Genomic DNA, 116,395 nt, shown 5'->3' with positions numbered 1-116,395 from the left:
TACTTCTGTTTCTCATAGGAGAAGGGAGGCTCAATTTGAGGATAAACTTGTTCTTGTACATCTCTGCTCTCATTTTCTTCTAATGCCCTTTTTTACATACTCTCTCTGCTTCTCCCAGTGTTCTCTCCTTCTTATTCCCTTAGGGTTTGACTGTGCAAGATGCTGAGTATTTATGCTTAAATCCTTTGCCAGATTGAGGCCAGTAAGCAGAACCATTGAAGGCAGTGGGACAACTCTGTTGCTTGAAGTGAAGCATTTGCTCAAGGGCTGTGCTTGATCAGGACTAGTGTACTCAGCACCTTGTGTGACTGAGTCCTTAGTCTTCTCCTTGCCGTACATGGTTCTGTGCCTCTTTCATGCTGGTTTGAACAGTCTCTCATATGCCTCGTCCACCAAGTGCCCTCCCTCTTTGGAAATCCCACTACTTCCACAAATCCTTCCCACCTTGTTCTCCTCATTAATACCCTCTGCTCATCTTTCTTGATCTGACCAGTTGTCCTGTGACTAGTCTCTCGGATTGTAAACTTCAGGGGTGAGGGAACATGTCAATTTTATGTTACATTTGCATCACTATGTGCATGTCTCGTAACAATTGCAGACCGAATCCTACAAATAGATCACTGTAAGCAGACACTTATGCCCACAGGGAGGCCCAATGAGGTCAAGAGGGCTCTGTGTGGCCACAAGATCTACCAGTGCAGAACTGACTGCAGGATCAGAGGAAACCCCTGCAAAATGCTTTGAGATCCTTCAAAGAAAGAGACCAATTCTAAGTGCTGTTCCAATAGATCAGATTTAAAAATTAATTGAGTGTACCTCAGGCATTTGAAATGAACATATAGTGGGCCAGGTTTGGAAGTGGATAGTATGCTGCTGGGAAACCCAGATTTCCAGAGCTTTGTATGGGCTATTCCCTACCCCCACATTCAAAAGGCTCCTTGTTCAAATTCCAGTCAGAACTTTAAAATAAAAAACCCTCAGATATGACAGGGACTGACAGACAAATTGCATTGATCACAGAGTAAAGAGGAAAGCAGAGACAAGTCATAGTTTCAAATAAAGAAAAGTACCACGTTAGTACCAATTATTTCCAGGCCTATACAAAATCTGTCATCCGATTTAGCTACTTGTGTTAAACACTGCATATCAATGCTTCAGTGGGCAAGGTGTTCTGTACACTGTTAGATTAGATGTCTGCTCTTCAAAATGGTTAACTTCAGACTTCTGTGCTCGTAAACTGTTAACTCCAACTAACCTCTCACTCACTCCTCACTTTTTAAAGAGTTTTTGGAATTTACTTCTAGACCTCACTTATCCAGCTTCTTAGTAAATAATACAGTGTCTCCCTTAATTTATTTGCAAATGACTTGACAGATCACACAGGGTGCATTGCTAGCACTCATTTTACTGAATCATCACATTTAAAAATTTCTTGCACAATGATGTCAGGAGAAAGCTCCAGATTAGCATTCCAATGGCAGTGTGCATGCTTTATTTTTTTTTTATAGTCAAAGACATTTGTATGAAGGCAGTTTGCAAATCAGAGAAATAAAAATAAATAAATAAACAAATATATATTTTATATATATAAAATATTTACAATGAAGACATTGTGATTTCCTCAGTCCTGCTAAGGGGCTGCAAAACGTAATCTTGCAGCTACACTTCCTGTGCCTGTGTGAGTATGAACTTCTGCCAAAAAGATTATGAAGAAATATGGTGCATGATTTTTTTTTTTCTGCAATGCCTTCTCGGCATGTGACTATATTTTAATCTGATTTCCTCCCTGGTTTGTCTTTCTATTATGCTGGTTTCCTTATGATTTTTATTGTATTCTCTCTGTGTAGTTGATCAGATCCTGTGATCACTTTTTTTTTCTTTTCCCCTTAGCTCACGTGCACGCATGGCGAGGAGCAGACTGACATCATTTGACATCCCTCTGCTTCCTCATTTCAATATTAACTGTTTACCAGAAGAGAAACAGGTTTGGAGCTAGGCTGGGTTTTTTTGTTTTTTTTTTTTTGTTAGTAAGGTTTTTTTTTTTCTCTTCACAGTAGCAGATGGAGCTTCCTCAAACTGTCCAGTGCTGTTTCTCATTTTAAGAGACAGGACTGTGGAAGCGTTTCACTTTCTGCTCTAGCTGGGGTATAGTAACAGCAGCAAAGCTGAGTGCCGCTGCTACTCCGCTCTCAGAGCAAACCTGTTTAAAGGATTTTCCCCCCCTCCATAAATCAATAGGCATGACACAGCTGCAGTTCAAAGATGCATTTTGGGTAAGTGTGCAGTTCCTCTATATTTCCTGTGTTATAGCTTCATTTATATATCTAAAGAGATTTTCTATTAATTTATTAACGGCTCACTCTTCAAACTGAGTTTAGAAGCAGAGTAAGTTGCCCCCCCACCCCAACCCCCGGGCCCAAACATACCGTTTACTGTGATAACCATTTAACCTTTGAAAAAGTTAACCATTGTAAAGCGTTATGGTCGACTTGGACTATGACAGGTGAGGTTCTGATGCTTTATTTCTAAACTAAGTACTCAAACCCTTTTGAAAGGAACAAGGCTTAGTTTGTCATGCAGCCCCAAGAGCACTTGCTTGTAGTGAGTTGCTGGAGTTAGGGAGTCGCTACTCTGAGCAGGTGAACTGTTGCTAATGATATTATGATTTCTCTAATACTTGCTTTCAGAATTTTTGAAGCCTCAACCAAACTAACAGCCCCACACAGAACCTTACCATGCACCCACCTGCTGTTTGTATATCTAACTTAAACATGCAGGGCCTTCATGTTGCATTAGGGGGCTCGGTATCCCAAATCATGAGTCAAGGTCCCCCCCCTTTTTTTTAAATGGAGATGGACTTAAAATCATGAAAATTTCAGTAATAATAATTTGTGGGGGTGGGGTGTATTTTTCCTTTTGGTTTCTGAGCCTTTAGTTGTCATGTTTTCAATCTCTTTGCAAACACAAGGGTTAGAAACAATTCGTTTTTTTTTAAATGAAAGCTGAGATTTGTAAGTAATCCCGTGACTGTGGGAGCTGGGGCTTTAAGAAACAACTAACGCTGTATGGCTCTACAGGCTGAAAATGACAGTTCTTCCCCACCCCCTTTCCCTCCTTGCCTCTCCCCCAGCCCTGGAAAGCACGTGCGAAGGATTGGGAATTTACATGTGGGAAGGGAGTGAAGATGAGTGCACTACCCCCATCATTCCCTCACCAAGCCTGAGGAGAATCCACATAAAATTTAATTCAACCCTGATGCTGTAGTAACTTTCATACCACACCCACAGCACAATGAATCCCCTGTGGGTGAAGTGGAGGTGCAGGACCATGGGTAGGGTTGAGTGGGGAGATAACGAGAAGTGGTGTAGAGGTAAAAAAATAGAAATGGCTAACCTAAACTAAACTCTATATTCCCCAAATGCGAAGTAGGTAAACTCCATTTCCCTGCCATTACACTCCTGAAAGGGAGTCCAACTCCTTAGCAGCTTGTCTCTGCGGGAGTTGCAAAGCCTGGTTACTGAAGAAGGGGCACACAGCAGGCCCTGGCTGGAGCTATTGTTGAAGCACAGGCCTTCTGCACTGATGACCCTGATCTCCAGTGACTATTGGAGAATCCACAGTTCTGCAGGCCAGCCACTGGGCTCTTTCCTGGGGTAAGTGCCAGTGGTTTCCCGTGGTGAGCTTTCCTCCCTTTGATCATCTCCAGAGGGTTTCCCACAGGAGGAGTTTTGAGGAGTTAAAATAGAACCCCAAAATACAAAAATTAAAGTTCCTATCGTAATACTAACGCAGCTGTGGGTACACCTAGGAGAGATTTTCCAGGCCTGTTTTTCTGTTAAGGTTGCTAAACAAACACTAATATTCAGGGGCGGGAAGTGTAGCTAGTCAGCGCTACTGTAGAAACTTCAGCTTCTGCATTTTGAGACTTCTTTTTAAACTGTGCAATTTAAATTTTGTATTTTTTTTGCATGTACTTTCTAGGGGCCAGATCCTCAGTTGGAGTAAATCAGCATAGTTCTGTGGAAGTCCATGGAGCTATGATAATTTATGACAGTTGATAATCTGGCCCTAGCAAGGTTTTGGTTGTGTTTTTTCACAGTAAAAGCCCATTGCCTATATTTTGGAATGTTCGTATTCGAATAATTCCTACTAGGCTTTGAAGTTTACATCTCCTTAAAGTGAACATACCTCTGTTTTTGCTATTGCTTGGCTACAAAGTTTTTTTTTGCAGGGCTTAGTTAATAAGGTAGAAATGCATCCGGTGGCTGTATCTTCACAATGAAAAAAACTAAAACAAAAACTTAGAATGTACAGGATATCGCACAGTATGTCAACAGCTCACTACTAGGTACTATAAATCACAAGATCAGCAGTTAATTTCCCATCCATGGGTTTCTGCTATGTCCAATAGCAAGACAGGTTTTGGAAGAGATTTGCTGTCTCTTTCAATGAGAGATTCATCTCCCACATTCAACTGGCCCCAATAGCTGTGACTTTGTCTACATGACAAAACAAGGTTTTCACGTCATGGTAGCTATCTTGAGATAGCGCCTTAAAAACAGAGTGGAGACAAGGCAAAGGTAGTTCTTATCTCAGTGTTCCTTGTCAAGGTCAACCCCAGGTGAGGGGTATACTGTTCACCTCAACTAGCAATTATGAGGTAAAAACTACTGGAGTGCTTCATCTCCACTAGGATTTAAGTTGAGGGCGTTGAGGCAAAGATATCTTTTAGCTTGTCATATAGCCAGTCAAAGTCAACACTGTATCCCTTTGCTGGGATTGACCTTGACAGGGAGATAACAATTAACTGTACCTTGTCTCCACTAGGGTTTTATATTGAGGGAGCTATCTTGTGTTAGCAACCATTATATTACAGGTTTCAGAGTAGCAGCCGTGTTAGTCTGTATTCACAAAAAGAAAAGGTACTTGTGGCACCTTAGAGACTAACAAATTTATTTGAGCATAAGCTTTCGTGAGCTACAGCTCACTTCATCAGATGCTGTAGCTCATGAAAGCTTATGCTCAAATAAATGTATTAGTCTCTAAGGTGCCACAAGTACTCTTCTTTTTGCATTATATACCAGAATACACACACTTGCAGTGAATACGTGATCTGAGAGCAGCAGATCTGTGTCTATAGGGCTGTGCAGAGAAAACACGCAGTTCACCCTGCCACCTAAGTGTTTCCTAAGTACTTTTAAAACTGAGCCCTCTTTCCAGAAAATGAATCATTACAACTAGTTTAATTTTTCATTTCCTCCCCACAATCAAACATGGAAAATTTAGCACAGAAATTACTTTGCTAAATTTCATGCTTCAGCCATTTTTGCTGTAAACTGGACTTGGGGAAAACAAGTCATTAGAATTTTTTTTAAAATGCAGAGTATTTTTAAAATTGTCTACAAACTCAACAGCTGAAGTGAATTTGGTCAAACTCTCAGTAAAATTTCCTTTTTTGGCTGAAGTGTCCCATGCTCCAATCTATAGAGTAACACCATTTGGGATGTTTTGAGGGTGAGAAAATAGGCACTTACTTACAAAACCATTTTGCTAACTCAAGTGTAGCATTTGCTAGCAGGTGAATGCTTTATAATTACTATGTAATACCAACGTAGCAGCGCCATTCTCTCTCCATCTCACCAGCACATACAGAGTAGAAGATAACTTTGTTAGCTGTCATACCTGCACAGTACCAGCTGAGTTTCATTTCTGTAGGGTTACGTTAGTGGGCAGAGATGCACACAATTAAGTTTACAAATTCAGGATTTCCTTCCATTGTTTTTTCACTGCTAGGAATCCTGAGGGTTACCTTTTCGTTCTCACCCATTTGATGCTGTTCCATTAAAATCAATTGGGGCTCTGCTACTGACTGCAATGGAGCAGGAGCAGGCCCTATTTCTTTTCTTTTGACGTGCTCATCCCCACCATCAAAGCCTTGCTATGCAGCTAACTCTGGCCAGGAACTGGATACGGCTTTTACTGGCACCATTCAATGCTGTTCCTTAATCATCTTGGAAGACAGAGTATAATTTTCAAAACCATTTAAGTGACTTAGGAGCCTTGGTCTAATTTTCAAGTGACTTAGGCACATAGGGCATAATCCAAAGTTCACTAATGTCAATAGAAAGACTTCCTATTGACTTCAGCGGGGTTTGAATCAGGCCCTGGGGAATCTAAATCTCATTGAGAGTCACTAGAATTGAGGCTCGTAAATGTGGGACCTAGTCCTAAATCATTTAGGCGCTATTGCAAATTTGACCATAACATGAGGTTCTTGCTTCCCAACCCTGGACTGAGCACAGCACTCTCAATTTCTGGTTGTTCAGAGTGAAAAGTATTAGCAAGTGTTACTGGCAAACAAGCTGATTTCTCTCTCTCATAACTTTAAATACATTCTGTGCAAGATATACTGCAAAATCTACTGCTTAAGTGAACCTCAAACATTACTTTGGCTTTGCGATGGCTCTCAATATTTATGCACACAGGTATGCTATTTGTACACAGATAGCTAAAGTAAAAGTTTTCATTTCTAATGAGCCTGTGGCCCATGATATGCAGGCGCAGAAACAAACCTAAGACTCCAACATTTCCACAGGTATAATGAAAACTGTTTGAGAGACTTAGCATACACAATACTTAGTACACACTATTCTGATTGATATTTTATTTTACAAGGAGGCTCTTTTTACATGGTGAAACCATTAGACACTCAAGATGTTTGCCTACTTTCCTGTAATAATTAATAATAAAGAGCTGGAAAAGATTGTATTTATGTGTAGGAATGATTCAAACACCTTGATGTAGCTACATGAGCATCCACCTGGTATTGATTTAGACTCTCTCTCTACACTGAAGTAAAAGCTACCTGTGACTTGATTCCACTAGGATTTTACATTGCAGTAGCTATCTCTGTGTAAAAACACTCTTCCCTTCTCCCCCGCACCCCCCCCCCCCCAGCAAAGATAGCCACAGTTTGCAGAGCTTAATTTGTTTCCACAGCAGCAAGGGAGAGGCTAGAAACCACTGAATAGGATCTGTGGCCCTTCCTGCACAGAAAAACGAAATGAATGGTTGTGCAGATCTCCATCCCAGGATAGTCTAGCTATATTAGCTTTTATTTCATCACAATGGACTAGGTTAGTAGTACATTTTCAGTGCACTGGATTTTACATGCAACAGATAGCTTGTTGGCTCCTATAAGCTTATTCCTCCTGCCACTAGAAGAACAGGCTAGTTCAGTCTAATGTTTTGATTTCTTTTGGTGAAAACTATTAGAATAAAGCATCTAGAAGTGTAGTGCAGGCCAGTGTTTAGAGCAGGCATCTGGGAGTCAGGACTCTTGGGTCTCTTTCCTATTTTTGCTATAGATTTGCTTTGTGACCTTGGAGGCAAGTCACTTAGCCTCAGTTTACTCATCTGGAAAACAAGCATAGCACTTGTCCGTTTCACAGTGGTCTTATGAGCTTTAATATTTGTAGATACAGCATCGTAATTCAATACAGTCAGAGTTTCAGCAGACTCGAGTTGGGTCCAAAGGGAACAGAAACATTTCATTAGCACAGAAATATTATTGCAAACTGGGGAGCCCCCCTTTTTGACTGGATAGTGAGTACCCAAAGCAATTTAAGAGGAGTCTGGGCCTTTCTAAAGGGAGTGAAATAAAAAAAAATATACATGGAGCAATCAACAAATTGGGCCCAAAAAAAGGGCCATCTGCCAATTTTCAGAAGCGGCATTATGAAAGCTTTGAAAGGGAAACACTGAACTAATGAATGGCTGTGAGTGTCTGGACTCCATAAAAAGAAAAATCTTGAGAGCCAGGAAAATGTTGGGACGCATTGTCTATGCTTTTGGAATACAAAACTGAGAAATGGAACTAGTCTGATGGTATACATCTGGAGTTGTACTGTATGTTGGCCATCAGAAAAGGTGCTAAAATGCTGTGTTCTATAGTCTGCAGGATCCCTTTGATAAGCAAACTTATTGGAACAAATGATCTTGTCATATGAGATTAGTGCTCAAGTTATTTTGGGGATAGTTAATTTTGAAGAGAAATAACAGACAGTCAACACCAACTGTTAAACATAGACTGGAGCTAACGGTTTCTTTTCTGACCTACATCTCTACCGCAAAAGTGAGTTCATGCATTAAAAAGTGCAGGTATTGGTGATCATACAGTCTACAATAATACTACTCCTGCTTCCTAAACTTAATCTGGAGAACCACTATCTTGCTCAAAAGTGACCTCAATGATTCAAGAAGAAGAACCCAGAGGATGAGACTGTAAACCCAGTTTGGAAGTTTAACATAAGAATTTTTAACATTATTTGACATCTACACAGTAAGGTTTTTAAATCGTTTAAACAAATGTAGCAGGACAGAGGCTGCGACAGTAACAGAAAGAGTTGCTTCAAATTAAAATAGTATTTTCAGTGTTTTGCAACAAGAAAGAGTGTCTTACCATAAGAATATTCAAGTTCAGAGCAAGAGCCATGGATCTCTTATTCAATGCTGTTTTAACCACTACCATTTCTACCACCACCACTCAGACCTTCTAGTTGTCACAAACAACTTGTGCAGTCCATCCTGGCACTCAAAATGACAACCCTGTCTCAATTCTACACTTTACTGGGCACAAATGGGCAATTTATTTTCTTTACTTGTGTTTCCTACATTCTCTTCACATCCAAATTTCAATTATTATTAGGCTGGCATAACTTTGTACAAATGCCGCTGACCCACAGCTGGAAAATTTGTTCTCGTATATAGTAAAATCAATTAGATTCAAAGATCTAATCTCAAGTTTTCCCCCCCACTGTTGACTGCATCATTAACCTTCTCCTCCCCACCTCATGTCTCACTTTGCCAGGATTGGATCATAGTAGCACAGCCACATACCTGCTTCATTGAAGTTTGCAATGATTCAAGAGAAGTAGCGAGAAAATGTATTGCATCACTAATTTAAGGGGTATGTTCCCTTGTACTGCTTTGAAGATGCTGTGGAATGTTCTTTGACACTCACGGGGCATTTGTATGGATGGCACATCAGGTTGCCTAGGAAACAGCAGATTTTTGGTTCCTTACTCTGTCTTTTATTTCACCAATGTCATTTTTTAGTTTTACTTTCATGACATAGTGCAGCAAGGTGGATTCTGACTGTCAGATGGTACGTAATACACCTGTTTAATCTCAGGCGGCTCATCTGTTCTTTGTTGTAAAACATTTCTCAGCAACTACAGTCAAATAACGTAAAGCTGACAATACTATTCCGTAAGGACTTCAGGATTCCATCTGGGCTGAATCAAACACTGAAGATACATAACGCAGCACTGTAATCATTCTGTGTTACTTTGGAGGTCCAGGATAAGAAAAAAGAATGTTGAAAATATGCATCCAAGTTCCAGCAGTTTCTCAGATCCTTAAAAAGTTACTGCTTTACTAGAAATGGCATTCAGTTCTGCTTCCATGTGTTAAGAAACCTCACTGAACAAGTTTCAGAAATTGAAAAGTTCCATGGCTGCAGCTGAGCAGTCTTGAAGCATCTTTATCTTTGTCTTAAAGGAAAACAGGAGCAAATTGCTATAATGCCTTAGCAAACTCAGTAGCAAAGAGCTATTCAGAGCAAGGGTTAAAAGAGGGCTTAGAGACATTGGTTCTTGTTTCTCTATATAGAGGCAAGAGCAAATAAAAAAAGATTTGTAAAGTAACAGCTTTTTCAAACCTTGGGGCAGATTGGGTGGTGGTGACCAAAAGCACCTCTGTATTCACATCCTATACGCCATGGTAATACTCTTTGTATAAAACATGCCTGGTGAGGTATCATTTGAAAACTAGTAATTTGCTGGTCAGTAATATCATAGTGAAATGTATGTAGCAACATCATATGTACAGTTATGAATTCTCCCTGTATGATGTTATTAGCACATGGTCAAAAGCAGACAGCCCTTTCTAGGCAAAAGTTGTTAGTCTATTCTAAACAAATATGTGTTTCTCTCAATTTACATATAAGTAGTAAACAGTGTCCTCAAGACAGCAGCGTGAGGGGATGGCAGGAAACAGAGATCAATTTGGATTTCAGCAAAAATATATGGGGAAAGAAAACTATGGAGCCTCCTTCACCACCAGACTCCAGGTCGCCTTCTTTACTTCATGAATAAACTTTACTTTGAAGGGTAACTCTCAGAAGAATTCACTTTAAAGGTCCACTGGACTCTAAAGGAAAGGGATAGAGAACCTCAAGTTCTCTCTCTTTCACCTATGAAGACAAAGACACCAGCACCCTTGGGCCTCTGGGAGAAATCCTGACCAAGGAAAGAGTCAATCACCATCTTACTGGAAGACTGTGGGTGAGAAAGACCATCCTAAGCAAACCCTTGAACCAAAACTTGCTAGATTAAATTTTAGACTTTTAGATGTTTTCACTTTTATCTGCTTGTACCTAGGGCTGTCGATTTAATTGCAGTTAACTCACATGATTAACTCAAAAAAATTAATTGTGATTAATTGCACTGTTAAACACTAGAATACCAATTGAAATTTATTAAATATTTTGGATGTTCTACAATTTCAAATATATCAATTTCAATTACAAGTACAGTGCTCACTTTATATCATTTATTACAAATATTTGCACTGTAAAAATGATAAACAAAAATATTTTTCAATTCACCTCATACAAGTACTGTAATGCAATCTCTTTATCATGAAAGTGAAACTTACAAATGTAGGGGTTTTTTTTTTGTTACATAACTGCACTCAAAAACAAAACAAGATAAAACTTTGGAGCCTACAAGTTCACTCAGTCCTACTTCTTGTTCAGCCAATCACTAAGAGAAACAAGTTTGTTTACATTTATGGGAGATAATGTGGCCCACTTCTTAATTACAATGTCATCTGAATGTGAGAACAGGTGTTCGCCTGGCACTTTTGTAGCTGGCGTTGCAAGAGATTTATGTGCCAGATGTGCTAAAGATTCATATGCCTCTTCATGCTTTGGCCACCATTCCAGAGGACATGCTTCCATGCTGATGACACTCATTTAAAAAATAATGTGTTTATTAAATTTGTGACTGAACTCCTTGGGGTAGAATTATGTCTCCTGCTCTGTTTTACCCGCATTCTGCCATATATTTCATGTTATAGCAGTCTCGGATGGTGACCCAGCCATGTTGTTCATTTTAAGAACACTTTTTCACTGCAAATTTGACAAAATGCAAAGATACCAATATGAAATTTCTAAAGATAGCTACAGCACTCAACCCAAGATTTAAGAATCTGAAGTGCCTTCCAAAACCTGAGAGGGATGAGGTGTGGAGCATGCTTTCAGAAATCTTAAAATAGCAATGCTCTAGTATGTAAACTACAGAACCCAAACCACCAAAAAAAGAAAAATCAACCTTCTGCTGGTGGCATCTGACTCGGATGATGAATGAAAATGAACATGTGTCGGTCCCCACTGCTTTGGATTGTTATCAGGCAGAACCTGTCATCAGCAGGGACACATGTCCTCTGGAATGGTGGTTGAAACATCAAGGACATATGAATCTTTAGCACATCTGGCATGTAAATATCTTGTGATGCTGGCTACAACAGTGCCATGCAAATGCCTGTTCTCACTTTCAGGTAACATTGTAAACAAGAAGCGGGCAGTATTATCTTCTGTAAGTTCAACTTTGATGATAAAGAGATTGCACTACATTACTTGGATTGGGTGAATTGAAAAATACTATTTTTTTTGTTTTTTGCAGTGCAAATATTTGTAATCAAAAATAAATATAAAGTGAGCACTGTACACTTTGTATTCTGTGTTGTAATTGAAATCAATATATTTGAATATGTAGAAAACATCCAAAAATATTTAAATAAATAGTATTCTATTTTGTTTAACAGTGCAATTAATTGCATGACTTTTTTAATCACGTGATTAATCACGATTAATTTTAATTGCTTAACAGCCCTACTTGTAACCCTCTTTCTAACTTTATTTCTTTTACTTAGGTTAAGTGATGCTATGTTCTAAGTAAATAAATTTGTTTTGTTTTTATTATAAACCAACTCAGGAGGTGTTTCAAGGGAAGAATGTATTCACTCCCGCTACACTGATAATCTGGGATGTGTTTTTGTGTCTTTAGAGGAACAAATGACCCTTATTATTTCTCTGAGCTGTCCAGGAGAGAGCTGGACACTTAAGGGCACACTAAACAAACCCACTTTTTTCAATCTTTCCTCATAGGTTATATCTCTAGACCTTTAATCATTTTTGTTGCTCTCCTCTAGACTTTCTCCAATTTGTCGACATCTTTCCGGAAATATGGCACACACAAATGGACACAATACTACAGTTTAGGCCTTATCAGTGCGGAATAGAGTGGAAGAATTACTTCTTGTATCTTGCTTACAACACTTCTGCTAATACACATGAAAATGATGTTTGCTATTTTTGCAACAGTGTTACACTGCTGACTAATATTTAGCTTCTGATCCACTACACCCCCAGATCTCTTTCCACAGTATTCCTTCCTAGGTAAAAAGAAAAGGAGTACTTGTGGCACCTTAGAGACTAACAAATTTATTAGAGCATAAGCTTTCGTGAGCTACAGCTCACTTCATCGGATGCATTTGGTGGAAAAAACAGAGGAGAGATTTATATACACACACACCAATATAAAATATATATAATATCAATATATAAATCTCTCCTCTGTTTTTTCCACCAAATGCATCCGATGAAGTGAGCTGTAGCTCACGAAAGCTTATGCTCTAATAAATTTGTTAGTCTCTAAGGTGCCACAAGTACTCCTTTTCTTTTTGCGAATACAGACTAACACGGCTGCTACTCTGAAACCTTCCTAGGTAGTCATTTCCCATTTTGTATGCATGCAATTGATTGTTCATTCCTAAGCATAGTACTTTGCATTTGTCCTTATTGAATTTCATCCTATTTACTTTAGGGGGGAGGGATAGCTCAGTGGTTTGAGCCTGCTAAACCCAGTGTTGTGAGTTCAATCCTTGAGGGGGCCATTTAGGGATCTGGGGCAAAAATTGGGGATTGGTCATGCTTTGAGCAGGGGGTTGGACTAGATGACCTTCTGAGGTCCCTTCCAACCCTGATATTCTATGATTCTACTTCAGACCATTTCTCCAGTTTGCCAGATCATTTTGAATTTTAATTCAAAACCTCCCATCTTGGTATCATCTGCAAACTTTATAAAAATAACAGGAGTACTTGTGGCACCTTAGAGACTAACAAATTTATTAGAGCCTAAGCTTTCGTGAGCTACAGCCTACTTCATCGGATGCATAGAATGGAACATATTGTAAGAAGAGCTAGATAGAGATAAAAAAATACAGAGAAGGTGGAAGTTGCCATACAAACTGTAAGAGGCTAATTAATTAAGATGAGCTATTATCAGCAGGAGGAAAAAAACTTTTGTAGTGATAATCAAGCTGGCCCATTTAGACAGTTGACAAGAAGGTGTGAGAATACTTAACATGGGGAAATAGATTCAATATGTGTAATGACCCAGCCACTCCCAGTCTCTTATCAAACCCAAGTTAATGGTATCTAGTTTGCATATTAATTCAAGCTCAGCAGTTTCTCGTTGGAGTAAGTGTACTCTCTGTGCCATTATCTAAATAATTTATAAAGATATTGACCCAGGACCAATCCTCTGCAGGACCCCACTCAATACACCCTTCTAGCTTGACTATGAACCACTGATAACTACTCTTTGGGAATGGTTTTTCCAAGCAGTTATGCACCCACCTTATAGTAGTTCCATCTAGGCTGTATTTCCCTAGCTTGTTTATCAGAAGGTCATGCAGGACAGTATCAAAAGCCTTACTAAAGTCAATATATACCACATCTACCACTCTCCGCCCCCCATAAGGCTTGTTACCCTGTCAAAGAAAGCTATTAGGTTGGTATGACATAATTTGTTCTTGACAAAATGTTTTTTTCTGCTCTGAGTTGTGTTTTCATTCCATTCTGAAAACCTCAAGGAGGCCTCACATGTAAAACAGTGATTGGAATTCTCAGCTAGGCTCTCTTTAACAAAAAGGAACAAAGGGCAAATACAAACTTGGAGTCCAATCATGCTCTCAACCTTGATCAGGGGGTTCTAGTCACTCCTGTGATACAAACAATAAAAACTCCAAGAGACTTCAATGCCACAAAAATCAAGCCCTTGGTTACATAGTTCCATCCTATTATCACAATTCTGAGTGCCTCAGGGAACAATAGGAGAGTCATAGAGATTAAGGCCAGAAAGGACCACCAGATCCTCTCGCCTGATCAACTGTATATCACAGAACACCAACCCTACTCAGCACCCACACGCTAAACCCAACAACTGAAGTTAGACCAAAGAGGTAATAACCAAGTGAGACTTGGTCACAGGGAGGGGTTACTCAGTGAGTAGAGTGCGCTCAGAGAGAGGACCTCAGGAAATTGACCAACATGAAATGTGGTTGTCACCGGGAGAGCAGTGAGAGAGGCGTTGACTCTGTGGGTGCTCCGGGGCTGGAGCACCCACAGGGAAAAATTAGTGGGTGCTCTACACCCACTGGCAGCGAAGCTCCCCCCCGCCCCACTTCCTCTCCCTCCCTGACTGCGCGGCGTCCCCACTCCTCTGCCTACCTCCCAGCTCTTCCTGCCCAGCTGCCACCAAACAGCTGTTTGGCAGCATTAGCACACCCCGGGAGGGAGTGGGAGGAAAGGGAACTCTCAGGGGAGGAGTCAGGGAAGAGGCCGGGCGGGGATTTGGGGAAGGAGTTGGAATGGGCTAGGGAAGGAGAGGAGGTGGGGCGGGGATTTTGGGAAAGGTGTTGGCATGGGGCGGGGCAGGGGCAGGACCCATGGAAGGGGTGGAGTGGGGCTGAGGGAAGGGGGGGTTGAGCACCCACGGGAAAGAGGGAAAGTCGGCGCCTATGAGCTGTGAGACAATCTTATAGTTCTTTACAGCATGACATACAATGGAATGGACAGAACTGACCAGTTACAGCATCAGTTTGTTTTATATCAGAAAGGCTTATGACGAAAGAGAAAGTTTCCTAAGGATCAGCGCCGTCTGTTTTTCTCTTCCAGTTGAACAGGCATTTCATTCTAGTTAGCTGAAGCTATTCACAATGCCACTATGCCTGCTAGTAATGGCTGATCTAAACAATAGTTTTTGCTGTTCAAACCAATACAGTGTAATCACTAGTCTGGATGCAGTTATGTTGATATGAAAGTGTTTATATCATAGCTTGTATCAGAATGGGGATGTGTCCATATGAAACTTCCTACCAAAATAGAGCTGTCTGTTCCTAAGCAGTTTAGTTATTCTGGGATAAGGTACAAGAGAAAGCAATGTAACGCAATTTGTGTGTGGATAGTAGGCAGGTTCTGCTGGAAAAAGCAACGTTGTAACAGTGGAATGTTCCATGTTTTCATGAAACACTTGTTAGTTGTGTGGAGTTTCTTTTTGTTGTACGATTGCACAATTTTTCAGGCTTTGTGACACACCATCCTGATAGATTGAGTTGATATGTTGCATCATATTGAGTAACAGGATGTGTTGAAAATCATTTGGAAGATCAAGACCTTTGAAGTTAAATGTGAATTTTGTGGTTTAAGAGGACTATTTAGCGATGTGGAAATCTCTGCTAGGAGCTAGAGAAAATCCTTGAATTCATTCTCATATACAACAAGGAAGAGAGAAAATTTCCTAAATATGTGTCCTTTCATATTCTGGAGATCTACCACACACAAATCTCTCACTGAGAAAACTGAGGCTCAGATGGGGAAAAGGCCTAGAGAACGGCTGTGTGACTTTAAAGTGAAACAAGTTCAGGAAGGAGTAAGTGAATGAATGTGAAGAAGCAGTTTGTACTTAAAAGCTCTGTAAGAAGAATTGACATAAAAAGTTTGTTAGTGAGGAGAAAGGAGGCATGTACCTGTTGTAGTGGGTTAACATATTTTCCATAACTTTTATAGAGCTGGGATCAAATCCTGCTTAGGTTGTAAATTCAAGGGAATTGAGTGTTCTCAGTTTTAGTCCTCAGTTGATGATGTCTCACATCTCAAAACCACTACAGCAGCCAGCATGCTGTCTCAGAACTATTATCACGCTAATCAGGGACTCCTTAGTTCAAACCCTTGACTGTTTCTTGCTCCTCAAGCCAGGAAGTGCATTGAAGCATTATGGAAACAGAAAATTTCACCTTCAAAGGGGTATCTTTTTGTCCCACAACAGTGGCACTGGCTGGCTTCTTTAATCATAATATATTTATGGATCTCTGAAAGTCTAATATCTATTTTACATAAGGACCAGGATGCTTTAAATGACATTGAGGGACAGTTTGGTATCTGCTCAGGCTGACCACTTAGGGAGGTGTAAAAAGGTGGCTTAGATTCACCTGTGCCCCCACATCTGAGCTGCTCAGAACTGTATGACTACTTCATGCTGCCCCGCCCCCAGCTGCAGCTCAGGATGGAGCCGAACGTGTATCTGAAGACAGGAGATTTTTTTCTAAAAAGACAGACTGTAAATAAAACAGGGAGGAACAGATACATAAACATGGGGAAGATTTTTGGCCTGAGTTTTGTAATATCTGCATATTAACTATTAACAGATGTTAGACTGAGACCAAGAGTTGTCCCCAAATTTATTTTCAGTTTCTCTTATGTGATTAAATAAATATTATCTAATAATATGCTGGAACAACCTTTGACCTAGCCTTATCTACCAGAAACCAAAATGCCCTCAAAAAAACAACATTACTCTCTGGCCTCACTCCATAACAAATAGATGGAAGTGACTGAGTCAGATTTCTCTGTCCTTAGATTATCCAGCAAGGGACAACCTTGGTTTGTTGATTAAACTGAGGCATAAGTCATCTGATGACAGAAACACCACTACCTTGAAAATCTCACTTATCTCAACGTTTTGCACAAACTGTAGCTGTAGGTAATCCCCTAAAATCATTCTAAACAAAAGAAGTTGGCAAAAAAATCTTGATTTTTGTAGAGTAGAATCTCAGAGTTATGAACACCAGAGTTATGAACTGACTGGTCAACCACACACCTCATTTGGAACTGGAAGTATACAATCAGGCACCAGCAAAGACAAAAAAAGCAAAGTACAGTGCTGTGTTAAATGTAAACTACTAAAAAAATGAAGGGAAAGTTTAAAAAAAAAAGATTTGACAAGGTAAGGAAACTGTTTCTGAGCTTGTTTCATTTAAATTAAGATGGTTAAAAGCTGCATTTTTTCCCACATAGTAAAGTTTCAAAGCTGTATTAAATCAAAGTTCAGTTGTAAACTTTTGAAAGAACCACCATAACATTTTGTTCAGTTACAAACATTTCCGAGTTACAACCAACCTCTGTTCCTGAGGCTGTTTGTAACTCTGAGGTTCTGTGTAGTTAGTTTGCTTTGTGCATTTAGAATCATAGGGTTAGAAGGGACCGCAAGGGTCAGCTAGGTCAGTGGTTCCCAAACTTTAACTACCTGTGAACCCCTTTCACTAAAATGTCAAGTCTCGCAAGCCCCTTCCACCCCCAAATTGAATATTTCCAGGGATTGTCTCCTTTACCTGAGTATAAATTATAAAAACAGTGCTCTTGGAAATATAAAATTTATTCTTACGACATACTTATTATAAACTATTTATTATTATTTATCATTACAGTATTTTTATAACATTATGAAAACAGCAACACTCTTCCAGGATCTCACTTTCGTAGGTTGTATCACTTTGAATAAGCCTGTTATAAGACAAGGCTCCTAGGTTTCATCAAGGAGTATCGGATGAGGAACAGCATGAAGGGATTTAAGAAGCCAACTCAAAGAGTTCCTCCTACACAAGCATTCAGGTCTTGAGCAGTCCAGGCAAACAACGCACATTACAACAAAGCATAAACTTGTTCTTCGTAATAATTTTAAAAACAATACTAGCTGCCTATTTAATTTTAAAGACAGCAAAAAATATCCACCTCCCTTTCCATTTCTTACAAGGAGTTTTGAAGTTTAAATCTCCTCAGTGTGATAGATATGCTTGCTTTGATCTGCTTAGCTCTTGGAAGTCCAGGGGCTCCCTAGAGACAGCTCTGTCTGCCATTAGGGAATTTTTTCCAAGAATCCCCTGTAACATTTCGCGAACCCCAGTTTGGGAACCACTGATCTAGGCTAACCCTCTGCCAAAATGAAGGACTTGTTGTAGCTAAACTATCCAAGACAAGTGGCTATCCAGCCTCCTTTTGAAAATGTCCAGTGAAGAAACTTCCACAAAGTTCCTAGGCAGTCTGTTCCATTGTCCTACTGTTCTTACAGTTAGGAAGTTTTTTCCTGAGATTTACTCTAAATCTGCTGTGCAGTAATTTGAAATCATTGCCTCTTGTTCTGCCCTCTGTAGCAAGAGAGAATAACTTTTCTCCATCTTTTTAATGGAGCCTTTCAAGTATTTGAATACCACTATCATGTCCCCCCCCTTAATCTCCAACTGAAAAAACATACCCAGTTACTCTAGCCTCTGCTCATATGGCTTGCATTCCATCCCTTTGATCATCTTTGTCACTTGCCTCTGGATCCTTTTCAGTTTTTCTACATCCTTTCTATACATTGGTGACCAAAATTGGACACAATACTCCAGCTGAGGTCTAACCAGTGCCGAATAGAACAGTGCTATCACCACCCATGACTTGCATGCTATGCCTCTATTAATGCAACCTAAAACTGCATTTCCTTTTTTTTGCAACAGCATTGCATTGCTGACTCATGTTCAAGTTGTTATCTACCACTACCACCAGATCCTTCTCAGATGTGCTGCTGCCAAGCCAGTTACCCACCATTCTGTATTTGTGCATTTGGTTTTTCTTCCCTAAGTGTAGCACCTTACATTTGTCTTTGTTGAATTTCATTTTGTTGTCTATAGCCCAGTTCTCCAATTTATCAAGATCCCTCTGAATTTTAGCTCTATCCTCCAAAGCACTGGCAATTCCCCGCCCCACCCCCCACAGTTTTGTGTCATCTGCAAATTTGATCAGTGTGCTCTCTATTCCTATATCTAGGTCATTAATAAGATGTTAAAACAACACCAGACCCAGGCTGGGCTCATTCCTTCTATTCTGGAGAGCAGTTGAACCAGTGTGTGTTTGTGGGGGTGATGGTCACACTCCTGGGGTGCCTTTTCCATCTGCACTGCTCATCTTTGCTTCTCACACCCGTCGACCTAGCACTGTCCATGCCGTTGGTTAGGTCAGTTTAACTGCGTTGCTCAGGGGTCTGGGTTTTTCATACCTTTGAGTGACGTAGTTATAACCAGCCTAATTTCCTACTGTAGACCAGGCCTAAATGTCTCTATACAGGGTTAGATAAGCAAGGGCATATCTCATTAGAATACGTATTTGGACACAAGACTGGCTATATAGGATCCTCTTATTGAAGAAGTTAGTGGGGGATTTTCCAGAGGTTCATTGTTCAAAGCTAAGCTCTGATTAACCGATTGAGATTTTTTTAGTTTTTTTGTCACAGTTTTGTTCTCTTCCAGTAGGACTTCATCACTTGAAAACATAAAGGAACAAACTTGAAACATGCTCCCTCTTAACTTCCAACCCCCCTCTACTGTGCTCCAGTCCACTACCCTAGTGTCTGCAATACAGAGATGAGCTACCGAACTACCTGTTAACAACTTATTGCTAAAGGTTTCATGCTGGCCAACTGCCCTGCAAAAACACTCCTCCTTCTAAGCAGCTGTAAATTAGTTGTTTCTGTCTAGGAGCTTTTTTCTGGTGCAGTGATACACAGAAACAATGGCATTTCAAGTTGTTCCAAGCTGTCTTCTTTTTTAAATTTTTAATGCAAGACTGACAGGGTACAGGGACCGTATTAATCATTAGGTTTATTTGCTTAGGTGTAAGGACATGAGCATTACCACTGCAAGGACCTTCAGCAAGAGCCTTTAAGAGGAAATAAGAGACCAGACATTCACTGTTTTAGCAGTCAGGTACCACTTTATTCCCGCTAAAGGGGCAGGGAATTGAAACTACACAAGATGCTCTGCCCACAGGTTCCTCTGATTCTTTATATAATCCAAATTCCCACAGCTCAGCCACCAATCACCAAATGACAGGTTTCAGAGTAGCAGCCGTGTTAGTCTGTATTCGCAAAAAGAAAAGGAGTACTTGTGGCACCTTAGAGACTAACAAATTTATTAGAGCATAAGCTTTCGTGAGCTACAGCTCACTTCATCGGATGCATCCGATGAAGTGAGCTGTAGCTCACGAAAGCTTATGCTCTAATAAATTTGTTAGTCTCTAAGGTGCCACAAGTGCATCCGATGAAGTGAGCTGTAGCTCACGAAAGCTTATGCTCTAATAAATTTGTTAGTCTCTAAGGTGCCACAAGTACTCCTTTTCTTTTTGCAATCACCAAATGAATCATTATGTGAAACACCCCCAGTTATGAGTTATTGCTCTCAAGTCAGTCCTGACATTTACCCAAATTATTTATTATGGAGAAACTTCTACCTACTAGAAAAACCACACTTTTCAGCTACCCAGTTCCCTTTTTAAAGACTTATTGCATGAGGAGAGGTACCTACAAAGCATTGGGGAAGGAGGTGGGAGAGAAAACAGCAATAAGAAAATATATTCCAACTTGCCCACTTCATCACCCCTTGACTTCTGCACCACTACCCTGAGGAGATGATTGTCCGAAAACTCTGAGGATAATTGTGTGGAGTTTCCTGCCACTCACCCCCTTAAACCCAAACCCCAGATCCAACCTCCCAACTGTCAGGAAGTTCAGATCCAGATTGTGTAGCATGGACCCATTTCTCATTGTTTTAGGCTGGGATTTGGGTACCTACACTGCCTTAGGTCTCTTTGAAAATCCCACCTGAAATACACGGGAGAAGTGTTGCAAGAGACATGTAGGACCATAAATCCAGGCATTGTCAAGTGTCAGGGTTCCCTCCCCACTCTGAATTCTGGGGTACAGATGTGGGGACCTGCATGAAAGACCCCCTCACCTTATTTCTACCAGCTTAGGTTAAAACTTCCCCAAGGCACAAATCCTTTCCTTGTCCTTGGATGGTATTGTTGCCACCACCAAGTGATTTAGATCAGAATTCAGGAAAATGGCCACCTGGAGTCCCTGTTTCTCCAAAATATTCCCCCAATCCCCCTCACCCCCTTTCCTGGAGACTTGAGAATAATATACTAACCAATTGGTTACAAAGTGAGCACAGACCAAACCCCTGGGTTTTTAGGACACTGAAAATCAACCAGATTCTTAAAAGAAAAATTTTATTTAAAAAAAGGTAAAAGAATCACACCTGCAAAATCAGGATGGAAGGTAACTTTACAGGGTAAATAAAAAGATTTTAAACACAGAGGATTCCCCTCTAGGCTCAGCTTCAAAGTTACAAAAACAGGAATAAAACTCCCTCTTAGCATAGGGAAAATTCACAAGCTAAAACAAAAGATAATCTAACACATTTCCTTGCCTTTACATAAAATTTCTGTAATTTTAGATGTATCTTTTCAAGTATGTTTTCAGAAGATGCTTTACCTGCCTGGTCTCTCTCTCCATCCAGAGAGGGAACAAACAAAGAGACCACAAACAAAACCTCTCCCCCCACCCCCAGATTTGAAAGTATCCTCTTTCCCCATTGGTCCTTCCGGTCAGGTGCCAACAAGGTTATTTGAGCTTCTTAACCTTTTCCAGGTAAAGTGATTCTGTACCTCTGGCCAGGAGGGATTTTATGTTACTGCATACATAAAGGTTGTTACCCTTCCCTTTATATTTATGACAGCAAGTTAAAAGCTTTTCACTCAGTTCCAAAAGTGGCATTGGTCAAAGCTGCAGGGGAGAAAAAAAACACCACCAAAAAGCCTCACACCATCTTCCAAACCCCACGTTAATGTGTTAGTTTCAGAGCAGAGTTATTCTGAAACCACGGCGGTGTTACAAACACAAGTCTGGACAGCTTGAGCTAAAGAACTAGCCTATGTAGCTGAGCAGGCTCACATGCTCTGTGGATCACGTGTAACAAACTGCCCAGTGGGCTATACACTTCCACTGGACAGAGGAAGCTTATCCTGAGCATCTAAGGCTCATAGAAGTTTGAATCTTGAACAATGCCTCATTTATGTGATAGCAGCCATCCTAGCCAACACACAGGGAACAGAACCAAATGCCACCAGAACATCTACAGATTAAGTCAAAACCCAAGCTTTGTAGTGGGGTTGTAACAGCCTTGGCTCCTCTGTAGATTGAGCTCTGAGTGGGATCATAACACAGCAGCCAGAGAGATACACTGGTTAAATGACATTACAACTAATCTATTGGATGAATTTTAATTTTTTTTCCAGTCAAATGAAATAAATTAACTTTTTCATTATCTGACGAGCTCTAATCAAGCTTATTCTTTACCAGATGGATGCTTTAGTAAGTTTTATTTAGCAATATACCGGCTGATTCCACCTTGAAATTTAAAATTATTGGGGACAAATGTTGAACTACTATTCTCTATTTTCTTCCTGTGTTATGATCTCTTTTGTACTGCAGAAACCTGCAATGCCATAGTTATGCTTCTACCTAGTAGCTCAGCTGATTTAGGTGTATGCAGCACTTAGTGTTAGCAACAATACTTTCCAGGGAGGTCCAAATTGAAGATATAGTAAGAATCCCCAGAGCAGGCAATAAACTTCACAAAATATTCTCTTATGGCTCAGTCCTGCAATCCTTAAAGCACTTAAGCATGTGCTTAAATTTAGCCATGTGGATAATCTCATGGTTTGAGTGGAGCTTGTCGCCATGGGTTGGTGTAAAAATTCAAAAAGAATTAAATAAATTCATAGAGGATAGGTCTATCAATGGCTATTAGCCAAGATGATCAGGGATGCAACCCCATGCTCCAGGTGTCCCTAAACCTCCAAGTGCCTGAAGCTGGGATTGGACAACGGGATGGATCATTCAATATTGCTTTGTTCTCTTCATTCCCAGACTCTGAAGTATTTGGCACTGGCCACTATCAGAGATGGGATACTGAGCTAGATGGACCATTGGTCAGATCCAGAATGGCTGCTCTTATGAGTGCTTTGCTGGACTGGGGTCTGAGGGCAGAGCTCCTTGGAGGACTTAGCCTTTAACAACAACCTCTAAATGAGAGATTCCCAAGCTGTGCACTGTGGAGCACTTGATGCTGGTCCACAGAGAACCATCTAGTCACATTGTTCTGGCTCCCCTCTTTCTTCACTTTTAGCTGAAGGGAAGGGGAAAAGACATCGAGTCTTTCCCCATATGTGCTTTCTCATGTAAGCAATTGCTGACCTTGCCACAAAGATGATGAATGAGAGGGGTGGAAGTTTCTGCGATCACGAATGGCAGTGGAGGTGGTGCCAGGACTGTGTCTCACTCAAGATGCGGTCCACCCCATGAAAAAAGTTTGGTAACCATTGGCTTTAGATCATAGACCAAGATGGATTCAAACTAGTAATGGAATAAGCTCAAACCAATACCCAAATAGCTCAAAAAAAGAAAAGGAGGACTTGTGGCACCTTAGAGACTAACAAATTTATTTGAGCATAAGCTTTTGTGAGCTACAGCAAACCCAATATCTCAGTTACACTAAAATTGTCAAGCAGTTTCTTGTTAGAGATTTAAGATCTGCTGGACAAGGTAGATTAGATACTCCTTTTTGGTGACATGACTATGGGCAAATCCTCTTTTGTGTTCATCTAAATTTCACCTAATTGGAAACTCTTTCCTGACAACCAGACATAAAATTATTCCAGTGACTTTACAGATGGACATCTCTTCTTATTTCAGACAGCTGTTAAATACTGTTTGTAACAAAATCTAGCACTCATATAATTTATTCTCCTAATTTTTAAAAATTAAATGGGTTAATTGTTTTGTCACTTTTAAATAGAAATATACTTCCAAGTCATCTCACAAGAAACTAATAACGTTAGCAGTGACCTTCAAAATTTGTAATGAAGAACCACAATTTATCATTCAAATATGTATATATTGTTGTGTCTTCTGGTATGTGGTCAGAAACTGGAGTTAATGTAGGAAATTAGTAACAGAGTTTGATCTAGTAGATACTTTGTTTCATTGAGGAAATTATTTTTAGAATTTATTTTTATATAGAACATTATAAAATGTAATATGTAAATTCTGAGCACCTTGCAAGGGTGGCACTTTATTAATAAATCACTTGAAATCATAATTGCTTCTCCCCTTCCCCCATTGGTTAGTGATTTAGCTTCAATATCAAATTTACTGTATTTGCAAGTTAAAAGATATTTCTTCTAATTGTCAGCCCAGCAAAATTAAACTTGACATCTGAAAATCAGGGTGGGGACTCTTAAGAGACTGAAAGAACAGAGGTCAGTATTTGACAGATAATAACTGATGCGTGAAGCAGAACAGAAGCCAGCTCAGTCTCCCACAGCACTGCAGAGCCAGAGCAGCCTATGTATAAAAACCTCATTTTTTGTCAGTAAAGTCAGTAAGAAACAAACAGGAAGCAGATCCATTGAGATCCTCACTGTACATACTCACTTTCCAAAAGAATTGAATGTCAAAGGCATCCCCTCCACATGCTGTTAGGTAGGAATGTAGACAGAACCATACAAATTCAATTACTGATGATATTCCTGCAGACATTAAGGGCTGAATTCCGGTGTTTGTACTCGGACGCGTACTGAGGCAGGGGAATAAGGAAGGGACCAGGTGTAGCCCAGAGCCCTTCAGGAATCACTGTGAGCTGTCCACTTCACTATTACTGCTATTAAAAATAATATTGTGTGCTAGTCCCATTACCACCTGAGGGACTCCAGCAAGAATGCCAAGCAGTGCCATAGCCATGCCCCTAAATGGACCAGCCCTGCCACCTGAAGCAGCATAGTTCTTCAGGGAACCTTTGCCTGCCTCTTGGGTAGATGTGCTGCAGAAACTCCTGGCTCCCTCTTGTTGCCTAGAATCTAGATTACTCGTGCAGAGAGCATCATGATTTAGTCTTGAATATAGTATCACTTTTTTCTTACATTTATTAGACATTAGAACAATCACTCCATTACAAATGAATGACTTCTAGCAGTTGAAGGATAGGCACATTTGCTAGAACCACTGCTGTGGCTCCTCAGTCTGCTTGAAACGGGACAACATTAATGCGCATGAAGGGAACTTTGAGCGCGTGCCAGCAGGATCTAAAATTTACCACCGCTCTGGTGAGGACTAATGCACCATGTAGACAAGCCCACATTCTCTCTGGCACTTGCCCTGGGAATTTATTATAGAATATTTTGGCAGCTGTTATGAGTGGTAACACTTAGGTTAAAGATCTAGCTTTATTTTCCCAAGTTTTCTTTCTTGCATTTTTAAGCTCTTATTGCAATTTGCAGCATTGTGTGTTGCTCCATGGGGGGATGCACCATGTGTGCAATTTGTTTAATTTCCTCTAGGAAGCTTTTCTTGGGCATGAAAGGGAGCTTTGGGTCTTCTTTGGGCTTTTTAACAACGCACTGCTACCCAGCATTTCTAACTGCATCTCCAGCATTAGAGATGGTATTAAGTGTTGACTGTCAGCCTTGGAAGATTAAGGAAATACTACAGAGAGATTAACAAGTGTGCCCAAATTTCCCATTGTGTGCAATCCTGGTTACCTGGGACCTAGTATACCCTGGCTTGGTGTACAGCAGATGTTGAATTTCTCACTTTCTTGCTGAGTACGGCTACTCCCTTTCCTGTGGATAGCACTGAACTTGACCCATAATGTCCTGTGTCCAGGAGCACAGCTGGCCATTGAGAGGTGGCTAATCCCGGAGCAGGCTGTGCTTGCCACGTTTTCCAGTGGTCTGCACAGACCTCATAATGAGACAAAAGGGACCCAATGCAGAGAATGAAAGCATTGCCATACTGATTACTAGACCAGTGGGCCAGCTAGTCTGGTATCTCATGTCTAGCAGTGACTGTTGTCAGGTGCTTCCAGACAATTATGGAATCAACAATTATAGAATGTCTGTATACATATCACCACTGGTACAATGATCAACACTCCCCCCACAACACACCTTTCAAGATCCATGGTTCCTACACATGCCTAGCACAACATGTTGTGTAAGTCCTCCCATGCACTAAATGGCCCAATAGAAACTATGTGGGTGAAGCCAGACAATCACTATGCCAGGGATGAAAGTAAAATTGAAAACTCTAGCCCCCCCAGAAGGGGCGGGGCCTTGGGCAGAAGGGGCGGGGCTGGGGGGGTCAGCGTCCTCCAGTCAGCCCTTCTGCGCTGCCTGGCCTGCGCTGCCCGGGGCTCCAGCGGCAATTTAAAGGGCCAGGGGCTGCGGCCACCGCTGCTGGAGCCCTGAGCCCTTTTAAATCGTTGGCAGCCAGCCTAGGGGGGAGGGGGGGCAAAAGGGGCAGCGAGGATAAAGCACTGCTGCGGCAGCACTTTAAGCAGGATCCTTTGCTGTGGCAGTGCTTTAACGTCACTGCCCTTTTTGCGCTCCCCCGTTGGCGGCCCTTTAAAGTGCTTTAAAGTAAGGCAGTAGGGGCCAGTATTGGTGGCCACTTTTTACCAGTATGCTGTACCAGCCTGTACTGCCTTACTTTCACCCCTGCACTATGCTCTCAAATAAACTCACACAGGAAAATGATAAAAGATAAAAATACGACATCACCCATGGAGGAACACAATCAATCACTCTATACTTGACCTCTCAGTCCTCATCCTCAAAGGAAACCTGCACAACACTTTCAAAAGACGAGCCAGGAGCTTAAATTCATTTCCCTGCTAGACACTAAAAATCATGGCCTGAACAGACACGCTGGATTTATAGCTTATTACAACAGTCTTTAACCCACTAATCCCCTCTTTTGTCCTGTGACTGCAAACGTGTTAATGGGCCACTCTACCTTGAATGGTCGCTTACAATATATATTTACACTAAACAACCAGTTGTCTCTTGTATTTAACTGTGACACTCTCAGGCTATGGCTACACTGGCACTTTACGGCACTGCAACTTTCTCACTCAGGGTGTGAAAAAACACCCCCCCTGAGTGCAGCAAGTTACAGCGCTGTAAAGTGCCAGTGTAAACAGTGCCCCAGCTCTGGGAACTGCACTCCCAGTGCTCTAAGCTAATCCCCTCGTGGAGGTGGAGTAACAGGAGTGCTCTCTCCCAGCGCTGGCACATGACCACACTAGCACTTCAAAGCGCTGCCACGGGAGCACTCCCACAGCAGCACTTTGAAGTTTCGAGGGTAGCCACACCCGCAGTACCTTTCCCAGACCTGAAGAAGCACTGTGTGGCTCAAAAGCTTCAAGCTGTGTAGCTTGAAAGAAGGTGGTCCAATAAAAAATATTATTTCACCCACCTTGTCTTTCAAACCCCCATCATTTAGTTGCTGGCTTATACTCAGAGACATGAGGGTATATATCCCTTATAAATCAGAGTAAAAATGTGCTGAACACCCTGTGAAGAAACCATTTATTTTCACTCAGCTGTAAGCTAGACTCCCAATCCGCTTGGTCTAAGCAGAAGGCTACAGTGAATAATAAGGCCCGGTCTTCACAGTTGTTGTACTGACATGACTATGTTGATTGGGGTGTGATTTTTTACTGATCTAGTTCAACCCCAGTGGATGCAATTACACTGACATGAAGATGCCTTATTCTGATATAGTTTATTCCTTTTCCTGTATAGGGAAAAAGCTATATTACTATAAGCATTCTTATACTAGTATATCTGCATCCACACTTGGAGGGCTGTGCAGCTTTAACTACACTGGGATAATTGAAGTAGTAGAACTTTTGAGAGTAGATAAAATCTAAGGCCAATGCACACTACAAAATTTTGTCAGCACAGCTATGCCAGTTAGGGATATAACCCCCTTCTTCATCCCACCTCCTAGCCAACATGGCTATGCAGGCAAACCCCCAGGGTAGACGCTGCTGTGCTGACAGAAGAGTGCTGTGGTCGGCATAGCTAATGTCTTTTGGGGAGGTGGCGTTACTCTACCAGCAGAAAAACTCCTTCTGTCACCAAATGCTGGGCTATGTCACAAATAGCTGTGTAATTGTAGCTGTATCGGCAGAGCCTGCATAGTGACTGTAGACTAGCCCTAAGACCACATTAGAATGAGCAGCTTGCAACAAAACTAAATGGAGAGAAAAAACCCACCTGGAAAGGCTCCTCCAGAATATGATGGAACTTCCCTGGAAAAATTCAATCAGCTGTGGGCTATGACTTGTGTGTGGAGTATATGACTGAAACAATTGCTATCAGACATAGACCAGGGGAAGGATAAATGAGATTCTATCACAACAGCAGCAAAAAAGCTTCCATCAGGACCTGAATTCTCAAGACATTGCACGAAAGCAGGTGGCAATCAGCTGTCAGTGGGGTTGCTAAGTATCTCTCCTACTTCGGTCCTCAAATGGCAAGTGTAGGTTTGTTTTTTGTTCTTTATTTTAATCAGTGGGACAATGGCTCAGGGTTTTATCTGCTCAATAGATGTGAGGTGTTAAACATATTTCCACGACAGCAGAGCAGAAATAATGCTAGTGTGTGGGCGAGTGTAGCTTGCTGGCAAGGATCAGATGGGCATCTTTAACAATATCAATTTCCTGTGGTTTCACCATTGGCATGGATGGATTCACCATCCCCTTCCCAGCATCTTCTATGTAAGTTGTTGTTTTGCCTCAGTTTCTATAGAAAGTGTATTTTGCTGGTAGAGGCATTTGTCTAGGACTAGTATGGACCATTCTCCTCCTTCTCCCCTTCTCTTAACCCCGGGGCTCACTGTAAGTTTCCATGAGAGAGGAAGGAGCTGCCGCTGTCAGGAAACTGTGGCATTGGAAGCTTGTAAATGTGCAAGTGGTAGCAAAAGATTAACCACAGAAGTTAAACTTTAGCACTGGGGGAAACAAAAGCTTCCGAATCCATGGAGCCACATGCTGCTCAGAACCACTGAACCCAAAGTCCTTAGTTTAGAAGCATAACAGCAGCTGCATAAGGCTACAAGCCAGTAATCAGTCTGTGATGTTCATTCCTGAATGTCGCTCAATTCCCCTCTCTTAAAGTCAGTAGCTGAAGCCTATGAAACGTAAGAATCTGGCTGTTAGTTGCCAAATGGTTCCTCCAGAGTCTCAAGTCTTGCCAAAGGGACCTAGTTCTTGGTAGTTCTGGTGGGAAGGCAATACGTCAAGGCATTTATAAAACGATAAATCCTTTGAGGTCTGTGAATAAATGATGCACTAAAAGAGTAATGAATAGGGTGACCAGATGTCCCGCTTCTAAAGGGACAGCCCTGTATTTAAGCCCTCCTGCAGATGTCATGACTTTTTCTTAAAAACGAGCAAATTGTCCCGTATTTTCTGGCTCACCCTGCATCAGTACTGGTGGATCCTGCTGCTGGCTGGATCCCTACTCATCAGCTGCCACCCACCAGTGGTGAGTGGGGGGGTCCAGAGGCCAACGATGGGCGTGGGTGTATAAGGCTGGTGGTGAAGTGAGGATACAGCTCGCAGGGCCAGCTGCACCCCCTGCTTGTCTGTTAATGCAGCCCCCGTTATGTGCTGGCTCTCGGCCAGCAGGGCCTGCCCCCAGGGTCCTGTTTCTGGCCAGTGCTGGCTATGCGCTGTGGTGGCTGGTGAGTGCACTTACGTATTGCCTTTGCTGTCCACCCAGTGGGTGCTGCCCCTTCACCACCCAAGCCCTGCTGCTCCTCCATATCCCCCCCAGCAGGGCACATCTCACTAGGGCGACCAGATGTCCTGATTTTATAGGGACAGTCCCGATTTTTGGGTCTTTTTCTTATATAGGCTCCTATTACCCCCCACCCCGTCCCGATTTTTCACACTTGGTGTCTGGTCACCCTACATCCCACTCCCAGGCACTGGTTGGAGCACTCAGCTCACCGACAGTCTGGCTGGTAGGCTGGCTCCTTCCTTCCCCCCGCCTCTGGCTAGGCTGGCGCCCCAGGAAAGCCGAAGACCCTCTGGCCTAGGGTGCTGACCAGGAGTCGTCGAGCCCTGCATATGTCAAAGCCCCGCAGAGTGCTGGCACGGGGAAGCTTCTCCGTCCCTCAGCTAAGCTCTGGAGTGGCGGAGCTGGCAGCGGTGGGGGGCAAAGGGGGAAGTGATTTCCAGCCTGTTCACACCCTGACCCTGCAGGCTCCACAGCAGCCCCCCAGGCAGGGGTTTCCCTCTTCACCTACCCCCCTCATCCTGGGTCCAGCCCCCAGGTAGTGCAGGTCTGCTCCATCCCATAGGTACCCTCCCCTGCTGAGCCGCCCCCTGGGCCCTGGTGCACAATGCATCCTTAGGGCTTACCCCCTTCCTGCCTGTGCTTAGTCGAAGGTCGCTGGCTTATGGCAAGCAGCAGCCTGGAGATGTTAGCTGCCTTTCAGTACTGTGTGGGCAGGAAGGGACAAGCTGCTTTCAGCCACAGTGTGGGGAGGGAGGGAGAAGAGATAAACTTTGTAAAGACACAGACCAGGTCATATGTTCCCTCCCTCTCCTCTCCTGCGGCTGGAAGCTTCCCTCCCACACAGTGCTGAAAAGCTGCTACTGGCCACATTCTGGGGAGGGGGGGATGTGTGACCCTGCGTGCCCTCCTCCCCACCCACATGCTGCCTTGGGAAGACAGGCACCAGGTACCAGGAGAGGTGGGTCCATCCCAGGGGCACAGCCTGGCATGGAGGGCAGAGAGTGCCAGACAGGGAGGGTTGGGTCACTCAGGAAGAGGAGTGGGGAGGGAAGGTCGGGGTGTGTGTCACTCCTCCCCATGTGAACCCTAAAGCCTTAAAGATAAGAAGGTAAATAAAAAGAATCCAACTACACAGTATTTCTTTTTAATGGGGGCTCAGTCAACTTGATGTTAATTTGAATATTTGTACTGCATAGCTCTGATTGATTGCAGTTGAATTAGCTTGAATATGAGTAATTTTACCAGGGGCCCTGTATTCACCATAGGGAAATATGGTCACCCTAGTAATGAATGCTTTTGCAAACTTCATGTTGGACAGTAAGCAATTTGGGGATGAGCCTGTAATGTCCTGTATGTGCTTGTACACCAGCTCATTTAAGCTTTTATATGCTACATAATGCAATACTACTATTTAATTATTGTAACACTCATGTAATGTGTGGCACCATATTTTTATACTACAGCCATTCTAGAGATAGATAAACCAAAGTATCAAAAGTTAAAATGGGACCCAGAATGTGAGTCAGTGGCAGAACCAGGAAACAACCCAGGAGTCCTGGCTCCCAGGGCTATGCTCTAAGCATTTGACAGTTTTATAGACCCCCTTTCCCTCCCCCTTTTTTTTGGTTTCTGGACTTTCCCTAGCTTGGTGGCCCTTATATCTTTGTGAATCTAATTCACCATTGACACTTCCATACAAATCTTCAAGTCAGTAAGAAGTGACCAAATGCAAATAAAAATGACCCTGGTACTGCGAAGTCTCCAATTAAAAAATACAAAATAAAATAAAATAATCATTGCATTCAACAGTGAAGGAGTAGCTGGTTCTTGGCAGCTACTTTCAGTGCTTCAGACCAATTTAATACTCCATAGGTTCTCTGTGCACACTTATAATTTCACTGCATATCCATGCATCGCAGCAACTTTTTAGAGCCTATGATGCCGCATCTACTTTAGCGAGAGATAGATTTAGTGATGGGAAAATTCTTCACAGTTTGTGTATTATCTTTGGAATTGCTCAAACAGAGTAGCTGATACGTTGGCATGATGATAAAATACTTCAGCTATTCTCCTATGTAGGCTTTAATGGTATGTTATGGAGCCTCCCATGCAAAAACTAAGTTGGGCCAAAATCACTAGTGCAACCTCGTGGCTGTGAAACAAGTTCTTCAGGCTTTTACAACTGGACTATCAATTTTCTATAGACAGAGTGCATTACAGCATGTTGCTGTCTTGCAGGGAAGCCCTGGCAGGAGTGGATAGTCTGGAAGTGGTATGCCTTTGTCTGTTCTTCTCAGACAACTGACGTGCGCAATAGCTCCTCTTCCATAAGAGTACTCAAAATGTAACCCACCAATGATCAGTATAGTCTCTCCACCTTTTCAGCATATCTGAGACTTCCTGGAGAGAGACAGGGAAATGCCATGGGTTCTCATGCCACCAATACTCTGATGACAAACAGCTTGAGGTTGTATTGGAACAAACACAAAATCAAGGTCCAAATAATTAAATTACATATTCAAAAGGAGGAAAAACACCGTAATGTGCCGAGGTACAAATGAAATACCTTATATGGCTGCCATAAAAATTAACTCCAAATATAGTTAAAGGGTATGAAGTTCTGACTACTTATCTAGGGTGGAATCTTGGCCCTGCTGAAGTCAATGGGAGTTTTGTCATTGACTTCAATGGAGCCAGGATTTCACCCTTAATGTTTAAACACAGGTATAATGCTGATTTGGAGAAAGTGTTTGTATATCACTTTCTTGACTTAGCTGATGGAAGTTTTAGACTACAGTATTATTGAATAAGGACAAATCATGAAGTCCTTTTCCAAAGGGCTATGGGTCAGAACTGACAGATTTCCAGAATAAAATCTGCCCCATGAAGCTAGAGTAAAAACCAAAAACAAACACAAAAAGGTATTATTTGCTTGTTAGTGGAGCTATTACTAGGTTCATTTTTACATTACATCTTTGCTTTAAAATAATTCAATATTTTATTCGATAAATTTGGTTGATCATCTGAGTTAGGCTGGATAATTAAGCTCTCTAATCCATTGGTAAGCTTTAGAAAAAAATCCAGTTGACTTTGGACAATAAACCTCTGACTGCTAGAACCTAGGCCTGGATGACAGGGGGTGGATTACTCTATAATTGCCCTCTTCTGTGCATTCCCTCTAAAAGCATCTGGCACCAGCCACTGTCAGAAGACAGGATACAAGGCTAGATGGACCATTTGTCTGACCCAGTATGGCCATTCTTATGTGCCATCATCACAGACTGTGATAAGGACTAAAATAATCATATTTTCCTGAAAATTTTATTTATGTAGCTTCTAATGTGCATTCCTTATAGATACTGAAGGGTGAGCTTCTGAATGTTTGGAAATTCAGATTTTAATGCTTAACCCTATATAGCACTTTGTAGCTTCAACTCTTATCTGACAACCAGAGAAAGTTCACACAAAAGCCCTGGAAGGAACCTAAGAATTACCTTACACGTGGTGAAACAGAGGCAAAAATGTTAAATGACCAGCTGAAGGTTATAGTGGGAGTCTGTTTAAGAGATAGGACAGAGGAACTATTGACTTTCAAGATCTGTGCTCAAAACCATTTCTCCCTTTCTGATAAATGCCAACATTTCAGAAACATCTCAGATTCTGGTCTTGTCAGACCTTTTCATTCAGCTAAATTGGGCTGGAGATCTCTGATGCACTACCTCCCTTTAGGATATTTCAGTACTTGTAGTGTCTGGATGGGATGGGATGTAAAGTAATGTTATGGCAGGTATCACCAAGTGACACGCTTACATTTAGTCTTCCAAGTTCTTTCTTAGAGTACGAGCAAATGTTCAGTCTTGGAAAGACATGCTGTGTATTGTTATATTTGAACGTTGTGAGCAGCAGGAGAGGTTGCTCTCTGACTTGGTCTCTAATTAGCGGCAATTCTTAAAGTAGAGTTGCTCCCTGGGAACTATGCATTGGTGTTGGGCTGAGATTCTTGAGAGAAGAAATTGCCTACATGCCTTTTGACCATGTTTGTTCCAGGACTGATATATGTGTGTAAATAAAACAAATTATGCTTAGACCATTCCCAGACACCATGTCACTAATTTCTCCACCACTGCGAAACTGACCTGCAAGTCCCTGGGGACATCTGCTGCTGCTCTGCAGGAGAGCAACAATAACATAAGAACAAGCTCTCTCATAGTAAGTTAGCACACCCACCTTTGGTGAGAACCGTTATAAGGAGAGGCAGTAACAAAAATAATTTTTGAAAAGTTACTTTGTTTAAGTTCTGTTGATTTACACTCTGGGCAGAGGTTAAAGTTGGTTCTTATTTTTTCCAAACTGATTTGCTTAGCACTACTTACAGTAGGTTTCGAGTGCACTTGAGAATGGTGTCTGCTAATCAACTTACACAACTGTTCGCCTTTGTGATTTCAGTGCAAGGAATTCACCATCCACTCGGGCTATGAGGTGCTTCTCCAGCGAATGTTGGATGGGAGAAAGATGGCAAAAGATGTGGAGGACTTGCTCAAACAAAGGTAAGAAGTGATGGTTAAAGAGGTATGAAAAACTATTTATGAACTCATCTCGCCTACTCCTGACCACTCTTGCAGGAGCTGCAGGAGGATTCTGCGAGCAGATCGAGGGACGTGATCGTTCCCCTCTATTCGACACTGGTGAGGCCTCATCTGGAGTACTGTGTCCAGTTTTGGGCCCCACACTACAGGAAGGATGTGGATAAATTGGAAAGAGTACAACGAAGGGCAACGAAAATGATTAGGGGTCTAGAGCACATGACTTATGAGGAGAGGCTGAGGGAGCTGGGATTGTTTAGTCTGCAGAAGAGAAGAATGAGGGGGGATTTGATAGCTGCTTTCAACTACCTGAAAGGGGGTTTCAAAGAGGATGGCTCTAGACTGTTCTCAATGGTAGCAGATGACAGAACGAGGAGTAATGGTCTCAAGTTGCAATGGGGGAGGTTTAGATTGGATATTAGGAAAAACTTTTTCACTAAGAGGGTGGTGAAACACTGGAATGCGTTACCTAGGGAGGTGGTAGAATCTCCTTCCTTAGAGGTTTTTAAGGTCAGGCTTGACAAAGCCCTAGCTGGGATGATTTAACTGGGACTTGGTCCTGCTTTGAGCAGGGGGTTGGACTAGATGACCTTCTGGGGTCCCTTCCAACCCTGATATTCTATGATTCTATGATTCTATGATTCTGCGGGTCACTTCAGAATTTGATTCGGAGAGTAGTCATACATGTTTTTAATAGAGAAGTCTGTACAGAAATGATCTGAGAGCCAACAAGTTCTTAGCAGCAAAGTCAGACACCACGTTGGCATATGAATCATTTGAATGATGATCATTTGCCCTCCCCCACACTCCGTATAGCTAATTTAAGACATATTTCCAAAAATGAAATGAATGAAAATAAACAATGTCAGAGTTACACCTTGTCATGCAGTTAAACAATGTTTGCAGGAGGAATCATAGACATGAGCAAGAGGAAAGACTAAGTCATCTAGCCCTCTCTACCAATGCAGGCTTTTTCCGCTTGCACTATATGTAGAGATAGACCTGAGTTTCAAAGTTAAGATCCAAATTTTCCCCAAGATTTTTTTTGAGGTGGGTGCAATAGAAGGAGGTTTGGAAGGACTTTTCATCCCGAGTTCCACTCAGACCCATCTCTAAGCAGGTCTGTGTTTGTAAATACATACTTAATTGCACACGCCCAATTTATTGACTAAAGCAGCAATCCTCTTTATTAACATCCAGAAGTGAAACATCACTGTTTTCCCTCGTTCACAGAAAGCCAGTGCTTACACATATTATAATATGCTATTAGCCGCAGTGGGTCAATTTCCTATAATTACTGAAAATTGATCTTTTTTTTGGTGTAACCAGGGGTATGTATGGTAGCTCTGCGTAGACCTTTCCCAGGCATTCTGAGATTGACCACATTATTCTTCCATCTTTTCAGGACTAGGTCCTTGTTCCTAGACCCTCTTTGGACATGCTGTGTGCATGTGTGTCCATCTGCAGCCTGTTTCTCACAGGTTATCCCACAGAAACGTGTGGTAGTTGTCATTAGGTTCTTGGTTTAGAAAATACATAGAAACAGAGGCCACTCTTCAGTCTCATTTTTGTCCTTCATTTTTAGCTGAGACTTAGAAAAGTTCTGTTCAGTATTTGTTTCTAGTTTTAATTGGCTGTGTTTAACAACTTGAAGCCACCACATATGTTGTATTGTGCTACCCCAAAGGCTGTTAACTCACTGAAATGTAAATAGTCTCCCACAAACATTTAAATTTATTTGAGCATAAGCTTTCATGAGCTACAGCTCACTTCATCGGATGCTCACGAAAGCTTATGCTCAAATAAATTTGTTAGTCTCTAAGGTGCCACAAGTACTCCTTTTCTTTTTGTGAATACAGACTAACACGGCTGCTACTCTGAAACAAACATTTAAGTGGTTTGAGTTGATTTCCTTGAGCACTAATGGAAGCGTCTTTTACTGTGTCACACAATCCTGCAGCAGTCTCATAATGGCATTAGGTGAACTGTACCCATTTGAAGTGACTTTTGTGGCTCATTAAACTTCTGGAGATCAAACCCTTTCTTGCACGTGTCTGTAGTAGCTAGGAATTATAATAATATGTGATTGAGATTATGGAGGGGTGGAAGTGGGGGGTTTCCATCATTTGTAGGATAAGCCTAACCATGGCTTGCAGTATATGCAAAAAGGACTTTCCACAAAGGAGGAGAAAGATTGACTTCAAAGCCATTCTGAAACAAGTAGCTGAAGAAATCTCTCCGAATTGTTGTTTCCATGAATTCTCACCTTCCTCCAACCCACTCCTCTTACCCATAGTCCTGTATGTATAAGTATGTGTACACTTGCGGCAGATGTCAGAATCTCTCTACTTTTGGCTAGAAATGCATTGAAGCTGCCTCTCCCAAGAGTGATTCAAGTGCATGTTGGTAAGAAGGACAGAAGAGGGATGGGACAAACCAAACCTTTACTCTTGGAAGCCACATGAGTCATAGTCAGTGATTTTATCACAGCACCTGCTGAAAGGGCCTTGTTGATACCAACAACGGGTGCAATTTTGCCACCTATCTCAAATGCAAACAAATTCTGTTCACAGCGATTCTGTTTTATGCACAAGGATGGCATAAGATTATGGGGAGGATTAGGATAATGGTTCTTTGGGACAAACAGCAAATTTAACTCACTCATTTTACATAAATGCTATGTATGTAAGATTGTTAGGTCCTTCCATCCCTGTTCCTTTTAGTCTGGTTATGTTTTCAGGCTCTCTTCTCAAAGGCTTAGAAACCTACCTTTTGTTTAAATGAAAACTGCAGTTCTCCTTTATGGGACCCAAACATTGATTCTATTAACAACTCCTGTAAGTCCCCTCCATCTTATCAGCAGTCTTGGTCAACCTATGCATAGATCCAGCACTGTCAAACATGGGAATTCAAAAGTCTTAAGTCATTCCCTCACCCCAGCCCCCAAAACCATGAGGTTTTAAAAAAATGCATTTTGCCCTCTGATTTTAGGACCTTTAATGGTTCACATTCTATGCAACTTTCATTAAAAAAACGTAAGCTGAGAGTCTCATGCAAATCACCCAACTGCAGGACCTGGGGCTTTCGGAAAAACAGCAGTATCATGAGATCTGGCAACACCCTTTGGTCACTATAGCACCACCTGAGTTTAAAAGATTCCCCGTCTCCAATTCAAAACAAACAAAGAGCTCTATCACAAACCCCTCAATTTACCATGCAGTTTTTGTTCATGGATGATTATCTAGTTTTTCATGCCTATAATCACAGAAGAATCAGAACGTTTTAACAGAACAAAAATGAATCACTCTTTTCCCATGTGCAGGAAGGAGAACTATAAACTGTCTAATTGACTGCTCCTTGCTGTACAACTATTATTATTCAAACACAGTCCCCTTCTTCAGAACAGACATGTATTGCATACAAATCATAAGCCAACTGGCTTCTAAGAACATTATTAGAGAGAAGAGAATAAGACTCTTGTCACCATGTAAAAAAATTATCTACTCTCTGAACTGCACATTTACAAGGGGACACAATAAGCTAATGTATGACAAGATCCCACTTCAAACAGTAAAAGCCCAAAGCTCTTAGATGTCTGTTTTCAATACTTCCTTAGCAACTCCAGTTCTCACTTAAAATGCTTTTGGTAGTCCAGGCATCACCCTCTTTTGAACACTGACATGACATTACTGGCAAGGGCCTCTAGTCGTTGCATAAGCACTCGTAGTTTTGCAATGCAGTGTGCTGTGGTTTTTGCTTTGCAAAAGTTTAAAACACAAGGAGTGTGTGTAATATACACATTTGCTTGAACCAATTTCCTGTATGTGGAATTAAGGCAGCAGTTACAAATGAAAACTTAGATATTTTCTGTATTTAAAAAGAGAGACGGCCAGGTTAAAAATCATATCTTAAAAATAATAAAGTGGCTCCAATCCTCATTTGGGGCCATAAAACACACAGTGCATCCAGGGTGCATGTGCAGAAAGATGGCTTTAATCCACCTGTGCACTCCCCTGATCCTGTGCAGGTCGGGCCCCGAGGGGCCATTGCAGCAGGTGGAGAATTATTGGGGAGACCTGGCTATAACCCTTTTCCCCAGCCATGCCCCTCCCCCAGATGCAAGGAGGGGCCTGTGGCATAGAGCCACTATGCAAGTTTTATGCTATCTGAGGATTCGCCTACACTTGGGTGATCATCCCAGGGTTGGATACATTGGCTGCGGGGCTGCTTTATGCTGCTGCTCTAGTGGAGCAAGAGGCCCAAATGCAGGCAGGATTGGAGCCAAAGTCCTTGTCTAGGGCAATGACACCATCTCTTATTTTTAAAAGAGAAATAAAAAGTGAATTTACTTTTCACTCTTTACTCTGCATTTCCTCTCACTTTATCCAATTAAAGTAGACTAGTCAGTTTCACTTTGAAGGCATCTCTTGCAAATCTACTGTGTTAAACATAGGTAGTGAAGTGCTGCTGGGACCATACTTGATATTTAGTTCCCTTTTGTCCCAGAGGATCCCAAAACCACTTGCACATAAGCAGCTGCGTGTGCCCATCAACCACCATTTTGAAAGGGCATTCACCTTTGGGGTGGACTGCAGCAATAAAAGGGCAGACCATAGAGGGCATTGGTAAAGAAGTGAAATATCAGCCGAATAATGTATTCAAAATCTGAAATCGAGTGCAGCAGGTTGTAAAATAAGGCCTATCACAGCAAGTATATACAGAGAAATGCAACTAGGTGTCTTTAAATACAGAATCAATCAAATAATCTTATTGTGGCAGGGACTTGTCTGAATCTATATGGAGAACACCTGATGTACTACTTGTGCCAGATAAACAACAAAGGACAGAGTGACAAATCAGGGAAATGGGGCTAAGATTAATGGAGCCTGTTAGGCCAAATAGCCATACAATTGTCTGGGAATTCCTTTTGGATAAAGGGGATAACTTTCAAAAGTGCCCAATTGACTTAGGAGCCTCAGTCCCATTTCCAAAAGCAACTTGGGTTTCTAAGTGTTTTTTTTTAAATGAGGAGTCTGGTGGCACCTTAAGGTCTAAAGAATTATTTGGGCATAAGTTTTCATGTGTAAAAAACCCACTTCTTCAGATGCATATTTTTTTAATGAAAGTTGCACAGAATGTGAACCTTTAAAGGTCCTAAAATCAGAGGGCAAAATGCATTTTTTTTAATCTCATGTTTTTGGGGGCCGGGGTGAGGGAATAACTTATGACTTTTGAATTCCCATGTTTGACAGTGCTGGATCTATGCGTAGGCTGACCAACACTGCTGATAAGATGGAGGGAACTTACAGGAGTTGTTAATAGAACCAGTGTTTGGGCCCCATAAAGGAGAACCACAGTTCTCATTTAAAACAAAAAGCAGGTTTCTAAGCCTTTGTGAAGAGAGCCTGAAAACATAACCAGACTGAAAGAAACAAGGATGGAAGGACCTAACAATCTTACATGCATAGCATTTATGTAAAATGAGTGAGTTAAATTTGCTGTTTGTCCCAAAGAACGATTATCCTAATCCTCCCCGTAATCTTATGCCATCCTTGTGCATAGAACAGGATCATTGTGGACAGAATTTGTGTGCATTTGAGATAAGTGGCAAAATTGCACCCGTTGTTGGTGTTAAAAAGGCCCTTTCAGCAGGTGCTGTGATAAAATCACTGACTATGACTCATGCCCAAATAAATCTGGTAGTCTTTAAGGTGCCACCAGACTCCTCGTTGTTTTTGTGGATACAGACTAACATGGCTACCACTCTGATACGAAGTGTTTAAGTCACTTTTGTAAATGGACTTATGTGCAAAAGGGCACCTGTTGGGGACTCTACTCGTTTACACCAACCATACGCCACTCACTTATCGTACAACTTTTCCATCCATCTATGAGCAAGCAAAAACAGAAGAGCCAATTTAATACAAAAATGTATTCTCTTTAAACAGATAAGAGCTTCTTCAAAGTCACAGGAGGACATCAGTGGGTGTCTTTTTAGATGAGCTCTTGATAGCAGTAACACTGGGGAGAGAGAATAAAGATCGCTACAAACCAGTTGTTTGCATCTTAGAGTCGGCTACAAATGCATTCTTGCAAACATGTGCCCAACCTCAACTGAAGAAAATAACTAAGGAATTTTGTTAACAGGGCACAAGCAGAAGAGAGATATGGGAAAGAACTGGTTCAAATTGCCCGAAAAGCAGGAGGACAAACCGAAATCAAGTAAGTCTTTTTCAAGTTTGTTGCACTAAAGTGCCTCCTGTTTGATACATCAGATATATGGCTTCACTGAAAAAAGGGTCAGGAATGTGCATTTCACACTGAATTAAGCTTATATTTCAGTTGGATTGGGAAGCCTTATTATCCAGTAAAGCTCAGTTCACCTCATGAAGCATTCTTTCTCCATTTGGCCCCTCTTGGCAGCTTCGTAATAAAATGGCAGTTGTTGCTGGGAGTTTCCTGAACAAGTTATTTTTCAGTATTACTGACCTCTGCAACTGGTCTGTGAAGGAATGAAAGGGAAGAGAGATTTGGACTTGGACAGATCTAGAAATCTTGGTAAAGCTTATATTAGAAATATAGGTTTCAGAGTAGCAGCTGTGTTAGTCTGTATTCGCAAAAAGAAAAGGAGTACTTGTGGCACCTTAGAGACTAACAAATTTATTTGAGCATAAGCTTTCGTGAGCTACAGCTCACTTCATCGGATGCATCAAATACATTTGTTAGTCTCTAAGGTGCCACAAGTACTCCTTTTCTTATTAGAAATATAGGCCAAGTTCTAGAGCCACTTGAAAGGCTTTCACGCTTCAGATCTATTAGCTAACGTACTGCAGCATGCTAAAACAACACATGGTGCTTCTCCATGCCCTCTACTGTTTGCTGGCACTATGTATAAAGTGCAGGGAAGGAGGAGAGGTATGCGTCGGCAGGGAATCTACTTCATAAACAGCGCTGCAAGACTGCTGCTATTACTGATTGACGTGGCAGTAATGAGACATCCTGTCATTACAGCCATAAGTAATAAGTAGTAGTAATGGCGTATTAAGGTGGAAGAGGATGAAGATTTGGGGTCACAGTAGTTAGGGCTGAAAGAGTGGACTCCAATCTATACAAACCTGCACTAAAGATCTCCAGAGTCACTCACCACCTCCAGCCCAGATCTGATTTCTTAATTGCATCCTACTGGTTTGGTCAATTTATCACTCACTTCCCTCAATGTGCATATGAATTTCTGTTAGTTTTTAATGGAAAATCTGACCTCAAACCCATGGATTATTTCCTGGGCACCATCACAGCATGCAAGTACCAATCAATCACCTGTTTCACTGGCCCTCATATGCTGTGACATATCCCAGATTAAAGGGCCTATGGGGAAATGCTGAATTTGACTCTGGCCATTCATTTGAACTCTTAGATGAGCCTAGTGAAAAGCTGCGGAAAGATTTGAGGCTCATACTAAGGGACATGTCTGGCATTATTTTTCTTCACATGCTCTCCCTTTCCTTTGCTGTGGGTCTCTAAGAAAATCCAGTAAATTAAAAGGAATATGGAAGAATTCTTTTGGCTGGGAAAATCAGTTTCTTGCAATTTCCATTGAAGATGGTTTTAAACATTCTGATGGTTCATTTCATAGAGTGAAAATGAAAAAAAAAAAAAAAGACTAGTGGTTTCAGAATTGAGAGAGTGGATTAATGATGGACTGGTTCGTCTCCAGGAAATCTGTATGCCTTTTAAAAGTGCAGGACTTACAAGAAAATTTCTTCAAAATTTCCTTCCTGGCAAAGTAGGGCCAGCCTAGATCGTGCATACAGAAATGGAGGGCTTTGGCTGCTGTTCTACAACTTCAGTAGGTAACCTATGGAAATTTGATCTAAAGCTAGGACCCAGGCTTCAGCATTGGGATATGAATCTGAATTTTCCTAAAGTTTGGGGACCTTCATATTCAAGGCTTGAGTTCAGGCCCATCTCTACTTTATACTGGTATTTATACTACTTTGTCATGGACAAAGAGGTGAATACACTGGCACTGAAAACCTCCTTTAAAGAGGAATATTTCTATAAAACCATGGCCAGCCTAGTGGTAGTGATCCTCTTCTCTATGATGCATATTGTCCCAGATGTCTCACTGTAGTGGTATATTGGTGTTGAGAAGGAGAGAAAGTACCTTTCATCACTCAGCATCCTCTCTGATTGTTTAAAGAGTTACACAGATTGACTGAGAAGGGACTCTTGTTCAGGATATTGGGGTATAAACCAGACAAAACTGAGATCTAAGCATGGCACATAATGGCATGACTAATGAAAATATAATATATAGTTTTTATAGCCTATATTTTGACACCATGTCATGTTTTCGTTTGCTTGCCTGGATATATGCTGGAGACAGCAACTCTGCACCTAAGAAGCAATTCAGTCAGAGAGACTCAGAGAGCGAACAAACATACTACTGATAGTCACAAAGTTTCTAAAAGAACTGCACCACAACTAACCTCACATTCTAACTGCCTAGCCATTTTAAGTCTATATGAAATAGTGTCATCTGGTCACTCTCAATAGTAATCCAGAATTTATACTGAACCAGGAATAAAATGTCTCGGCGTGTTCAAATGCAGCTTTTGAAGCTGCATCTGGGCAGCAGTATATCTGAAATGTAACCTAAGAATTTTGCAAAGCATTTGAATTTGTGACTCATATTCAACAATTAGCAGGAAAAACAGCTTCAGTTTTTCTTGCAGAACACTTCAACGAACTTCCTGTGTCATGCCATATATAGAATCATAAAAGCTAGAGATGGAAAAAAAACAAAAACAAAAAACCAAAAGCCCATCACAGGTCACTCAGTCTATCTTCCTGCCAGTACAAGATTGTGCCCTAGTCTTTTGTCCAGTCCAGTTTTAAATGTATCTAGGGAAGGAGCTTTCCATCATTTCTCTTGGGAGATTATTTCATATTCTAGTAGAGTTCAATTTCAGGAAGGTTTTCCAGATACTCAGCCTAAAAAAGTTTCCTCTCTTAATTTCATTCCATTACTCCTAGTTTTTTAGGTTGGTACAAGGGAGGAAAATTTACCCCCATAAATACCCAATCCCAGAGAACATCCAGAAGGCCTCAGACAGAAACAATGGCATGGCCAAGATGTTAAATCTGATGGAACATTACCAACAACTGCTGACTGAAGTGACTGATGAACTAGTTGAAAAATACCCCCATGGCTCCCACAAGTCACAGTGATTCTCTGAAGAACGTACATGAAATGAAGCAGGAAGGCAAAAGGTGCATAAAACCTACACATAAAACCTACACAGCCCCAGTCCAAGAACAGCTGGCCTACTGACAAAGAACCACAGGCAGACCTACACTGCAGACAGAAAAGCAGCCAAGGGAACCTTCCTCCCAGACACAATTGCATCTGCCAAATCACAGAAGCAGAACTGTGACATGCAGCAAACATCCTAATAGAGCCCCAAATGCCCATGCCAATGTGAACTAGGATGATCAGAGGAATGGAAAACCTGTCTTATGAAAGGAGACTCAAAGAGCTTGGCTTGTTTAGCCTAACCAAAAGAAGGCTGAGAGGAGATATGATTGCTCTCTATAAATATATCAGAGGGATAAATACCATGGAGGGAGAAGAATTATTTAAGCTCAGTAGCAAAGTGGACACAAGAACAAATGGATATAAATTGGCCATCAGGAAGTTTAGACTTGAATTAGACAAAGGTTTCTAACTATCAGAGGAGTGACGTTCTGGAACAGCCTTCCAAGGGAAGCAGTGGGGACAAAAGACATATCTGGTTTCAAGACTAAGCTTGATAAGTTTATGGAGGAGATGATAGGATGGGATAGCCTGATTTTGGCAATTAATTGATCTTCAACTATTAGCGGTAGATATGCCCAGTGGTGAGCTGGAGCTGGTTCGCACCGGTTTGTGCGAACCTGTTGTTAAATTTTGAAGCCGGTTTAGAACCGGTTGTTAAAGGGGTGGGCAAGCTCCGGTCCGTGGGCCACATGAGGCCCACCAGACCATCCTGTCCATCCCGCCTGAGCTCTTGGCTGGAGAGGCTCCCCTGTGAATTTTTACTCACTCGTTCCGGGCCTTCAGTGGCAATTTGGCGACGGGTCTGACCAAAGAGAGACTGAAGGACGTGCCGCTGAACGCTCAGAGTGACTGAAGGAACCAGTTCTTCAGCTTCTGGTAGCTCATCACTGAGTATGCCCAATGACCTGTGATGGGATGTTAGATGGGGTGGGATCTGAGTTACTACAGAGAATTCTTTCCTGGGTGTCTGGCTGGTGAGTCTTGCCCACATGGTCAGGGTTTAGCTCATCGCCATATTTGGGGTTGGGAAGGAATTTTCCTCCAGGGCAGATTGGCAGAGGCCATTGGGATTTTTCACCTTCCTCTGCAGTGTGGGGCACGGGTCACTTGCTGGAGGATTCTCTGCACCTTGAAGTCTTTAAACCACAATTTAAGGACTTCAATAGCTCAGACATAAGTTAGGGAGTTGTTACAGGAGTTGGTGGGTAAGATTCTGTGGCCTGCATTGTGCATGAGGTCAGACTAGATGATCATAATGGTCCCTTCTGACCTTAAAATCTATGATTCTATAATTCTACAATTCTAACAGTTCTGCCCAACTTCATAGTCAATTGTTGCCACTGGGCACTTCACATTTCCTGCCAATCACTCTGTGAACTGGTACTGAAGATGGCCATGTCTGTCCTACACTAATCGTGAAGCCTCTCTCAGTCAGAGAGCTGAGGGGGCTCTGCTGTGGCAATTCCATTTCCTAGTATAAGAGAAGTTGCTGCTGGTTACCATGGTAATAGCAAACAAACAGTACAGTTTCCTTCTTAAAAATAATAAGTAGCCTCTCAAACTGTTGGCTAATGTTCAGCTGCACAAAGTTATTTTATACAGATAGCCTGATCCAGGCAAATTTAGGCACTGTAGCTGCTTGTTCTTGGAGCTCTGCAGCTGTGGAAGCTACTTCCAATTTGGGGTGGAGTGAGTCTATCCCTCTCTAGCCTTGTAGTCCAAATTTAACTCATCAGTTGGGTGGGGCCTTTAGCCAGGGCCCTGGCTAATTTGTTACAACACATTAAAGGAAACAGAGGACTGAGCCCGTCTCCCTTACAATGAGCTTTTCTCCAAGCATGTTCACCCTAGAATCCCAACTGTCCACCTTCGGTCTTGTGACAGGGAAGGAGTGGAGAGACTGGCTGGCCACCCCTTATATTTTAATCACCGTTATCTTCCAGTGTACTTTGGGTCCTCCCATCATTGGTGCATTTGGGATGCAGGGGTTTGGGAGGCCCTAGTGAAATAACTGGAAAAAGAGGCCACCAGACCAGAACTTCAAAGGGAGGAATAGGGTATATAAGTGCAAATATGGTCAAGGTTTTCAGAGCTTTTAATTAAAATAAAGCTTGAGATATTTGCATGGCTGCAACCTAAAATTGTAGTCAAAGTCTCATCTGCATGAATGTTAGATGGGGGAGGAGAGAGGACAGGTTTAGGACTTTTAACTTTCTCCAGGATTTGGATTTGAACATCACTCTGAAGCCTGAGAGACCAGATTGTCATATTTGGGCAAAAGTGGCAAAGATATGAAAAACATCCGTATGTTTCACACAAGTGGGAAAGGATGTCCCCAAAGGTTTTTAAAAACTGCAAGGCTTTTCAACTGAATAACAAGCTACACTGAGTTTGCAAGTGTTCAATGGTGGTTTGCTGTTAGGACTCAGGGCGTGCAGTAGAGCTAGTCTCCAGGCAGCCTCATCACTACAGCTGGCCTGCCACAGGCTACCTGATTGGCTGGAAGGGCCAGCAGGCCGGCTTGTAAGCCAGCAGCAGCTTGCTGGCTGCTCAGTGCTCATGCCCACCATTGTGCCTGCTCCTGTGTTACCTGGTTTTGCTGGTCCTAGGTGCTTGTATCCAGCCTTGCCTCTGTCCTTCCCCTGCCTTGAATCTCCTTGCCTGCTACTCTGCTTGCTCCAGTTCCTGACCTCTGGTTTGACCCTTGGCTCTGACTACTGACTCCAACTTGATAGACTTGGCTCTGGTATCTAGCTCCTGACCTGCTGCTTGACCCTTGGCTCCAGCTTCTGACTCTAGTCCTTGATTCCTGACGCTCACCACGACCACCAGGTTAGATTGTCGTTGTCCTGGTTGGGTGACGTATACAGTGATGGTACCTTGACACGTTATGGCTGATTCATAGCCAAACTTGTGCCCTTTGAGGTTTAAGGGAAACAGTCCTTTTGTGCTGCAAAGTGGCTCCATGCTTGAGCTCAGGAGTATTCCCTGGCTCCTCAGGACCACTGAGTTACACTGAGCAAATGAGTTGGAGAGCCTGATTTTCAGACATGCTGAGCATTCACAACTCCAGCTAAAGTGGGGAGTTGTCCTGTAATAAAGAAGAAGCAGAAGCGGGTGAAGCCCTGCCTTTTCTAGCAGGTTAGCTTATTTTATTTTTATTCTTTGCCTGCCTCTGCTTCTTCTTTCCTTGTCTCTTCTCATGTACGCTATCTCTCCTCTTTTTTCTTCCCCCTTTCCCATTCTGCCATCCTCTTCTGCCAGCAGGAAAGGGACATTCCTGCAAACCCACATCTGCCATGCATTTCTCTGTAGTGCTTAAAATACTGAGAATCCTGCACTGAGTATATACTCAAGTCTCTCAAATACAAAGCAAAATTCATAACAGACTTTGAAAGATGTGCTATATTTATATATTGTGACTAAAGGAAGGAGCTCAGATACTTCGTTGATAAGCACAGTATAAGAACATACATATAGAACAGTACAGGTCATGTTGTATTTTTTATTGTGCACATCAACAAGTTTCTCTTTGATTTGCAGCTCAAATCATTTGAAAAGTTGCTTTCCTGCATGGTCACTTTCCAGCAGAGCTCTTATTCTCCACTCTAAGGCCCTGATCTTTGAAAGGGTCTGCACATGATACTTTGAAGTCAGCAAGACTCTATGAAAGAGTAAGGGACCATGCACATGGATCCCATTGCAGGATCTATAACTAGATTAGAATTGACACGAAATGAGGCAGAGAGAAGCTATAGACGATGGAGGGCAGAAGTGGTTATGCTGCATAGGTCCCTTTGTAGTTTAGATTTTGTTAGGCTAGTGTAGGAATATGGGTCTTGTTGGAAAGACTAAGGAATGAAGTGTACTTTTTCAGTCACAGTTACCTGCTGAAAAGTTGTGGACTTTCAACTAACTTATATTTTCATGGCTCTCATTGTGGGTTTGATGAATGGATTTACCACCTACCTAAATAAAAATGAGTTAAAAACCTTAGTTATATGTTTAAAGCCATTATGTTACTTGCCTTATTTTGTTTTTAACTTTATGATACAAATGTTATAGGTGATTCTGAAGGTGTTCGTATTTTCTTATACTTAGCAAAGACTAAGCATCCTGGCATCAGAAGCAAAGTCTTTGCTAAATTTATGATGGATCATAATATACCTAAAGGACCTAGCAAAGTTGGTCTCCAAATTTTTTAATTGTATGTTCTAACCCAGGGGTCGGCAACCTTTCAGAAGTGGTGTGCCGAGTCTTCATTTATTCACTCTAATTTAAGGTTTCGCGTGCCAGTAATACATTTTAACGTTTTTAGAAGGTCTCTTTCTATAAGTCTGTAATATATAACTAAACTATTGTTGTATGTAAAGTAAATAAGGTTTTTAAAATGTTTAAGAAGCTTCATTTAAAATGAAATTAAAATGCAGAGCCCCCAGGACTGGTGGCCAGGATCCGGACAGTGTGAGTGCCACTGAAAATCAGCTCACGTGCCGCCTTTAGCACACATGCCATAGGTTGCCTATCCCTGTTCTAACCTGAAATCAGATTTGGTCCTGACTAAGCTCCCCTACTGGGGGCCTAGGTGCAATATGGTATTCCCCCAACATAGCTTTTAACCTGGTGTAGTTTAGTCAATCTCAGGTGCCGGATATAGGGTTGACCTCAACTAGCTGCACGGAAATAAAAGTTTTCTATGCCTTGTCCCCAGTAGGGTCTAGTGTACACTAGAAAAGGTTTGCTAGTATAGCTACACTGGGAAACCCTCTTAGTATAAACACAGCTTATACCAGCAGAACTGTGCGTATACCAGTCTTCTGAGGTGTACCATCAAAAGGGGGTTTTGCTGATATAATTGGCTGTATGTTAAGGCTTTTGTGGATATAAAAATTGCATACAAATAATCACACCCCTGACATTATTATACCAGAAAAAGTGTAGACCTGACCTCAAGATAACTATTACTAGGTAAAAACACACCTCTTTTTGTAGTATAGACATAGCTCCAGATTCATAATACATAGGACAAAACAAACAGCCTTTTAACTCATTTCCCAAACGATGCTACAGCATTAGACTTTGCAAAAGTATACCATGACTGTTGAGAACAAAATTAAGCCAAGGAACTGAAGGACATGAAGTGAAAAAATTCTTTAATTGCCTATGTAAGCCAATTGCAAGATCCTGGGTAACAAACAAAAGGAATTGGATTTGCTTATTTAGGAGCACAGATCTACCTGGTGTTACTGAAACCTGGTGGGATGAGTCACATGACTGGAATGTTAAAATCAATGGTTATAACCTATTTAGGAAGGATCATGTCGGAAAAAGGGGTTGGGGGAGAGTGGCACTATGTCAAAAATGGCATTACCTGTTTCTGAGTTACTGGCAACTCACAAGGAAATGACCTTGACCAAATATGGATCAATGTCCTAACAAATAAAGCACAAGATGGGGTATTAGTTGGTGTCTGCTACAGACCACCAAACTACACTAGGGAACAGGATGACCACTTCCTTGTGCACCTATCTATAATGTGTAGGAACAAAAGCTGCATGATCAAGGGGGACTTCAGTTTGAATAGGAGTACTTGTGGCACCTTAGAGACTAACAAATTTATTAGAGCATAAGCTTTCGTGAGCTACAGCTCACTTCATCGGATGCATTTGGTGGAAAAAACAGAGGAGAGATTTATATACACACACACACAGAGAACATGAAACAATGGGTTTATCATACACACTGTAAGGAGACTGATCACTTAAGATAAGCCATCACCAACAGCAGGGGGGGGAAGGAGGAAAACCTTTCATGGTGACAAGCAGGTAGGCTAATTCCAGCAGTTAACAAGAATATCAGAGGAACAGTGGGGGGCGGGGTGGGAGGGAGAAATACCATGGGGAAATAGTTTTACTTTGTGTAATGACTCATCCATTCCCAGTCTCTATTCAAGCCTAAGTTAATTGTATCCAGTTTGCAAATTAATTCCAATTCAGCAGTCTCTCGTTGGAGTCTGTTTTTGAAGCTTTTTTGTTGAAGTATAGCCACTCTTAGGTCTGTGATCGAGTGACCAGAGAGATTGAAGTGTTCTCCAACTGGTTTTTGAATGTTATAATTCTTGACATCTGATTTGTGTCCATTCATTCTTTTACGTAGAGACTGTCCAGTTTGGCCAATGTACATGGCAGAGGGGCATTGCTGGCACATGATGGCATATATCACATTGGTAGATGCGCAGGTGAACGAGCCTCTGATAGTGTGGCTGATGTGATTAGGCCCTATGATGGTATCCCCTGAATAGATATGTGGACAGAGTTGGCAACGGGCTTTGTTGCAAGGATAGGTTCCTGGGTTAGTGGTTCTGTTGTGTGGTGTGTGGTTGCTGGTGAGTATTTGCTTCAGATTGGGGGGCTGTCTGTAAGCAAGGACTGGTCTGTCTCCCAAGATCTGAGAGAGCGATGGCTCGTCCTTCAGGATAGGTTGTAGATCCTTGATGATGCGTTGGAGAGGTTTTAGTTGGGGGCTGAAGGTGATGGCTAGTGGCGTTCTGTTGTTTTCTTTGTTGGGCCTGTCCTGTAGTAGGTGACTTCTGGGTACTCTTCTGGCTCTGTCAATCTGTTTCTTCACTTCAGCAGGTGGGTATTGTAGTTGTAGGAATGCATGATAGATACTCTGAAACCTTCAGTTTGAATGACATATGTTGGAAGTCAAATGCTGCCAGTAGTAAAACATCCTTGGAATTTCTAAATATTATAGATGATAGTTTCTTAAGAAAATTCTATATTTGACCTTGTTTTGACAGATAAAGTGGAATTGATCACAGAATTAAAAATGGTAGCTTAGGTACACTTGATCACATTTGTAAAGTGCAAACAGAATAAAGTCCAGACCAGTAACATATGTACTTGGGGCTTTAGGAGGGCCAGTTTCACAATCCTGAAAACACTTCTGAGCCACATCAGCTGCGGGGGAAGAGTTTAATCAGAAAAATGTAAATGATAGTTGGGAATTGTTTAAGAACACTTTACTAGAGGCCCCAAAAGCCAAAATCCCACAATCAAGGAAGAAGGCTGTATTGGTTTAAAAACTGACCTGCTTTTGAGGGGAAGTGAAGGCAGTTTTAATAAATAAAGAAAGAAAAATGGAAGAAAGGGGAAGGTGATAGTAATTAATATAAATCAGAAGCTAGGAATTGTAAAAAATTGATAAGGGAAGCAAAGGGACTCAAGGAGATATCTATTGCCAGCAGAGTTAGAGACATTTAGGAGGAGTTTTTAAAGTGTATTAGAAACAGAAAGAATCTTAACAATGGTATTGGTTCATTACTAGATGGAAATGGTAAAATTATCAATAATAATTCAGAAGAGGCAGAAGTGTTAAATACAAATCAGAAATATTTACTGAAGAAAAAACGAATGTTGTAGTCATACCATATGATGAGGCTATCAACTCTTTCCATTTCACTAGTATCTCATGAGAATGTTAAACAGCAGATACTGAAGTCGGACATTTTTAAGTCATCAGGCCCAGATAGTTTGTATCCAAGACTTTTTAAAGGAATTATCTGAGGAGCTTTCTGGATGGCTAACATTGATTTTCAACAAGTCTAGGAAAACTAGGGAAATTCTGGAATATTGGAAAAAAGCTAATGTTGTATCAATATTTAAAAAAGGGTAAATGGAATGTCCTGGATAATTATAGGTCTGTCAATCTGACATTGATTTCAGGCAAGATAATGTACTGCTGATATTGGACTGGATTAATAAAGAATTAAAGGTGAGTAATACAATTAATACCAGTCAAAGTGGATTTATGGAAAATAGATCCTGTCAAACTAATGATTTTTTATGAGATTACAAGTTTGATTAAAGATAATAGTGTTGAGGTGATATAACAATAAACTTTTAGACTTCTGTAAGGGATTTGACTTGGTATCTCATGATATTCTGATTAAAAGAGTAGACCAATATCAAATTAACATGGTACATATTAAATGGATTAAAAATTGGCTAACTGATAGGTCTCAAAATGTAACTGTAAACAGGGAATCATCACTGAACAGGTGTGTTTCCAGCTGGGTCCAGCAAGGATCGGTTCTTGGACCTGTACTATTTAACATTTTCATCAGTTACCTGGAAGAAAACTTAAAATCATCACTGATAAAGATCAACTATCTTATTACAAAACTGACTGAGGCCAAAGTAGGAGGCATGAAATTTAAAGATTCATCTTTAGAGGATCTCGAGTATGCGGATGATGATGCTTTACTTGGAGAGACTATTGACCAACAACAGCTAACATTGGAAAAGTTGCGAAAAACTCCAGAATCTATGGGACTTAAGTTCAATGATGATAAAACCAAAGTTATGCATGCCTCCTATAAAACAGAAACCAATAACCTGTCAACGCTGCATGTAGCTGCAAAACTATTCACCCATTCAATGTCATTATCTATCTGGATAGTCAGTTGACAGCAGGACTTCCTTACCCAAAAAAGTCGCACATCGGATTGGTTTTGCGTCAATGGCATTTCAGCATCTTCACAGCCCTCTGTTTGGGTGGTGGGATCCGTGCTTAATTTGTAATGAAAGAGGTGCCAGGGCTCAAAGCATTTAGGTGCTGGAGCTCAAGAAGTTTTTTTTACTTTCATAACTGATGCGGCAAGCCCGGAGGTGAAAGGTTATGAACTGCCAAGCCAAGAGATGCCAGGGCTCAGCCCTGGCACAAATTAAGCATTAGGTGGGATGTTTGTGTGACAACTAATATATGAATGTTCAATGCAGTAGAGATGACAACTCTAATATATGGAGCAGAAACATGGTTGGAGAGGGAACTAAATAGTTTTCAATGTCAACAGTTACAGAATATTCTTAACATTCATTGGTTTGATTTAATCACAAATGATGAGATACTTAGACATGTTGCAGTCTTGCAGCAGTTGAGACCAAGATGACTACAATGGTGGGGTCATATCCAAAGTGCAGAAGAAGCTACATTTTTACAGGAGACTTATACACCTGATGTTGACGGAAGTAGAGCATGAGGCAGACCATAAATGAGATTGGAAGATGCAATTTTGAGGGGTTCAAGAAACCTAAATTGTCCCATTACTGACTTTTGCTGAGGGAAGACAACTTGTTAGGAACCATTCAAAATGAAAGTCCATTCTACTCACCACTACTGCTACAACACAGCCATGAGAATCTGCTGGATAAAAGTTGCAGATGACACAAAAATTGGGGGACTGGTAAATAAGGACAAGGACAGGTCACTGACACAGAGCAATCTGGATTGCTCAGTAAGCTGGGCTCAAGCAAGTGATATATTTTAATATGGCTAAATTTATCCCATAGGGACACAGAATGTAGACCACACTTACATGATGAGGGACTCTATTCTGGTGAGAGTGACTTTGAAAAAGATTTTGGGGTTGTGGTGGATAATCAGCTGAATGCAAGCTCCCAGTGTGATGCTGTGGACAAAAAGATAATGCAATCCTTGGAGGGATAAAACAGGGAAATCTTGAATGGGAGTGGAGAGATTATTTTACCTCTTAATTTGATATTGGTGCAACTGTTGCTGGAATATTGTGTCCAGTTCTGGCATCCACAATTCAAGAAGGATGTTGATAAACTGGAGAGGGTTTAGAGAAGAGCCATGAGAATGATTAAAAGGTTAGAAAATATGCTTTATAGTGATAGCCTCAAAGAACTCGTTCTACTGAGCTTAACAAAGAAAAGGATAAGGTGTGATTTGATCACAGTTTATAAGTACCTACATGGGGAAAAAATATTTAAAAATTGGTCTTCAGTCTAGCAGAGAAAAGAACAACATGATCCATTGGCCGGATGCTTGACAAATTCAGCCTGGAAATACTGCATAGATTTTTAACAGGGAGGGTAATTAACCACGGAACAATTTACCAAGGATCATGGTGGATTCTCCATCACTAGCAATTTTAAAATAAAGACTGCATGTTTTCTAAAAGATCTGCTCTAGGAATTATTTTGGGGAAGATCTATGGCCTCTATTAGACGGGAGGTTATAGTTTCTGGACTTGGAATCTATGAATTAAAACCTAGTTTAGTCCAAATACTGGTAGTTTAGAACCAAGCCAGATGTTAACCATGGTTATGGAAGGAAGAGAGGGGATTGATATTTAACTGGTCTCCAGATATGTAGCTGGGACTAATTCACCTGGGGCACAGACAGATGTGAAAGTAAGCTGCTATGGTCCAGTACGGCATACCGGTAAGAAAGTGGCTGCTGGTACACAGCCGACTGTACTGGCAGGGCTGCTGTTGGGGGGTGAGGGGAAAAAGGGGCAGCTGTCCTGGGTCTCGGTGATTAAAAGGGCCCAGGGCTCTCAGCAGCGGCCAGAGCCCCAGGCCCTTTAAATTGCCACTGGAGCCCTGGGCGCCGCGGGCCGGGCAGCGCTGAAGGGCTGGCTTGGGGAGTCTGGCCCCAGCCCTGCCCCTTCCGCCCAAGGCCCCACCCCTTCAGGGGGCCCAGAGCCAGCCCCCACCTTGCTCAGGACCCTGGCTACTCTGCGTATTGGTAAATCTGTGAAGTTACTTTCACCCCGGGGCAGAGAGTACACACAGCCAGTGGAGAGTGTTCTCCTTAGGGCTGAAAAGTCTGCATAGTAGAGGCCATGGTCTCTCACTCTCCATTTTAAAAAGGTCACACTTTTTATGAAGAGAACATGGTGCATCGTGTTGCTGTTATTTATAAGAGATATGATTGAGGCAGTGGTATTTTCCACGCCTATTCGCTAAGCGAAGGAAAAAATAAGCTGTGGTTTTCCTGTCAGAACAGTCACTCTTATCATCCTGTACATCAATAGTAAAGGGACTTCATAAATTACTGAGTTAGATTATTCTGAGCTTGAGGGAGGGGGCAAGACATTCAGAAAAACTCAAACTGACACAGCAAACATTACACTTTTCAGTTGGAACCACGTCTGAATCCAGCATTTCTTGAGATATACTGTTCCTTTAACAAGCGAGGAAGGGAGCTGGGGCTTTGACCCACAGCTCATTCACATGCAGCTGAACACACTTTAGTGGGCAGGCAGGGGTAAAACACAACACAGACAAAAAATGTTAGTGGATATAGAGAAAAGAATGAGGAGCAGAAAGAGTGAGAGGTTGGGGCTTCGGGAGAAGCTAAGCAGAGAGATGGGTTGCTAGCGACAGGAAGTGCATCTAGTATACACTAAAAAGAAAAGGAGTACTTGTGGCACCTTAGAGACTAACAAATTTATTAGAGCATAAGCTTTCGTGAGCTACAGCTGTAGCTCTAATAGCTCTAATGTAGCTCTGTATGCTCTAATAAATTTGTTAGTCTCTAAGGTGCCACAAGTACTCCTTTTCTTTTTGCAAATACAGACTAACACGGCTGCTACTCTGAAACCTGTTAGTATACACTAGAACGTTTTGCAGCTGTTTCACAGCAGCGTGCACTGGTACTAGCAAGGATACAAACACCAGCACTGACAGGATGCAGGCGATTTTACCCACTCTATCATGAAGCCAGGCTTTCATGACACAGTGGTGAAAGCACCCTGAGTCCCCTCGAAAGCACATTGCTGCTAGCGCTGGTGCAGCTGCACTTTTGCTAGTGCAGGCTAGATCTATAAAGCATTCTCTCTCTCTCTGCTTAACAGCAGATAAGGCAAAAGGATGAGAGTAGAAGGCCTGCAGAGCAGCCACCTGACCTTCAAGGAAACAAAGGACATCTATATGAAAAATAAGGGACAGAGCTTAGTTTTAAGGATTGCCATCCCACATCCCAGTACAAAATCCTACTTCTGATTAATGGATACTTTGCATGATCAGTGCTTGAAAACAGATTTATAATCTGATCCAATTCTTCTCATCAGTTCCATGTGGTCCATGGGAAATTAGGCACCAAACAAGGGCCACCCTTGAAGGGGAGGGGGGGCAGCAAACAAAACAGGCCCTGATGGAAGAAAACCAGGGTCAGTTTTCAAGTGATCAATCCCTGCAATGTCTATACAGTCAAGAAAGCTACAAGGGGAAGCAGTGTTGCTTAGTGTATAAAATACTGGAGTGGGACTCAGGGGATCTAGGTTCTATTCCTGGTTCAGCCACTGGTCTGCTGCGTGACCGTGGGCAAGTCACTTCATTTCTTTGTAAAGCGCTTTGATGACAAGCACTATATAAGAGCCAGGTATTATTATAAATTATAGTGAAAGTCTTCCCTATTCCATATCCCGCATCTTCATATTTCCACACAAGCTATAAGCTCATCTAGGAAAGAAACGCATATGGTGATTGCTTCCTGAGCAAGTACCCAGGAAAAACAATGCTCATGTTTTAATGCTCATTTCAAAATATTTCAGGAAACACTTACTTCTTTCAACAGTGTGCTGAATTTTTTAAAAGTCTTAAAAATACTGCAAGGAACGAAATCTCTAGTACATGTCTTAGCCTGGTTAACAGGAAAAGGTTTCAGCCACTAGATGGCAAAAATCACCTGAAGTTGGTGCTTGGTTATTGCTCCATATGCACAGCTCTCTTGACTCTAACCCCAAGTACAGGTCCTTCATTTCTCTGCCAAAGTTTCATATGAAAACTGGGTCTTTAAATCCATGCTTTACTAAGTGCTAGGCTTTAATTACACACAATACATTTCTATAGACATTTCACAAGGATGCTAGCAAGCGGGCTTGCTGTGGGGAGGTTCAAGGTGAAGGCTGATACTTTGCCTGTAACTTAGTTTAACAACCCTCCCGACTTGAAATATTGCTACTTCCTCCTCTCCTCCTTAAAAACGTGAGTGTGGGGACAATGAATTTTGTTCAAATGGCCTAAAACTGCGGCATCCCCACACCCACAGACATCAGAACAAAAACATTACAAATCTCAATAGGAAATCATACCCACATATGAAATGAGATGCTTTATTTAGTTACCATTCATTCAAACGTACTAGCAAAATTAAATTACAGGCATCTTACACATACATCTCTACCAAATGGGATACTTTCCTTCACCCACACAGCTACATCCTGGGGGACTGGAATGAGATGTTCCATCCATATGTCAGAGCTTCGGAACGTGATACATAGCTGATACGTGGGGCTGTACCTGGTATATTGTGCAGCACTTAAGTGATTAAAGAGATATTTGAAGGTTCTTAGGCCTAAAATTTGACATACCTATTCTCTCTCCTAGCTGTTTACAATGTTTATGTGCATGTCTATTCCCCCAAACCCCATAAAAAGGTTAGATTCAACCTGTTTGTAGCCAGGGACATTATTATAGCCTACTGGAAGACAGACTAACCCTCCTCCACTCAAAAGGCCAGTAGAAGAAAGTAAATCACAACATCTGGCTTCCTTTCATAAACCACTCTGATAGCATAGACCACTTCAAAACTAAAGAGAGTAAACTCCTTTTCCCCTTGTATTGAGAATGTATCTTTCTTCAGTATCCAATATGGCAATTTAACTACATCTGGCAGAAACTGACACCTCAGGCTTCAGGCAAAAACTCTGGAAATGATAGATCAACATGCTGTGCAAACAGTAAATGTCCTGGGTTTTTTTTTTATTTCAATATTTGTATGTTACTCTGATGAGGAATCTAATAAAGTGCCCCACCCTCACTATAAGATATACACAAAAGCAAGGGCCAATATGTACTGTAAGTTATATTTACTTTTTAAAAAAATCCTAATCATGTCATCTAGAACAAAAATGGATAATAAATTTAGTACAGCGGGTGGCTTATTTGATTTCAAATTTGGTTAAAAAGACTCCTTCATTTCTGAGACCTTATGCTCCAAGTTTAAGTTTGCATCAAAAGTTTACACCAGCCAAGTTTTACATGTTTGGGAACACAGGGATAAAATGAAATGCCAGGGCACCTTCAGAACAACAAAGAAGCATATTTTAAAAGACATTCAATCTTTTATGCTATATCCTAGTGATCCAAGGAGATTCACAGGCTTTTACAGGCCGGCTTGGAGGCCGCTTTTACAGCAGAGGATTTTAAGAACACCAACTCAAGCCTTTAAAGAATTTTTTGTTTAGTGCCATCAGTTATTCATAACTCATTTCAGGGAAAATATTTTGTTGGTTTATACACAAAAAGCTGAAACAGTCTGAAAATAAGACATATATTGATCATTTTTGGCTGAAAGGCTTTTCGTTCACACATTTTACAGATAGCAGTGCTAGCAAATTCTGAATCAAGACTCAAGGTTTTCATGATGTTCTTTGGGGCCTGCATGATGGTGTCCATTTCCCTTTATATTTCTCCCCTAAGAGTCCACAAGGTGCTTCAAGACCTGAAAAAGGGTCCTATTTCTCTTTGCTGCTTTATGTCCAATTTAAACCCTAAACAGGCCCATCTGGAAGGGCATAAGGTATATAGACCATATTGCTTGCCCTTCTGGCTAAGCATGTGCCACGAAGAATGGGGAGGCAGCACATCTTTAAAGATGACAGCATCAGGTCCAGTAGCACAGTCAGATTGTACTAAGGGAAATTCTCCAATAGCAGGCCAAGTTTCTGCCCTTGGATCGGTGCCCTACTGAAGTCAATGAGAGCTGCATGCACGCATCTAAGAGCAGAATGAAGGTATATGTGATGAAGTAAACCTAATTGTTGTCCTGGTGGTGATAGCTACCTTCAAATGGTGCTTAACAAGTACAGTCAACCCAAGGACTGAAAATGGCAACTCCTCTGCTCCAGGGCTGGATTACATGTTCGAAGAGGTCAATGCTAAAGACGCTGGAGATGCTGACATGAAAGGATGAGGGCTACCACTTGGCTAGTTCAGCACCAGCTCTGCCAAGATTGCATGTGGTGGTGGTGCTGTTTTTAACATGAAACCTGAGTACAGCAAGGCAGAAGCCAGGGATTTGCGTTTTCGTTAAAAATGATGGGAGGGCCATGCTTAGAATGTTTTTAAACACAGCTCCAAGTCTCAGCCAAAGGAAAAGCATCTGGAATTCCCACAGGAAGCATCAATATTGGAGAGGGCAGGAGGCTGCACCAGACAGGGTACAAAGTGTGGGTTTTGAGCCAGGTGCCTGCAGGCCCACTCCTTTGGAACCCAGGCTGCCATCAGGAGCCTGCACCTCGCCCAAAGTACCACAGAGAATGTGGGCTCCAGTATGTGTGTCTCTGGCCTCCTAGGGTGGCCCAGCATGCACATAATTTCCTCATAGATCTCTGTCCCCCAGGGGTTGGCAGGGTCACACATCCCTCCCCACTCTATGCATGGCCAAACTTTATGCCTTTAGCCATTGAGTATTTCAGAAGTGCCACTCATGGGCTTGGCTGAATATTCCTTCCCCTCTCATGAGCCGTATTGGGCTCTCTCTTTATCAAGCCTCTGTACAGACCTTTGGGAGGTCGCACAGTTGGTGCCCTGGAAAGATTACCTTCTAAATTCACAGTACAGCCCCCAGTAAAACCACTGGTGATCAGGCTCTTCAGAACTGTGTGCAACTGGAGCAGCAATGCTGCCACAGAATGGTAAAGTGGGGTTTTGGGCGTCTCTCTCTGAATTACTCTACCTCTTTGCTGTTCTTTCCGCTGGTTCATTAAAACATTTGCAGCTTGTTCCTTATTCATCTGCCTGACTGATTATCATTTACTCAACCCAGCTCAACAACAGACAATATACTACTGCCCTTTACCAGCCCCCTGTGAAACACCATTATAAGACTCCATCTTTTACTTTGATCCAGCTCCATCTGACTTCTCATACTGACCAGTGTAACGTTTTGTCTTGCTAGTCTCACCTGTATTTCATGGCCTGGTGCTGAGGGCTCCGTCTGGTGGCAGAGCTTATTCATACTGTACTGTGTAACTGTGAAAAGCCACTGTGGTCCATCGTTTCAGACCCCTAGAGTGTATGGCTCTGAAAACCATTGGTCTTAATTTGGTTTCTTTAACGAATTTGGAGACAGTACCACAAGGGGGTGCTACAGAAGTGCAAGAGGGAGGTAATGTTATACAGCCAATGCATTGCTCCTGCTGTGAGGATTATTAAGGAGGAAAAAACAAGATATACTGGTACAGCACTGATCTCTGACTACAGAGATCTTACCTATCTCTGTCCTCAGAGATCTCCCCTTTTCGACTACTATTCCAAACATCAGTTATATTGGTCATTTGTATTTCCCTGTATTCATGTTCTCACCAAGACATTGGTACAGACAAGTTTATATTAACACGTGTAATAACTAATACTGAGGCGTTAAACAGTCCAGTGCACTAGGAGTTCGGAAGTCTTTAATTCCCTGCTTCATGAAGCATTTGATTGCATGGCTTAAAGATACCTATAAATGTAATCTCTCTCCCATTTGCATGGTCAGTTTTTTTTTGATTGGGCTATTAAAGGTTTTATTTATTTTTGTGTTTCTTTGAGGGTAAAAGTCTGGTAGTGGAATTTTTTTTTTAGATTCACAGTCTGTCATTAGGACACTATACCAATAAGTATGTGTTTGTTTTCTCAGCACTCTGAAGGCAGCATTCGAGATCCTAAAGCAACGTAAGTTTATATCCTTCTTCCCATCCCTGTTGGAATCCTTTCATTGATGGCTGATTTGTCCTGGGGCCACCCATCACTGAAGAAGACAGATTTTCTATTCCAAGCGTTCTACTGCCCATTATTTACACTCTTTTCAACTCTAATCCACAGGGGTCACAGTCCTCCTCAATAGCTCCACATTTAATCCAAATGCCCTTTCCCCAATAGCATTCACTGTACCCACTATAATCCACTAGCAGAGGAACAGTCAAGCTGCCATCCCAGTGCCTTTGCTAACCCTCCTTCCTCCTGAGTTCCTAAGAAACCAAAGAGCCTTAAAACTGTCTCCAGTTAAGATCCTCAGGTCTCTGCACTAGGAACTATACTTCCCCTCCCAGCCCAACCCCTTAATAAGAAAAGGGATTTCCTCCTCTTTTTGGTAATAGGATCCCAACCCCACACCAATGAGTTGACCACACAAGGTTGAAACATAATCAAAAAGGACCAGCTGGCCAATGAGTGACGCCTAGCAGACTAATTTTCTGTGTGACCATGGCCAAATTATTTAAGGCAGCATCTCCAGCAATCAGGATGTTTAGTTTTCTATGCCTCAGTTCACTCATCTGTAAACTGGGGGCTGTCATACACCCCTACAGTTGTAAGGTGCTTCAAATCCCCCCAGCTGAATGACAGTAAGCAAAAGCACACCCATCTCACCAGCACAGTTGGCAGAAATTACTCTTCGCCATGGTCACAACCTGGACACTCAGAGATGCCCCAGGGTCTAACACACCCAGATTGTCCATCTGTGCTACAGACAGTGGCCACGCTTCCCTAGTTAGGGGAATTTTTGCCAACTTTTTGGGCTTCTTCCCCAACACTTGCTCAGTCTTATCTGGTTTGAGTCACAGATGACTAACCCTCATCTAAGCTCCAGGCTCATCAAGACAGCAGGATATGCATTCTCTTGTGCATCAAGGGCTAAATGCTAAAATGTTTACACTCCTAAAATGTAATAGCATAGTTACCTAGTATACAATGGGGTGGTGCAGTTGCACACACTGCCTACAGTTTAGATAAAGAGGTCAAGATTTTCAAATGTGGCTAGAGATTTAAGATCACTCCTGGTCTGAAGGGGCCTGATTTTCAGAGAGGTGGTTGCTCAGCACTTTCTGAAAAACAGGCCCTTTTCAAGGCATCTCAAAGTTGGGCACCCCAAAATCACTAAGTACTTTTGAAAATCTTAGCCAGACATTTTAAAATTTAGCCTCAAGAGTAAGATATTTTCCATCTTTACTGAACCCTGCCCATTTTCAGCCTCCCTCATTGGATGGCAGTGCTGGGACAAGCCTGACTGTAACTGGGAAGTGGCTGACAAGAGAGACTGATGTCAAGAAGTGTGATGGGCGGGAAGGTGATCACAATGTGGATAAGAAACCTGGGGTCAATAGGGAGGTCTAAAAATAGGCATGGAGGGGGAAGAGAGAGCGCCCTTAAAAAGAAAGGGTAAAGTTTGGAGGTGCGTGGTGGGAATATGAAGATGTGAAAGGGGGCCAGATAAAAGTATTTCTGTTTACATTCTCCTGCCATGCATAATCTTGGCATGTCACAAACAGCAGCAGTTCTGGACACATATATGTTGTAGACATCAAGGGGATTGGGATGAGTCCTATCCTCCTTTAATTAATGAGATAATACAATGATCTGAATAAAAAAAGCCCTCCTTAAGTTTCTGAGACTGCCAGGTGCATGTAAGTAATACATTCATATCACCTCCCAGTAAATACCTGATGAAAAACCTGACTTTGTCTTTATTAGAGGCCTTTTCATTGACTCTCTATAAATTCTCATCTGCCTTAGAAATTGAAAACGTTGGAAACTCCCATATCCAACTGGCATTGATGCTGAAGGATGAACTGAAAGGAATAGAGGAGTTCAGAGAAAGACAGAAAGAGCAACGAAAAAAGGTGAGGAAAGATAAGAATTGTCAGACCAACGGCCCATTTATTCTCATAGGTTGTCTCCAGCAGTGTGCTATGGATGGTTCAGAGCACGATAATTGCCCTCCTTCCTCCAAGCTCCTAGCTAACTTGATACTGGGGGGAATCTCTCTGTCTCTCTGTGATCCCAGCTGGTGATGAGATCATGCTCTGAACTATGAAGACTCAGAGCCCTTGTCACTTTCACTTTCTAGCTAATGTAACTGCAGATGCTTTTCTTATTTCTGTAAGTATTTAATCCCTTTTCAAAATTCTTGCTAAGCAAGTTGCTTCAGTAAATATCCTGTAGGAGCATCACAATACACTGAAATTGAAGCGGTAACAAAGGTTTGTGCATTGTGTTGAACTTGAAGCCTAAGTAATAAGATGATGAGGGTGTTGGAAATCCCCAAGATAAATTATGTTAATCTAGTATTCACCAGAGGTGTTGTATTAAAAAAAACAACTATGTTCAAACCAGCTATTGTCCCATTTGATCCTCCCAAATTCAGCATCCTTTGAACAAGGTATCTGCTAATCGAGTGACAATGTTAATGTTTTACACCCTCTCTGGTTCTATCTGGGAATAAATAAAGGGCTTGTCTACTTGCCACTGAAAACAACAATGATTTTTGACAGCCATGCAAAATTTCCACATCCCATGCCCCTTTAAAACAAAACAGGACAGATCCAGGTAGTTCCAAGTGCACCAACTTCACCATCTCAATTGCACAAGACAGATGGGAACCCAGCCAATGAAACACTCCAGAATTTCAGGGTGGGTAAAAACAATCCTGTTTCTGACAGTGCTGTTGTCTGATTTTCAAGCTCCGCAGCTGCTTCATGAAGCACATTCGATTTAGAGACAACTCCATGTCTGTTTCATATTTGAATCAGTATTTATCTCCTCCACCATCCCATTTACTACTTGGAGAGTTGCATGAAACGGGCTGTATCTTCTTGAAATAGTTCTACATTTGAAGTCTTCAAGAGAAACCTTTACTGGGAGTTGGGAGCAACACAAAGGCCTCTTCTGGATTCTCCATGTCTGTTGCAGGTTTTCCTTTCAGTCACCCATGCGGCTGGCTGCCGAGAAAGTAGCACTAGAGCAAACTGTGCCAGCATTTCCAGTGAGCTCCCAAAACACAGCAGTGTGTGTCTTTGTGCATTGTGTTAGCTCTGCAACAGCAGCATTCTGGACTGCACCATTTGGCCCTTACTCAGGCAACACCTCTGTTGGCACCAGGGGGAGTTTTGCTTGAATAAGGTCTAGAGACTGCAGAATTAGACTCCTCTCCCCATGGGCGGCGGGTGAACCCTGGGCTCGGGGAGGCTAGCCTCCAGCACGGCCCGCCCCTTCTGCCAGAGGCCCCACCCGGCCTGCTGAAGCCCAGAGGGTCCCCCCTACATGGCTGCCGGCACCCCTCCTCCCAGCCCTGGAGCACAGGCTAGCCCCCATTAGTTCCGGCCACAGGGGAAAGAGCCCCCCACAGCACAGTGCCGGGAAGCAGGAAGGGTCCTGGGGATGGAGCATAGGCAAGGCCATGCAAGACTGTTTGGGGAGGCTCAGCCTACCCTGGCCTTCGACACCTGCTGTCCATGCCCCTCTCCCTGCCATCTTCTCCAAGGAAGAAACCCTGATTCCCAGCATTTCCCCAACATCACAGATGAGATGATCGAGGCATTGAGTTCAACACAAGGCTCAAACTCTTTGCTACTACCACATTTGCGGTATATTTTAGTGCTCCGGCAGGATGTTATAGAAGCAACCTCTTAGCCAAAGTTAAAAAAAGGGATTAAGCATTTAGAGCAGTAATCAGCAGGGACCCTAGAAATCTGTTTCCCACGGAAAAATGCAGAATTTGTATTTTTACAGAGCATTGCTATAGTTTTTAAATTTTGTGAAAAAATAAAAACATATTAACAATTAACTACATTTTACTAAAAGTACCAGCGTCACTTACTGAGTGCATGCAATCTCCCCCTCTTGTTGTTGATTTTTGAATGTGCTTCAAATTTACAGTGGAACCCCATTTATCCGATTAGCTGGGACTGGGGCCAGATCAGATAATCAAAAATTGGGATAATTGGGAGAATTTACAAAGAGCTTTCTAGCCCTTATTTTAAGATGGGCGGGGGGAGGCTTGGGCAGTTAGCCTCACGTGGCACTGACAGCCAGATCCCCAGCCATCTGAAGCTGACTGCCCGAGCTCTGTCGCTGTCAGCCCTGGGCAGCTGGTGGTTCAGTTAATGTGGAGAACCGGATAATGGAGGCTAAGATAAACGGTTTCTACTGTACATCAATAAAGCATTGTGTTCAGCTGATACTTGTATATATTGTGGCTAGGGAAACTAAAGTTCAGCATTTCATTTTAAGTGCAGAAAAATGTGTATTTTTATGGTGTGTTTTTTTTTAAATCAGAGAATTTTGGGGTTTTTTTTATCATGGAAAACTAGGATCTCTGGTGATCAGCCAAGGATGTTGGGAGAGAAGCATTACATATATTGAATTTTCATAATCTGAAACAAAGCCAGCTGTGTTCAGATCAAGCTCTGTTAAAAAAAACTGTGTCATGGGATCAGAGTCATGTCTGGCTGCTGAATAGGAAAGACTCTCGTTTTTAAGCTTGGAGCTGGGTATTTCAAACCATGTCAAATAGAAGAAGAGGCTGGGCCAATGCCCTTTCAAGCTAATCTGCTGATGCCCATGGAAATTAGGTAAAATATAATCACTTGACAGAGGTAAAGGGATCTGTTATTAATCACAGAGGATCTGCTCATATTTGGAATGGATAGAAGTCCTTACTCAGCAAGGTGGGGCACTGGTTTGCCTGCACAAACACAGCAGCAGCACAAGATCCTATCCCAGGGCTTGTGCTGTTACACAGAACTCAGCTGGCAAAGCTTATGTACAGCATGACTGGGTGTAATGCTATTTAAGCTTCTTAAGATAAGGAGAGAAAACGAAGACACATCCTCTTGGCTATTAATGGAAGCCACTGAAGCAAAATTATCTTGGATTAATTTTTCCTAGCTTTGCACTATTGCACTCTGTGTTATTTAGAAGGGCGTCAGTTACAAAAACAACGTCAAGGCATTTTCCGCACAGGAACATGGTTCTTAGTAATGGTGCAACCATTGCTCTTGTAGTTCTGCCACTAAAAGGAGAAATGCTTAGCCCTGTGTTTCTTACAGTACGAGATTGCAATGGATCGTGTGCAAAAGAGCAAGGTGTCCCTTTATAAGAAAACAATGGAGGTAAGTTTTGTGGTTTAATAATACATTCATCCAGTTGCAAATGGTGGACAATTCACCAAAAGTGGGAGGGTGAAATTTTCGTCGCAGACAATATCTTAAAGGGATGTCAAGAACATGATGAAATAAAGTAAAAAGAGTATGTGTTTCCAACCCATGAGGTTAACACATGGAAGCATGTTTTCCCTGCCATGCCCAGTTAAAGGTCTCTTACAGCACCTTGAGGGTTAACTTTGAGTTAGTGCCAGCCCTATTTCTGTTTTCAACAGCTTACATGCTAAGATTTTTTTTTTCTGCCATTCAGCCTGGGGATCTGAAAGTCAAGTGAATTCCTACAATCTCATGCATCATCATCATCAATGAAGATTCTACCAGGCCAGATGTGACCTGAGGATCACTTGTGCAACTCCAATGGTATAAATGATGGGAGAATTTGGCTCAGCGGTTGAACTTAGATGGCAATGATGATGATGATGCATGAGCAACAATGGAATTTAGCATCCTCTGCTGGAGTTGTTAACTTTGGAGGGCTAACTAGAGTGAAAAGCAGGGAAAACATATTTTTGTGGCTGAGGTTGGCATCTATAACTCAGATAAACACGGAGAGCAGCTCTGTTGCTTAAGTAGTGCTATGTCTAGAACTAGGAAAATGGTCATGTTTTAACCTCCACTCTGATAATGATGCCAGCTGGCATCACCCACTCGTTCAGTTTTCAAAACACGCACCTTTGTGCTTTCTCCTATGCTGCCTCTATCCATGGGAGGTACTCCTTGTCAAATCCATAGAATTAACTCCTTATTCTCCTTCAAATCCATTCTTACAACTGTCCTTTTCCATGAAGCCACAAAAAACTTGATGACAGACAGGCAGCTGGTGTTTTGAGGCCACTGTCTACCATGCTGACTAGTATTGTTTTGTTAGGCTTCTGCACGTTTGTTATACCCACCTGTTTTTTCTTGTTACTTAAATTGTAAGGTCCTGGGGGGCAAGAGGAAGAACTGCCTTTTTGTTTTGTGTTTGTACAGCACCTAGCACAATGGAGTCCTGCTCTGTGAGCAGGGCACCTAGATGCTACTGTAAGGCAAATAACCACCAACCATTTTGAACAAGACTTTGCACCTAGTGTGGACATGGCAAGTCATGTTTAAAAATGTGTTAAGCTGGTCATGGTCAACCCTGTGGGATGCCTGGGAGGCAGTGTGGTCTACTGGATAGGGCATTGGTCACTGGGACTCAGGAGACCTGGGTTCTGGTTCTAACACTCACCTGGTGTGGGCTTAGGACAAGTCATTTCCCCTCCTACTCTTCGTCCGTCATGTGTGTTCAGTAGTGCTGATTGGAAGTTTTCAGATGGAATGCTTTTCTGTTGGAAAATGCTGATTCTTCAAAAATGAAGCTTTATAGTTTAAATGAAACTTTGACCTTATGAAAATGCCTTTTTTTAAGCGTTTCCTTTTGATAGCTTTGGAATGGTGTGTTTCAGTGTTTCATTTAGAAATTTAATTTATATTTAAAGTATTTAAAAAAAATAAATTTACAATAAAATGTTCCAATTTGATCAAAAAGAAACATTTCTATCAACCCAAAACAATATTCTCCCTCCCCCTGAATATTGTTTTGCACGAAATTTAAATTTGTTTTTGTTTTGTTCCCTTTTGGAATGGAACTTTCCCCCCCAGAATTGCAGAATTTCCCAAGAAATGGAAAATCTAGTTCCCATCCAGCTCTAGTATTTAGACATTTAATGAGAAACAATCCCTGCCCTGAAGAGCTATGTGGCTGTACAGTGCTCTGTTCAATAGGGCATCTAGGCATCCTGTCATAAAATAAATAATTACAGTGACTAGTGGCAGTACCACATTTGGGGATGCTGGAGAGGGTTGCTTGTGTGCTGCTGATTTGATATGTCAGCACCCAGGTTGCTTTTTTTTCTCTCTTTTATGTCCATCTGTGATTAGGTGGGCAACAAAAATAATTAGGGGTATGGAACGGCTTCCGTGAGAGGAGAGATTAATAAGACTGGGACTTTTCAGCTTGGACAAGGGACGACTAAGGGGAGCTATGACTGAGGTCTATAAAATCATGATTGGTGTGGAGAAAGTAAATAAGGAAGCATTTTTTACTCCTCCTCATGACACAAGAACTAGGGGTCACCAAATGAAATTAATAGGCAGCAGGTTTAAAACAAACAAAAGGAAGTATTTCTTCACATAATGCAGTCAGTCTGTGGAACTCTTTGCCAGAGGATGTTGTGAAGGCCAAGACTATAACAAGGTTCAAAAAAGAACTAGATAAATTCATGGTGGATAGGTCCATCAATGGCTATTAGCCAGGATGGGCAGGGATGGTGTCCCTAGCCTCTGTTTGCCAGAAGCTGGGAATGAGCGACAGGGAATGGATCACTTGAAGATTACCTGTTCTGTTCTTTCCCTCTGGGGCACCTGGACCTTTGGTCTGACCCAGTATGGCCATTCTTATATCAATTTAAAATTGTTCCCTTTTCAATTTTAAAATTTAAATTAATTTTTAAAAGTTTTTAAAATATAAATTGTTCCAACCTAATGCCTGATTTGTTCCCCTTGCCTGCAGAAGAGACTGGGTTATCTAGCCCCCTCCCCAACCCCACCCCCCAAAAAAGGGTTGTCTAGCCCAAAAAGAAACCATTCTATTGAATTTATTTTAATGCAGTCAAAGAAGACCTACCAGCAGAAGTGCAAGGATGCGGATGAGGCTGAGCAGGCCTTCGAGAGGATAAGTGCTTCCGGAAACCAAAAGCAAACAGAAAAGGTATATGAGATCACTGTGCTATTTAAGCAATGGTAGCAGAGAGCTCTGTAGTTTTCCTGGACAATCCACTTTGCATCAGAGTTTGCACATTTCAGAGGCTGCTCTCTGTTCTAATAAACATAAAATTCACTAGGAAATTTGCTCCACAAAGGAATCAATAGAATTGGAACAAGTTCATAGTTGCCTGTGTTTTTAAAAAGCATGGGAGACAGAGAGATTTAGTGAGGCAATTGGTATGGCCTATCATTAGAATGCAAATTCACAAAAAAGAAAAGGAGTACTTGTGGCACCTTAGAGACTAACAAATTTATTTGAGCATAAGCTTTCGTGAGCTACAGCTCACTTCATCGGATGCACCCAATGCATCCGATGAAGTGAGCTGTAGCTCACGAAAGCTTATGCTCAAATAAATGTGTTAGTCTGTGCGGTGCCACAAGTATTCCTTTTCTTTTTTGCGAATACAGACTAACATGGCTGCTATTCTGAAAAATGCAAATTCAGTTTCTTCCTGAATCCTAAGGCAAAACTGAATAGGTTTTTTTTAAGCCTCAAATTATTCATAAAAATGAAAGAAAAAGTCTGAAACGCATTAATCCGCTGTTTCTACCTTTGGATCCCATGTTAACCAAAGTAGGTACAGTACCTTACAAGAAATGCCCTTTCTTTATCTAACTTTCTCCTGGTAGATAGTTTAGTTTCATCAAATTTACAAACTTAAAAATAAATAATTGAAAAGCAAGGCATTTCAATCCCTCATTGCATCATCTTACATGTTTAGCTGACAACCTACTAACCTTTCATGAGAACATTTTACAATGAAGCAGATGGAGAAAAAAAATAAACTAACTCTCTTTTTCTCCATAAATTCAGTGCAGCGTAAGCAGAGATCCAAAATCATCTTTTTTGGAGGGGGTGGGGAGGATCAACCTAAAAATGAATTTTGGAAATATACATTTTATACCCACAGTGTTCTAAAAATCTTACACGAGTAACAAATTAGGTCTTATTTATAGTGGGTGAAATCCTGGCCCCATTGAAGTCAATGACAAAACTCCCATTGACTTGAATGGGGTCAGGATTTCACCCATAACAGTTTTAGGGTGATTACTTTTATACACACACACACACACACACACACCCTTGGGTGGAACACATCAGCTGTTTAACTCTGCAGAGCAACAGCAAACAGTTTAGGACAGGAATTGACTAAGAAGGAAGGGAAGATGCGGTGCTCCCAACACATTACGTGTTTTCCATCCAGCAGCCTTGAGGAGTATGATTAGAAGAATATGTAATCTGAACACTACCTTGAAGGACTGAATGGGAGAGCATGTTAGACATCCTTCAAGCTCAGGGCATTAATGTGTTGTCATCACCAGGCAAGCCAGGAAGTGCCAGGATATTAATAGCCTGCCCATATTTACAATTTTTAAAAGCTGTAAGAGAAGAGCTTCTGTTTTGCTTTTAGGTTTCCCAAAGGTCATGGTGGATTCTCCATCACTGGCCATTTTAAAATCAAGATTGGATGTTTTTCTCTAAGTGATCTGCTCTAAGAAGTTTTGGGGGGAAGTTCTTGGCCTGTGTTATACAGGAAGTCAGACTAGATGATCACAGCGGGCCCTTCTGGCCTTGAAATCATGAATGTGTTATTGGAAACAGCCAGGAAACATTCGCATTCACAACATATTGTAAAAGTTTGACAGTGTTCCTTTAAAAAGTCTGGTTACTTATCTCTGAATGGGTACCTGAGGAGATAAGGAATTTCAATTGCCATTAATTTCTATTTATAAAACTTCCAAGTTACACAGCAGTATCTAGATAACTTTTATAGCAGGTTCAATCAGTGGGAACAAACATGGGGCCAGATACTGCAAACACTCTTTTTTAAAACAAAATAAGAACATACTCCTCAAGGCCGCTATTGCAAGTGCAGTACCTAGGACCAGGGCTTCCCCTTGTGCAAACTGTCATAGCTACATTGAAGTCAATGGAGCAATGACTATTTACAGCAGCTGAGGATCTTGCTCCTATTTTGAATAATGCAAAGTCAATGGGATGATTCATAGCAATAAATTAGGTAGCAATTCTTTGCAGGGACAGACGCTTAATATTTTACTAGGCAGATTGTGACCTAAGGGAAAAAATATGAAAATGGAAAGGGCTTAATTTCAGTGTTTTCTTTTTATATTTCAGAGTCAGAACAAAGCCAAGCAATGCAAAGACGCAGCAAAGGAAGCAGGTACCGTTCCACATAAAGTCTAACGCCCAGTTGATTTAACGGCATGCTATCAAGAGGGAAAAACCCCCACATATAGAAGTGCAGATTCCTAAAGACTCCTAAACTAATGGAAGTGTCATTAAAGACAACTGTCAGCTACCTTAGACTCCCCCCCCAAATTTACATTCCACTAAAGGAAGATAAAGCTGATGCTGCATATATTTAGGGGATCCCCTTTATGTATTCTACAATTTATTTAAAACACTTTAATATTGGGGCTTCTTTTCCATTTGTTCTTTAACATTATTTGGGTCCTCGCCACCCTAACCCAGGGCAAGGAAGACTTAGGTATGCACTCTTACATGTGGGCAAGCTAATATGGCGATGTTCTCTGGATCCGGCTATGACCCCAAACTCAGGGAGGGTACATCAACCCTGCAGCAGGGAGGTGTAATTCCCAGTTCAGGAGATGGATGTGCGCTAGCTCAGCCTACAAATAGCAGCGTAGCTGAAGTGGCATGGGTGGCAGCTCGGGCTAGCTGCCCAAATACATACACAAGGAGCCAGGTTGGATTGTACTTGGGCAGATAGCCTGAGCTGCTGCCTGTTACACCGTGGCCACAGTGTGATTTTTAGCATGCTAAATCAAGCAGAGCTTTCCCGTGTTTGTCTGAAGCTGGGAGTCATACCTCCCAGCTGCCATGTATACACATCCTCATTATCAGAAACACAGTAAACTCGCATATGCTCTGGGTCTGTGAAATGGAGCATTCCACCCGCAAGCCCTCAAGAAAATCCCTCTGCCAGTTGGGTGGGTCCTTCTGTGTCTTTCTTGGGCACCTTGTTCACTTTGGACAATGCAATCCTAAAATATCACTCAAGACTAAGAGCCCATGCTTGCTATCAACATACACATTGCCAGTTGAGATGTTTGTGGTGTACCTGTGGCAAGTCAGAGAGATCATTCTCTCCAGTAAAAATACCATGAGCTAACCCAGTCATTTTTCTGCTTAACCAGGTTCTATTGTACTATATTCTGTAGGATATAGGTTAGGGCTATGTTTTACCAAAGTAAAGTCACACCATACTTAACAAGAGGAGATGCGGGGTCCTGCATTATCTTGTCTCAGTCGGGAAGTTTCTGTTTCACGTCTCTATTTACAGAGAGGATGTACAGGCAGTATATAGAACAGCTGGATAAGGCCAGAATGGAGTGGGAGAAGGAACATATCAGCACCTGTGAGGTAAATATTTTGACCTTTGTAACCATTTGTTTGTGCATTTTTCTTATTTTACTCATTCATGGATCTCAGTGGTAACACTACATCTAGGACTGAGGGGATCTGAAACGTACTTCTGATGGTCTGTGATGAGCTAGAGATGACTGCTGCAAGAGTACACTTGACACTACCATGGATTTAAAGTATAGCTGTTAGCTTTCTGACTTGCTTAAGCTTTTCTTGCTTGCCCATTAAATTTAGGCGGCTAGATCCTCAGCTGGTCTAAATTGGCATAGTTACAGCAGTACGCTGCCCATTTCCCCCAGCTGAGGATCTAACCCAGGGTGGAATACAAGATCCTGATAGTTTTAGGACTGCCTTATTTAAATCAAAGCCAAGTTAAACCTATTTCCCAAGTGACTGAAGCGCACATTTTAAAAGTGCCTGAACACCAGTTTAAGTCCAGGAGCTTCCAACTCGTCTTAGCCCACAGAGAATCTGTTTGTGGTCTGCTTCTGTATGCTTGCCAGGTATTTTTACATCATCCCTGCCTCCCTGTAGCTTTCACTTTCTGGAATTGTCCCATAGCTGGCATGGCAACCATTCTACAGAAATGGTGTCAAAAATCTGAAGTTTCCCCCAAGAATCAGATTTTTTCCCCTCCCCCCCCTTTCCATCACCACGATACATACCCCCCAGACTGGAAGTGCTCTTCAGAACCCTGCCAGAGCCTGCCTGCTGCAGTTAGTACAGATTTATCATTCTTCAGGAAACGGAATTATTGAGTCCCTTCTAGATGTGCTTGTGGCTAAATCCAGGACTACTAAATTTCTAAGGGGGTTCTAAGCTAGCAATTTATGAAAGTTATAAAAACTTATAAAAATCAGTATGTGGACATGTGCATATGTAGTTGGCATGTTAAGTTCACCATCTACAACAGAATAATAGTGTCCGTTTTAATGAACTGACGCACTTATGAGCAATAGAATGGTAGTTATGCACTGCAAATGGCTTCCTGTGTTCAGAAGTCCCTGTAGTGCTTAACTTTAGCCATATGCTTAAGTACTTTGCTGAGTTGCTGCCCCAAATGAAATACTTTCTCTCATCTCTTTCAATCTCTCCTTAAAAGCTACTTCTCCCAGAAACGCTTCCTACCTTTTTCTTTTCATCAGCAGGTTTCTCCACACCCTCCCTCCATTGCTGTGCCATGCCTTATTTCTTACATGATGAGATCTTTAGAAGACAGGGACTGTATCTTGCTCAATATTTTGTAAAACGTTACATGTACTTTTGTGGTTGTATGGACGCAAATAGTAACAAAAAAGAGGGGAGCAGATGGCTAGAAGAGTTTGAGCTTTCCACACCTTATGGAAAACAAATAAGCACATTCTATTTAGAAGAACACTTCAGCTTGGAGATCAATTTTATTTCTGACTGCTGTAAAAATAGTTTTAAAAAATTTACCTGCCCATTTCTCCTCTTGAATTCACACCAAAAGCCACCCCCCCAACAATAGCTCTGCTAACGTATTAGTACTTCAAACAGAGGAAGAGAGGAGCAAGTGAACTCTGAAGAAACAAAAACTCTTTTCTACTACACAAATAGTCTTAGAAATAACAGTGCATGAATCCAACAGTTTCTACATAAAGTTTTTTTCCAAAGCTTTGCATTCGGGTATTACCTGTATTATAAATCCAAAAAGCTTGTCCCCCCCATCCTATTACAAAAGGGTTCTGGGTTCTAAATCCTTGGGATCATTTGCTATTCAAATCACAGTGCTGTCCCCTTCTCCTCTTTCCCCCTTTATTTTTTGTCAGGGAAACATATTGTTAAAGGTTGGGTTAAACTTTCCTGAAGCTTGTGAGTGTAACCCACTACCCTTCATTAAAGATAGCAGGAACAGTTAAGCTCCTTTGTGAAATAACAGCAGTTTTCAAATCAAAATATAGGCACGACACCACCCAAACCAAAGGCACACCTAAGGCTGTGATGGGTCCCCCCACCTCAGGGTGCCACCTGGAACTGGAGTAGCACTGAGCTCACCTAGGATCCCTTTACTCTGTATTGCTGTGCATACCTGCCAAGCCCTCCCTCAGGCTTTCGAATGCACTTTACCAGCACACATACAGGTTGGGACATATCCAGCTGCAGCTTCACACAGATGCTGAGATCAGCTCTGCATGGGAAGGCTCAGCTGAGGAACTGCCCAGTACTCAAGTGCACACCCCTCTCTAGGGGGTAAACCCAAAATTATACCATCTTGCACTGGACAGAATTCTGTGCATTCAATGTGGAGAGGAATATACACAGCTTTCTGTCCCAAATTAGGATTTCCACACACACTGATTTTAGACAAAAAAACCCAAGTTTATTAACTACATAAAGATAGATTTTAAGTGATTATAAAGGAAAGCAAACAGACCAAAGCAGATTACCTAGCAAATAAAACACACACAAACTAAGCTTAATATACCAAAGAAATTGGATATGTGTAGCAAATTCTCACCCTAAATGTTGTTTTAAGCAGATTGTAGAGATTCTTGAAGGCAAGCTCCACTTGCTTGCAGCTTAAAACTCCAGTTATTCCTTTCACAGGCTCTAGCCTGGGTTCAGCTCTTCTCCCCCAACTCAGTCTTTTTGTTTCTCAGGTGTTTCCAGCAGCCTTCTTTCTTGGGTGGGGAGTCAGTGAAGAATGAACCATGATGTCACTCCCTGCCTTAAATAGTTTTAGCATATGGCGGGAACCCTTTGTTTCCCAGTGTGATTTCCACTCCCAGCCAGTGGAAAAACACTGAAATTATGATGGAGTCCAGTAACAGGTGACTTGGTCACATATCTCTGTAGGGCCACCGCAGCCATGACTCAGAGCCTGTTTTCAGTGTCCCCAGGAAGGTTCCCTGGTGGGAGATTAGCATCTTCTAAAACCTATTGTTCTCCCTAATGGCCCTTCCCATCTAGACTGATTGCATTCTGTCTAGTGGGCATTCCCCAGGTGTAAACACATTTGTAATAGATGTAATAGACAATATTCCTAACTTCAGATACAAAAATACCACCTACATACAAATAGGATAATCATATTCAATACATCATGACCTTTTCAATGATACCTCATATGACACATCTTGCACAACATACATCATAATTATGCCCCACTCAGATCATAATAATATTACAATGAAGAATATGGGGTGTAATGCCACAAAGGCCACTCAGGAATTTGAGCTATATGAGTAGGGAGGTTTGCTGGGTATTGTTTTGGGTAAGGGGTACATGTGACAGAGACACATGTAAGACAGCGCAGAAACAACCATAGAGGCTTAGGGCTAGTTTACACTAAAGCTGTAAATCAATCCAAGTTATGCCAGTTCAGTTATGTAAATTACATAACTGAAGTCAACGTAACTTAGATTGACTTACGGGGTGTCTTCATGGCGCTATGTTGGCGGGAGATGCTCTCCTGTTGACATAGCTTCCGCCTCTCAGGGAGGTGGAGTACAGACATCGATGGGAGAGTGCTCTCCCATTGACTTAGTGTGTTTTACCAGACCCATTAAATCGACACCACTGCATCGATCAGAGTGGTGCTGATTTAGCCGATAGCGTAGACAGGGCCATAGTCTGCACTACAAAGTTTTGCTGGTATAGCTATGCAGCTAAAACCCACAGAGTACACTCAACTATGACGACAAAGAGTGCTTCTGTTTGCTTAGCTAGTATCGTTCAGGGAGGTGGTGTGTGCATCTCATCAGAACTTCTTCTGATGATTTATGCTGCACCTCCACTAGGGAGCTCTGCTGGCATAGCTATGCCAGCAAAGTCTATGTAGTATTGACCAGCCCAGAGAAGGAGCAGAAAGTCGAACACAGCCTAATCAAACACAGTATGTGTGGTCCTGGAACAGACGACAGAGGGGCCTTTTGGGCTGGGTGCTGGCTAAAACAGGTTTGGAGCAAGGATATTATCTCCTGTTTCGTTCCTCTTGTGTTCAGGGAAACCGGACTGCATCAAAAAAGTATTTAACGCCACCATCAATTTCTTCTTCCTAACTTGCAACTTATAAGACCCTGAATATTTAGCTAGCTACTTGGGTCAAAAGGAATAACAATCCTTAATTTAGTGAAAGGTGAGATAATATTTTGTATTGGACTAACTTCTGTTGGTGAAAGAGACAACCTTCTGAGCTTACACAGAGCTCGTCTTCAGGTCTGGGAAAGATACTCAGAGTGAATTTAGAAAAGTCAGGTAAAAACCTCTCATCTGCTGTTTGCAATTTGAGTGACTAAATGTAAAAGTGGATTTATTTTTAAGATTATTTTCTATAGTTGATAGTGCATCCTGACTGTAGCGTGTTTCAGAAAGGTTTGCAGGTGTACAAACATTGCACAGTGGGATCCTGATCTATGATTTGGACTTCTAGGTGCTACTGCATTACACATAATAAATAATAATAATTACCATGTTGCTTGACATCTCTTCTTTTGGATTTAGGCCTTTCAGCTCCAGGAATGTGATCGTATCACCATCCTCCGGAACTCCCTTTGGGTTCACTGTAACCAGCTGTCCATGCAGTGTGTGAAGGATGATGAGGTACAAACTTTTCCCCAAGAAATCCCAGTCCTTGTGCATGGAGAAAAATATGTCCTCTAAAGCCACCTTACTGGCTCACCCCTCTCCACACTCATCAAATGACTCCAGCAATGGTGATGTCCATCTTACCACACTTGTCCAGAGCAAGAAACCATGAGCCAGGTTTGCCCTCCCCACTGAATTAAAAATGAATATTTAGGCCAGCACAGACTCTGAGATTCTATAGCAAACTTGGTGCCACCAAGCTTCTGTCCCCTCTCCCCAAGTTATGAGGTAGAATCTCAAATCTCCAAGTCAGCTTTAAATAAGGATTTTTTTTATTGTTATTCCTTTTATACAGAGAAAAATTGACTACTTCCATTTTAATAGTGAAAATCTTTACATGCATGTGACCCATCAAACTACTGTCTCCTGTCTTCTTCTGCTCCCACGAGTTTTTTGGATGAGAAATTTCAGGCATGTCCTGTGGAATTTTGTTTGCATTATACAGTTTTCTTAAAAGTGTGGGAAAAATCAGTAATCTTTTTCTCCCCCACTCCCGCATCCGTGTGGGTGTAATCCTACACAGGTCTGCACAGACGCAGAGCTCTACTGACTTCAGTGCAGGAGACCTGGTTCTTTGGAAATAACAAACTGCTGAAACTGATTAACAGATTTAAAGGCCAGAAGGGACCGTGTGATGATCTAGTCTGACCCCTTTCTAACACAGGCCCAGTTACCCCTGTATTTAGTCAGCACAAGTTACTGAGCTCAAGCCTTCTTCTCAAAAGGCAACCAGCCTTGATTTGAAGACTTCAAGATGGAGATTCCACCACTTTCCTTGTTCTAATCATTCTCACTGTTAAAAACATTTATCTTCTTTCTAGTTTTAGTTTGTCTGGCTTTAACTTCCAATCACTGGTTCTTGTGATGCCTCTTTCCAGTGGATTAAAAGAACCCTTTAGTACCAGGGTTTAGAAGCTTTTAAAGCTTTTAAACCTGGTCTCCCAACTTCCTCATATTCTAAGGTGTTGTCCACAGCATAAGTAGAGAAACCTGTTTATATACACAACATGATTAAAATGGACAGCGTCCCTTTAAGATGGAAAGAAATACTAGCAGAGGATTCTGTGTTAAGAGCTCATCACTAAAAGCTGAAACTTAAAATCCTTCTTTTCTGTTTTGCAGATGTATGAAGAAGTTCGACTGAGCTTGGAGAACTGTAACGTAGAATCAGACATGGATTACTTCATTAAGAATAAAATGACAGGAACAGATCCACCAGGTAATAAACCTCAGGGATTTTTTTTGGCCTTGTTACCAATTAGAAGTACAGTCCCCATGACAGAAGTGCTGCCTCTCTAATTGTGGCCTTGGAAAGTCACTTAAATTTCTGTTCCTCATTCTCTCCCCTTGTAAAATGGGAATAATACGTACGGACCTCACAAGGAAAGTAGGCAGCTTAAATAGATGGTGTTTATGGAAGGCTTTGAAGAGGCACATCACAAGATCCTATCATCAAAGACATTGGAAGATTTCCTCAACTGGAGAGAGCCAGAATATAGATACAGTCCTACAACTCGGGGGGGGGGGGGGAATGCCCACCAACACCCACTGAAGTCAAAGGGAGTCTTGCCATTGATTTCAATGAGCGTTGGATCAGGACTTTGGTGATGACATGTGGAGTGGAACTGACAGCAGTTGTAAAATGGAACAATCCTACTAAAAAAAAAATAAAGGGGAAAGCAGCATTTTTCTTCTGCATAATAAAGTTTCAAAACTGTATTAAGTCAATATTCAGTTATAAGTTTTCGAAAGAACAATCATAACTTTTTGTTCAGAGTTACAAACAACCTCCATTCCCAAGGTGTTCGCAACTCTGAGATTCTACTGTAGCTTATTTCTCTTCCCATATGGAAACATAGTGGTATATTTACACTGCTATAATTGTGCACACTTTTATTATTGATATTTATTTTATTATCATAGCACCTAGATGCTCTAATTGTGCACCAGGATTCCACTGTGTTAGGCACTGTACAGACTCTGCACAGTGTTGTACCACTTTATCTATACTGGTATAGGTTAAATTGTTACAACTTTTGTGTTTAGACAAGCCCTGAGTAAAATTAAGCTTCCCCTCTCAGTTAGGTTTGGCTGGTGTTAGTATCTCTGATGAATAAGCTTTCCAGCTGTCAGTAGTCTTCTATAAAAAACAGTGTAGATCAGGGTTGGGCAAACTTTTTGGCCCGAGGGCCACATCTGGATATGGAAATTGTATGGTGGGCCATGAATGATCACAAAATTGGGGTTGGGGTGCAGGAGCGGGTGGGGGGAGGACTCCAGCTGGAGGTGCGGGCTCTGGGGTGGGGGCTGGAGAGGAGGGATTTGGGTGTAGGAGGGTGCTCCAGGCTGGGACCAAGGGGTTTGGAGGGTGGGAGGGGGAATCAGGGCTGGAGCAGGGGGTTGGGGCATGGGGGGGTGAGGGCTCTGACTGGGGGTGCAGGGTCTGGGGTGGGGCCAGAAATGAGGAGTTCAGGGTGCAGGAGGGGGCTTCGGGCTAGGGTACACGGTTGGAGTGTGGGAGAAGGATCAGGGCTGGGGTAGGGTAGGGGGTCAGGGGTGCAGGCTCCGGGTGGTGCTTACCTGAAGCAGCTCCTGGAAGCAGCAGCATGTCCCCCTTCTGGCTCCTATGCAGAGGTGCAGCCAGGCTGTTCTGTGCGCTGCCCCGTCCGCAGGTACCGCCCCTGCAACTCCCATTAGCTGCAGTTCCCGGCCAATGGGAGCTGCAGGGGTGGTGCTTAGGGTGGAGGCAGCCCACGCAGCCCCCTGTCTGCCCCTAAACGTAGGAGCTGGAAGGGGGACATACTGCTACTTCTAGGAGCCTCGCCAAGCACACGGAGCGGCCTCCGACCCTGCTCCCCAGCAGGAGCTCAAGGGCCGGATTAAACCAGCTGGAGAGCCAGATGTGGCCTGCGGGCCGTAGTTTGCCCACCCCTGGTGTAGATGAAGTCTATATTTATAAATATATATTTATATATAAAAAGATTTCAGACCTCCTTTAAACATTATAGAGAAGAAAAGAAACACAGAGGCACAGAGGCATGTTTCTTTACCTCTACATGTCAGCAGTTTCTCAGTATGAATGCTGCTCTTCACCCTCTGTTGTGGTTCATTGCCACAAGCTATGCTGCGAAGTAAGTTTCCGGCCTGCAAGCTGTAGTATTTTAAAGTACAAGACACAGAGGCGACCACATGCATGATGTTACATAAGAGAACCACAGGTAACCTCATTACAGAGATGAGGACTTTGCTGTTAAAAAGAAACATTCTCTCTTCAAACTAACTCAGATGTGAGTTGTGAGTGTGAAGTCTTGTGAGGTAACAGTTTACAGAGGTGAAAGAGGGACACCTTTCAACACAGTCAAGAAACACCCTAATTACGGACCACAACTGACTCCAGCAGGAGCTGAGAGCATGCAGCAGGTCTAGGGGGAAAAAAAAAAGCAGGCCATAATTTTTTTTTAATAAGCTCGACCTTGAAACGTTCTCAGTCTGAGCCCTGACTAGCCCCCTGGTGGACAGTGAGAAATGAGGGGGAATGAAAAGGAAGTTACTCACCTTGTGCAGTAACGATGGTTCTTCAAGATGTGTGTCCCTATGGATGCTTCACTTTCAGTGTCTGTGTGCCCCTGCACCTCTAATCAGACATGTTTGGTAGCAGTGCGCAGTTGAGCCCATGCATGTGCTCTCCCTCCCTAGTGGTCTGCCTAGAGGCTATTTAGCACTGCACGAGCGAACCCCCCGCACTTCCTTCTCTACCACAGAGCCCTATAGAGAACTCTGAAGTAGAGGGGAGGAGGGCGGGTTATGGAGCACCCACAGGGACACACATCTCGAAGAATCATCGTTACGGCACAAGGTGAGTAACTTCCTCTTCTTCAAGTAGCGTCCTTATGGATGCTCCACTTTAGGCGACTCCAGAGCAGTACCCACCACTAGAGACTGGGACTTCGGAGCAGAGTCTTTTACTACAGAGGGTATTGTGGAGTCGAAGATGGTGTCAGCGGCCAAATCTTCAGTGATCGCATAATGTTCTGCGAAAGTATGGACAGAGGCCCCAATCATTGCTCTATAGATTGGGGAGATAGGAGTATCCCTATGGAATATGATTGAGGTAGGAACTGATCTTATGGAGTGCGTATGGACGGAAGCAAGTTGCGCCCTTGCTAAGTGATTAATGCAATTAGAGATCTATTTGGATAATCTCTGAGGAGATATCACAGAGCTTTTCGATCTTTCTGTGAACAAAAGGAAGAGTTTAGGGGATTTCCTGAAGTCCTTAGTCCTGTCCAAGTAGAATGATAATGTCCTTTTAATATCTAGCATATGCACAATTGTCTCCCAGTTGTCACAATGTGGTTTTGGGAAAAAACAGGGAGATGGATCTGTTGATTCATATGGAAAGTGCAGAAAAAGTAGGGTGAAACTTGGGATATGGCCTTAGAGTGGTTTTTAAGACAAAGGCCATGAATGATGGGTGTGCCATCAGGGCCGCTATTTCTCCTATGTGCCTAGCTGAGGTGATGGCAATTAGAAATGCTGTCGTGAGAGCATTGTGAGAGTTTAAAATGTAGTGCAAAATCAGAGGGAGGAAAGATGAGGTTGGGTCTGTCTGTTTGGAATGGTACAAACTTGGAGTCGTTTCCATTTTGTAGTTAAGTATGTGGAGTGGTCAACTTGTGGTTGGGTTGCAACATGTGTTTCAGCTTGTCAGAGCATTCTGCTTCTAAGCCTTGGAACAAAGAAAGATCCAAGCCTAGAGACGGAGGACCCATGGGTTGGGGTGAAAGGTCAACCCATTGTTTTGAGAGAGTGGGTGAGGAATGGGCTGACGTCAGAGGAACAGGAGGGCATATTGCCATCTGTGTCAGGTAAGGGAGCCAGACTTGTCATAGTTAAGAGGGGCAATCACAATAACTCTCGCTTTGGTTCGTTGAATTTTCAACAGAATCTTGGATAGGGTAGGAAACTGGGAAAAGACATACAAGTGGGCCCTGTCCACTGGGAAGATGAGGGCAACTGCCAGTGAATGTTTCCCCAAAGGGTGGCTATATCTTGAAGCACCTGTGAATTCAGTATATACTCATTGTCGTGAGAAAATTCCAACTGGGACTGTTGGTTATCCCGTTCTGTATCCCTTGTAGACAGACAGTTGAGATGAGCACATTGCGATGGGTGCATCACTTCCAAAGTTTGAATGCTGTCTTGCAGAGGGAGGGAGATCTAGCAGCTCCTTTATACAAAACATACAGGTCACATTAAGTCCATCATAATCTTTGTGTGTTGTTTTTGATGAAAGGCAGAATTTGTGCACAGGCACTCCTGACAGCCCCTAGCCCCAAAAGAGTGATATGGAAGATCATTTCTGTGGAAGGCCATTTGTCCTGAACCTTGTTGTTGTGTAGGTGAGCTCCCCAGCATATTAGGGAGACATGTGTCCCAAGGTGGTGAATGTGGGTAGTGAGAGGAGCGCTCTCACTTGTACTGCATCAGGTTGGTGCTGATAAAGTCCAGTCACTGTACTGGGGTTAGTATGCCACTACAATGAAGTGAACCTGGGAGAATACCCTGTGTGGAGCAGTCTGTACCTATAATAATCCTGGCCCAAAGGTAAGCAGTAGGAAATCTCCTGTACGATGGTTGAATTGAGATATGGAAGTAGGCACCCTGTAAATTCAGGGCTAGAAATCAATCTCTTTGCTCTAGAGCTGGTCCTAACTGCTGTGAAGTAAGGTAAGGTGACTTCTGAGTGGGGTGACAGGCACATAGATGGCAGCTGATGCTGTAAGGTATCATTGTTCAGGCCCCCGACCAGCTCATCAAAGTGCTTATAAGAGGCAGTTTGAGAGGTCATGGACTGGGGTGCAGACTGTTCTCACTTTTGAACCCTGGGACTCTTACACTGTGGCTCAAAACAGCACAGAAATGGTGAGTATTGAGAAGATTGTGATCTGTGCTGTGGTTGAGAGGTACATTTTCTCTCTGTTCCACAGTGTAGATTCCTAAGGAGCGTAGTATGGTCCAAGAATCCTTCGGGATGTGGAGAAAAAATCTGTCTTTTCTTCAAAGAGTTTGGCCCTTCAAATTGGAAGTCTGTAGCTCTTTGGGCAATCTAGAGAAGTGTAGCGAACAAAAAAAAAACAAAAACCCACAACCCACCTCAGTACCACTGTCATGGAGACTGGGCGGGCAGCTGTAACAGCTACATCCAGGGGTGTCTCTAGGATCAGTCTGGCTATTAACTGGTCTATTAATTCTTCTCTAAGAATGGTCTGAATCTGTTCTTTTTGTGTTTCCAGTAATGTTCAGAAACATCCTGGGTTTCCCAAGATTAACAAAATTGTTTTGGCCATGACAGTTTGGTAATTTATGACTCTAAACAGTAATGTTGTCGATGAATATGCCATCTTGCGAAGCCTGATCACATGGAGTTGACTTGGCATTATGTTGCTTGCTTCATGCATTAACCACATCTACTATGATGGAGTTGGGTTGTGGATGCTGAAAACAAAGTCTGCCTTTTTGGGTAGAGATGTAGGGTTGTTTTTGTTTACACTCTGTTGCTGGTTGGTGCGATGGAGGCTGACTTTGCCAGATGATTTTGGTAGGATCTAGAATCAGCTCATTAATTGGGAGGACAGTTCTAGATGGGAAGGTAGTGTGCAGAATTTCCACCAACTTGTGATGTGTATCTGCCATCTCCTGTAAGGGAATCTGCAGCTTGTCTGCCACCCTCTTGGTAAGATCCAGAAAGTTCTTAAATCTTCAACTAGAGATGAGGGGTGGGCAGCACAGTCTCAACTGGGAGAGATGAGAAGTGTGCTGAAGAGGTAGCTTCCTCTTCAGATGTTCCCCCCTCCTTCCCCCTTCTTTCCTGTTCTGAAAAGCTTTCTCCTGTCCTGGCTCAGGTGCTCTACTGCCCTGGCTCAGGTGCCAAGGTGTAGCAAACCATCTGGTGGACTCTCCCTGAGAGACACCGGAGATGGTCGCGCCATGTGTGTGTATATACCTGAAGAGTTACAATATGGTACCAAGTAATGAGGATTGTGGTTCTTCCCCAATCATCAGGTCTCCAGGGTACCAGAGCTCATGCAGTACCATGGGTTCATTTGGTACCACAGAGGAGGGTCCGTGGTATATTGTCAATACCGATAGTTGGGCAGAGCGCTCCCTAAATGAGAGTTTTGCCCAGTACAAAATTGGTGCCACTTTTTTTTTTTTTTTTTTTTTTTTTTTAAGAGACGGTATGGTAATTGTCTCTCCCTGGGTACTGAGGCCACAGGTCTCCAAAGTATCAGAGCACCTGTGTTACCATGGGCTCATGCGGAACCCCATAGGAGTGTCTGTAGTCAGTATCAATGGTTGGGAAGGTGCAGAACACTTCCTAGATGGGAGTTTTGTTGCATCTGGTACCAAAGGGTTTCTCTATGCTGCTCTTTCAGAGATGGTACGGTAACTGCCCTCTAGGTGCAGTAGTTGCCCAGAGTAGAGCTCAGAGCAGCACAGAGCTTACAGAACCCCTTGTCCCTGTGGAGGGCAGAGCCCAGAGCAGGGCAGAGCTCACAGCAGAAAGCCCCTTCTCAGGTTTCAGCTTCCACTGGGAGCAGCAGCTGAGCTCACAGCAGGAGTGTCCTCTGCTGGTATTGTCCTCCTGAAGTGGCCGCTCTGGGGAGTCCCACTGGCTGGCCAGCTACTCTGGGATCGGTGCCGAGACGGCCGCACTGGGGAACACCCTTCTGGCTGGCCAGTTGCTCGGAGGAGCCTTTCCAGGGGAGTCTGCTGCTGGCTTCTTCTTCTTCACCACTCGATCCCTTTTGAAGTGAAGGCTCCAGAGATGATCTGGGGTCAACACCACGGGAGGCCCCTGCAGACTGAAGTGTTTTCTCTCTAGGAGGAATTTTTACTTCAGCTCCCAGCTCTTGTGAGGCTGCAGTATTAGATGTGACAGGTAAAGCACCTCTGTGAGGGTCTCCCAGGCACAGTGAGTGTCTGGCCATTACAGGAACTGACTCCTGGCAGGAGAGGCGCAGCTTGGAGCAGAGAGAGCCAGGCAAGCCCCTGGGTAGGAGGTGTCATCCTCCAGCGGGGAAGAATATGCAGAAGAACAGCATCTTTACTTTTTTTTTTTTTTTTTTTTTTTTTTAAACTGAAAGAAAATAATTACGAGTCTACTAGATGCCGGGGGGAGCGGGAGAATGCCCCCAGACAGGGAAGGAAAGTGAAGTTCTTTTCCTTTTTCTCTTTTCTTTTTAAACCAAAGGAATAAAATAAAATAAAATTAAAATAAAAACACTAGCCTGAGTACTTTTAGGAAGAACAAAGATAACAAAACAAACACTACTTATGCTAATGACACAGATAAGGAAGGGACATTGCTCCTTCCCTCAGAGGCCAAAGGTGGTAGAGAAGAACCTGATGGGGGTTCGCCCCTGCAGTGCTAAATAGCCTCGAAGCAGACCACGAGGGAGGGAGAGCACATTCGCGGGATCAACGGGACACTACTACCAAAAATCTCCGATTAGAGGTGCGGGGGCACACCGACACCTAAAGTGGAGCACCCCTAGGGACAGTTCTCGAAGAAGAATAAATATTTATGGGTCAATAGCAATTCTCTCTCTCTCTCTCTCTGGGGATGAGAGAGGTAGGCTGATAGTTATGTACAAATGGAGACCAGGAAATACCTACTTTACAGCATCTGCCAATAGGGCCAAAAAATTCCCCAGATGTGGCCGGAATTCCTGAATCTCTGCCTATACATTTAAAAAACCCAGAAGAGCTGACTGAGTCATCATCCCCAGTTAGTAGTGGAGAGCTGCAGGGTGATTAGCTTTTGCTCCTTAAACAAAGATGGGATGACAAGATGGCACAAGTCCTATTATTGAGGCAGTAGCCTTCTTGATTAGAATTGGAACATAACTATTGAAATGGTGCTGAATGTGGTGTGGATGGGTCTGTACTTGCAGCAGAACTGTATTAAGCATCAGCTCAGCAGTACCCATTACAGACATCTGTCATCAGTAAAAAGAAAAGGAGTACTTGTGGCACCTTAGAGACTAACAAATTTATTTGAGCATAAGCTTTCGTGAGCTACAGCTCACTTCATTGGATGCATCCGATGAAGTGAGCTGTAGCTCATGAAAGCTTATGCTCAAATAAATTTGTTAGTCTGTGCGGTGCCACAAGTACTCCTTTTCTTTTTGTGAATACAGACTAACACGGCTGCTACTCTGAAACCTGTCATCAGTAGTTTTCCTAGTGTAGATGAGCTCACAGGTCTGCACCTATGTATTAAAGAGGAAAGTGGTTACATTGCAGAATTCCATTGGCCACTCCTGCTCTAGAAGACTAACCACCATGCTATGGAAACAAATCAATTGCATTGTTGGTAGAGGGGAAAAATTGATACCTTCTGCCTGTTTACACCCTTGCTTTTAACAATTATCCCATTGTAGTTCCAATAGGATATGAGAATTATTATGCCAGGGAATCTCCTAGATGTAGCAACAGCCCAGGCCAGTCTTGTGGGATGATGAAAAGGTGAGTATATTGGTTCCTTGTGGAAATGCTTTTCTGTGTATAAAGCAATATATGGTTACATACATGCAAGTGACAAATCTGGATCTTGAAAGTAATTGCTTCCTTAATCGTGGTGAAAGGCAAATGTGGTATCATATACATATACCAACAATTAATTTAGCAGAATTTAAAGTGGAGCAAGATTAGCTATTCACATTGTTGCTGGCGGGAAGGGAGGGAGGGGAATGGACAACTTTAAAAGAAACTGACCAGCCAGCAAGTAATTGAGGCACACTTAATTCTGCTTTGTGATAGCACCAGGACATATAGTGCAAAAATGACTTAAGTGGGGAGAGGGGGACAGACAGTTCTCTTTTCCAGCAATACCTTCTGTGCTAAACCATAGTGCACTACCATGCCACAGATTAGCAAATAGCTTTAAGCCTGATCTGCTCATACAAGTTTCAGTAGTCTAGCCTTGTTGGTTAAGGATGAGATTTATACAGGAATATTTAGACCGATGAAAGCCCTAATGTGGACCCAATTATATAGGTAGAAGATTGCTTATACCAGTACAGTTTATGCTGGTTGGGGAAACATCCAGGGAGAAAAATATAAATAGTTCACTATATTTTAAAACTGACCATTTTTAGACAACTATATTATATTCTACAAAATTCCAAAAGCCAGCATTTTCTACATTCAAGTGCGTTATCATGAGGAGGAAAGAAAAGGATGTCACCCCTGGCAATTGACCAGTCAACAGATCCATCATGTTGTCATGATAGGATGGTTTAAGCTTTGCTTCATATGTCTTTATATCTTGAATTGTCCATAAGATAAAACTATCACAAAATAATAAATGTATAATATATTTTGTGTACAGTTTAGTGATTGGCAAATTTCAAAAGATTTGCTAGTTTACCAGGGTTTGTTTTAAATGAAAATTAAATGGGTTTGTTATAGTGCAAAACAAAAAACAAAAAAAAGTTTCCAAAGAGGAAACATTTGGCCAAAAGAGTTGGTGACAAATGGAAGGAATGAGGAAGATTACACGGCAGTGGACTAATACTCTGGAAGTTTGAGGAATATACAATATATTCTGTACGTTCCATCACCAGCTTCTTTTGGTTCCACAGATTCTCCGGATTGCTACATGGAAATAGCAGAAATTCCAGTGAAACCATCATTCCCACAGCCCCTCCTATTGGTATGTTTTACCAAATGTAAATCAAAAGATGTATCCGGTCCTATTAATCAATCATTTACATGCATGTTGCATGGAGAATAAGCTATGTGATAAGACATTAACGTGTTATCTATCCTATGAGCTAGCTTGAGACTATAATCTAGACATCAGTATGGCACAAATTTGTAGCAAGCCGCTTCCCCCACCATGGAGACTAAAAGGAGCTGTACTATTCTTAAGTCCTCCTGTGGATGTGTGAAGTTTAAATTCTGACTGAGACCTCAAGGTCTAGGAACACAGTTTTTTCCTCTACTTTCGTAGAGCATTGGGAATCCTTCCCAAGCCTTCCAGTGGCCCACCCTGGTGTTGCTGGGAACGCAGGCATCCATTCTGCTTCAAATGTTGCCTTACCAATCCCATGTCCAGGGCCGTCCTTAGGATTTATGGGGCCCTATGCAGTATTATTAAACTCGTGCCCCTATGCCTCAGCCCGGGCTCGTATGTGTATTTTAGATAAGGCTGGTCTTTTGAAGGATTTATTTTAAAAACTATGTCTGAAGATCCAAGCATTTAAGGCTAAAGATGAATATTCAGATTGTGCATCTAAAAAAAAAAATCTATGCAAGAATTTTTTAAAGATGTAATTTTTGCAACACTAATGAAATATTTTTAAAGCAAATTTTAAACTAAGTTCCTGTAGACTAACATGTTCTGAGTAAATATTACAGTAATGCACAACTGCTTTTGTCAGTAAATTCAGAAACTGATAGTATATACCTAGGGGTTGGCAAATACCTGTTAAATGACTTCATTACCATTTGGAAGGTTATTTAATAGTTTCAATCTTGTGCTAATAGATCTGGCAGGCTGGAAGGCATTTTCACTTTTAAGAACTAGATCCCCTCTGGAGGAAGACCTACCTGGCTGCTGCAGCTAGCAGGAAGGGTCAGAATATGAAACAGAACAGGGATAGGAAGAGGAGGAAAGGTGGACACTGAGACCCGGGGTGCCCCAAATTTTCAAGTGCCCTATGCTGCTGCATAAGCAGTATGCGTAAGGATGGCCCTGCACAGGTCACTTGTGTCACTCTCATTAGAGGGCACCAAAGCATAATATTTTGACAGCACAGGAAATAATGGTTTGAGACATTTTTATTGGCTCGATTTAAAACCAGCTAAGGAGATTTAAACTGTGATGTTCCCCGAATGCAAAAGAATGCATCCTTCACTACGTCTGCCTGTCCACTCAGCCACCCAGAAATGGAATACAGTCTTTCCTAAATCCCCTCTGTTTGACTCCCCGAACAGTAGGAATTTTCAATGCCATTCATGCAGGCTAGGTTCATAGATATTAAGGTCAGAAGGGACCGTTATTATCATCTAGTCCGACCTCCTGCACAACGCAGGCCACAGAATCTCACCCACCCACTCCTACGAAAAACCTCTCACCTATGTCTGAACTATTGAAGTTCTCAAATCGTGGTTTAAAGACTTCAAAGAGCAGAGGTCTGGGTTTTTAAAGGTACATAGACGTTGCTCTGCTCAGAGTTACAATGTCTAACTGATTTAGGAGCCTCAGTCTCATTTTCAAGAGTGAAATAGACATTTAGGAGTCTATGTTCCACTGACTTTCAATGAGACTTGGGCTCAGACTTTTAAAGGAGCCTAAGTGCCTTCCATTTTTATAGAATTCAATGGTGTCCCTGTGAATACAACTTGAATGAGAGTTGAATGCATTTGGTGCCTCCCAGGATTGAGTCCCACATGTCTATACAGTAGCATATGAACTGCTTTGGTCACAATTTGCCGCCCCAATCTGCTCACAGCTGTTTATGTGTCTACATTATATTAAACTTCTCCTTTCTGCCAGTTTAGATCATGCTATTTATCAAGGCCACTATCGGATCATTAATGTCATAATCACTTCCCCAGTAGTAAATTCTGATGTCACAAAGGGTGGATTGTGACTTTGTTGAAGGATCAGAGCAGGCTCATTGTAAAATGAGATGCTACTCTTGGGACCAAATACTATGCACAGATGGGTTCTGGGGGCGCCTGTGGGAACCCCGTGCTCATATCCATTGACAGAATGGGTCTCATTTAAGTGAGCTGAGGCCAGGTCCTGCATCTACTGCTATCTGTGGGAGTTTTGGCATGGACTTCTATGGGAGCAGGAGCATGCCCCTAAATTTAGAGAGAATACGTATGGTAATCTGATGGGATTTTGGTACCTACATTCTTCTTGCAGTTTGCCCAGGTGTGCCTGAGACTCTTTGGGTGTGTCTTCACTAGGAAAAAACATGAATCCTTAGCCCACATTAGTGAGCACATGGTAATTAACATGAGGTAAAATCCTACCAAGGACAAGGCAATTTGTAGTTTTCACACAAGTTTGCAGGCTGATAACACAACTCTGCAGGAGCCTAGGGTTTACCTTGATTTACTAACTCATGTGAAAATTACAGACTGCCTGATCTTCACTAGGATTCTACTTCAAGTTAGTTAACTCAAGTTAAGAACACAACTTTGTTCTGAATGAAGACAAGGCTTGTGCATATCATGGTTATCTACATGCATCCAGCTTCTTCACTTCCAGCTACGTTGTTCTTTCAATCATCTGAAGAATCCAAGTCAAATTTTTTCCCCTCACACCAATCAAAGAACCCACACATCACTTGTTGGAGTAGGATCAGGATTTACTGTGGGAAGGGTTACAGGGATCCTGACTTCTCTGCCCTCTGCGAGGGCTCTATTACTCCATGGATGTACAGGTGATTTAAATGGGAAATTCCCTCATGCCTCAGCAGGAGGACAGACCCGGCAGGTACAGCATTGTGGAGGAATGCTGTAAAGTATGTCAGGAACAAAGTTCCTTTTAATTAGCCAGGACTAAATTACATTCCAAATTTTGGCTAAGTGCAAACACCTAAAGTCAGTGTTTGTACTGTGAGATTTTTGTCTTAACGATAGTGTGACATTTGCCTGTTTAAAACACTGCCTCTTTCTTTTGCCTTAATGTCCATTATTTATTATGAAGCAAGAGGATTGACTTCCATGAGAGCAGAATTAAGTCGGTGCTAAATGCTTTTGAAAAAGTGCCTTGGTGGGGGGTTTTTGGACTGATGGCAAAACTCTCATTGGCTGCAGAGATGCAGGATCAAGCTCTTTTTGAGCAATCCTTAGGTCAGGTCTACACTTAAAAATTATAGCTATGGTATACGCATATAGCTGTGGCAGATAAGGGTTTGATTTTTTTTTTTAAACCAACATAGTCTACACTAGCACTTATATTAGCATAACTATGTCTACACTACGAAATTAGGTTGAATTTATAGAAGTTGGTTTTTAGGAAGTCAATTGTGTGTGTCACCCCTAAGTGCATTAAGTCGGCAGAGTGCGTCCACAGGACTGTCGCTAGCATTGACTTTTGGAGTGTTGCACTGTGGGTAGCTATCCCCCAGTCTCTGCTGGCCATTGGAATTCTGGGTTGAGCTCCCAGTGCCTGATGGGGCAAAAACATTGGCACGGGTAGTTTTGGGTATGTCATCAGTCACCCCTCCCTCTGTGAAACAATGGCAGACAATTGTTTCACGCCTTTTTTCTGTGCAGACACCATACTGCTGTCAGCAGACAGTACAATAGGACTGCTAACCATCGTCATCCACAGTTTCCGCTGCAACTCTGCTCTCCTGGTGCCATGAATCCACCTTGCAGGTCCTCTCATCGTTCTCTATAAATATCTATTCTCGGGGCATTTCTCATCATCCATCGCTTCTGCTGCAACTCTGCTCTCTTGCAGATGACATACCACGGCAAGAATGGAGCCTGCTCAGCTCACCGCTGCCAGTGTGAGCATTGTAAACACCTCATGCATTGTCCTGCATATGTGCAGAACCTGCAAAAGCAGGTGAGGAGGCAACAACAGTGCAATCACGATAGCGATGAGAATGTGGACACAGACTTCTCTCAAAGCACGGGCCCTGGCAGTTTGGACATCATGGTGGTAATGGGGCAGGTTCCTGCTGTGGAACGCCGATTCTGGGCCTGGGAAACAAGCACAGACTGGAAGGACTGCATAGCGTTGTGGATCTGGGATGATTCCCAGTGGCTGCGAAACTTTTGCATGCATAAGGGCACTTTCATGGAACTTTGTGACTTGCTTTTCCCTGCCCTGAAGCACAAGAATACCAAGATGAGAGCAGCCCTCACAGTTGAGAAGCAAGTGGCGATAGCCCTCGGGAAGCTTGCAACCCCAGACAGCTACCAGTCAGTCAGGAATCAATTTGAAGTGGGCAAATCTACTATGGGGGCTGCTGTGATCTATGTAGCCAACACAGTCACTGAGCTGCTGCTATCAAGGGTAATGAAAACCAGCTTCATGACTGGCCAGACTACGGTGTGACAGTTCTATTTGTTTCTCCTTGATGAAAACCCACCCCCTTGGTTGACTCTACTTCCCTGTAAGCCAACCAACCTCTCACCTTCGATCACTACTTTCAGAGCTAATAAAGTCACTGTTTCAAAATCATGCATTCTTTATTAATTCATCCCACAAATACCTATTGCAAGGTAGCCTGGGAGGGGTGGGTGAGGAGGGAAGCACCAGGTGGGATGGTGGATGAGGGAAGGACAAGGCCACACTACAGTTCAAAAACTTATTGAATGCCAGCCTTCTGTTGCTTGGGCAATCCTCTGAGGTGGAATGGCTGGGTGCCTGTAGTCTCCCCCCACATTCTTAGGCATCTGGGCGAGGAGGATATAGAACTTGGGGAGAAGGGCAGGCAGTTATACAGGGGCTGCAGCGGCGGTCTGTGCTCCTGCTGCCTTTCCTGCAGCTCTACCAGACGCCCAAGCATGTCAGTTTGCTCCCCCATTAGGTTCAGTATTGCATCCTGTCTCCTCTCAGCGTGCTCCTCCCTTCTCTCATTGCATTCATTTAACGCTTTCCTGGACTCTGCCATTGTTTGCCTCCATGCATTCTGCCGAGTTCTTTCAGTGTGGGAGGACTGCACGAGCTCTGAACATGTCATCACAAGTGCGTTTTTTTCCACCTTCTGATCTGTGCTAGCCTCTGGGAGAGGATAGGGGGAGCGAAGAAACATTTGCAGCTGTGGGAGGAAAAGATAAGGGAGAGTAGTATTTAAAAAGATCATTTTAGAGAACAAAGGAAGACTTTCACACTGAATCAAGCGATTCACATTACATAGCACATGTGCTTCACCCCCCCCTCACTGCATGGCTAGTATCAGGGAAGATCCCGTTCAGCCAAACACGAACAGCTCAGCATGAATGGGCCTCCCCTCACCGCGTGGCAAAGGCTTTTAGAGTACCTCCAGGAGAGCTTCATGGAGATGTCTGGGGATGGAGTGGAAATCCTCCAGGGACATGTTAACAGAGACTTTTCCAGTAGCTATACTGGCCGCAAATGCATCTCAAGTCTTCAGGGCAAATCAACCATGCTCTCTTTTAAACCCTGTATTATATTTACAAAAGGTACACTCACCAAAAGGTGTCTTCTCTGGTTTCATGATCTGGGAGCCCGCCTTCAGAGGGTTGGGAGGATATTGGCTCCAGGGTGATGAGCAGTTCCTGGCTGCCAGGGAGAAGGGATTCTCCACTTGCCTGCTGTGTGCTATCCTCCTCCTCATCCACAAAATCCTCATCCTAGTTGCATGAGATTCCCCCCTTGCAGGTGTCCACGGACAGTGGTGGGGTAGTGGTAGGGCCCCCCCAGAATCGCATTGCAACTCATCATAGAAGCAACATGTATGGGGCTCTGACCTGAAGCAACTGTTTGCATCCTTTGTTTTTCAGTAGGCTTGCCTCAGCTCCTTAACTTTCACATGGCACTGCGGTGTGTCCCTGTTGTAGCCTATGTCCATCATGCCCTTGGAGATTTTGGCAAATATATTGGCATTTCATCTTTTGGAATGGAGTTCTGCCTGCATGGATTCTTCTCCCCATACAGCGATCAGATCCAGTATCTCCTGTTTGATACATACTGGAGCTCTTTTGTGATTCTGGGACTCCATGGTCACCTGTGCAGATGAGCTTGCCACAGTGGCCAAACAGGAAATTCAAAAGTTCCCGGGGCTTTTCCCGTCTACCTGGTCAGTGCATCTGAATTGAGAGTGCTGTCCAGAGCGGTCACAATGGAGCGCTCTGGGATAGCTCCTGGAGGCCAATACCGTTGAATTGCGGCCACACTACCCCAAATTCGACACAGCGAGGTCAATTTTAGCACTAACCCCCTCACTGGGGAGTAGTACAGAAATTGTTTTTAAGAGCCCTTTAAGTCGACAAAACAGGGTTGGTTGTGTGGACGGGTGCAGGCTTAAATTGACCTAACGCTGCTAAATTCGACCTAAACTTGTAGGGTAGGCCAGGGCACAGTTATAGCAATATAATTATCTCCACACTGGGAGGGTTTGTAGGTTAACTCTACTACCAAAACACAGTGTGGACAAGGCTTAATCATCACTATTTCACCAAGGCATTTATATCTGTTCTTGCAACAACACTGAATGAATGTTTTCTTCTTCTCAGTTATAATTAAATCAACATGTTTCAGAAAGATCAAGACAGTAATATATTCCATCATGGCACCATCTAAATTACTATTAAGGCTCACTGAACTTTTCTTGCCCTGCATTATATTTTAGATTTTATTTTTCCCCCTCAGAAAAGTCAGATCCCACCACAAACTGGTTTTATTATAATTATTCCTTAGACCATTTGGGACTATAATTTAAGCAGGAAAAGTGTTTACCCTGCAGTCTTACCACGTATGGAGTGAAAGCTAGTTTCCGACTCCTCTAGACAGTGGCAATTGTTGTGCATAGTTTTACCTGGAGGCAATAGCAGCTTCTCTAGGCACACACATCCCAGTGCACAGAGAGAGGAATAGACACCCTTGTGTTTGTGAATTCTTGCAAATGATTCCTTGCATTTATAAAAGTGGGTGAACTCTTTGTTTCCCTGTTTTTCTAGATGAGAAAGTGGATGGAGTCTATGCATCTATTAATGTGGGTGAACGAGCAGCGACCACACCATCACAGGACTACAGAGTGCTCTACGACTATACAGCCCAGGTAGTCAAAGGATTAAAAAATGAATATCGTAATGCACTAGGCTTAAAATAGTACTTTTGACTCAAAGAGCCCATTAATTCTCAATTCCCCTAGGGGTTATGTATGATCCTCATTTTATAGATGGGAAAATGGATGGAACAGAGAGTTACTTAGCCAAGGTCACCTAGCAAGTCTGTGGCAGCCAGGAGTTGCAACTCCCAGGTCTCTGCTGTGGCCACTAGACCATACTGCCCCCAAGATAACAGTACATAAAAAGTTTATTTCAATTTGCTATACATTAATATGTTTCATCAGTAACAGTGCCAAACCATCCCAACCCTCGTCTCTTTAGGGATAGGAGAGATTCATTCACTACAGAAGCTTTGTACATTTTGACTGATGGTAACTAAACCACCTGGCTTTACACGAAGATGTATAAAAATAGTCCCAATAAAAACATAAGAGAAGTTAGTTAAAGCCCTGATCCAGCATCAGGATTTGCTAGTGCAAACCCCTAGTCCTATGAATCAATGGGTCTCTACAGAGGTACACACTAGAGGATCTTGATGTAGGATTGGAATCCAGAACATTTGGATAGCAATTTAGGGCAGGAAATGATGAACAGTGTATCCAGTTACAAATGCAGAGGGAGTTTAAGGTAGAAGAATGCATATACTGCCAAGATTCCAGATGGAGTACAGCAGGACTAGTCCCCTCTTACTGTTTTTGCTGAAGAGGACAACAGGATCTTTACTGACAAAATGGTCAGGACCCAGTTTTACAGCAGATTGGAAAACAGCATCCCACATAGTATAGTGTTTAAGGGTGCTGTGCTAAGACACAATCTAGAGCAGGTCAGCAGGAAATGGCACCACCACTTTGTACAGCACCTGGCTTTTCCTTTATGATCTCCCATCCAAGTAATGACTTATTCTGACTCTACTTCACTTGTGAAATTTTTGAGACTACAGCCCAAGGGAATATGGTTGCAGTTCATGTTATAAAATCTTCCCTGGCTTTTATTCAGCCTGGAAACAGGAGAGAGAGAGTCTGTCAAATATTATCTAAAAGCTGTTCTTCATTTGACCACATCCTCATCTGGAGAATCCTACCCCAAGACCTTAATGTGTTGTCTGTATTCCACAGCAGGGGCAGACTTCCAACACAATCTCCATTGCACAAAAGGATTTTAGAACAAGTCGTACTGATTTTCTGTTCATAACTATTGCCAGATAGACTCCCAGCCTGTCTTCTGCCTTTGCCTCAGTTTAGTTATGGTTTTGTGTGGGGTTTATAATAGAAATATTTGTATCCATTTTCCACTTAAATAACCCCTCTGAGGCACTTTTTAAATGGGGCTGAAACATCATGAGATCTGTCTTGGTCATGCTACTCTAGTTCCTGCATAGTGGAAATACTATGAGCTTGTATTATTCCAGCTCTATTAGACAGATGCAAGAGGAGGAAAAAAATTAATGAAAAAGCTACCGATACAACTCACACACTGACATTCTGATGGAGTCAGATGGCACAGCCCTCCCCCACATTTTTTCCATGTAAATATGCTGTGCCCTGTTGATTGCTCCTACCAAGTGCCAGTCCCAGCATAGGACCCTTGGGCAAATAACAAGGAGCTGGGGTTGACATGCTCACTGAATCTGAAGACACTGTGGATGAGCAACCTGCATCCTCAACTAGGGTACTGAAATGTTCCTGACTTCAGACCCAGTGCTGTTAGACATCATGAGTAAAGTCACAACAGAGACAAGCTGATTTGCTAAAGCAAGAGTTTACTAACACCACACACCTTTTCATCTGTAGATTTCAGACTGCTTTACAAAGGAGGTAAACAATATCTCCACTTTATAGATTAGAATGCCAAAGCAGCCCAACAGCCTTTCACCTTATGACTGCACTTATGCTCCTACACAGGAAAAAAGTATAGGATTCAGAGTAGCAGCTGTGTTAGTCTGTATTCGCAAAAAGAAAAGGAGTACTTGTGGCACCTTTTAGAGATTATGCTCAAATAAATTTGTTAATCTCCAAAAGGTGCCACAAGTACTCCTTTTCTTTTTGCGAAGTATAGGAGTCATCCTTCTGGCCAGGTCCACCTAGTCTACAGTCCTGCCTCTGACAGTGGCCTGATGTTCCAGAGAGCCCCACAGGAAGCAGATGTGGGATAATCTGCCCACATGATCTCATCCTAATCCCCACTAGAAAGAGATAGGTGTACACCCCGAAACACGGGGTTTTACCTCCCTTCCAATATTATTTTCTTTAGCATGAACTATGGATACTTTTGCTATCCATACAAATGGCCAATCTCTTTGAATTTGGTCATTCTTAACTTCAACAACATCCTCTGGCAAAGAGTTCCCACAGTCAAATTACATGTTTGAAAAAAAAAATCCTTTTATTAGTTTTGAATTTGCCACCTTTAAGCTCCATTGAAAGTCCCCTAGTTCCTGTATTAGGAGACCCACATTGAAAACATGTCACTTAGGAGACTCTTCATAAGAGGTCAACATAAATCAGATTCTAACTCGGGGTAGTCAATAGGCAGCCCATGGGCCAAATCCAGACCACCAGATGCTTTTCAACAGATCCCAAAAAAATGTTTAAACTTATTTATCATCATTTTATCTGGAGTCTAGACCTGGACTATTCCTTGACAAAAACATTGGGACCTTGACCACAAAAAAATAAATAAATTACCCTTATTCCAACTGAAGCCAAACAGTTGGGTTAGGTCAGTGCAGCTGATGAGAATTTCCTATGCAGTTCAGGGTGTTCAAATATTTTTTCTACTCTCTTTCATTGTTTGGAGAGAGATTTGCTTTAGGGCCTGTTCAGGGTCATTTTAATGTATCTCAGCATTCAGGGCATTTTGCCTTGAGGGGAATTATTAAATTCCTTTCACGAAGATGGACGATTCCTAACCTGGGGGTAGACTTCCATACACTTGAGCACTATATTCAAATTAGATTGATCTGATCGGTTGAATGCAAATTTTGAAGGCTTGTGCTATCACGGTTTTAATTTAATTGCCCGTTGGACAGTGAATTGATGCCCCATCACACAGAAAACAGGACAGCATCACTTAATGGGCTGATAGAATTACTGCAAGTCAGCCTGGCTATCTCTGGGGGTGGGAAATAGCATGTTTCATGAATAATCATTATACCACTATTGCTCAGCAGCAGGGATCTGTGCTACCGTGCAGGTCACCTGAGATCAATTGTCCTGATGAGAAACCTCTCCCAGACTGCGATTATTGGAGGCATCATTTTTACCTCTCTTGAGCATGTAGCCTTGTATTGCTCTAACAAAGGAGCATGACTGGCTGGTTCAGGAGGGAGTTGCATTTAGGGCAGGTCTTTACTTCAAAAGCTGCACCCATGCAGCTGTGATGCTTTAGTGAAGATGCTGATGGGAGAGCTTAATTTGTGCCAGGGCTGAGCCCTGGCACCTCTAGACTTGGCAGTTCATAGCCCCGGTACCTCTAGCCTTTCTGCATCTGTTATGAATGTAAAAAATTGCTTGAACCCCAGCACCTCTTTCATTACAAATTAAAGCACTGCCCATCAGCGTACTTAATCCACCTCCGTGAGAAGCATTAGCTATGTCAGTGGGAGAAGCTCTGTCGACATAGCACTGTCTACACCAAGGGTTAGGTCGGTATATCGCTCATGGGTGTGAATTTTTCACACCTCCACGTGGCATAATTATACCAGTGTAAATTTATACCGTAGACCTGGCCTTAGGAACAACCTCTGCCAGAAGGGACTATGATACAAGATCTAATCTGCACAGGGAGTGAATGCAGGATGGGTACATTTCTGTTCCATTCTGGAGATCTTCAGGTGATGGGAAGAAAGTTGATAGCCCCAGTATAACCAGCTCAGCAAAAATGGAGCCACACACAGAGTGCGAGTGTGATATTTCAGGTTCATTATCACAGTGACATGTGTACAGATATGCTTTAGGACCATGGGAGCTAGGAAAATCCCCCACACAACATGCAGAAGAGTCAGAGTACTGAGGCTAACCAGATTTCCACTCCCTCTGTTGGGTCTCTCCTTTCAGAACACCGATGAACTGGATATCAGTGCAGGGGACATCGTAGCAATCATCGCAGAAGGCGAGGATGGCTGGTGGACAGCAGAAAGGAATGGTCAACAAGGATTTGTGCCAGGGTCTTACCTCGAAAAGGTTTGACGAAGAGATGCATCTGCTTTAAGACCTTAAAAATACCTTATTCTCTAAAATGGCTCACCAAGAAGAGGCCATATCATTTTCTTCTAAGATTATCACTTGAGGCTAACAAATTGTCCATGCCTTTTTCTTTAGGCCTCTTCCCCCCCCCCCCCCGCCACTGGAGTTTTCCCAAAGACACTGCAGGGGTTCCCTTCTTACAAGGGCTTTTATCCCTTTGACTGTTCCATCAACATTGCATTGAACACAGTCCATCAGCACCTTGAAGTTACGACAAGTATGGAAACAAACAAACCAAATTTCTCCTCACCAAAAAAAAAAAAAAAAAAATTGCTTACAAAAATGAAAAATGAGAAATATCCCTCAGTAAGTCTGTATCACCTCCTGACAGGCTTGGAGACACTCTTGTGCCAACAGTCATATTCTCTACCAATTAATTATCTCTTTATCTGCATAAGTAGCATAAGCCTCTTTGACAGAGGTGTGGAATATGGGGATAGTGGTGTAGGTATGCTGTGCTCAGGATGAAGACATACTGGGGTCTTAGCTATATGACATGAGACAGAAGTTCATGAAGTCTCCCTCCCCTCCAAATGCATGAATGGGAGAAATGGGTAAGGATTCCCCACCTATTTTATCATCAGAGCGACTAGGGCAAAGTGTAAAGATGAAATGCTGCTTTAAAGAACATTAAAAGGATTGTGACATGCATTGAGCTAAAGAAAATATAAGCCCTTCTTCCCCACCACCAACTCCTCCTGCTATTAAACACCAAGTCCTCTATTGCTCCAATCTTGTGTGGAATCTAAAGACAAAGAGATAAGGATAGATCCTGACCCTGATCTTTGTTGGCCGTTGCCTTTTTTTGATGGATTGTGTCATAACCTTAATATGATTTGTCATGTTTAAAAGCCAAATAAAGGCTTTCACTGGAGCTGTATTCCCAGACTGACCTGTTGTGAGCTCATCAGGGAGCTGCCAATCACTTGGTAGGCTTACATGCAATTGGCCTATATGTTACCTGATTTAATCTCTGCCCATCCCATCTCCCAGCCTACATGATCTTCTCCTTCCCTTTCAGATGCCCCTCCCCTACGGTTTCCCTGACTACCTAGCCCTCCTGCAGCCTCTGCATCTCTGAGATAGTTGTCATGGGTCTGTCCTTGTTCCTTTTCCCTTCCTCACATTGCACTCACACTTTATGAATAGCAGCCATGTTAGTCTGTATTCACAAAAAGAAAAGGAGTACTTGTGGCACCTTAGGGACTAACAAATGCATCCGATGAAGTGAGCTGTAGCTCATGAAAGCTTATGCTCAAATAAATTTGTTAGTCTCTAAGGTGCCACAAGCACTCCTTTTCTTTTTACACTTTATGAAAGTTCTCATAAGCAAAGTGGCTATTTTGTATACCATAGATCAATTTCTCCACAGCATTTGTATTCTATCAGGTGACTAGTATGTAGAAATACTTCCAAAATCCACAGTATTTACCCAATACAGACCATAAAATCCTCCTTCAGTATTTAGTGATGCAATACAAACCTTGAAGGATTTGCTTGGGGAAAAAGACTACTTCCTAGGGAGAGAATGAACTAACTGCTAAAATTTCAGATTTTAAAATCGAATCAAAGTCAATTTAAAGCACAAATATTCACCATTAACAGGTAAATCTTTTAAGTGAGGAGGCATTGTGGGTATGGAGTGAGGATTTTAAAGCCAGAGAGAAATCTATAGGGACTGTTTCAGCATTTTAGTTAACAGGACTGTAGCACGTTAATGAACTATAGTCAGTCCAGAGAAACCCATAGCAGATTTTATTCAGTTTTGTGCTGGGAAACTAAGTAGTGCAGCCCTTTTGGGGATCCTCTCTTGCACATGCATTCCCCCTCATTTGTCACCCTTGCACTTCCCCCTCCGAGGAAGGCTTCCCTACAATTTGCCCCCCCCCCCCCGCTCCAAGACTTGGTACACAGAACGTCTAGAAGTGCCTTGAATAGACTCTTACAGTTTTGCATTAACATAGAAACCAAAGAGATGGAGTGATGGGCTGTTTCCCAGGGCTGGCTGTGGAAAGGCAGAGCATGAGTCACTATGACAATTTCTCTGTGGGGCAGGGATTATCTTTGTTTTGCTTGTCCCTGATCAGGACTTCTAAGCGCTACCACAGTATAAATAGCAAAAATAAAGTGCTCCTTAGAAGGCTGTTCCTGGCATCGGCAACCTTTGAGGCCAGATCTGAATTTTATAACCCAAGAATGGAGAGCAATGGGCCACAACTAGGGCCTGTACTATATGCCAATTGACATCTGCAATGTGGCTAGTCAAACAACTGTAACCATCTTGAAATGAAACCTAAAGTAGGAGTGATTTTAGATACTAGCCTCCTTTAATAGCAAGTCTTTCAGCCAGAATTGATGCAGGCAGACATTCTGTAGAGGATTTCAATAAAAAAGAGTAAGTCTCCCTCAAGATCTTGTCTAATCTGTAAATAAGTAACACAGGTACTCAGTTAAGGCCACATTCCTCTTAGGGGTCAGAGAGTTTCACCAAGCATTGGAGCACCCCTCCTGGTTACCACATTGTCTGTACCAGAAGAGTACCCAGAAGTCACCTACTACAGGTCAGGCCCAACAAAGAAAATAACAGAACGCCACTAGCCATCACCTTCAGCCTCCAACTAAAGACTCTCCAACGCATCATCAAGGATCTACAACCTATCCTGAAGGACGACCCATCACTCTCACAGATCTTGGGAGACAGCCCCCCAATCTGAAGCAAATACTCACCAGCAACCACACACCACATCCTTGCAACAAAGCCCGTTGCCAACTCTGTCCACCTATCTATTCAGGGGACACCATCATGGGGCCTAATCACATCAGCCACACTATCAGAGGCTCGTTCACCTGCACATCTACCAATGTGATATATGCCATCATGTGCCAGCAATGCCCCTCTGCCATGTACATTGGTCAAACTGGACAGTCTCTACGTAAAAGAATGAATGGACACAAATCAGATGTCAAGAATTATAACATTCAAAAACCAGTTGGAGAACACTTCAATCTCTCTGGTCACTCGATCACAGACCTAAGAGTGGCTATCTTTCAACAAAAAAGCTTCAAAAACAGACTCCAACAAGAGACTGCTGAATTGGAATTAATTTGCAAACTGGATACAATTAACTTAGGCTTGAATAGAGACTGGGAATGGATGAGTCATTACACAAAGTAAAACTATTTCTCCATGTTATTTCTCCCCCCCACCCCACCCCACCCCCCACTGTTCCTCAGATATTCTTGTTAACTGCTGGAAATAGCCTACCTTGCTTGTCACCATGAAAGGTTTTCCTCCTTTCCCCCCCTGCTGCTAGTGATGGCTTATCTTAAGTGATCACTCTCCTTACAGTGTGTATGATAAAACCCATTGTTTCATGTTCTCTGTGTGTGTATATCAATCTCCCCTCTGTTTTGTCCACCAAATGCATCTGATGAAGTGAGCTATAGCTCACGAAAGCTTATGCTCTAATAAATTTGTTAGTCTCTAAGGTGCCACAAGTACTCCTTTTCTTTTTGCGAATACAGACTAACACGGCTGCTACTCTGAAACCTCACATTGTCTGTAGAATCTCTTGCTGTGGGTAAGCTATTATCTGCATCTCTGATCATGAGGTCATTACCAGTTTTGTGATGACTGCTACTCTCAGGCTCTTCTTGACATCCCATAAAAGCATTTTATACTTTGCAATCTCCACCAGTCATTCCTTGATAAAGTGAAATAAATTATAAATACCTACATACATAACCCCTTCAGTCTATAATATATCCATCACTTCAGTATCTGGGAAGTGGGTGCTAATTTGGGATAGCTCTGTAGGTGGAAAGGCAATTGCAATGGTCTCATGATTTATCTTCTCTTCTTTAGAGTGAAGGGTTTGGCTGATAATTGGTTACAAAAATATTTGCAACTATGCAGTTCACCCCATCAACTTTGGTAGCATGCGTCAGAAATAGAACACTGAGGAACCAATCAAAATATCCCAGCCCCCTGAGTACATGCACTTTCTAGGAATCACCCACACCTGGAGAGTAGAAAGTGGCTGAAAGGTTAAATTCTAGGTGCTGCATTAGGCTGGAGACAAAAGTTTCACTAGAGCTGTGCAGTGCTTTCACAGCAAGACAAATATTCAGCAAAAGGGATATTTCACATTTGGTTGTGAAACTGCCTATTGCCCTATTTTCAGGGAAGAGAAAGGAATGGGCCTGAAATGGGCCATTTGCAATAAAAGTCACGCTTAACGTTTTGACCAGTTCTCATGTTTAAAAGCTTTTCAGAAAAGTAGTTTGTCCCAAAAGAGGAGCTGTGTCAAAAAAAAAAAAAAAAAAAAAAAAAATATCCCCCCCCCCTCAAAAAAACCCTCGCTTGACAAAAATAAAATCCCCTAGAAAGGGGGGAAAATTTAAAAAAAAACCCAAAACCCTGTATATTAAAAACCACTTTCATTTTAGGCACAATGTAACTAACTTTTTCAGTTGGGAAACAGTCAGTCAAGGACTAAGAAAGTGGAGAAAAAAATCCTATTTTCTGCCAATTTAATTCCCCCCCCCACCTCAAAAAAAGGGGGTTGGGGGAAAGTAAAGTAAAAATGTGGGAGAAAATTATCTTTTCCCATGAAGTTTTCTTTTAGGAAAAGAGTTATTTCCCTGATGGGAAAATTTCAAAAGGGGATTGTTCCCTCAAAAATTCCTGCAGGTAAACCGCCTATTTTCTGGCCATCTTTGTTAATCATCACCTTTCCTCTGATTGTTAAACTAACTTTAAAGCATCTTCACAGGTTTCAGAGTAGCAGCCGTGTTAGTCTGTATTCGCAAAAAGAAAAGGAGTACCGGTGGCACCTTAGAGACTAACAAATTTATTAGAGCATAAGCTTTCGTGAGCTACAGCTCACTTCATCGGATGCATTCCGATGCATCCGATGAAGTGAGCTGTAGCTCACGAAAGCTTATGCTCTAATAAATTTGTTAGTCTCTAAGGTGCCACCGGTACTCCTTTTCTTTTTTTAAAGCATCTTGTTTGACTGTTCTGGACTGATAAACTTCTGGTTTCACCTGGACAGCATCACTATTTAGTAAGCTGGCTGCCACCAACAGGAGGTGCCAAAATGACAACTATTGACAAAGCTGTATAGTTTCAGAGTGAACTTTTGTTTCATGGGACCCTTGCAGCGAGCACCACATTTCACCGTGTAAGCTGTGTGACTGGGGCTGAGTGGAGTTCTCCTTTTACATGCATGAATCTGTTTTCAGAGATGCAGGCTGAGAAATACCCAACACTCATGCTTTTGTTCACAGCTTCACAAGCTACTGCTAGTAGCATCACTGCAGCCTTTAGTATAATTAATACGTAATAAACGTACTGAGCTGAGTTAGAACCCCACCCTCCAAAGCACAGTCTGTTTGAATAATAGTATATTATTCATTTTCTGGCTGGGCATTCTCACACCTGTAACGATTAGCCATAAACCACAGATATCCTGACCAGGCCCTAAGAAACCTGCAGGCATCTCCAATCCACCCAGTAGACAGCGCCCCACCAAAGGGACAGGAAATATCTGGAACACATGGATGGAGCCCAATTGTAGCTCATGGATTTAGTTGATTTTTGGTTTTAAATTTAAGTTTTGGCAAATAGCCCTATTTAGGGTGCTTCAACTGACAGCCTGTGGAGTCTCTCCTCTCAGCACATCCAAGCTAGCCATGCAGATGTTGCCTTTCCTACAAAAGACAGGGTATATTCTTAATTTAAGGTAACCATCACATAGTAAAATCCTAGTGAAGACAAAGCCATGTGTAGTTTTCACACAAGTTAGCAGGCAGCAGTAATCTGAAGGTTCCCCCATGGTCTTCAACTCAGGCTGTGTCTTCACTTTGCCAAAAGCATGTTTTTACAACGGGATCACTACTGCATACTATTTCCGTCCCTATAAAATCCTACTGGAGACCAGGGACTGTAGTTTTGACAGTGATGTAGCTAGGCAAGCTCAGTCAGGGGTAGGGCTATAGTTTTGATCTCTTCCAGCTACCTTGTGGTAAAAGCTACATGATGTACCTGGTCTCCAGTAGGATTTTACAGTGAGATAACTAATGTGTCACAACACAATCACTGTAGCTGGAATGTGAGGACACAGTTAGGGTAGGTCTACACTGAAATTAGACACCCGCAGCTGGCTCATGCCAGCTGACTCAAACTCATGGGGCTTGGGCTGAGGGGCTGTTTAACTGCAATGTAGATGTTCAGGTTTTGGCTGCAGCCTGGGGTTCTGGGACCCTGCGAGATGGGAGGGTCCCAGAGCTCAGGCTGCAGCCTGAGTGCCTACACCGCAACTGGACAGTGCCATAAGCCCAAGTCACTGGCACAGGCCAGCCACAGGTGTCTAACTGCAATGTAGACATACCCTTACAGTCTTTTAGCTAGAACATCCACTGCATTTTAATTATTGCCAGAAGTTCCTCACACCTCTTGCATTTCAGACTAATATTTCCCTCCTCTTTACCATCTCCCTTGTAGCAGGTTCAGAATCCTGCCAGATAAGGTCACCTACATGAAAGTCCTTCAGAAAACCCAACAACATACTACTGAGGGCCATAAAACCCTGCTGAAAGGAAGGTGCAGAAAACACCTTCTCCTATACTGGCTGTCTGAGCATGCTTCCTCCACACAGTTCTCCAAGCCCTGGATTGAAGGGCTGAACTAGATTCTGAGCAATACTCAGCTGGGGTGCCCCAGACTGGGAGGAGTGTGTATAGGCATCATGGTCTTGGTGCAAGATGTGCACCGGCCCCTTCAACCTGTCAAGAGCTTTTCACCAGAGGCAATTACTACACAGGTGCTGCCTGACATTAAAAGGGCCAGCCACATGCTTTCTGGGCTTTTTGGGTAGCTGCCAAGAGAGAGAAAGCACCAGCAGGCTTTTCCCAGGCCAGGCATTTATTGCCAGAGGGAAGGAGGTGGAAAGTGAAGAGTTGCTTCTTTAGGGATCCTAAACTCAGCAGCCAGTGGATCTTCAAGCTGGCTCATGGTACTACAGAACTCTACAGGAGTCCAGGTTCCTGGAACCCCGTCCTGCTCCCAAGAAGCCAGCCAACTCTCTCTGTTCCAGACTGACAGATAGTCACATGCTTCTCTTATAAAGAGCACAGAGATTCTCACTGATATATGGCATATCCTGCCTGAGGTAGGACATTGAGCCAGCCAGCCTTGTCTTTGTAATGGACTAGTTTCAAATGGATACATAGCTAAAAAGAGTAAGAATAGGAAATTCGGATTAAAAGAAAAAAAAAAAAGTAGTAGATGGTTCCACAATAGTCCTTGTACAGAGGTTGTCTCTGGGGGTGATGAGCAGCATATGTTTTAACTAATGGGTTTAGGTTTGAGAAAAAAATCACTAATTTAGAAAATACAGTAATAAAAAGCAGCATCAGACATTTGAGTGGAAGCAGCGGCTCCCATCACCCTTTACTAAAGCAGCAACAACATGCACAGCGTTCTACACGACATAAAGGCAGCCTCTCTCCTGAGCAGCTTGGTCTAACAGTTTCTTTTTAACTGAGGGATCACAGCACCCAGAGCTAGAGGTGTTTCCAGTGAGTTTTTACAATCACCTCTGCCTAAGAAAGCACCTTACACAGCAAATTAGATGAGTACAGTTAGCAGAACTGCAATAGGGTAACTGCATGAAACACCCCAATTATTTGCCACCTCAAAAGATGTTGCCCTCAGGTTTGCTTCAGGTAAAACACTCAGCTTCCTTCTGCTTTAGTGAGAACAGAACATGCAAGCAAGACATGAACAAAAACAGCTCCTACCTTAGCTGTCTTCTCTCCTTGCTGGCCAGCAATTTACCGCTCCTTCATAGTAGAAGCATCCTTGCTGCCTCTGAATTCTTTTCCTGGAAGCTGTTTCCCTAGTGGAGATTCCTGATTGCATCAGCAGTCTAACTGATTGCTATATACAGCTTAAGTGAAAGCAGGTGGAGATCAATGTGCATTTCATTATGAGCTGGGCCTCAGGTGATGCCAACTTCAGGCCAAAATGGGGGATGAGAGCAGCTGAGCCTGAGCACCAGCCAGGTGGAATAGCTGATATTAACACATACTTTCAGGGCATGATGTACTTGTATGATTGTATTTGCTTTGTTTCTCTTGCAGGGAAGATGTCCTGTACATAAATCCAGCAGTTTGGCATATGGCATCAGCCAGCTGCTCACACAACATCTGCTAGCGGAGAGCTGCTGCCCCGTCATCAGGGCTAGCTAGCTGGTTCAACTGTACTAGCTTAGAGTAGCCACACTCCTCTAAGTGCACTTCATGCAGTTTGCTGTCCACTCCTGTGCTGAAAGGTCACCATTAGCCTTTAGCCCAGGTTCGTACCAAATTTGAAGAGTATAAAACAGACAAGTTGTCAGGGCTTGAAAAATCAGCCACTGCTCCTACATAGCAACTTTATTCTTACTATCCTTTACAGCTGCTATAGGAGGTATTACAGCACTGGACAACTAAGCCCCTTTAGAGATAAGACATTGCAGGCTGTTGCTTAGCAAAACTGAAAGTAGGGGTAGGATAAGTTACTGTTCTGCCAACACCACTCACCACCCTTTTGAATGCAAGGAAAAACTCTACCCAGCTGCTGTTCTATTGCACCTGCACTGAGCATGATCAGCAGAGTTAGCACCAGTAAGGAGAGAGGATCTGGGCTTTTGCCTCACTTCCCCTTGGGCCATGACAGCGGCTTTCACAGAACATTGCCTAAAGGTGACCTGCAAAAGAAAATTAAAAACTGGGCTTGGGTCCTTCTTTGCTTCTTGTAAATCACATGGCCGAAAGGTGGTGTGGGATTTTTTTTTTTTAAAAGAGGGGGAAGGACTTTGGCTTATTCTTCTACATTAGAAATTCATGTCTTGCTGAACTAGTGAAATGATATCACAAGCATCAAGACAGACAAAGCAACTTTAAGTTACAACAATTTCAACTGTTGTCTTTGGTTTGGTGGCAACTATTTAAGTCCAATGACCAATTCACATTTTGGATAAAGGAAGTCTTTGTCATAGATTCAATATGTTGACTCCCTTCAGTTAAGATGTTAACACTAATAATAAACATCCCTGAGACCTCCCAGATGTTCTCCAGGAAACACTAGACTTGACATTCTAAGTATTTCTAAGGACAAATACCAAACAGAATTTTGCTCAGAGTGGGATGATCTGTTTATACTCAGGTGTCTTTAGGCCAAAGAGCATACAAGTGCATTATTAAAAAAATCATTTGGGATCCTAAAGAACCCTAACAAACTCCTTGAAATCAAAAGGAGTTTTACTACTGAGTTCAGTCAGAGCAGGATCAGGTCCTATGACAAGCATTTTACACACAGCTTGTATGGTCACAGCTATGCAACCAGCGCTATAGTTCAGTTAGCCCCCCAAACTGAGTTAAGGCTGCGTGGTCAATATTAAGTGAGAACTTTATTGGTATTTTAGTTTGATCAAAGTTCCTTTGATTTGATTGCAGAGAGGTTAGCTTTCTTCCCCACCCCTCTGTATTTAAGGATACAAGCACAGTTAGAAAAAAAAGTCTAGCATATTTTCCAACTAAAATTTCCTGCAAATGAAGAACTCTGTTTGGGCTATTTAAAGAACCCAAGAAAACATTTTAATAAAAAATTACTTGCACTGTGACTTTAGGCAAGTCACTAAACCTCTCCGTGCCTCAGTTTCTCCAGCTGTAACATGGGAATAATAATGCTTCCCCAATTTTGTAAAGCACTTTTAGATTAGCATGCCTATAGGTTTTTCAGGTGGAAAGTATCATTGTTATTGTTCAACCCCAAACTCAGTCTAAACAAGCCATTTTTTTGTGGTGGCTGGATTGACATTTGCAGTGGAAAAGCTGGTACAAAAGAAGGCCATATTATCTTGTGTACATGATGCCATGGCTTGTTTTGTAACAAGATTAGATGGCTCTTAGGAAGGGGGTTGCACATATGAGATACCATTCACTTTCAATACAGGGAGAGGGGGAGGGAATTTTGTGCATTCCCTTCCTCTTTGCCAGTGTCCAATAGCTGTGTCTAAGGAAGAATTGTTTGGATGTTCCAAGCTGGAACAGTCAGTGTAGAATCTTCTTGGGAAAGTGGTGAACTTTAACCTTCCCAGGATAAGAACATTAACACAAGCGTGAATGGAAGAGCCTTCAGTGCACTGATAGACGTGAGAAAAGCTTTGTCTTTAGAGAAGGACTGCAGGACCCTTCTTGTGTCTCAGCCCATTGAGAGGAACCAAGATACGAGTGACAATGACTTTGTTCTGCTAAAGTTTTTTTTTTTTTTTTTTTTTTACTACAGTCACAGCTTGATTCAGCCTCCATGAGGGGGTTACAAAAACAGAGAGAAGCCCTATTAGAGAGAGGAGTCTTGATAAATATCCACACCCTGCCAGGATTGGGGGTGGGGAGGAGGTGGCAGGGACGGGCCCTGTGCCAACTCCTTTAACCAAGCAAACATCAGAGCAGGCACCACATTTGATCTGTGTCCTTGTTTAGAGCTGGCTTTTCCCATTTTCTCCCCTCCTCACTGGTGTATCATCCTGTGTCCTGGCAGAAGTGTTAATTAGATCTTTCGTTGATGCTGACCCACCATGTCTCCCATGCAGGCTTCAAGTATAGTAACACAGCCAAGCTGAGAGCGAGTTGGGGTTCTTAAAGTGCATTGAAGTGCTGTGCAGTTACTGTAACGATCCTCACTTGCAGTGCTGGCATGTCCTACAAATACTGGAAGTGTGTTCAAAGAGGAGTACTTCATCATGCTTTGTGTGTCTGCAGCCGGGTTTTGGGAAATCAGCTGTCCTCTGGAAGAAGGTTTCCTGACAGCTATGTATTTTAGGCAGAAAGTAATACTGTACAGCACTTACGTTGGGGGGGTAGGAGGAGGAGGGAGCTGGGGCCTAAAGGAAGACAAATGAGAGCATGGAGGGGAGATGTAAAGAAGATGGACAGCTCACAGCATTGCAGCTGTAAATCACTTGCTGGGCCCAATCGAACAAGGAGCAGCAGGTCATCTTGAGTGTCCTCCCCTCCCTCCCACTCCACTGGCAATAAGGGATGTTAAGGCTCCTCTCATGATTGGTCTGAGGTCTCACTTTTGGAAAAGAAAAAAATAAGCCTTTGGAAGCTGTAAGAGAGCCTCAAGGAAAACTGCTCTCTGCAAGCATTATCCTATTAAGGAAACAGGATGCTGCCAGCCTTCCTGTTTACTGACAAGGGGCCACGTCATGCCCTCTCTCCATATGGAGAAAGAGAGCAGGTGACCCATAGCTTAAAGAAAAGCTGCATCCATCGCTGGCCTCTCCTGCTTTCATTAGAACTTCCTTTGTCACAGCAGGCTTGACAGCAGCAGGCTGTAGCCTTCCTGCTGGAAGAAGCAGTAACAAAAGGATAGGTTTCTCTAAAAACATGAATGTAAACATTAGGAAAAACTTTGATTATAAAGGACAGGTAAGCAATGGAGCAGGTTACCAAGGGAGATTGTGGAATCCCTGTCACTGGAGGTGTCTAAGAATAGGTTAAAACACCTGTCAGGGATAATTAGGATTACTTAGTCCTGCCTCCATGTCAGGGACTGGACTAGATAAACTTGAGATCCCATCCAACCTGACGTTTCTATGATTAAATTCTAGTAACTATTCACGTACTACTAGATCCTTAAGGTCTGGTCACTGCCATTTCCCTACTGGCTCCATCCCCACTGACACTGGTTTAACCAGGCCTTATCTGTACTGAAAAACAGAACTGTTACTGAACACAGGTGCCAGGCAACTGGTTTAAGCTGAACTGGCACCGAACAGTGTTTGGATTTGTCTACAGTTACAACGAAGGCCTGTTGAGCACTGTCAGCTACATGGATTGCTGGCAATGGTCAGTAACAAACATTTGTTGTAATATATTCAATGTTTGCTTGGCCCATGTGGAAAATGCAAGCGTTTCAAATCCATGTTTAAAGGCAGGTCCCTGGACTAGGTCTTTGCCTATTGTGGTCAAAAAGTGACTCTAAACCAGGATGTTAAAGTGGATGCCTCTTCCATGGGTACTGTGCAGCCAAACCAAGGTGGAACAGTGTTAGTAGGATACAGTGCGTTAGCCAGGTTTGCTCTAAGGACTGAGCCACATGAGTAGGGCCCTACCAAATTCATAGTCCATTTTTGTCAATTTCACGTTCATAGGATTTTTAAAATGGTACATTTCGTGATTTCAGCTATTTAAATCTGAAATTTCAGGGTGTTGTAATTGTAGGGGTCCTGACCCAAAAGGGAGTTGTTGGGGCTCACAGGTTATTGGGTGTGGGGGAGGGGTATGTATTACTGCTACTCTTACTTCTGTGCTGCTGCTGGGGGCAGTGCTGCCTTCAGAGGTGCCCAGCAGGAGTGTGGCGGCTGCTGGCCAGGAGCCCAGCTCTGAAGGCAAAGCCACTACCAGCAGCAGCGCAGAAGTTAGGGTAGCATGGTATGGTGCCACCCAGGTCTGAAGTCAGCATAGAAGTAAGGATGGCTATACTGTGACCCCTAAAATAACCTTGTGACCCCCCTGCAACTCCCTTTTGGGTCTGGACCCCCAATGTTAGAAACTCTAGTCTCCCCCCACAAAATCTGTATAAGTGTAAGATAAAAGCACACAAAAGATCCGATTTCATGGTCTGTGATGCATTTTTCACAGCCGTGAATTTGGTCAGGCCATACACATGAGCCTTGCTGTGGAACATCTGTGCAGCCAAAACCAAATGTATTGTTTGAACACGTATCCCATGTGGAGCAAAAAGACCCAGTTTTTCATTCTATGCCCTAGTAGCAAGGGAGGTAGGGGATAGCAAGTGTTCATCATATTTAAGACTCTAGACATAGGGGCTGCTGCATAAAGCATGACATAGCTAAGGTGAAACCGGTCCTGCATAGCCTTTGCACAATCCCACTGTGAATCGCCTTGCAGCTCTGCGCTCATTTCACTTTTACAACAACTTGTTTCTCACCTACAGAAAATTACTTTTGCAGATTTCCCCCTGGCAAAAGGAGAGAAGGTCCAAGCCCAAAATCAACTCACAACCTTCTCCAAAAGGTGCTCAGCCACAGTCACCTAAGGACAGTGGGTGGGGGTTGGGGAAGGGCACTGCCCACATATCACTAAAAAAAAACCCTAAATTAAGATGTACCAGGAAAATCCACTTCTGGGGATTATCATTAGTGTGCAGTATGATCAAAGCAAATGCGCTGCAGGGAATGAAACGTGAACCTTTTTCTCCCCCCATTTTAGTTGTGGTTGAGGAAAAATCTTTTTTGGAAGAAGTGCTTTGGCCAGGGAGTCTGTTTCGGTGGAGGAGATCCTCTGAAATAGGGCAGCAGTAACAGACAGCTGGGAACCATCATCTTTCCCAAAGAAGAGCAGAAGGTAGCACCAGCAAACTCCTCCTGACAAAAGACAGTTCATAGGCCATATCTGTACCCGAGAAATACGGCGCGCTAGCCGCTTTGTGATCCCCAGCATGTCTAGGATATGCTACACGTTAACATTCCTAACAGTGCAGTGGTATCACAGCCACTCTCTGGGTTAAGCTTGCTTGGAATAAAGCTAACCCCATGGTGTGTCAGCATAACTGGTCTGGATGGACAGCATCAGCCGTGGCAAGTAGTATCTTGAGATGAAGGGACTGAAGGATCACTGCCATAACAATGGGCCAAGCCTGGCATAGGACACCTCTCCCTTTAGGAAGAGCTGGACTGCACACAACATTCACTCCCTCCTCAGCCTGATGTACTTCTGGACAGCATCATGAAGCTCATGGGGAGGGATGTAGAGAAGACCAGCCTCATGAACTGTTTGGAACAGCTGGACCAGGAGATGATGGGCACATTCCTGCAATCCCCCAGATCTGGAAAGAGCCCCAGGGGGTTGTGCTGGGAACTGTGCACTAGATGATAAGACGGCAGTGCATCTGCAATGCTGCAGTACAGTACAAGCACAGACATCAGACAAAACTTACACTGAAGCCCCACAGCTAGAGTGGACATATTGCATCATGGGCACTTACGCTAGGACTATACCAAAGGGTCAGTTCTCTGACAGATACAGACTTGGTATACATAGCAGACACCTAAACACTCAATTAAGGAGCACAACTACAGTGCTGCCAATTCCCATCATCTCTCCCCCAAGTCAGTCCCTTTACAGACCAGTGCCACCAAGTCAAGCCAGATGGGTGACAGAGCAAATCCAAAGCTAAGAGTGCTACAGTGAAAGTGAACACAACACCCACTAGGCTAGAAACATTAGTAATTTATGTGCTAGACAATGGGAAATAGGATACCAGCTGACTTATCCTATCATCCACCAGCTGTGTGTTGCCCTCAGCAATGGGCATATACGGTTTCCATTTTATAGTTAATTGTGTTTTGTTCAGTTAATTTCTAAGGTTGGGAAAGTTCTGTTTTGTACTGGTGCCTTGAGCTGGTAGCTCATTATTATTTTTAAAGACAGCCTGAGCATATCCACATTTTCATTAAAATACCACCCCAAAGACTTTTCCATCACCTCAGTATGACCAGAGGGAAGAGGGCAGCCTTGAGAAGGTGCAGAGATCATCACAGAGAGGAATAATGAGTGGAGTTTTAAAAAGGGATTTGAAGGAATGGTGCTTATTGGGTGGAGAATTGGCAGCTATTCCTGTCCGAGGGGTTGTCTCACACACATACGATATGAAATTGAGCAAAAACTAAGAGCCAGATAATGTGCAAGCATTCATTCAAACATGCAGGCCACAGTATATTACACAGTAAGCCCACTGAAATCAAAAGAAAGGCTCCTAATGGAGTTCAGTGGGCTTTGGATCAGCCCCTCAGGGTTTGCCTACACAGTACTTTGGAGCAACCTGGAATGAGGCTCCCAGCCTGGGTTGACAAACTTGAGCTGGTGGGGCTAGAGCCCAAGCCACAACTTTAAAGCACTGTCAATACAGCTATTTTTAAGAGCATTAGCCAAAGCACCACTAGCTCAAGTCAGTGACAGGGTTGGGTGGCTCACTCCAAAATGCTGTGAAATTTATTCTACAAGACTTATACAATTACAAGGTTTATTATTGTTGCACTGCCAAGACTACCTTCACAGCTATTATGGCTGACTGTGAGACAGCGACTTATCTTTAAGATCTCATTTGAAGCCTTGAGTATTAAAGATCCCACAACAGTCTTCACTACTTTATCCTCACAAACCAATTTTGTATTTAGTCAAATATTACTTTGAGCTTGTTAGAAGAAAACCAGCATGTAAAGATTGCCTGTTTAACATGAAGTTTGCATGGCTGATGATTGCTTATTGGACTGTAGTCATACAGGGAAGCATTGACTCTTACATTAAGTTGTTTGAAGCCAGTAGTGCACGAACATGCACTGTAAAGTATTTAAAAGTCATTTTAACAGCAGTAAGCCTCTCCCTTTTTTGCAGAAAATCACCACAAAGTGAAAAACTTAAACTGACGCTATCCTAATGCCCACAGCTGTTGACAAGATGCTTCCCATCCAGTTAAGGCTAGTCTACACTGAAAATTTACACTGGCATAGTTACGTCTCAGGGATGTGAAAAATCCTCATCCCTGAGAGATGTAGCTGATCTAACCCTCACTGCAGACAGCACAATTCTTTTGTCGACCTATCGTTGTTCAGGGAGTTGGATTAACAACGACAGGAGAATCCCTCCCATCCCTGTTGCCAAGGCTGATCCCCCACTCTGCCCCTTTGAGTGCAGAAGGTGAGGGCCTACAAGGACTCTAAAAATTTATACTTATCACTCCAGGCTTGTATTAAGCTCTCTCTGCTTTTCTCTGACCTTGGATTGGTAGATACTGCCACCACCCAAGTACAAAACCCCTTTGAGAACCCAGGAAGGTGCACTTTGAAATTCCTTCCTGTGGGATACCCTCAAGCCCTTTCATGCTCCCCTCCAGGGAAGAGCTAAGAAAGAAAAACGAAGGAAATCAGCTGTTGCCACCAGCTAATTAAACATGTGCACAAACCTCTTAGGACTCAACAATCCAATTCTGTTCTTAAAAAAAGGTAAATTTTATTAAAAACAAAAAGGAAGAAAATAGATCTCAGAACTTAGGCTATTGCTTTATTTAAAAAGATCAAATACAAAGATTAAGCATCAAGAATAGTTCTAGAGGTCCAGCTTAAAAGATTACAAGCAAAACAAGCATTTGGGGTTAGCACAGAGGAGTCCACAAGTGATAAAGAAATAAAAGGGATAAACCTAATTGCATCTTCCTAGACATTTCCTGATCTACTTACATATCTGGGGGTTTAAATGAGTAGTTTCTAGGTAAAAAGAAAAGGAGTACTTGTGGCACCTTAGAGACTAACAAATTTAATAGAGCATAAGCTTTTGTGAGCTACAACTCACTTCATCAGATGCATTTGGTGGAAAATACAGAGGGGAGATTTATATACACACACAGAGAACATGAAACAATGGGTTTTATCATACACACTGTAAGGAGAGTGATCACTTAAGATAAGCCATCACCAGCAGCAGGGGGGGAAAGGAGGAAAACCTTTCATGGTGACAAGCAAGGTAGGCTATTTCCAGCAGTTAACAAGAATATCTGAGGAACAGTGGGGGGTGGGGTGGGGGGGGGGGAGAAATACCATGGGGAAATAGTTTTACTTTGTGTAATGACTCATCCATTCCCAGTCTCTATTCAAGCCTAAGTTCATTGTATCCAGTTTGCAAATTAATTCCAATTCAGCAGTCTCTCGTTGGAGTCTGTTTTTGAAGCTTTTTTGTTGAAGGATAGCCACCCTCAGGTCTGTAATCGAGTGACCGGAGAGACTGAAGTGTTCTCCGACTGGTTTTTGAATGTTATAGTTCTTGACGTCTGATTTGTGTCCATTTATGGTTCTGATGATCTTTTCATACTTGGCCCCAAGCTTCTTGCAGTTTAATTCTGCCCTGTCCCCTCACTCCGGGAGAGCCACCACAGACAGACAAAAGGGGAGTCTTGTTTCAATTTTAAAAAGTTCTAGCCTTCCCCTTGGCTCTTGAGCAGGTGCCCACTCACTTCCTTTTACCTATGCATGCAGTCAGACTTAAGCCTTTACAGGTAGAGCAATTAGAGAACAGCTATTAAGAGGGATTTCATAGCCACTGGCTAGCTGTTCATAAAAGGGAGCTACCCCTCTCCCCTCATTTATCACATTGGTAGCGAGTGTCTACACCAGAGGTGGGCAAACTAAAGCCCGCGGGACCATCCTGCCCAGCCTCTGAGCCCCCAGCTGGGGAGGCTAGCCCCCACTGTCCTCCCTCCCCCGCAGCCTCAGCTTGCCATTCCTGCCACGCAGCGCAGCTGTCTCCAACATGGTAAGGGGGCAGGGACCAGGGGACAGGAAGTGGGTGGATGGGGCAAAGGTTAGGGGGTGGGGGGTGCGGTCAGGGGAAGGGGTGTGGATAGGGGTCAGGGCAGTTGAAGTGAGGGGATGAGGTCAGATGGGGGGGCCGAGGAGGGGTGGTCAGAGGACAAGGAGCAGAGTGGGCTGGATGGGTTGAGGGTTCTGAGGGGGGAAGTCAGGGGGCGGGGGCCAGGCTGGTTGCAGAGGCACAGCCTTCCCTACCCAGGGTTGCAAAACTATGGAGGCCTGATGTGGCCCTCAGGCCAAAAAATTTGCCCACCCCGCTCTACACTGAAGCACTACATTAGTACAACTGCAACTGTGCTACTCTCGCATTTTAGTGTAGAAATAGCTTCAGACTCATTGCTGGTGGCAGGTTGCTGGCTAGATTAGGCTTGTTACCATGCTCCAGGTAATACAAGAGTAAAATTAATTTACAGCAACTTCTCCTCTACTCTCCACACTACTGGTCTATGTTGTTCCTTCAGTATAAGGCAGCAAAGCTGGGTGTGTAGATGAATTACCTGTTTTCAACTGGAAAGGGAGTATTTGTGGCACCTTAGAGACTAACAAATTTGAGCATAAGTTTTCGTGGGCTAAAACCCACCTCATCAGATGCCTAGAATGTATAGTAAGTATACACACACACACACACACACACACACACACACACACACACACACACACACACAAAAAGGTGGAAGTTGCCAC

General features: G+C 42.6%; 1 protein-coding gene across 1 annotated transcript; it reads left to right on the top strand.

Moving 5' to 3' along the window:
* The first annotated feature begins 1,666 nt into the window (after positions 1 to 1,666).
* Positions 1,667 to 100,696, top strand: PSTPIP1 (proline-serine-threonine phosphatase interacting protein 1). The gene is made up of 15 exons (XM_038420271.2): positions 1,667 to 2,273; positions 34,160 to 34,260; positions 40,444 to 40,518; positions 60,116 to 60,150; positions 61,990 to 62,096; positions 65,304 to 65,366; positions 68,053 to 68,151; positions 70,345 to 70,390; positions 71,534 to 71,613; positions 76,081 to 76,179; positions 77,347 to 77,443; positions 85,674 to 85,758; positions 86,877 to 86,947; positions 93,916 to 94,016; positions 98,082 to 100,696. The coding sequence occupies exons 1-15, from the start codon at positions 2,241 to 2,243 to the stop codon at positions 98,211 to 98,213; spliced, it is 1,224 nt and encodes a 407-aa protein (XP_038276199.1). The 5' UTR covers positions 1,667 to 2,240; the 3' UTR covers positions 98,214 to 100,696.
* The last annotated feature ends 15,699 nt before the right edge of the window (positions 100,697 to 116,395 follow it).

The sequence above is a fragment of the Dermochelys coriacea genome, chromosome 10, assembly GCF_009764565.3.
Source record: "Dermochelys coriacea isolate rDerCor1 chromosome 10, rDerCor1.pri.v4, whole genome shotgun sequence".
In the NCBI taxonomy this organism is placed as follows: domain Eukaryota; kingdom Metazoa; phylum Chordata; order Testudines; family Dermochelyidae; genus Dermochelys; species Dermochelys coriacea.
The sequence above is the reverse complement of the archived record's forward strand: the minus strand, read 5'-3'. Positions and strand labels throughout refer to the sequence as shown.

Bases quoted from the DNA above. Each gene is read 5' to 3' on its own strand.
- PSTPIP1 (XM_038420271.2), top strand. From the start codon at position 2,241: ATGACACAGCTGCAGTTCAAAGATGCATTTTGG. The intron at 2,274-34,159 runs GTAAGTGTGCAG...TTGTGATTTCAG, and splicing joins AGTTCAAAGATGCATTTTGG to TGCAAGGAATTCACCATCCA. The intron at 85,759-86,876 runs GTGAGTATATTG...TTGGTTCCACAG, and splicing joins TCTTGTGGGATGATGAAAAG to ATTCTCCGGATTGCTACATG.